The sequence below is a fragment of the Pelodiscus sinensis genome, chromosome 27 (genome assembly GCF_049634645.1).
Source record: "Pelodiscus sinensis isolate JC-2024 chromosome 27, ASM4963464v1, whole genome shotgun sequence".
Classification (NCBI taxonomy): Eukaryota; Metazoa; Chordata; order Testudines; family Trionychidae; genus Pelodiscus; species Pelodiscus sinensis.
Window position 1 is genome coordinate 12837879 of NC_134737.1, and position 142971 is coordinate 12980849.

The 142971-nt window shown below is 44.9% G+C and overlaps 3 protein-coding genes across 6 annotated transcripts; 2 read left to right on the top strand and 1 right to left on the bottom strand.

Annotated features, from left to right (window-relative positions):
- Positions 1-2659: 2659 nt before the first annotated feature.
- SLC26A8 (solute carrier family 26 member 8) lies at positions 2660-37577 on the bottom strand. Of its 2 annotated transcripts, none has more exons than XM_075910171.1 (20): positions 37028-37577; positions 36026-36204; positions 32708-32847; positions 29596-29712; positions 22749-22924; positions 21243-21407; positions 20633-20782; positions 19280-19362; positions 18450-18597; positions 17431-17544; positions 15851-15928; positions 14783-14878; positions 13944-14050; positions 11338-11407; positions 10110-10202; positions 9886-10020; positions 7183-7566; positions 4900-4954; positions 4580-4767; positions 2660-3167 (listed from the first exon to the last, which is right to left on the bottom strand). In XM_075910171.1, exons 2-20 carry the CDS (start codon positions 36193-36195, stop codon positions 2946-2948), a joined length of 2691 nt encoding a protein of 896 aa, XP_075766286.1. In that variant the 5' UTR covers positions 36196-36204; positions 37028-37577; the 3' UTR covers positions 2660-2945. The 2 variants fall into 2 exon arrangements, with proteins under 2 accessions (XP_075766286.1, XP_075766285.1); XM_075910170.1 differs by lacking the exon at positions 37028-37577 and adding an exon at positions 36804-36934.
- Positions 37578-38496: 919 nt separating this feature from the next.
- MAPK14 (mitogen-activated protein kinase 14) lies at positions 38497-99012 on the top strand. Of its 2 annotated transcripts, none has more exons than XM_075910336.1 (12): positions 38497-39093; positions 50657-50786; positions 63620-63678; positions 75925-76036; positions 76590-76619; positions 77121-77168; positions 78052-78166; positions 79313-79384; positions 92679-92758; positions 93337-93415; positions 94312-94485; positions 96661-99012. In XM_075910336.1, exons 1-12 carry the CDS (start codon positions 38978-38980, stop codon positions 96726-96728), a joined length of 1083 nt encoding a protein of 360 aa, XP_075766451.1. In that variant the 5' UTR covers positions 38497-38977; the 3' UTR covers positions 96729-99012. The 2 variants fall into 2 exon arrangements, with proteins under 2 accessions (XP_075766451.1, XP_075766450.1); XM_075910335.1 differs by lacking the exon at positions 92679-92758 and adding an exon at positions 86934-87013 and having other exon boundaries at positions 38503-39093.
- Positions 99013-106606: 7594 nt separating this feature from the next.
- MAPK13 (mitogen-activated protein kinase 13) lies at positions 106607-130792 on the top strand. 2 transcript variants are annotated; one of them, XM_006115677.4, is made up of 12 exons: positions 106607-106891; positions 116505-116634; positions 117032-117090; positions 118516-118624; positions 120191-120220; positions 120657-120704; positions 122018-122132; positions 123406-123477; positions 124496-124575; positions 125121-125199; positions 129181-129357; positions 130457-130792. In XM_006115677.4, exons 1-12 carry the CDS (start codon positions 106773-106775, stop codon positions 130534-130536), a joined length of 1098 nt encoding a protein of 365 aa, XP_006115739.2. In that variant the 5' UTR covers positions 106607-106772; the 3' UTR covers positions 130537-130792. The 2 variants fall into 2 exon arrangements, with proteins under 2 accessions (XP_006115739.2, XP_006115740.2); XM_006115678.4 differs by lacking the exon at positions 120191-120220.
- The last annotated feature ends 12179 nt before the right edge of the window (positions 130793-142971 follow it).

Consider the following 142971-nt stretch of genomic DNA (forward strand, 5'->3'; position numbering starts at 1 on the left):
ATTATAGAGTTCACAATTCTAAAGAAGGGTAGAAGGGAGAACAGCAAAATAGAGACAATGGATTTCAGGAAGGCAGATTTTGGTAAGCTCAGAGAGCTGATAGGTAAGGTCCCATGGGAATCAAGACTGAGGGGAAAAACAACTGAGGAGAGTTGACAGTTTTTCAAAGGGACATTATTAAGGGCCCAAAAGCAAGCTATTCTGCTGCGTAGGAAAGATAGAAAATATAGCAAAAGACTGCCTTGGCTTAACCACGAGATCTTGCATGATCTAAAAATAAAAATGGAGTCCTATAAAAGTTGGAAACTAGGACAAATTACAAAGGATGAATATAGGCAAACAACACAGGAATGCAGGGACAAGATTAGAAAGGCAAAGGCACAAAATGAGCTCAAACTGGCTATAGGAATAAAGGGAAACAAGAAGACTTTTTATAAATACATTAGAAGCAAGAGGAAGACCAACGACAGGGTAGACCCACTGGCTCAGTGAGGAGGGTGAAACAGTAACAGGAAACTTGGAAATGGCAGAGATGCTTAATGACTTCTTTGTTTCGGTCTTCACCGAGAAGTATGATGAAGGAATGCCTAACATAGTGAATGCTAGTGGGAAGGGGGTAGGTTTAGAAGATAAAATTAAAAAAGAACAAGCTAAAAATCACCTAGAAAGATTAGATGCCTGCAAGTCACCAGGGCCTGATGAAATGCACCCTAGAATACTCGAGGAGCTGATACAGGAGGTAGCTGAGCCTCTAGCTATCACCTTTGGAAAATCATGGGAGACAGGAGAGATTCCAGAAGACTGGAAAAGGGCAAATATAGTGCCCATCTATAGAAAGGGAAATAAGAACAACCCAGGAAACTACAGACCGGTTAGTTTAACTTCTGTGCCAGGGAAGATAATGGAGCACGTAATTAAGGAAATCATCTGCAAACATTTGAAAAGTAGTAAGGTGATAGAGAACAGCCAGCATGGATTTGTAAAGAACAGATCATGTCAAACCAATCTGATAGCTTTCTTTGATAGGATAAAGCGTCTTGTGGATAAGGGAGACGCAGTGGATGTGGTATACCTAGTCTTTAGTAAGGCATTTGATGCAGTCTCGCATGATATTCTTATCAATAAACTAGGCAAATACAACTTAGATGGAGCTACTATAAGGTGGGTGCATAACTGGCTGGATAACTGTACTCAGAGAGTAGTTATTAATGGTTCTCAATCCTGCTGGAAAGGTATAACAAGTGGGGTTCCGCAGGGGTCTGTTTTGGGACCGGCTCTGTTCAATATCTTCATCAACGATTTAGCTATTGGCATAGAAAGTACGCTTATTAAGTTTGCAGATGATACCAAGCTAGGAGGGGTTGCGACTGCTTTGGAGGATAGGGTCATAATTCAAAATGATCTGGACAAATTGGAGAAATGGTCTGAGGTAAACAGGATTAAGTTTAATAAAGACAAATGCAAAGTGCTTCACTTAGGAAGGAACAGTCAGTTTCACACATACAGAATGGGAAGCGACTGTCTAGGAAGGAGTATGGCAGAAAGGGATCTAGGGGTTATAGTGGACCACAAGCTAAATACGAGTCAACGGTGTGATGCTGTTGCAAAAAAAGCAAACATGATTCTGGGATGCATTAACAGGTGTGTTGTGAGCAAGACATGAGAAGTCATTCTTCCGCTCTACTCTGCGCTGGTTAGGCCTCAGTTGTCAGGCCCTATTGTGTCTAGTTCTGGGCACCGCATTTCAAGAAAGATGTGGAGAAATTGGAGAGGGTCCAGAGAAGAGCAACAAGAATGATTAAAGGTCTAGAGAACATGACCTATGAAGGAAAGCTGAAAGAATTGGGTTTGTTTAGTTTGGAAAAGAGAAGACTGAGGGGGGACATGATAGCAGTTTTCAGGTATCTAAAAGGGTGTCATAAGGAGGAGGGAGAAAACTTGTTCATCTTGGCCTCTGAGGATAGAACAAGAAGCAATGGGCTTAAATTGCAGCAAGGGAGGTTTAGGTTGGACATTAGGAAAAAGTTCCTAACTGTCAGGGTGGTCAAATACTGGAATAAATTGCCCAGGGAGGTTGTGGAATCTCCATATTTGGAGATACTTAAGAGTAGGTGAGATAAATGTCTGTCAGGGATGGTCTAGTCAGTATTGGTCCTGCCATGAAGGCCGGGGACTGGACTCGATGACCTCTTGAGGTCCCTTCCAGTCCTAGTATTCTATGATTCTATGAACAGTCCCCGAGAGTTCCCTGACACAATTTAGGAAGGCAGCAAGCCCAGGTATCAAAAAGGTTGAGAAACATTGTTCTAGAGCAGTGTTTCTCAAACTGTGTTACCCGGAACCCCAGGGCTTCCCGAGACATCTCCAGGGGCTCCGTGAGGTTGACAAACTAGAAATATCGATAGTTATAACACATACAATCAGTGGATCGCTGGGGTTCCGCATACATTTTTACGTATGTAAAGGGCTCCAGAGCCCAAAAAGTTTGAAAAGTTCTAGAGAGTGTCACCTACGTTTGCATGCATCTGAGACAAATGAAATAGCATGTGAGCAATCTGCTGAAAAATAGACTTTAAATGAGATTTAGTCACTAGAAAAACAAAATGCAAAGGATATGCCATGTTCGAGGTCATTTAAAAAACTACACAGAATTTCAAAAACCTGTGAAAATCCATTTAATGGATACAAAGGTTAAAACAGCTGCTGAGTAGTCCCTCTATTTGAAAGTACTGAAGAGTAACTTTTATAAGCATTGCTAGTTCCCTTAAACCATCAGCATCATTGGACAGATTGGCTAGTTGACTATTTCAATAACTTTGAAAGAGACAAAGGCAAAAAACCCATAAGAAAATGCACGCAAGAACTATGTGAACTGTGTAATATCGGCACCTCTTCCCATGTACTGAACTAGGATTCCCTGTTAGCTTTTGTGCATGCCTTATAATTTAGGGATCACTGGCATATTTCCACTTCTGTTCCCACTCCTTATCTCTGTCACCCGGCTTAATGGGTGGTGCCTCATACTGCTGAAATTCGCTCATATCTGCTTCACTTTGGAGTGAGTATGTGCGGAAGAGATCTGATATCGGCTCTTCATTTAAAATTTCACTACTGGTAATCCTTAAAGAGGAAATATCTTTGTTGTTATCAGAGTGCAGACTTCTCTCCTGAAACAAACAAGCAATGCCCTTTCATGAGTTGCCCAATGCCAAGATACTGGAATTAAAAGCCTCGCCACCAACCCCCCCCCCACACCCTACTCCCTTGCACTTCCCCTGAAAAGACTGAAGTGATCCAGAATAATTTAGAAAAAAATAAAACTTCTGAATTGCCCATGCAGATTCCTTGATCTATCAGCTAAGTGGAGATGCATTAAAATTATGTCGCCAGCAAGATCATCTTTGCTATAACTCACATCCTGATACATCCCTTACTAACATACACAAAAATGATGCATTTTGCCCTAAAATATCTTCTTAAATTTCCAGTGTAATTTCATCCAAAATGATCTCAAAGTGGCACCACAAACTATATGCACATAATGGTCACGTTACCAACCAATGAAGTGCAGCAACCTCTTCTGGAGTGAGGGCAAGTCTATATTTAAAAAGCTGTGCCACTGTAGCACTTTCATGGAGAAGTTCTACACTGAAGGACAGTGCTATCCCATCAGCTTAATTAATCCAGCTCTGTGAGAGGCAGTAGCTCTGTTGGTGGGGGAAGCTCTCTCATTGACAGAGTGCTGTGTAAGCTACATCACTCAGTGCTAGGGACAAAAATTATTTACATGCCCATATGACACAATTATTCCAAAGTAATTCTGTAGTAGAGAGCCAGGAATAGTTGTCTATCAACACGCAGCAACAGTATGCAACAGTTTAGGAAGGGAAGTGGGAAAAAATGCTGTGTGTATTTGAAATTGTAGTAGGGAGGCTGAATTTATCTAACTAGATAAGGATGATAGGATTAGTTCCTTGATTTTTTAGAAGTGCCAGGGTATTTTCCCTAAATACGAGTGGTTTTCATTGCAACAAAATTCAGGCAGTCCCCAGGTTACGTACAAGATAGGGACTGTAGGTTTGTTCTTAAGTTGAATTTGTATGTAAGTCGGAACTGGTACATATTGTAGGGGAAACTCTAGCCAAACATTTCTCCAGAGCTCAGTTTTATTCTCCCACACCTCACTTCCCTCAGTCCTTTATTCTCAAGCTGAGGTGTCCTACTTCAAAGTAGGAATAAGAGATCCTCCGGAATAGGGCTTTATTCCGGAGGATCGGGCCAGTCTAGACGCTTTTTTTCCGGCTTTTCCCCAAGCCGGAAAAAAAGCGGCGGACATGTTTATTTAAATCCGCGGGGGATATTTAAATCCCCCGTGGATTTCCCTATTCCCACTTTCAAAATTAGCATGCCCCTTCCAAAAGGGGCCAGTGTAGACGTAGCCAGTGTGTAGAATTTGTTTTAAAGCAAATTGAGAATGGCACCTGGTCACAGCACTATACACCTTCTGAACTGCTTCACAAATATCAGTTAATGCAACAGGATCACGAGGCAGCATCCAGAACTAAACTAAGTAGCTCACCTTGTGTTCTTCTATCAGCCGTTCATCTAACTCTTGTTCAGGCTCTCCAATGCTGAGTTCCACCGTCTCTGGCCTTTGATTCTGTTCCAATGCAGCCAGCACAGCATCGTGCAGTGTTAGAAAGAACTGGGCTTTGGTGACACAACTGTCAAAGAAATCATTCTTCTCAAAGATTGCTATTACAGAGACTGTGAAAGAAACAACAACCAGTGCAGACAGGGTCACGTGAAGGACACGATTACAGCATTTCACTGAGCTTTAAAACTTACCTTTTTCTTACAAAAACCGGTTAACTACAGCAGAACCAATACTATACTCACTGTGGCAGCTGGCTATCAAGACTGAAATGCCAATATTCTGAAACATATGGAATATCTGTAGAGAGAATCCCATATCAATATTAGTGACAGTCATGCAGGATTGGGCCTGGCACCAGAAGACATGACATAAAAAGGAACAAAAGCTTTTGCTTATAACTTTCCTCTGAAGATCCCACTATTCTGGAACTTCAGGGGGTAGCTGAGTTAGTCTATAAAGTGCTAGCAGACCATTTGTTGTTTTTAAAGTTTATCCTGTACAGACTAACAAAACATGTAGACGGTATCATGAGCTTTCGTGGGCACAGCCCACATTTTCAGATGGGTAGTGGGCTATGCCCACGAAAGCTCATGATACCATCTATATGTTTTGTTAGACTATAAAGTGCTACCAGACCATTTGTTGTTTTTTAAGTTTTTACTCTTCTGGAAGACAGTCCTGGCTCTTAGATCAGCCCAAGAGCAGCAGAACTCTCACAGCTCAAGGAATTATGACTTCAAAGAGCCAGGTCCCATACTGTACATCAAGTACCACAGTCTGCAGGATAGAAAGCTAGCTTTGCCAGTATTCAAATCAGTTCCTTTGGTTGTACAAGAAGTGAAGCTCCCATGATACAAAGCTAGTTGGAAATGATTCAGTGCCCACTGCCCACACACATGTGCACACATACAAAATATGCCCCACAGTAAGCAATGGAAATGAGGACCTGCTTCTTCAAACATAATCAGTAATGTTGAGTGCCTGGTTTTGGGTGCCCATCTTGAGACACCTTAATTTTAAAAACAGATTAGGTGCTCATTACTCCCTGAAAATCAGGTCCCTTTCTAATTGAGGTTCTTAAAATCATTAGTTGCTTCTGAAAAGCCAAAGATCATCTTTAATATTTTAGGGGAATCGGTGAGAATCCCATTGCCATGGCATCTGCAGAGAAGTACAGCTGCAGGTACTGTATTTTCTCTAGAGAGACTGCCAGGGTTCTCACCTGAAGACTAAAAAGCTAAAGAAATGTACCAAAGGAAAAGTAGATAAAGCTGCAAGGAAAACAATAATGAACCAATGCCAACTGAAAGAGCGGTAGAGATGTAGCCGTGTTAGTCTGGGGTAGCTGAAGCAAAATGCAGGACAATGTAGCACTTTAAAGACTAACAAGATGGTTTATTAGATGATGAGCTTTCGTGGGCCAGACCCACTTCCTCAGATCAAATAATGGAAGAAAACAGTCACAACCATATATACCAAAGGATACAGTTTAAAAAAAATGAACACACATGAAAAGGACAAATCACATTACAGAACAGAAGGGGGATGTGGGGGGGGGGGGGAAGGAAGGTGAATGCCAGTGAGTTAATGATATTAGAGGTGGGGAAGGGGAAATGTCTGTGAGTTAATAGTATTAGAGGTGATAATTGGGGAAGCTATCTTTGTAATGTGTAAGATAGTTGGGGTCTTTATTAAGTCCGGTGCGGAGGGTGTCGAATTTTAGCATGAATGCCAGTTCAGAGGATTCCCTTTCAAGTGCAGATTTGAATGTCTTCTGAAGTAGGATGCAGGTTAGCAGGTCATTAAGACTGTGTCCTTTCTGGTTGAAATGACAAGAAACTGTTTTCTCTAGAGCAGCATTTTTGAATTTGCTCTCTCTCTCGGACTATTGGAGTAAGATAACTTTTAAATATCCAGAAAAACCAAAAATGCTCAGGTGTGCTAGAGACAGCAACGATATGGACACAGACTTAAGGAAGAACAGGTTAACTTACAATAAGGCATATACCAACAGTCAATAAAACATCCTAGGGAATGGATTAGGTCTCTCCCACTTTGGAAACGAGATTCAGCACTTGGAGTGTCCCAAACAGGATTGCCTCCTGGAGGCTATCATGAAGTACAAAGCCCTGAAGTTCCAAAACAACAGGCCCAAGGGCTAAAGAAATATGCCAAAGTGCCCAGTTTGCTGTGTAAAGGGCAAAAAATAATGAGCAGAAATGAGCGGGAGGGGGATACGTGAGAAATGTAAAGGGATTTGAGTTGAAATAATCTCAGGTATTATTAGTGACACAGGTAAGGACATTGTTGCATCTGCCTTTCAGATTGACAATATGCTTTGAAACTATAGCCAGAGAATTTGTGTGGGTCTTGGAAATTACACATTTGTAAAAACAGACCCATCCCATTAAAGTCAATAGGAACTGATGTGGGTGTTTACATAATAGGTAACTTCAGGGTAACAGAAAGCAACTGAGTTTGAGCAAACTTCAGTTTCGGCTTTCGCATGCACTCAAGTTACTTGCCTGTCTCAGTAAATCTGAAGCTTGCAAATCCACAAACTGCACCATGCTGAAGTCTAAGATGATGGTGTGGATTGGACATGTTGAGAACTCCTGGGACTGCATCTGTACTGCTTCCTGACACAAGAGTGTTGTGGAAGTATCTACCCCGGGGTCTGAAGAATGCCATGTTCTCTGCCCTTCATCCTTTTTCTTCCCGCTCTCAGGTCTCGCTGCCCTGAGCCTGATGGCTGTGGGCTGAACATGCGGTGGCTGCGACAGTCCAGTGGTGAGCGTCCCAGAACTGCGCTTGCTTTCAAACTTTGACCACCGGATCAAATTCAGGGAAGATGATGAAGACTCATTATCCCTGTGAAGTCGCTTCACCAGTTTCTCAGTATAGGGTATCTAGAATGGGAAAGTGGAGTCAAAGACCGTTAGGAGAATTGTGTCTAGAGCAGCGGTTCTCAACCTGTATGTCGGGAGACCCCGAAGTGGGTGGCTGCTTGCAATTCCATTTGAAGGGATTGCCAGGGCTGGCTTTAGACTTGCTGGGGTCCAGGGCTGAAGCCAAGGCCTGAGCCCCACCATATGGGGCTGAAGCTGAAGCCTGAGCCCCACTGTCTGGGGCTGTAGCTGAAGGCAGAGGTCTTCAGCCCTGGGCAGTGGTGCTCAGATTACAGGCCCCCCACCAGGGCTGAACCACTTGGACTTTGGCCCCCGCACCTGGGGCAGTGGAGCTCAGGCAGGCTCCGTCTTTGGTCCCCCTTCCTGGGGTCCGATAGCAATTTTCGTTGTCCGAAGAAGGTCACGGTGCAATGAAGTTTGAGAACCTCTGTCTAGAATTTCTCTTGTTGTAGCTGTGGCAGCATTGCCAGTCATTTGATATATTTCCTCTCTCATGGGAGAAATACCTTTGTAATGATGGTAAATAGAGCACTAAGCAACACCAGTATATGCGTCACTAGGAGATAGACGGAAGCCTTGGTTGTGTTCAGCCGAGTACAGTACCTTCAGCTACCCTAGAAGTGCTGTGTTAGCCTAGTCCTGCATACCTTGAAGTTGCTTATTATCATTGAACGTGGGCCACTAATTTTATGTTCCATTTTTAAAAAACAGAAGCAGGTTTACAAGATTTTATGCAGCGTATTCTTCCCCTGTCAGATAAAGCAATGAGATAATGGAGAAAGGGTTATCATTTTTCCCTTAATAGTTTGAATATATGCTTCTGTGGTTTAATTTTTAAGTCCAATCCTTGTTATGGTTCCTTTGTCTCCAAATCCCCAACCCCTTCTAAGTCTAGTTGCCCAGCCAACAATTTTAACACAATTCCTTTTTTGAAAAAGGTCAAGTTTGTAATACTGAATAGCTCCAAGTTTGGCCCTTACACTAGCAAAAGAGTTAAAAGCAGCTGACAGGTTCACACGCGGCAACTTGGCACTTTGGAAGAAGATGGCAGTTCAAAGCCATCACTGACATCCTTCAGCAGCTCATTCACCCCCTATTGCTGTCCTCCATCCCTCTTCCACACAAGGGGTATTTGTTCTCTTTTACAAAGTACCACACATAGTTCAGAGAAAAAAATATTGCCCTGAAATCTCATACATTTGCCTATCATAGAACACGAGAACTGGAAGGGACCTCGAGAGATCATCGAGTCCAGTCCCCTGCCCTCATGGCAGGACTCAGTACCGTCTAAACCATCCCTGATAGATGTCTGTCTAACCTGCTCTGAAATATCTCCAGTGATGGAGATTCCACAACCTCCCTGGGCAATTTATTCCAGCGTTTCACCACCCTGACAGTTAGGAAGTTTTTCGTAATGTCCAACCTAAACCTCTCTTGCTGCAGTTTAAGCCCATTGCTTCTTGTCCTATCCTCAGAGGCTAAGGAGAACAATTTTTCTCCCTCCTCCTTGTGACATCCTTTTAAATACCTGAAAACCACTATCGTGTCTCCTTTCAGTCTTCTCTTTTCCAAACTAAACAAGCCCAATTCTTTCAGTCTTCCCGCATAGCTCACGTTCTCTAAACCTTTCCTCATTCTTCTTGCTCTTCTCTGGACCGTCTCCAATTTCTCCACATCTTTCTTGAAATGTGGTACCCAGAACTGGACACAATACTCCGAGGCCTAATCAGCACAGAGTAGAGCGGAAGAATGACTTCTCTGTGAATGCATCCCAGAATCATGTTTGCTTTTTTTGCAACAGCACCACACTGTTGACTCTGACACTGTCAGATTCAGACTATGGAGTGTGCTTCTGATAACAGAAGGTATAAATAGCCAGTGAGCTTGTAATATGGACACAAAAAATCCTCTGATGATGGAGATTGTGGCTGGCAAGATTTAAAGTATTTAGTGGCCACGCAGTGGCCGGGATCTCGGATTAGGAGTGTCTAGAATTCAGATTGCCATTGACGTTCATTGAGAAAGGAAAGTAAGTCCCTGGCAAGGCACCTAAGTCCTTTCAGCCCCAGAAAGGAAGGTAAACATGGTGGGTTTCCTCACTGCTGGTCAAGTCAACCAACAAGTAAACTTTAAATTGATCCATCATGGAAATATAAACATACTAAGGGTTGTGAGCAAATATAAGGCTTGTTCTTGTTATTTCTGGTTTGCAAATGTATGCAAATTTATATGTAATTAGGTATGGCTTTCAGGTTTCTGGCTGGTTAATGACATGTCCTTCAGTGTCATAAAGTCTGGGTGTTAGGTAAGGTAGCTGACCCTGGGTAATGGTTCAGGTGGATCACAAACACAGGCACAGTTCAAATCCTTTCTCTCCATTTCCGTGCTAGACAGACTAACTGAGATTAAAGCTCTCATTTCGTTTTCATCGAGGGGCACTGCTTTCATATCCATCTGCAAAAAGACAGACAGTTTATCAGATATGATTGTGTTTCCAGCGGAGGAGGTTAGAAGCAGACGGTGAATGGAAAAGTGGTGTTTACCTTACGTAACAAGTAGCTTTTGAAATGTCTCATATTTGCAAACGAGATGGAGGAACAACACTGGAAGATTTTAACACCTTCAATTTCTGCTACCTGGAAGATAAAACATGAGTTTTGTGCTTATGCTAGAAAAATGATCCAATGCTGACATTCACAATGGCTCTTCCTCTTAGCAGGACTGAAAACATTTTGGCTGCAATAGTGTAGACAAAGCCACACTCTTTTCAAAACTCATCACTGAAAACACCCTTCCCCTTCTTTGCACCAGCCTTTGTTACTTCAATTTTCCCTTTTTTTTGCAGCCTCATGAATTTAACAATAAGGAGGGTAAATGTAAACTGTTAATAGCAGCATTATCCAGATCTGCACAGAGCAAGGTTAGCAAAATTATGGTAAAAATGCCCTGCTGTTGCTACCCGTGCTGGGAGAATTTTTAAGAAAGTCTTCTACAGACATAGCCATTATTGACATCTGTTGTGAAAAAATGTGTCATTTTCCTAGCATAGATGAGGGCAGCAGGTCAGCAATAAATTCTGCATCGTTCTAACAATGACAGGGAGCAAGTTTTTCATTGCAGGGGTCGCCTGTATCAACAGAATGAGCTCCCAAAGTAACAAGTCAGACCCATTTCCCTTTCTGGGGAAATCTGTATCACTCTTCGCTGTGACTGTTCAAAGACTCTTCCAGCTTTTCAAGGCTTGAAGTAAATGAAGTGATGGGTCACTCATAGGTATCCAAGGGTATGTCTAGACTACATGCCTCTGCCGACAGAGGCATGTAAAATAGGCTACCCAGCATAGTCAGTGAAGCGGGGATTTAAATATTCCCGGCTTCATTAAAATAAAAATGGCTGCTGCGCTGTGCCGGCTCAGCTGATCGCCGGCACAGCACGGCCGTCAAGACGCGGATCGGTCGACAGGGGAAGCCTTTGTCAACTGCTCCGTTATGCCTCGTGGAATGAGGTTTACAGGAGCGGTCGACAAAGGCTTCCCCTGTCGACCGATCTGCGTCTTGACTCGCATGCTGTGTTGATGATCAGCTGAGCCGGCACAGCGCAGAGGTCATTTTTATTTTAATGAAGCCAGGGATATTTAAATCCCTGCTTCATTGACTATGTCAGGTAGCCCATTTTACATGCCTCTGTCAGCAGAGGCATGCAATCTAGACATACCCCAAGAGATGAAGCTGGATTACAGAGAGGGACTGAGTATTGGGTTTTTTCTCTTACTGCTTTGTAGTCAGATAAACTTCTGTATATATCTGTGTTTGGAATGTGGCCCAGCATCACAATCTTCATTCTGAAATGAGATGTTTATTAGGTTTCCTTAGAGTAGAGAGAAACACCAGCACCATCTAATATTTTTGTTACCATTCCTATCTTCTTTATTGGGTACACCAGCTGTGGTTTAGGGGGTGACACACAGAAGTACCTTCACCTCAAACCTTGAAACCTCTAGAAAGATCTCTTTCAAGGCATGGAATACTCCAGGCAAGGGTATGTAAGAAAGCATGTAGTCTCTCCCTCCTCCGAATCCAATATATTCTGCCAAAGAAGAGGGGAAGGAAGAGCTACTCCAGGACTACTCAACTTTGGAAGCCCCAGGGGCCAAATTGATACTCACAGCACATGTCAAGCACTGCAACTTAAATGTGGTTGTTTATACAAATAGCTTCTTTCACACAATGCCCTGGCGCTCCCTGCACCTCCTCCGAGGGGGCTAGAAATGCCGACACCCTGCACCCATCTGTTCCAGCCAGCCTGTCCGCTTGCGTCTTTCAGTGCTCATCCCACCTGGGAGACGCCTCGCCATTGTGGAGCGTGTTCCCAGAGGAGGCCATATTCAAAGGATCCCACCCATGGGCCGCATGTTGAGCCCCGCGTAAACCCAAACAGCATTGCAGGTCACAAACAAATGGACCACGGGCGGCATGTGGCCCACTAGTTGCAGGTGGAGTAGCCCTGAGCTACAGTATAGCTAGAGCAGGGCTGGGCAAGTAAGGCCCAGGAGCTGGATGTGATCTCCCTAATAATTTGATCCAGCCCGCAGACTGCATCGGGCTGCTTACTATTTATGTCCTGCTGTCAGTGCCACAGAATTTCTAGGAGGGAAACTTCCAGGAGAAGCCTACTTAAAGGGCTTGCAGCTCCCTTTCACAGCACTATCCTGGCAGCAGCTGGAGCTATGAGCCTTTTAAATGGCAGCCACAAGCCTGGGCAGCAGCCAGGCAATGCCGTAGCAAGAGCTGCAAGCTCTTTAAAGAGGGCCCTACTGCCTGAGCCACTTCCTAGAAATTCTGTGGCACCAGCAGCAGGACATAAATAGTAAGTGGCCAGATGCAGCCTGTGGGCCAGATCACATTGTTAGCAGGATGGATGCAGCCTGCGGCCAGATCTTGCTCAGCCCTGCAATGGAGGGGACGTAATCTCTCTCCATATATATAAAAATGTTTTTCCTACCATGTGACAGAATGATGTCATCAGGCCCTACCAGGGGGGTTTTGTGGCCTGAGAGCAGGGGGTTGGTGCAGGGTTGGCTTTACTATGAGGCGAACTGAGGTGCCAGACTGGGGGGTGGGGGGGAACAGGGGGCGTCACTAGGACCCAGAGAATTAAGACCTTTCAAAGTTTTGGCCCAAGCGAGGGGTCATGGGGGCATCGTTTGGGCTCCCCGGCTCAGGTGCCAAAATGTTGTGGGCCGGCCCTGGGTTGGCGAGCGCAGTGAGCAGTGGGCAGCCCCCTAGATTCATTAGTAAGAAATGACAGCTAACAAAATTAATGGAATGGTCCCAGCCAGAGAAAATTAATGCTAACCCTGAAGCTAGAGTTTGTGTGTAATTACCCTGTACTCAAAGAAATCAATTTCCTGGAAACTTTTCTCATTCTTTAGAATGTTGTTAGTATGCATTCCCACTTTTGGCAAATTCACAAGCAGTAACAAACCACTCACATTAGTGGAGAGCATATTTAAATGAACACTTATCCAGAACTACTCTCCCAATGAGCTCATCCAATTCAAAGGCTAGGTCAAGAAAACCATGCTGCACAAAAGTGTAAGCTAAGTTTCAACTTGAAATAGTTTCATCATTGTGACCTTCTGAAGGAAAGTCTTAGGAACCACCTAGGATCAAGTCAACTGAGGGCTGTAATACTTCACTCTTTCTGGTTGTTAGTTTGGTAAGAGGGTGCTGGATGATATTTAGTGGCTGTGATATACAGGATGTCATACTCAATGAATTGATGGTCCATTCCATCCTCACCTCTACAGAAGTCTATCCGTGTAAATCTTTAATAAATGGGGGCATGAAGGTTTTACAGAAGAGTTTTGTTCTGTTGCAATAATAGAGAAGGGTCCCTTTAGTGTTGATCTTGAATAAGCTGACCTCCCCCGGAAATAAATGCATATATTGAGAAGATACGTTGAGTCAGAAATATCAATGACCCCCTTAGGGATAATTTTGGAATAAAGACACAATTTACCACCTTATTCTTATAGAAGACTGTGTAAAGAGGGTAGGTGATTAAAGCAAGCAGGTTGCTGACTTGCCTGCCTGATGTTATCACCATGAATGGTCCTCAATCTGATGACAGAGGGCACCCTTTCCAGAGGGTCAAATGGACAGTCCATCAGTTAAGCCAGGAGGTTAAAACTCCCCAAAATGTATCAGTTCACGCACAGATGGCAAATCATTAGACCTCAGGAAAACATTGATTGAAGGGTTTACCTCACAAGCTCAAAACCACTTCTGTACTGGCCTGAGACAGACTGCTAGCCCCAAAACAATACCTTTAAAGTAAACTTTATGCCCTGCTTCAAGGGTAGCAAGACCCAGTACCTGTGAGACCTAACGGTGATGATGAAGAAGGTGAATCCCATTGAGATGGCCAAGCCAATATCAAGACCAAGACACAAAACGGCTGCAAAAGTCACAATCCAAATAACCTTTGAATAAAAGACAGGGAGGACAATATTAACTACTGAAAAGCACAAACACGAGGAACACAAACAGTGCACCCATGTAACCTGCTCTATCTCAGTCACCAAAGACAGCAGCATTCACTCAATCAAACCAATAATTCAGCTGCATCTGGGACTGATGGCTGGACCTGAGATGGTTTCCCTTTGGCAGACCTAAGGTACAGGCCCTATTGGCTTTTCAGTTGAACTCTTCTGGGCAGCAGTATCAGACTGGATGTATTATTATATTATCATTAGACGACTGACCCAGCATTGCTCAGGTGGTTAACTCAATTTTTGTTTTTCGTTTGTTGATTTTTTTCTTGCTTTCCATTAAAGATATTCTGTTTTGGGAGAAACTTTCTTAAATAGATTTGTTCTTTTTAAAAAAACATACAGAGCAATGTAGCCGTGAAACAGGGCATGGGCTGGTTTGGGTGAGAACTGTTTTGCTAAGAGCGCTTGTAAACATCCAGCTCTGCTAACCTGAAGTCACCCACATAGTACATCAGTTTGCCTCCGCTAACGTTTTGAGCCAATAAGCAATTCTGCTCATACTGAAGTAGCTGCAAGTTAATTTGTAAAATTGTTTTGCTGAATCAAACAGCTGCAACCTGTGGCCCGGGGAACCATCTATCCAAGAGCAGCTTAATTATTTGCTCTGTAATCTCCTGGAAAAGCACCCCCCCAGACTCTGTGTGAGTCTATCACACTTACAAAATGAGACTTATCCTGTCTCCACAGGGTGGGGATGTCCATAAATTTCTCAAGAAATGGGAACATGTTGACCATTACAATAGCAGCAAGTACAGCCTATGAGACTCAAAGAAAAATAGTATTTATTCTCCTGTTAATTCTTTATTGGAATCTAAACATACTATGCAATGGATACCTTGACCATAGCTAGATAAATTGCTAAGTTAAGGTGTTAAAATACCTAGATTTCAATCATTACCATGACTGCATATGGCTAATAATTTTCTTCTGATCTGTAAATCCCTATTGAATTTGTGTATAATCTCTTGTCTAGTTTCACAGGAATGTTTGCAAAAGTAACTGCACTGTCTGTTGAAATGCTGTGTGTTCCCTTCCACTGCAGTACTCTTTAATAAACCACTGCAAATAGCCTTATGCATCTTGAAACACTAAGGGAGGGCCACACCGACCCACAGAAATTCTGCTGTTAAAAGGACTGTGTTGCATGACTGGGGGAGAAGTAACTGCCCGTGTTACCTCATTGAGGTTTAACTGTTAATTCGAACTTAGGGGTTTATCTTGGAATCGCGCTTCTCTGCCACGTGTAGATGCGGGCAGTTACTTTGGACTAGTCAGTTTCCAAAATGGCGACCGGCCAGGAATATGCTAATCAAGCGCAGGATATTTAAATCCTGCGCTTCATTAGCAATTTTGGTCGCCCTCATTAGCCTCCCTAGTGCGAACTAGGGGGCTAGTGTACACGTACCCATAGTGTAGACAAGCTCTAAGAGCTTCCAAGATAGGTGACTAAGATAACAAGTGAAATCTTTTTTTTAAATGATAGATTCTAGCTATGAAGTTTCTTTTATGCGTGAGGTAGAGATAAAACTCTTTCTAAACATCCAGAAATGGGCCAAAGATACAAAATTTTCTATCTGGATTTTCAGCCCCATATATTTTAGGGATTTTGATCTGTGATTTTGCTTTGAAACCATTAACTGTAGTGTAATACTGGATGCATTCTGGAAAACTTCTGTATTATGCTTCATTATGGGAGCAGTCTACTTACACTGTTTCACATTCACTTACATTAGGCAGAGATTGGAAAAAGTGTCCTAGTTTCAGCACAACCACTAACATGATGGATGCTCCAATTAGTGCTGCAAACTGAACAGAAATATTGCGTTAAGAGATGCATTCCAGAGCTGACCATGTCTTGCTCCTCCGCTGAGTTCCTCGGAAATATCAAAGGTTGTACAGCCACCAGCAGCACATCTGACTGAGGAAAGATACTAATGCTGGATTTCATGCTACAATGGGACACAGGACTTCAAAAGTCCTATTACTGTGTCACACCCTGTACCCTGAAAGATCCAGCTTTTCTTGTGCTTCTCATCCCCTTGGCCTAATCCAGCGGTCATCAACCAGTCGATCGGGATCTACTGGTAGATCTTGGAGCCTCTGACAGGGGATCCTGACCGGTTTGGCCAAGAGGTGATCAAGTGCCGGCACTTCAGCTGCCCCTCCCACCACAGCTGCTCATCTCCTGCCCTTTGCCTTTTAGCTGCCCCTCCCTTGGGGAACCTCCTGCTTTCTGTGCAGGGCAGGGAAGGGAGAAGAGGGGGGGTGCTGATGTCAGGGTGCCCCCTCCCCACTCTGTATCCACAAAGCAAAGAAGGGGCCCAACAGGACTTGGGATGGAGTGTGCTGGCTACTTTAGGGAGTGGTGCAGGGCCAGGGCAGGGGTAAGCCTGCCTTAGCCCCACTGCATCACCAACCAGGAGCCACCTGAGGTTAGCAGTGTCCAGCTGGAGCCCACATTCCGAACTCCTACCCCAGTCATGAACCCCCTCCTACTCTCCAAGCCCCGAGCATCCCTGCATCCAAACACCATCCCTGAGCCTGCTCCTAGAACCCCTCCTACAGCCCAACTGCCTGCCCCAAGAGCAGCTCAGAGCCCCTCTCACACTTCAGATCCCTTAAATCCAAGACCAGAGCCTGCGCCCCAACCCTCTGCCCCAGCCTGATGAAAGTGAGTGAGGATGGGCAAGAGAGGGAGAATGGAGTGAACAGGGGTGTGACCTCGGAGACGGGGAGGGAAGGAGGCGGGGCCAGGGTATTTATATTTGAGGTAGATCCTGGATTGCACTTAAATTCAAAAAGCGATCTCGTGCTTTAAAAGGTTGGAGACCACTGGCTTCATCCCACTCATAAGATTTGGAAAGAGTTTGGTGACATTGCATACCACTCAGACATATTCGCCTTTTCAGCTGCAGGACTGTTTGCCTACAAAGGGTACAAAAGCAGCAAGATTTGAGACCTCCTTCAAGTAAGGAAAGGACAAAGGAAACCCTATGCCTCTGATTGCAAGACCATCACTAACATGTCTTAGCATAGTAGAAGCAGCAAATGTAGATGTTTGTGCAGATGGCTAGAGATACTGTGACAAATACAGTAGTATGTGATTATATAATTAACAACTTTACAGGGGCTTCAGGGGATGGAATTAACATTGCACAGGCATAACTGTGAAATGTGGTGTTTACAGAAATCTGTAAATTGTTGAGAGGAAAATCATGTCTTAATGGAATTATACTGATCCTAGATGAGAATCTGGAAGCTTGACCTTATGATCAAGTGTTGCAGCTCATAAAACCAACCCAACTTGCCTGTGTTTTTCCACCTGTCTTCTCCTGAATGACAGTCCCAGAAATAGCACAGCTGATGGCAAAGCTTTTGAAAAATGAACTGAAGACATTGCATAGCCCCACAGCCATGAGTTCCTGTAAAACACAAACAAAGCAAAAACCACACAACCCCCAAACTCATTACTGATCATAGGAACTGTGGCTTTTTTAGGAATGATATTTCATTATGTTCCCACTTATTGGATGTCCCCCTGCACTGCTAAGCTTTGGGAACTGTCTGGAAAGCAGTGCTTGTGAGGGTGTTCCCTTTCATGGTACCACATGTCCATACGTGATGCTCTGGCCTCAACAACTTTTATTCCTTCTTCTAAAAGAGTCCTCTGAGCATGAACTCTAGCACCCTGAATGACACCCCAGTTAACATGCACAGCAAATGCACCTATGCAAACCCTGGGTGCAAGTGACATTCCATTTGTATTCATCCCTGAAAGCTACAAGAAGTCACCCTGACTTCCTAACTGCCTTAGTTCCATCCTAATGAAATCTTAATGCCTCCATAACAAGGTGAATTTGAAATGGCACAAAGTTGTTAGTTACCAGCTATAGTGCACTAGAAATAATGGAGTTTGGGGTCAAAGATTTCCTGTCTCATCACTCCAGACAGAAAAGATCCTTACACCAACAGGTGGCTACAGAAAGGAAGGAAATGTGGCTTTTCTGCCTTTTTTATAACCTTAGCTATTAATGTTTGGATGCTGTGGAGCCTTATCAGTAGGCACAGCTCTCTGAACAGGTTCCAAAATTCACTGGCATAAGTTGGGGGTGCATCCTCAACCAGGAATATACAGAGGTCAGGTTGTAGAAGTTATTTTAGCCCAGCCTTACCTCCCCCCTCCCTCCCACTATTCACATTTATCTTTCTTCAGATGCTGCATTTCTGCTCTGCCCCTAGGACTCCCACCACACTCCCAGCTAGTTAGTGGTTTTGGTTAGTGATGAGTCATTCCAGTTTGGATGTTCTAGGAAGCATGTCTTTTTACCTGGTTGCTGGAGATGTTGTAGTTGTGAATACAAGCATACTTCTTTCCCACAAAAATGAGAAGGAAATAGCTTACAATAGCCAGGGAGAAGGCATGGGCTACAATGCTGCTTAAATTTGATAAGTCTGGAAGCGTAGGAGGCAGAAACCTGGAATAGCAGAGAATAAATTGTCTTAATCTTCTTCTGCGCCTGATGTACAGGCCCCTTGTTCAGGACCTCAGCTGATGACATTTAGCACCCTTCAGGGGATGCTCTGAATCTTGTTGGGGTGCTCACTGCCATCTCATGAGAATTCCTTGATGAATGGCTAGTAAATGGGCTGCATGAGTGACTAGATCACAAGATTGTTATAACCAAGACAGTCTCCTGAAATAAGGCAGTTTTGATCATTGTACTTGTGTAGCTAGAATAAGCAAGTTGTGTTGATTGAAGTGTAGCAGTGCTGTGATTGGTTGCACAGGGAGCACATGGCTCTCAATCTCGTGTGCAGTCAGCATGCACGCACCTCACTTCATGTACCCTAAGTTACGTGCTTCTTACTTTGTAATACTGGTAGGAAAAAACACTATGTGGATGAAAACCAGCAGAATCTGGCAACCCTTCGTGTGGGCCCTGGTAAATAAAATGTCACACACAGAACTCCAGTGGCTGCCCACCACTGATTTAGATGATGAATTTGAATTAACAGTGTTCGTTACAGGGCCATCCACAGTATTGTTGGCAATGGGCTAAAGGAATCTTCATTTTTAAGTCACCATCTAAAGTCAGATTTCAGGAGACTGAAAGATATATATCATTAAACTCTCATTCATAACTGTAGATTGCCTACCTGTGTGGAACCATTTTGGCCACAACCATACTGGATTCGGCATGCAGATGCACATGGTTAGCAATAATGGTGATTGTGATAATCTGGGAAAGAAAACAGGAAACTTATAAAGAGTAACATTTTGGAGGAGCAAAATAGTCATACATGTCTATTCATAAATGTTACAAAATGCTTTCTTAAGAAATATTCTGTAAGAAAAGCAATTTCTAGTTTGTGGTAATGGAAGATGAGGAGAAAGCCAAACACTTGCTCTTAAACAATTCTATCATAATTTAACAAGGGAGTGTTCAAAATTACACAGGAATAATTACAGGCGCTATCGACAGATTTTTTTTCTCTGAGTGGAAATATGAGAGAACCATGAAATAACCTGTAAAATGTTCTTTTAAATAAAATATATTGCTACGGGCACGCCTGAGCTTCTTACAAGTGACTCTGATTGTGCTGTGGCATTACAATCAATGTAGGTATTATAATCAATTTTCTTACCTACTTGGTAATTTTGGAACACTAAAGTGTTAACGTTTTTTTTCACCAGGATAGAAACTAGTTTACAGTCTCTGAACCTGGGTTCCCTCATGGCCATTGTTGGAAATGGACTCTGTTCTACAAGGTGCTGAACAGCCTCCACTTCCAATGAAGTGAATTGGAGTTGGACTCTATGTACCATATTTTTTGGAGAAAGTACCTTTGAACCACTGAACTTTCAGACTCCTGGCCCAACAAAATGGCCAGTATTACTTTCAGGCTTTTCTGAACTAATTTTTACATTTAATATTTTTGATCATTAATAAAAAGACGCGGGAGAAGAAAAAGAGAAAGATAAAAAGTAAATGAAAGATGTCAACAAAAAAATCTGAACTCACAGTTAGATCCTCTCTCTCTGGAACAGAATGAGTGTGAACACTCTCAACATCTTGGGAAGTCCAAATTCAGACCCATATTTAGAAACCCCCATGAGTGTTTAGATGCACGGTTCTAATTTTGCTCACAATGAACAAAGGTAAGAAGTTTAAACTCTGATCCAGAGTGTAGAACTGATGTTTTAGTTCGGACCTATCTCTGAGCAATACTTTGTATTTACATAGCCCTTGACAGACATTAGTTATTCCTCCCAGCATCCTCAAGAGGTAAGGGTATTTTATATCATGGGGAGAGGCACAGGAGGAACTGAAACAGAAATTAAGTGAATTATTCAAAGCAAATTAGAGGCAGAGCAGATAATGGGACATGAGAGTTCCTGGCTCACAGCTCCATGCCCTAACCACCAGAACAAGGTGTTTTTCATATAGAGAGACTTTGCTGGTTTCTGTTAATTTTAGTTATCATAGTGGACATATGGAGAACACTTACCAGGAGAAATTCCATAGGGAATGCAACAGGGCTGTGCTTGTAAGTTATTTTGATACAATTGCTGACCCTCAGCATGACTAGGCCAACCAGAAATAGCAATATACTGGTGGAATTAGCCTTCGGCAGCGCAATGCAGTACTGAAACAGGTTCTGAAAGGGAAACATCACAGAGTGGATGAGAAGGAGATATTGTAACTTTTTCACATTGACAAGTGTCTAACAGGATGATAATGAATGACTTGAATCTGAACAGATAGGCCCTTTAATAGGAGGAGAGAGAGAGCTACTGAGAACACAGCAAAATTGTACACACGTTTTCTATAGACAGCAATACAGAAAACAGCAGCACAAGTATGGCTTTATGCTTCTCACCGTATTTTCTAAAGTGAGTAGAGGACAATATATTTTGTCCAGCTCTATTCTTCTACAAGCTTCCAAAAAATCCGTACACCCTGTATAATGCACCCTCCCAGGAAGGGTGAACATAGCTATTATTGAGGCATGCGTTTCTCAGTACTTATCCTGAAACGGTCTTAATTTCAGAAGCTGTTCATCCCCTTCCCCTCCAAGAGGCAGGCACTTCTCTGAACCAAGCTTTCAGCTTACTCACGTAAAAAATGGCCAGGGGGCCCATATGGAAGTTGATCACGATCCCAAAGATGAAGGAGAACTGGGAAACGATGACGTGCAGCGCTGCTGCAGTAAGGTAAGCATCAATGAGGGTCTGTGGCAGATAAGTTGTGACAAATCCCAGGCAGAAGCAGCCTAAAAGCAACTGTAAGGAAGACAAGCATGGAATGAGGAGAGGTGGCATGAAAAGGAGTGAGCCCAGTCACCAAAGTGATCCGCTCCTTTGGAGCCTCTCCAAACACCAGACTCTCCCCTGCCTTACACTCTGTGTGCTTAGTTGTACTTGTTGCACAATGCATGTAAATGCTACAAAACAGCCTGCTAGGCATTTCTCACCCACTTTGTACAGCGTGACAGACTGCTGGCTACACCAGAGCTCTGCCACTACAGCCTGGCTGAAAAGGCCATTTACAGCCAGCTGAGCAAGCCCAGGCCTGAAGGGCTAATGGGAAGCAGCCGTAGGCCTCATTAGCCAGCGGGCTAGATAAGGCAGCCAGGGGGAAGTGAAGGAGAGGATCTAGAGAGTAGCTGTGTGTGCTCCCCAAGCAGGTAGCTGAATTTGCTGCTGGAAAAACTTAAGCTCTGTAAATAGAAGGTGGTGGGAATCTGGCACAAGGAATAAGCCCTTTTCTGGAAGAGGACGTGTGTGGATGCAGAATAGGGAGTTATTTTGAAAAAAGAGGCCTCCAGGAAATCTTACAGGTGCCCTGCTGGCCACTCCATCCACACTCATCACAACTCTATATTCCTGTTCCCTGGCAGCTCTTAAAGTTGCAGACACAGGGAACAGGGCTTGCTGCAGAAAGCCATCCCTCAGAGCCTCCAGCCACAGTGCAGCTCACGGTGCCTGTCGTCTGGGCCTGAAGGCGCATTCATGCGGGCCCTGCCCAGGCAGCCACTGAAGTGGTCCTTGGTCTGGTCCAGGTGGCTGGTGTATGGCTTCAGAATAAGCAATGGCATTAGGCAGTAGGCCATGATGTTGCGCTCAGGGAAGAAAGTGCTGGCTTCCAGCTTGTGGTACAGCCTGGAGTTGTGGAAGACATGGGCGTTGTGCATCTTCTCTGACCAGCCAACGAAGATATCCGTAAACTGTGCCACAAGCTGGAAGCCAGCACTTTCTTCCCTGAGCGCAACTTCCTGTCCAGTGGTCAGGGGCAAGGATGGGCATGGGAGTTCCGTCAATAGCCCCCCCCCCAATGCCCTGCCTGAACTGGTTCTGGGTGGCCTTAAGTGCGAGATAGCATCCAATCCGTGTGGACGCTATCTTTCAAAATAGCACATTGCAATTTTGTTGTGCTTTTTGCATGAGGATGCTCTCTTTCAAAATAAGCTTTTCTGGAAGATCTCTTCCAAACAAGCTCTAGTTCTCTGGTTCAAGGTGGACATGGTACAAACCAGAGAACTAGAGCTACCAAGAGGTTAAACTTTCTCACCACTAGTGAGGTGGGCCATATCCATAGGGAGCTAAAATGAATACAACTCATACCTGGATGATACCAGTCAGAAATGTTGTTGATGCAGTAAGTGTCAAGGCTTCCATGTAACTCTTCATAAAATTTGCATCTGAGAAATTGGCAAAGGTACCATTAGCCATCAATACAGGGCTGAAATTCAAAGTCTTCAGAACATCTGCCACCATTGCATTCAGGATGCTAAATGAACCTGTGACCAGAGAACAGAAAATGAAGGTTGCATGATTTCCTGCAGCCACAAGTCCATCTTTCACTCTCACCCATTCACTAGAAGAGCATGTATATGTACGTGTGGATGTATATACACTCACAAACATACACCTTTTAAAAGTTGTATAAAATCGTGTGTTGAATCAAGTCTCAAATACTGATTCTTACTCCAGAATGGATAAAAATCAATGATTTTTTTTGAATAAAAAAGGGGATTGTATTTAAATTGTTTTTTATTTAAATCTGTTTTTTATTTTTTAAAAACATCAGTAAAATACTAATTTGTATTTAAAAATTACAGTTATGATTAAATGTATCACAAAAATGCTATACATACACTTACAGTCTCATAAAAAGGAATTAGTGGCTCAAGTCTGTCCAAACTAACTACTAGCTCTTGCTTCTTCAAGGTTCTGGGCTTCCAATTTCAGTTCCTCAGCAGACTAAACAGTAATGTGCAGAGACACATTCTTGATAGGATTGTTTTTGTTCTGTGCTTATGTGGTGATGGACGTTGGCCAAGCACAGCAGAGGAATTAGTTAAGACACTGTCTTAAAGTCAGAGAGACAGTATATAGGAAAGGATGGAGGCAGACTAGAAAGGAACAATGGGGTGGACTGGAAAGAAAAGGGGAAGGCATTATTCAGCGCACACGCAGCTTCCTATATTCCCCAACACTTTTGCCACAGAAAAACTGTCATGGCTTCTGGGCATCAGAGTCCTATCTGGGAATATTGTGAAGAAATTCATTCCCTGGGTAAAAAAGGAAAATGTGTCAAGTGTGAGCAGTGCCAGAAGAAGATGCAGGACCTAGTTGCAAGAAGGAAACATCAAAAGAAAAGCTGCTTATTGGGAGAAAATGATGGGATCGGGCCTGGGAAAAATACCCTCCCACGGGCCGGATTCGGCCCACCAAGCCACCAGATCTGGCCTGCAGATGCAGTGGGGAAACTCGGGCAGATTCCCTGCCTGCCCTTCATGCCTTCTGAGAAATGCGGCTGTTGTCAACAGGCAGCTTAGGAAGAACCCTTCCCTCATGTTCGTAACTGTTCAAACACCACATGGCCCTTGCAGCCGGGGCGGGAAAGGGCAGGCAGAGAGTCTGCTTGGGAAGGCTGCTGGCTGGGAGTCAAGCAGATAAGTCCCCCAGTCACAGCCTGTTTCTGACACTCCAACCCTTTGCCCTCCTTCCCCACATAACCTAAACCCTCTGTTCCCCTTCTGTCCCCATTTCCCCTCCCAGACTCTGTACTCCATACCCTGCCCCAGGTCACAACCCAAACTCTTTGCTCCCTTCTTTCCCCCATAGCCCCTCTCAGATCTTGCACCCCAATCCCATGCCGCAGGTCACAACCCAAACCCCTGCAACCCAGTCCCCTGCCCTAGGTCCCCAAACCCAAACTCTCCACCCCCCTAGTCCCCTTCCCCAGGTCACAGCTGTCTTTTGCCCAAAGTCACAACCCGAACCCCTGCACCCTAATCCCCTAACCCAGGTCACAACTGCCTTCTTCACCCAAACTCCCTCCCAGCCCCACAGGCCCTCCTGTACCCCAGTCCCTTACCCCAAACTCCCTTCTGCATCCAACCTCCAGCCCATACCCCCTCACCTCCTCCATTAATATGGAAGAATACAGCCCTCAACCACTTCCCAAATTCTTGGGAGTGCCCCTCCCCCCGCCTTCAAAAATTATTGCCCACCCCGATGTAGACGAAGATGTGGATGTGGCTGAGTGGATCAATTGGTTAATAACTTAAATAGTTCACTTTGCACTGTATCATTCGTTCTTCAAAACTTTCTCTATGCCTTTTAGTATAAGTGTGATTTTAAAAGTAAATTCCCAAGTTGCTTGCTGTGTTGCATGTAGCCAAAAAAAAAAAAAAGTTTAGCTTATCTAATCCTTATGACTTGATTAATTAGTTAACAAAGTTTATAATCTGCCCCTTAAGCATACAATACAGAAAGCAGCAGTAAGAGAAATGTAGAGCTGACAGTTGCCACTGAGTGTCGTTTTCTTATATTGCATTATACGTGTCCCTTATTTTGGAACATCATGGCCACAGACCATAATAGTGATGCCATAAGTCTATTCCTTATTTTATTTCAGCATAACTAAACTTTTCCAAGGGAACCCCATTCTATACTTGTTTTCTCAAAAAACAGACGTGCCAGTAAGTTCAATGGAGCTTACTCCAAAATTAATTGCAAGTCAGTTTTAGCTTTTTTGGTAATTTGATTTAAATCAATGATTTTTGGTGATTTAAATGGCCTTGATTTAAATCGATCCACTCTGTCTCACTCACTCTAAATTCCCAAATATATGATGATCAACCAAGAGCAGACTCCATCTGCTCCACCTCACATGATCTATCAAGTTGCCCAGATGCACGACTAAAGATTATTTCAATACAGACTTTAAATGGGTGCTCACCCCACGGTCATACAGACTGAAGAGTGAATGTGAAAGAAGTTAGCAGAAGAAGGAAGTGTAGTTCTGGCTCAAAAGCTAGAGGGCACCCTTTACCCACTTATTGCGATCCACTGGCTATTCACCATTTTACCATTTACATTACGGCAGACTTGTCTCTGACCAAAGACCCTTAGGCCTTTGACCAATGGGGCAATGGTTCATGTCCAGTTTGCCCTTTGTAATATAATGGGTTCACTGGTTTCTGCTCAGTCTTTACTTGTAGTATTCCAGCTTCTGGATTCAGTAGAGAGACTTCTATCCACAAACAATCAGCTAGGAGAAATCTCAAAGGAGAAATCCCCAGCAGAGAAAAGGAGTAAAAAGAGGTTACTTATTACCCAAATTAACTGCTGATCTTCAAATATATTGCCTCTGTCAAGCCACTTGGAGGTGGCCTGTCCTGCCACTCAGACAGAGATGTCCATTTCAAAGCAGTCAGCCTTCAAGAGTGTGTGTGTCTGTGTGCCCTTCCCGCTACTCTATTATTTTAGAACCATTCCCTGTTGACCTCACAGTTCATCTCTAGTTTCAAGGGGAGGTGGAAGAAAGTGAGTTGTGTAGCTTTGCACAAGCAGCATGTAAGAGATCGAAAGCTACTTTTGTAAATAACCCCTTTTTCTTCTTCCAGTGTTCTTTGCAAGATGGGTGCTCTGCAGCTGCTCAGGAGAAATTCAAATGCTGCTCAGCTGATTAGCAGAGCCCCCACAGCTAGGTTTGTGTTTCTGTTGGTGGTGCACATTTGCATATGCCTCAGTGCACATAAAAATGTATTCTGCACATGGATGGAAAAGATTAAAGGGAACATTGTCCATGTTGTTTTCCCTACAAATCCCAAATATGGAAGTCTATCACAGTCATCAAACTCAGATTCCTGGGATCTAAATCAAAGGATCTGAGGAATCTGTAGGACCTCTCAACCCATAAACTCCATGGTGCTGTCTGCACAGAGACATAATCAAAACAATCTTTTGCCTAATCTCTACATATTCAGGATAGTCGTGCACAAATTCTGGATGCTACTTTTCCCATTTACTGGGTTGTCTTCTTGTCAGAAGTAGAAGTGAATCTAATGAGTGCCCAGGTCTTCTAGAGAACCTAAGTGCTTTATTCACAAGGAACTCAGACTTCTTGTCCTCAGGGTTGAAAGATCTATGGCCAAGTTCAATTCCAGGAAAACCTCCAATAATCATGTGATATAATCCTTTTCTCTTGGATTCAAGGACTTCATAGGTAGGAATCTGAAAGAGCTGCTTGGCATAACAGAAACAGAATCTTTTTCCAAGAGATCAAAGGATTCTTTCTTAGGTCAAGATCCAGAGAAACCTTCTTCATAGTAATATTTAGTCTGGGTAAGAAATCCTGAATCCTGACTCTTTTCTCTCTCATCTGATTAAAGGGAGAAACAAAAGATCTAAGATTCATAGTCTAAACTCAAAACCAAACTATGTGAGGAAACCCTATGAACTTACTACTAGACTAGGGCTGTCAACTGATCTGCGATAACACCCCCGTTTAATGCAACGCAGGATTAATGCATTAATTTTTTAATGTGTTAACTGCAGGCATTAATGCTGCACTGCCCCTTTGAAGTGCCACTCCGGTGCTTCAAAGGGGCAGCGCATTAGGAGCCAGGGATCAGCTGGAGTGCCCAGCTGATCCCCAGCTTCAGGTTCTGCTGCTCCTTTGAAGCGCCGGATTGGCACTTCAAAGGGGCAGCGTAACGCAGAGCTGGGGAACAGCTGGGTATTCCAGCTGATCCCAGACTCCTCACGCGCTGCCTCTTCAAGGCGCCAAGGGTGTAAAAGCGGTTCAGTTGGCACACCCTTACAAATTCTAGGTGCTCAAGTGCTGTGAGCAAAACTACCCTATTCCTGAGACAGCGTCTTGGTTTTGACAATCTTGCAGTCCACTGAGATGAAGGAAGGCCCCTCATGAGACCCACTCACTAGCCTAGGTTGCCCCTGACTGGCAAACACAGTAGTGCACAGTTGAATCCTAAGTGATGTGCTCAAGATCACACAAGTCAGTACAGAACTGGAACCAAAACCTACGCAGGTGACTGGACAAGACCATACTGACAAGTAAGATGAGATGAGACAAAGATAGGTATAGGCACCTCCCACACGCTCTAATGACAACTCTGCACATGACCCCATAAGTCCCGGAGACCCAATTCATAGAGAGGAGTAAAACTTACCAATGGAGACTAACACGGCTACATTTCTATCACTATAAGAGCATGTGCACATTCTCTCACTAGCTAATCACTTTGAAACTGGTTCTGTTGTCATATTACATGACAAACAATCACACAGCAGGGATCTGTAGAACCAACACAACATCACGAAGAAAGATTTTCCTCTTAGATGGGTGCCATTCTCAATGGATCACAAATATTAGTTCATTCTCAAAACACGCTCATGAGGAACTTAAATATTATTGTGCCTATTTTACTGATGAGGAAACAGAGGCATAGAAATTTTAAATGACTTGTTAAAGGCCACAATGAGTCAGTGGCAATGGCCAAGCCAGTAAAAGAAGATAGCAGAGGCCTGACACCTCATTCCCTGCTCCACCCCACATACTCAGTCACCATGTCAACTCTAAGAAGGTGATCATTTGCTGGCAGGAGCAATGTGTAGGTAATTCAGGTGTCCATTTTGTATCCACTTAAAGGGAAAATGTTTAGAAACCAGAACAACCAGACCCCAAAATCACTTATCTGTTACTAAAAAATGTAATCTCAGAATTATATCACCGAGAAATAATTACTGCATCTAGATGGTATACTGAGATCTAGCTGAATGCCTGAAAGGAAGGGAAAACAAAGAGATCTGGGATGAGAACCAGTGCCAAAAATAAATCGGCTCACAGATTTCTATCTTCAATCCATGTGTTGATCTCTTTGTTCAATGCTCTCTTTCCCATGTGGTGGCCTGCATATGCATTCAGGAAGAGTGTAGAACCATTAAGAATGCAATAGTGGCAGGCAGCTGCGTGACCCCACAAGCAGAACAGAAGCCAAATGTTGACTCGGTCACAGTCTGGTTCCACATTCGCTTTCAGGGACGACAGGGGAGAGGAGGGAAGAGTGTTCTGTGTGAGTCCTGTTGCTGATTACTCTGCCATGGCATTCTTGCTCTCTCCTTTGTGTAGGTATCTGTGATGCAGATAGCCCAAGCAAAGGAGCAAGTAGACACCTTGTGTGGGTATAAAACAGTGTTGGGCAACCTGCAGCCCAACAGGGAAAGGGGGCACTTTCGCCAGGGCCTGGTGATTGAAAGGGGCCCAGGGCTCCCAGCTGCTGCTGCTACTGATGCAGCAGCAACATCAACAACCCGAGCCCTTTAAATCATCACCAGAGCGCATCACCACACGCTCCGCACAGCTCTGAGGGCTGGGGGTGGGGATCCAGTGCCATGATCCAGTCAGTGCTGAAGGCTGGCTGCCCCAGCCCCACCCGTTTCACCTAAGGCCCTGTCCCTTCCAGGGCGCAGAGCCAGCTCCCCCCCAGACCTTGCCTGCAGGCCCATGGAAGCTGTCAGTCCCCACTGCATCATGTGACCCATCAGGGTTCTGTGTGTGGCCTGTGAAACATTTTGTTTACCCTTGTCCACGCACGAGGTTGCCCGATTCTGCTGGTTTTTCTCCGCGTAATTTTTTCCTACCAGCATTACTGAAATGACACGCACTTAAAGCAAGAGCACATGAAGTGAGGTAGGTGCTGGTTGCACACAACGCTGACTGTCAGAGCCGCACGCTAGCTCTGCATCCATTCAAAGTGCTGCTATGGTTCAATTGGCACACCCTCACAAATTCTAGGTGCTCAAGTGCTGTGAGCAAAACTACCCTATTCCTGAGACAGCGTCTTGGTTTTGACAACCTTGCAGTCCACTGAGATGAAGGAAGGCCCCTCATGCGACCCACTCACTAGCCTAGGTTGCCCCTGACTGGCAAACACAGTAGTGCACAGTTGAATCCTAAGTGATGTGCTCAAGATCACACAAGTCAGTACAGAACTGGAACCAAAACCTACGCAGGTGACTGGACAAGACCATACTGACAAGTAAGATGAGATGAGACAAAGATAGGTATAGGCACCTCCCACACGCTCTAATGACAACTCTGCACATGACCCCATAAGTCCCGGAGACCCAATTCATAGAGAGGAGTAAAACTTACCAATGGAGATGTGGCGCGAGGTCCCAAATATGACATAAGTCAACGAGCAGCAAAATGCAGAATAGAAGCCATTGACAATTGGTAGTGGTAACTGTGTTAACAAAACTCCTGACAGTCCTGGAGAAAAACATACATTTCTAAAAGCAAAGCATACCTGGAGAGACGTTATCTTCTAATTTATTTTTTATTTTTGAAGTGGAATTCTGCTGGTGAAAAGTGCCAGCCTGATAGCCTTGGAGAATGAAGCTCTGTATTTTACATTAGAACAGACACAACACAGGCAGCAAGCAGCAATGCACAGTTCCCTCACATTGCCCCTTCACCGTCTAAATCTACGTCTGGAGAAAGCACCTCCAGATGTGACAGGACTGTTTGGCCTTGATAATCCATTCTGCAGCAACGTCAAGAATTGAAACTAACAACTAGGGGGACTGTTTGTGCCAAACCTAGCGGTGGCTTTGTGACATGAACCCGTGTTAACGAGAAACTGGACTTGGAACCACAAACTCCTTTCACTTAGGCCCCTTAATGGTAATCAGATGCTAAATTGCCCTGATGGGTATAAAAAAATACAGTTCACAGCAATCTGATGTTTTGCTCCTGCTCACTGGAAGCAAGCCGCTCTACAAAAGGAGATGACTACCAAATTCTCTTTGCAACTCATTTAGTAAATTATAGATGGGTGAGGAGGTGTTCAAATATAGCTCCGAGTTAGATTTAAAATGAGGATTAGGTTTGAGGCCAGATCAGAGCTTAGGTTCCGGTTCAGAATGACTAAAAGTGAAGTAAAATGCAGGACAATGTAGCACTTTAAAGACTAACAAGATGGTTTATTAGATGATGAGCTTTCGTGGGCCAGACCCACTTCCTCAGATCAAATTGTGGAAGAAAATAGTCACAACCATATATACCAAGGGATACAATTAAAAAAATGAACACAATATATATCCTTTGGTATATATGGTTGTGACTATTTTCTTCCACTATTTGATCTGAGGAAGTGGGTCTGGCCCACGAAAGTTCATCATCTAATAAACCATCTTGTTAGTCTTTAAAGTGCTACATTGTCCTGCATTTTGCTTCAGCTACCCCAGACTAACACGGCTACATTTCTATCACTATTCTAAAAGTGAAGTCTGAGAATTGTTTTTGAGATGTTAGCCCCAATGGATGGAAATTTTGAAAAGTAAGCTGTTCTCATGGTATTTCAGACACATCTGAATATAATTAAGTCCTTTCTGATTCTAGATATGACCCAAAAACTAGAAACATAAGATGGATTCTATGAGGGTTCTAATATATTCAAATTAAAGGGTGTTGACCAATACATTTTTTTCTAAATAGTCTCCTTTCAGTTTTAGCTCTAGAAGTTGGAGCTAAGTCATTCATGAAGGTCCGCAGGTCCTGATCAACATTATTGGCACCTGTAGATGAGCTGTAAACCTCATTGTCACAAAGGACACTAATAGAATACTAAACCTTAGAAGGTGTCCATGGTGTATGCATATGTGTTTGGGAGCCCATGTATGTTTCTGTGTATATCCAATATTGTGCTTGAAAGTATATGCTGAAGACTAGAGATGTTAACTATCAGGTATTTGTGTAAATGTGTAACAGCTTGAAATTCTAGCAGTTACATGTTTCCACGCAGGGAGGGCAGGTGGGAGCTGATGCTCATGGGGAGCCAACTTTTAAGCCGACTCCCCATGAGCACCGGCTCCTGCCTGTCCCCTGCCCCCTCTGCCTCTGATAAAGAGGCAGCAGTGCAGAGGGCAAGCAGCTCCGTGGGAGCTGATACGTGCTCCCACCTTGCACCCTCCTCCCCCGCTGCCTCTGTGGGAAGCAGCAAGGGGGGGCAGACTGCTCCGCGGAGTTAGCAAGTGCGGAGAGACGGCTTAAAATCTAGCTTCCCATGCATGCCAGCTGCTGTCTGCCGCCCCGTGTTTCTGCCTCCGTGGGAGGTGGCAGGAGGAGTGCAGGCGGCTCTGCAGGAGCTGTCTTAAAAGCCAGCTCCCCAAATGTATTGGCGCCTGCTTTCTCCGCCCCTGCTGCCTCTGATACAGAGGCAGCAACGGGGTGCAGGGGGAAGTGCATGTAGTCAATAGAATTAACCAGTAAGCCCAGGCTTATCAGTTAATCATGTAGTTGACTACACGTTGACATCCCAAGTGAATACACGCACAGATATATGTATGCAGATGTGTATAGGCCTGTACATAGCAAATTATAAATTCAGTTAGGGATATTTGATGTCAACTTGGAGCCCATTGTATAATCTCCAATAAAAACTATGTTAAAATGAGGCTAAAATCTGAGAATAGGTACCAGTAATTTAGGGTAACATTTATTACAGGGATGTTACAATTATCCCAGAACCAAGCATTATAAATCCTAGCAATTCAGAGTACAGATTAAATTAACCCCCACCCTCCCAACATATAAAGGAATGGAAACAAAGTCAGGGCATCCAACCAATCTCATGAAATCATTCAATGGCCCTATGATTTTGATTACCAAATTAATTAAAGTAATTTTGAACCCAAATTAATTGAAGTAATTTTTAGAGATTGATTAGGTTTTTCTCCCTCTCAAAGGATCTGTTGTTTAAAAAAGTGTATTTCAGCTCATTAATTGTAAATTTTCAGAAAATGTATTCTGTAAGCTGTAATTTTAGGGAGAATACATTGTTTTCTTCATACATAACAAAGAGATTGAATCCCTACTTTAAGCAAATAAAGAAGCAAACAAACTCAAGCTTAACTACTGAATCATGAGCCATGCTTCCATACTCGGGTAAGAATATGGAAATTTACACAAGCATACCTATGCGAGCTGAAAAAGCGACTTTTAAATTCTTCCCCTAAAGCTAAGCCTGCACATGTACAAACATGTTTATCCACATCAGTGTGTGAATATATGCAAGATGCATACCTGAAAAAAATACTTTCACTTGCATATACACAAAAGCATACATATACAAACTCTATCCACTTTAGGACCTTAAATGACTAGAGAAAAATTTCTGATTAACCTAGGGAGAAAGAAGGAAAAATGGGATATAAATAAAAATAGAAAAAACCATGTAATCGGGAAGAATATTTTCTTTGCTTACCTTGTGGAATCTGGACCATCCCCACACTTAGGCCGGCATGTATGTCACTCAGGAACCACTCTCTGACTCGATAAGCACACAACCAGTTCAGGACAGGAAACATCTTGACTATGATCTTCCTGAATCGTGCCCAGGAGAATCTGAAACGAACCGAATGAGTTCTGTGTATGCTGTTGTTCAGTATTTCCAGCTCTGTGGCTCCTTACCAGGCCTTTGTCCTTTTTATGCCCAGAACTCATAGAGCCATGATTAATCATTTTCAGGCCCTGTAGAAATATAATATGAATGCAACATAGTGATCCCTATGTCTGATTCCCTTATATTCCATTCAAATCAATAGCAGGCATTTTATGTACCCATTAGAAGGTTAGTACACATTTGTCTTTGAATTAAGATCCCGTAACTTTGAACACACCAATTACTTGGTTACCACAGATAGTAAGTGGAAGTGTAGGGGTGTGCTCAGGGAACAGAGCATGCACCTCCCTCTTTTCTGTAGCCCCTACCCCAAGGAGGGGCACTCGATGGTGTTTTCCTCCACCGTCCTTGCAATTTGGCTATGTTCCCTCCACCCGTTTCACCAGTGTTCCATGCGGTTCGCCCTGAGACCCGCGGTCCTAGTACCCTCAGCCGAATCGATATTCTTTGAGTATCATATCCTTATTCACCTCAGGGTGCCTCTATTCACCTCTGCAGTGCCTCAGTTGGCACACTGCCAACAAAACCTCCAGCAGGACCCGACCCAGGGCCATGAGGGGTAGAAAACTGCACTCCCCCCTTTGGTTGACGGGGATGCCGCCTGTAACACATCAACTCGCAGGCTTTTCCAAGAGGCCATGCTGGTCGCCCAAGTCCTCAGCTCCTTCACGGTCCAGTCTTGGAAGGCTTTTGCTCAGGGCTTCCACCCTTACCCTCCTCCAGCCGTTGCTGCCAGGACTTCCTTCCCCGCAGCCACCCTCCACCTCTTGGTCCTTGCTGCTGGGACTCTCTTCCCCGCAGCTGTCCTCCTTCCTCTCCCCTTGCTCATGCGGCGTGCCATTTTTAAATGCCACACCACAGAGGATGCCGAGCGTGCCGCACGGCAGACACCTCCTCTCACCCCACCCCACCCCACACGTACTCCCTGCAGCCATGTCCGAGTGGCCCAGAGTGCTGGCGCACGCACTGTCGGGCCACTGTCGTGCTGCTCGCCCTCCTCCCTGAGACGGTGGCGCTTCAGCGGGAGTGCGGGGCTCGGATGCCCCGTCACAGGATGATAGTGCTTTGATTCTTGCTATTCTGATGAAAGTAGAAATCTGAACATCGTAAAATCCTTGAAAACTGGGGCAAAAAACAATTTTAGTCACCTAGTCCATCTATCAAGGGAACAGTCCAATGTGTTTCCTGTACTATGTTCTGTAATATGGGAATGGCAGACTAATGGATGTCAGACTTAATGTTCTTAAGAATGTAAGTACAGCCATACTAGGATTAGACTAATGGTCCAGGTTAGGGATGTAATAGTGTAGTCGATTAACCGATTAATCAATAAGCACAAGCTTACAGATTAATGCTATAGACTACACGCATTTCCCTCTCCCATTCCCTTGCAAGTAAATATTTTAGCAGGCTGGCCAGCAGCCCAGCTCAGTCCTGGCTCACGCCGGGTCCGGGACCTAACCCTCCTGTGGCTCTTCATTTAAAGTATATTACGAGTCAGGCAGCCCAACTTAGTTCTGGCTTGTGCTGTGTCCAGGCGCTCCGACCCCCCTAGATAGGGTCTGCTGCTACCCCAAGCTGCTGTGGACCAGTTCCTGCCTGGCACCTCGTGCTGCTGCCTCTGATACAGAGGTTGCCAGCCCCGCCAGCAAGGGGACTATTGACTAGTTGACTACCCGATAAGAATTCATGAGGTTACTCGACTATTCAATTAACCGATATTTAACATCCCTAGTCCATGTAAACCTAATACCTTGTCCTCTAACAGTAATCAGTGCTAGATGCTTTGGAAGGAGTGAACAGAACCAAGTAGGTCTGCTGTCGAGTGGTGGTGGTGGCAGCAAAGGGCAACTGCTCTCAGGCCCAGTGATTCAAAAGAGCCTGGGACTTCCAGCCACCGCTGCCACAGCAGCATCCAGAGCCCTGGACGCTTTAAATCGCCACTGGAGCGCCCAGGTGGCATATAAGTCCGGAATGGGAAGAACAGGCTGGGGTTATATTAACTGATACTGAATGTGCATACTCACCTTACCCATCCTAGCAGGAATATCACAGTGCAGCAACACAGCTACAGAGTAAGGCAGAAGGAAGGTAGTACAAGTTCTGCCATACTCTTAGGAAATCTTATCTCTAGTCGGGAACTGAACGTGGTACTTGAGAGAATTTAAACAAAATAGCAAACACAATTGCCAGAAAAAAACCAGTGTAACTTTTTGTCTGTGGCTGCCAGCTAGGATTGAAGGAAGGTGCAGAGGAGTCTGAAACAATTAGCAGAATCCATCCACACTATGCAGAGGTACTCCATTATCACAACGGTGAAATGAACAGACTATTGTGGTTTGTTGGAAGCGACTCTCCCAGTGCTGTGGTAAGCTTGACTCACATGGCCTTAGACGTGGGTGACCCCCTGCACACTATCATTTGGGGTAGGGGTGAGGAACCTTTTTTGGGTCGGGGGCTGGTGACCTACAGAAAATTTAGTGGGTGAAAAGTGCAAATCTCCACCCAACTCTCACTGACATGGCCCCCAAATGAGAAGCAGAAAGACACTCCCCACATCCTCCTCACACGCCAGAGCCTAAGGGGGGTCCAGGCTAGTAGATTTTGTGTGCTCAAGCCCTGTGGTGAGGTGGTAGGGATGGGGGGGGGGAGGCAGGGGTAGAGTGCTAGTGTGGTCACCCCAGTGCTGGGGGCAGGAAGGGAGTCATGAGCCAAGGGGGCTGGATTCATACAATCTGGGGGCTGCATCCTGCCCCCAGGTTCCCCACCCCTGATTTGTGGGCACTAAATCTTCCATTCAGAAGTCACATATCCTTGTTTGGTGTATGTGTTTTTCTCAACACTTTTGCTTGATGACTTTTGTTTTGTTTTGCTTGGTTGTTTGGAGGGCCACAAAAACATTTTCCATCTTGGGTGGCAAACACATACAGCAGTCTCTGCTTAGCTGCTCCAAACACAGAGCACTGGTTTGGCACTTTGATTCGGTTTGTATCAGTCCCCTCTGTGTTTTTGTACTGAGCTGTGGGCAGCAGGAGGGTCAGTAGTTGCGTTTAGATTGGTACCTGACCAGGCTCCTCAGCTTCTTCATATCTGCTAAATAATTCCTGGCATATTACTCACCGGCAGTGTACCCTTCGTTGGACTCGGGGGAATATGAAGTCCCTGTTCCTTAGGGAGGGTGTGTTTCTCTCATAGTTCTTTTGAAAGTGCTCCTCAGTGTATATGCCTCTCTTGATTTTGTACTTCCCTAGCTGCCTGGGAGCACTGACAGTCTCAGCATCTGGCTCCATGCAGTCACCCTGATCATGGACAGTCAAAAACACAGGAATAATGAAGGCAAGAGGAAGGAATCAAAGCCACTGACATTACCCATGACACTGAAGATAAAAAGGAGGGTCATTGAACTGGAGTGTCCCATTGAAAAGAAATGTTTAAATGACTAAGCCCAGGGAAAAATCCATCTCTGATGTAACTCCATCTGAGAAGGGTGCTGAAACAATTTGTACAAGGGGGGGGGGGTTCTTCTGAGAGCCATTGAACCACACTGTGACGCCTGTAATGGCCACCACTTCAAACCTGGCGGTGCAGCATCACCAGCACTTGTGCACCCACGCCGCGGGTGTCATGCCAGGGCAGTGTGGCCGGGAGGTCCTCTGTCCACGGAGCAATGGTGGCATAAGTGGCAGTGGTGTTAGCTCCCCCTCTGCTGTTGCAGCCCCCAGGGCCACTTCATTGGGGGTCACAGGACTCCTGTCCACAGATCCCTGTGGCCGGGCAGCTCTACAAAGGGACTGGGGGGCACTGACCCCGGCTCCCTGCCGGCCCCCCCCACTGGCCCGGCCCTGGGCGGGGACAAACTCCGCGCATGCTGCCGGGAACAGGGGACCCCCGCGCTCACCTGCGGCAGCCTGAGCTTCGAGACACGCGGGGCCGCCGGGCCTGGCCAACTGCCAACCCCGGGGCGGGGCGCGCGGTGCTCGGGATACTCCCCCCGCTCCTCCGCGGCGGCCAGACCCCCCCCCCATGGAGCGCCCGGCTCCGCTCCCCCCAGCGCCACGGGGAGCCCGGTCTGACCCCCCCCTCGGGGCTGTGCACTGGGTAGCGGGATGAATGGACACGTACCCGCTGCACGCCGCGGCGCGTAACGCACCAACCAGCCACCCCCCAGCCGGTGTTTTAATGCCCCCTCGCAACGCAGGTCGTGGGTGTCGGCTGCACCCCCCCCCCCTTTTCCAAGCCGCGGGGTGACTGCGGGGCCCAGCCACCCGGGGAAACGTGCACGAGAGAAACACAGGAACGGGGACTGCACCCCCCCCCCCCCCCCCGCGTCCAACCAAGGGGGCGCTGCGCTCAGCCGCTGCGGGGCCGTCCAGGGAGGCGCGTCCGTCTGGGGCAACAGCGCCTCTAAGCGTCCTCCCCGCCTGCCCAGGGAAATCCAGCGGGGTCCAGGCGAGGCCCCCGCCCGTGACCGGCAGCCTGGCCCCGTGACAGTCCCCCCGCTGGTGCCTGACTGAGCGCGGGCCTGTTCTCAGCACAGGCCGAAGCCCCACGGACTTGAACAGGGGCCTGCAGCCCAGCCCGTAGCAAGGTGCGGGCGTGAGAACTGCCCCCCCCCCCCCCAAGGCAGGGGCACAGTGCCCAGAAGGGGACACGGCAGACACACTGGGGCAGTGGCAGTGCCCCCCCAGGCAGAAGCAGGGGCACAGTGCCCCCCCCAAGGCAGGGGCGGGCGGGAGGCGGCAGACACACTGGGGCAGGGGCAGTACCCCCCCCAGGCAGAGGCAGGGGCGGGGACGTGTCCCCCCCCAGGCAGAGGCAGAGTACCCCCCCCCCGGCAGAGACAGGGGCACAGTGCCCAGAAGGGGACACAGCAGACACACTGGGGCAGTGGCAGTGCCCCCCCCCAGGCAGAGACAAGGGCACAGTGCCCCCCCAGGCAGAGGCAGGGGCACAGTGCCCCCCCCAGGCAGAGGCACAGTGCCCCCCCCAGGCAGGGGCACAGTGCCCCCCCCAGGCAGGGGCACAGTGCCCCCCCCAGGCAGGGGCACAGTGCCCCCCCCAGGCAGAGGCACAGTGCCCCCCCCAGGCAGGGGCAGAGTGCCCCCCCAGGCAGGGGCAGGGGCACAGTGCCCCCCCCCCCAGGCAGGGGCAGGGGCAGAGTGCCCCCCCAGGCAGGGGCAGGGGCAGAGTGCCCCCCCCGGCAGAGGCAGGGGCACAGTGCCCCCCCCGGCAGAGGCAGAGGCACAGTGCCCCCCCCGGCAGAGGCAGGGGCACAGTGCCCCCCCCAGCAGAGGCGGGCGGGAGGGGACGCGGCAGACACACTGGGGCAGGGGCGGGCACTGGCTCTGCACGGCCGCGGGGACGTGGCCAGCCGCCAGGGCTGGGCAGCCAGGCCGGGCCCCGCGCCAGCGTCCTCCCCTGCGGCCAGGCCGCGCGGCTCTGCCTCGCTCCGCCCCCCGCCGGGTCGCGGGTCGCTCTCGCGAGACAGGAGCGCCCGGCCGCTGGTTCCATATTGGGTCATAGCCGCTCTTCGCGCCTAGGCTCTCGCGAGGCGGGGCCAGGGGAGGGGGCGCGATCGATTGGTCTGCGCTCCGGGAGGAGCAGGCGGCGCCGCCTGACGCAGCCTGGGCAGTGCCACTGGGCCGGGAGGGGGAGGTCACTCCGGCATCGCCCGCGTCGCCTGCCCTGGTCTGTTTGTGAGAGGAGTCCCCCCCCCCCCCCCGCCACCAACTCACATCTGGTGCCTTTAAGGACCCCCCCCCTTTCCTCCCGTCCACGCGCTGTCCCGCCCCGTGGGGTGACAGCGCCGCGGGGCGCGTGAGGAGAATCCCAGCCCAGCTAGCGCGAGACAGCCCCGGGCGCCGCTGCACGAGACACCCCCCGGCCCGGGGCGCGCGGAGGCTGCCAACGGGGCCCGGCCCGGGCCGTGCTGAGGGAGCTCGGAGCGGGGGGGGGGAGGGGAGGTGCAGACCTGTCCCCTCTCTAGGGGGCAGGGGAGGAGGCGTCCCTGCTGGGGCCGCTGGCGGAGTCCCCCCTCCCGCCTGGCCGGGCGGGGCGGGCCGCGGAGCCGCGATGACTCTGGAGCGGCCCAAGTTCTACCGGCAGGAGCTGAACAAGACGGTCTGGGAGGTGCCCGAGCGCTACCAGAACCTGTCCCCGGTGGGCTCCGGGGCCTACGGCTCCGTCTGGTGAGTGTGTGGGGGGGTGTCTGCCAGCCTGAGCTGCACCCCTTCCTCAGCGGGCTCCGCTCTCGGCCTGGGGGGGTAGGGAGTCTGGCCTGGCTTCTCCCCCGCTCCTGCATGCCGGCGGGCGGTGCACGTGCAGGGCGCTGAATGAGTTGAAGGGGAGCTGGGGGGGACCCCCTCAGCTCGGGGGGGGACCCCCTCAGCTCGGGGGGGGACCCCCTCAGCTCGCTGGGGTTCATTCCCCGCCTTCTGCCCCCGGTCTGATTGAATCGGCCTTGCCCACGGGGGATTTTCATCCCTGGGTTAGTGGAGAAACCGCTGCAGAACTAGTGTCTGGCTGGTGCTGTGCCCCAGATGGCACCGCATGACAGGGGCTGGTAAACGCAATTTCAGAGTCTTGTCTAATATTCCCTCTAGTCTTTTCTGTTCATGGACCATTTTTTCTAACCATGAGCTGAATAAATTTGTATGTGAACCAAGACATGTAGAAGTGGTGAGGGAGCTCGGAGGCGGCCCGAGGTCCCCTGAGGGGAGGTGCAGACCTGTCCCCTCTCTAGGTCCCTAAGTCCCCATCACATCATTGGAAACAAAACCTAGCTGTAAGCACTGTGAATCAGCTCATTGGCATTGAATCTCTTTAGTACAGTTTACAGGGAACACTCCTCTTGTCCCCCTTTTCCTCCAGGATATTAATGCACAAACTTTCCTCCTCCCCCACTTGAGTTACTGAAAGGTGGAGTGTGCCAAATCCCTGCAATTTGCTTTGTAGAACAGGATGACAGTTTCATCTTGGAGCTGCAGAACAAGTTGCATTTGGGGTAACTTTAAAGAGTGATTGGTTGTTATGTGACAATGAGATGGTGGAAAAGGTTGTGAGGTTCTCTTTTTTGCCTTGCCAGCAGTGCTTTTACAGGTAACAATTGGGCATGGGAGGTTAACAGAGGGGAAATTTTGTGGTCTTTCCTGATTGAGAAAATTAGGCATTAGTCCTGCTGTCAGATCTGTGAAAGCGTGGACATAACCCCAAAGAAAAATATTCTGGTCTTTAATCCTTAGTTAAACTAATACAGATAAGATGTGTATAACCAATACACACAAGACGTGTATCTATAGTTTGAATTGCTTGTAATTACAGCAGCATAATCAAAGATGCTGAGCTCCCATGGTATATCAAGTATTTTTGCTCATTTGCTAATGCAACAGTACTTATTAGTTTTGTTCTTCAATAATATAAAAAAAGAAATGAGTTGATCTACTTGACTATCCTCAGTGGTGTTGTCAAATCACAGTGATGCATGAAAGCTTTTTTAGGTGGCTTTACCGTTTTTTAAAAGATACATTAATGCTGTATGAACACATATAGTGTCTAAAGTTTTTCACCCACTATGTCAAACCCCGATAAAGATTTTGTAATAGTGCTTCCACACAATGGTCTCCTAATTTGTGATGTGAGCATGCATTAATGAAGTTATATGCAATTTGTAAATTTATACCTATAGTGCAGGGCTCACAATAAATATGAATGAAGAAAAGTAATTGCTATGTATATATTGTAGCTTTAAAAAAACCTGTCAGATGTTTGCTTTTAAAAAAGGCTGATTATATTCTACAATATTGTTCCATTTAAATAAGATCTATTAAAACTGCTTTGTTTGTAGTAAAGTATATTAAGCATTTGTCTTTTATACTTTGTATAAAGGTTAAACAGGTTCTAGCAGCATGAATAATTGGTATGACAGCTGACTAACCGAATGCATTCCCCCTAAATTTTTGGTATAGAAATGCTAAGTGTAATTGTAGTACAGGCAGTCCCCGGGTTACATGGATCCGACTTACATCGGATCCCTACTTACAAATGGGGTGAGGCAACCCCGCACTAGCTGCTTCCCCCCCAGCAGACCAGGGAGACGCGAAGCTAGCCCCGCCCCCCCAGCAGATCAGGGAGATGCGGAGCGGCTTTTCTCAGCAGACACCTCAGCTTGAGAATAAAGGATTGAGGGAAGTGAGGTGTGGGAGAATAAAACTGAGCTCTGGAGAAATGTTTGGCTAGAGTTTCCCCTACAATATGTACCAGTTCCGACTTACATACAAATTCAACTTAAGAACAAACCTACAGTCCCTATCTTGTACGTAACCCGGGGACTGCCTGTACTGTACTAAGATAAGAGCTTGACCTTGCTGGTTGATGATTATTTCCTGAGATGATGAGTTGAGGGTGCTCAGTGCCTTGCAGCAGGGTCAACACTAGAAATATAATGAGCAAGATCTCCTCCTACTTCCAAACCCCCATTGTGCTTTCAAAAAAAAAATGCTTGCATTACTTAAAAATATTTCCTTCCATTACCCATATAACATAAGGATTTGCATCATTAACTTCCTGTTTCAGAGTGTCGGAACCTTCAGAGATTGTGCAATTGCATTAGTAGCAGAGTAAGCTGTATTTTCTGTTGGAAGCAGCTTCAAACATGTAGCTGATAGTTGCTGATTATCAAAGTTTATTGAATTCACAAAAGGATTTGCTCCAGTGTGGCACATCTTTTCCTTCCTGATCCTAGTATAAAGTCCCTGTGTTGGCTGAAGCATCAAATTAATTTTCATTGCAAATACAGGATTATGATTTTAGTGTGATTAACACCCTCAAGCCCGAAAACTCCCCGCACAGTGATAGAGATTAAATGTATTATCACCCGTCACTATGTGCATACAGCAGTGAGGGGGTTAAACAAGATGAATGTCTTGATTGTTATTGAGAAGATTCTTTCCCAAACATAAGTAACCGAACTGTCAGGTAGAATTGTATAGTGGTTCCCAAACCTTTTTATATCTCGGAGCGGAAAAACCATTTACAAACTTTTGATGGACCAGTAACATTTATTTGCATTCTTGCATATTCATGATGCAAATGAGTATGCAAATAAAATGTTCCTAGTCTGCTAAAATGTACCCCAGCCCCGGCCTGCTGAGCCGACACGAACAGCTGGCTTCAGCTGTGGCAGCCGCCCACCACGTTGGTCTGGAGCAGCCAGCATAGGTGGAGCCTGGCAGCGTGCTGTAGCCCGACGACAGTCTACGGAGCAGTGGTTGGGAACTGCTGGATTACTGTTCCCTAAATTATAGGGCACAGTTGTTCTTGCGTCTCATCTTTGACTTAAAGAATAGATGGAAGATGTGTACTTAAGATTTGGAGATACAAGATGGACAGATCAATTTTCAAAAGTCTAGGAAGCAGTGATGTAGTCAGTGAAGTTGCCTACACAAAATTATGAAACCATGTCAGTAACACCTGTTGTGTGAAATGTTTATGCTGCCTACTCCTGCAACAATTTAGCTTTTTTATGTAACCTAGCTGTTTGATTTCTTCTTATGCACTCCCATGAAGTGCAAGCTACAAACATGTTGGCATTGGTGCCTTCTGGGGCTCCTGAAACCCCATTTTAGAATGCCTCTTCATGGTTGTAGGTATAGGATATTATGGTTCCAAATGTAAGGTATTTCACTGGAGAAAGGAATTGGGGAAAAGTGACTAAATGATGCTGATGCAACTCTTGTGACTTCCTGACCATATTGGGGAGAAATCATTGGTGATGTGGGATCAGATAGATCCAAACTAAAAACTGTCACTGATGTTTCAGCATCTTGATTGGCTTCTACAATGTGTTGAACATCTGTTGTGTGTAGATATGAAGTGTTTTACAGCACTGCAAAAGGTGTTCCAAGCAATGTGTTTTTACAAATGTATTCTAGGGATGTCAATGTGTAGTCGACTACCTGATTAATGGATAAGCCTGGGTTTATCCTATCAACTACATGCATCTCCCCCCCCTTCTCCCCCTGCTGCCTCTCTGTATCAGAGACATCAAGTTGGGGGGCACGGAGATGGAGCCATTGTGGCTTTTAAGCTGGCTCCCCTCATGTGCTGGCTCCTGCAGAGCTGCCTGCCCTCCTCCTGCCACCTCCCACTGAGGCTGGAGCATGAGGGGGCAGGTAGGAGCTGGCATGCACAGAGAGCCAGCTTTTAAGATGGCTCTCCATATGTGCTGGCTCTGTGGAACTGTCTGCCCTCCCTTTTGCTGCCTCTCAGAGAAGCAGCGAGGACGGGAGGGGCAGACAGGAGCCAATACATGTAGGAAGCAGCTTTTATGCCAGCTCTGCATGCATATCAGCTCTTGCAGAGCTGTCTGCACCCTCCCCTGCCCCATGTGTAAATATGTAACTGCTAGAATTTCAAGGAGGGATGTTAAATATCAGTTAATTGAATAGTTGATTAACCTCATGAATTCTTATTGGTTCCTCAACTGTTCTCTAGTCCCTGGGGGCAGGACCAGCAGCCAGTGTGCTCCCACCCCACTCCTGAGGAGCCCTATGCCACTTTGTGCTGCCTCTGTATCAGAGGCAGCAGTATGGGGTGCCAGGCGGGAGCTGGTCTGCAATGGGAGCCAGTTTAAAAACCAGGTCCCCTCACAGACCGGCAGCCTGTCATCCTGTGCTGTTGCCTCTGATACAGAGGCAGCAGTGCAGAGTGGCAGCAGCCCTTGTCCAGAATGGGGTGTGAGCTCCTGGACCCAGCACGAGCCGGAACTGAGGCTGCCTGGCTCCTAATATACTTAAAATGCAGAGCCGCAGTGGAGGTAGGTCCTGGACCCAGCCCAAGCCAGGACTGAGATGGGCTGCTGGCTAGCCTGCAAAAAATTTACTGGCGGTAAGGTAGGGGTAATGTGTGTAGTATATAGTATTAACTTGTAAGCTTTTGTTTATCAAATGTGAAAGTGTTGCCAGGAGCACGGGACCAGCGGGGGACTCAAGCAGTCCCACTGACCCCATGCTCCCTACGGCATTTCAAATCAGCAGTGCCGCATGGAGCCCAGGACTCTGGATTCCACGTGGTGCTGCAGCTTTGAATCACCCCTTTCTTTTCCCCCCTACCTCTTTCTGATAGAGGCAGCAAAGGTGGGGGGGAGGGGAAGCTACTAGTCAATTAGTGTGTCACTATCCAATAAGCATTTGCTTATTGGATAGTTGACTAGTTGTTCACATCCCTATTAATTGACTATTATATTACATCCCTGATTTCAAGCAGTTACACATTTACACAAATACCAGATGGTTAAAATCCCTAATGTATACAGGGCCTTAATCCATAAATGTCCTCTTAAAGGCCATACTTAGTTTGGGAAAGAATTTTATAAATTATGTGTACAATACTGAGTTTGATTTTTGACTAATTTTTGACAACTGATAAAGTATCAGATCCCGACTCTGAGTTTCTTTACATACATAGCAAGTTCTCTTTAGCTATAAAGAAAAAAAAACTACTGCAAATTTAAGGAAGTGTAAATGGAAAATTTATAAGGGGAAATTAAGTAAAAACCTCAAATGTCTTACCAAATAGTTTGCAAAATCATTGCTACTTAAGTATTTTTGGAATAGCATCCATCTTCACTCTCGCCAATCCATCACCAAGGTATCTGAGTGCCTTTCAAATAAAAACAATAATAAAATGGAAATTATTCTTTTTACCTTTCCAACCTGAAGGAGAAATAGCTTCATTAGTTTATAGGGTGAAGTATCCATGTGGGGATTGCATGTTAAACTGTGAAAGATTAGCCAAAAGAAATGAGTATGGGAGGGACTTTGAAGAGAGCAAGATTGTTTATTTCATTGGGGGAGAAGAGTGTTTCAGGTGAGGGGTGTGGCATGAAAGGAGCCATAGAGTTCAGTGGGAGGAGCCTGAAAATATTTTAGTAAGGCTGGTGGCATGCAAATAAGGGTGTAGTGGCAGAAGACAAGTCATACACATGGGGAGGAGGTGGGCAGAGTCTTGACAATGAGGTCAAGGAGTTTGAACTTGAATTTTAAGAAGTGTAGAGTGAGTCATTTCTCATCCTGAAGTACCTAGTGTAAAGCAAAGTAATATTTATGGGTAATCTGGTATTGTAGCTTTTTGCAAACTGGTGCTAACTTAATATGATCAAACACAGTCTGGGAAGAGGTGCTGAAATAAATGCCTTTTTATAGCTAAGCGCTGAATGTGTGTTAATTGCCAAACATACAGTGACTGCACTTGTGAGTGACTGTGGTTTTAGTAATATATAAACAGGACTCTCAGACATTTTGAGGGCCTTAGATTTCCTGTTTGCACAATGGGGTTGTTAGTCTTTAAAAAATGACCAGTTATCTTCAAGACAAAAAAGAGGCTACTGCTAAAACTTGGTCAGTAGAGTAGCATGTTTGCTGGCATGTTTGCTTGCATAGCCGCTAGTGATAATCAGAACAACCTTATTGGTAGCTAAACTTGAGAATAATTGGTTATCCAATTTCTAAACAAACTCTACCTGAGTTGCCAGTTCTTTATATCGGACCCCTGAAAAAACTTTGACACAGTAGTTCTCTCGATTTGTTTTGTAGTTGTTTTTCAAGGGTTTAAGTGACATACAGTCACAACTCAAAAGTGATATGTAATCTGGTAAGTTAGAAAGTAATGAAGCAATTTCCTGAATTGCATCTTAGAAATTGTGAATCTTAGAAACTGTGATTCAAGATAGATATGTAAATACTAAACTCATGTTTCTTTCTAAAACATAGGATTTGAAATGTCTGTTTTGTGTAAGGAGGTTCTCTTCTTCAACCATCTTTTTCAGCTGAAATATACTGCATTTTAAGGCTGTGTATAACACGGTGGTAACAACACAATGGGCACCTCCCGCTGGACACTCTGGGAATTAGCTTTTCAGCTCTGGAGCACCCCCTTTTAACTGGTGTCTCACCTGCTATCTATTTTTTCCCTCTACCCCTGTGTTAGGATGCACATCCCTCCCAGACCATAGCATCCTCCCCTTTGGGTACTGTCCTGCCGCAGTGCCCCCACACTCAGAATTGGATACAATACTGCAGAGGTGGCCTTACTAATGCTGGATGAGGGGGAATAATCACTTCTCTAGATCTGCTGGCAGTGCTCCTCCTAATGCACCCCAATATGCCATTAGCCTTCTTGGCTACAAGGGCACACTGTTGACTCATATCCAGCTTCTCTTCCACAGTAATCCCCAGATCTTTTACTGCTGAACTGATGCTTAGTCAGTTGGTCCCCAGTCTGTAACAGTGCTTGGGATTCTTCCATCCCACTTGCAGGATGCTGTACTTGTCTTTGTTGAACCTCATCAGATTTCTTTTGGACCAATCCTTCAATTTGTCTAGGTCACTCTGGACCCTATCCCTACCCTCCAGTGTAGCTACCTCTCCCCCAGCTTGATGCAATCCTTGCTGAGGGTGCAATCCTTCCCCTCATGCAGGTCTTTAATAAAGATGTTGAACAAAACCAGCCCCAGAACCAATCCTTGGGGCACTCTGCTTGAAACTGACCACCAACTAGGGATGTAAAATATCAAGTAATTGATTAATCGAATAGTCAATTATTCCTCCTGTAAGGAGGTTTAACGGTAGTTCAAATTAGGTGCTTTAATTCGAACTACCTAGTCCATGCCGTGTGTAGCCGTGGGCAGGTAGTTCGAACTAGGGGCATTTAAAAATGGCGCCCACCCAGGAACATGCAAATGAAGCCCGGAATCTTTAAATCCCAGGCTTCATTTGCAAGTTCAAATGCCTACATTAGCCACCCTAGTTCGAACTAAGGTGGCAGTGTAGACATACCCTTACAGTCCATTTATCCAGTCCATACTTCCTTAACTTGCTGGCAAAAATACTGTGGGAGACCATATCAGAAGCTTTACTAAAGTCAAGGTATATCATGTCCACCACCTTCCCTATGTCCACAGAGCCAGTTACCTCCTCATAGAAGGCAATCAGGTTGGTCAGATATAACTTGCTCTTGGTGAATCCATGTTGACTATTCCTTTCTTCCAAGTGCTTCAAAATAGATTCCGTGAGGATCCCCTCCATGATTTTTCTGAGAACTGAGGTGAGACTGACTGCTCTGAAGTTCTCTAGATTATTCTTCTTCCCTTTTTTATAGATGGGCACCACATTTGCCTTTTTGCAATTGTCTGGGACCTCCCCCGATCTCCATGAGTTTTCACAGATAATGGCCAAAGGCTCTGCAGTCACATCTGCTACCTCCCTCAGATGCATTAAATCCGGTCCCGTGGATTTGTGCATATCTAACTTTTCTAAATAGTTCTTAACCTGTTCCTTCTCCACCACGGACTGTCCGCCTCCTTTCCCCAGCCTTGCTCTAAATCAGAAGCCTCTAGCTTCCCTGGCAGGCGAGGCAGCCCGTGGATGTAAAACTGGGTTGTGCTCCCCTGTGGAGTGCAGAGAAATGTTCAGAGGGGCAAGACATGGCTCCTGCTCTTGGGGAAGGATATAAATGTAGGTAAGGGGAGCATAACCAGGGTTCGACAAATAATGCAGTCTACTCGCCTGTGGCGAGTAGATTACAACCCGCAAGAGCCGGGTTCGGGCGATCTGCGCATGCGCAGAACAATCTGTCCATGAGTAGATCGCCGGACAGCGCGGCTGGCAAGCAGGGCTCACTGCGGTTTGGCGAGCCCTGAGCATAACCATGATAAGTTTGGAGACCACAGCCCTAATAAATGTAAGCTCTTCAGAGAGGGAACTATCTAGGACTATGTCTACACTATCACTTAGTTGATATAACTTATGTCACTCAAGGGTATGAATAAGCCAGGCCCCTGAGCAGCATAATTACGCTGACCTAAGCGCCTGGGTCTAGAGCTGTGTCAGCAGTAGATCTTCTTCTGTAGAAATCGTTGCGGCTGCTCGTTGCGAGTAGATTAATTAAGTTGATGGGAGAGCATTCTCTCCTGTTGGCTTAGAGGGGGTACACTAGAGAGCTCACAATAGCATGGCTACATCATGGCACCTGTAATACAGTACTCTAAGCTCTGTAGTGTTCTTATAGCCTAAACAGCTAAAACAAAGCCTGGGTGAGATCTTTCTTTAAAGCTTTCTAGCTTACTGCTCTTTTCCATAAAGGAGCCTAATTGTAGAGAACAATATAGAAGTGTTTTTAGGATAAAATATTTTTCAGTTGGAGGAGCATATTGAAAGGAAATATTTAGAGCGTAGGGACGTTAGTTTGGGACAGGATCGTTAGTTTGGTTCTAGGTTGAATTACGATGGCTAAGATTTTATTTTGGAGCTGTGAAGTATATTTGGAAAACACTTCATCCCTCATTAAATTGATACTCCTGTGTATAGATTTTGAATTAATTTTTTTTCTATTTTTAAAGTTTTCATGGAACTGTAAAATGAAAATGGTATTTGAAATATTCCTTTGCAGGGTTTGCTACTTCAATATTGATGCATCGTAATTGTGCATGAGAACTTGAGATGAAATGAATCAAAACAAAATGAAACCATTACTGGTTTATTTTGACTGTCCGGTTAGTGAAGTGTAGGAAGTACATTAATACACATAAATGATGAAGAGCATAGTACATTTCAAACACATTTTGAATAACCCAAAGCAATGTTAGTAATTCAACTACAGCAGTCTGAGGATTCTGTGATCTCCTGTAGACTTTTCCAGCTCTATTTCCATATTTTTTCCTGTGAGCTGCAGACAGGGCTACTGCTCTTCTACAGAGGAAGACTGAAAGTACTCCTTTCATATCACGGTAATACAAAATAGAGAATGTATAGAAGACTATCTTTGCTGCATGAAAAAAAAGTTAGGTGTTTGGCTGCATAGTTGCCCAGTTTTTCATAATCTTCTTTTTAGCACTTGGAGTAGAAAGTATGCATGGATTTTAATAGGGGTATTTTTCATAAATGAAATGTAGCAGGTTACACTAAGTATTGTGACTTCATTTTATAGAAGATAAATACACTATGTTTGGAAGTGAGTTATATTTAATTTTTATTTCTGACTTTAGTATGCATATGTTTTTCTCCTGAGACTTCTCTTCTGTAGGATGTGGTGATGGACTTTCCATTACTGACCTTGCTTCCCTCTTTGAACTTGTAAACTTGAGCTTTCCCTTCCTTTTCATGATTATGAAGGGAAATGGTTTGTATGGATTTCATGTAGAAATGAGAGGCAGGCCGGTTTGAATAAAAGTTCTATGAAATGAACAAATGATTTCCCAATACTCCTGGCATCTCTTCTACTTTCTGCACCCTTTCTCCATTATTTTACCGTTGAGTATAAAATCATCAGTTTCACATTTTCTTTCTCTTTTTTTTAATAAAGCAGAAGAAGCTAGATTCAGACATAATCAAAAAGGGAAAGGGAAATTTAGTTGTTCATAGTAAATAGCCATCTTTTGTTGGTGCCTAGATTCCAAAATTCTCAGGGCTCTGGAATATTTGTGTAGGGATGTATTGTAGGTTTAATAGAATAATGCTTTTCATATATGTAAATATCTTTTGTGATGACATTCAGGATGGATTGATCGAAATCAAAAGTGAATTAAAACAGCTGGCATGAAATCTTGATTGTAAATAATCAGTTTTAATCTTGTTTTGCATTTGTACCTTTTTTTCCCTGAAGAGAAGATGAATCGCATTAATTGATAACCATTAAAACATGTATTTACAACTAAGGTATAGTCTTTACATACATTTGGTACTGTTTTTTGCTAAGCAGGAAGATACATTACATCTGGACACATTTTTAAACTGTTATATAGCTTAACAGACACTGAGACTCTTCAATTTTTATTTGTTTTATTTTGTTAACAATGGTGAATGATGTATTTTTTTTAATTTGTAAATTAACTTTTTATTCTTGATTCATGTCAAGTTCTATTTGGATGGAAGCTGAAATTTTTTTAAAATGACCAAAAGAGTTATGCTTTGATTAGTGAAATAAAATTGCTTTAAATGTGCTGATACATATGAAGAATTTATCAAAATGTATTTTCCATTTAAAATAAACTTTTATTTAAAAAAGTAGCCTACATAGTTATTGAATTGATTTTATCTGTTTACAATATCCTTCAAGATTTTAGAACTAGAGATTGTAAGTGGGGGAAAAAAAAGCTCTCCTGCTTTTTCAGTTCTCAATCTGTTTCTTAACTTTGAGCTAGTAATTGACCTGAACTAGTTGAATTAAACTGAAATGAAGTTTCCTAAAAGATTTGTCGTCATTCTCTGAAATGCTCGAGGAAGCTTGTAGAATGCTTCCTTCTAAATTACTAGTTTTTACAAGCCCAGACTCTGCAGCTAAAAAAGACTTGAAGACTTTGATTATCTCTTGGAATATTGATTTTTTTTTAAAAATGAGACTGCATTTGTGATTGTCACATCTTAATTCCAAGTACATTAAAATGTTATGTACAAATGCTTTTAGGATATGAATCAGATGGTTTTCTTAAAGTACAGTGTACTCCTCTCTTCTTCAAAACCCCTTTCCCTGCCACTAATCCTGATGCAAAGGGTTCACCTTGTGATTTTCCACTTTTCCTTTGAAACAAAACATAGGTGTGGAAACGTGGCTTTTTAAAATGTGGCACAGGGTATTTAATGAATTAATTTCAATGGGAAGAGTGGAAAGTGGGTTATTTTGGTCTCACTATGTGGTTACTACTTTTTAAAGTATTTTTATAGTATATTTGGTAACTTTATTTTATTTTTTTAATTGTAGCTCTGCCTTTGACAGAAAAACTGGGTTGCGAGTGGCTGTGAAAAAACTGTCTAGACCATTTCAGTCCATCATTCACGCCAAAAGGACCTACAGAGAACTACGGTTACTTAAACATATGAAACATGAAAATGTAAGTTCTAGGAGATGCCCAGAGACATGCAGTATGTGGGGAACTGAATATTGATCAAATTCAGATGATCCAGTAACAGAGAAACTAACTTTCAGAATGACTACATTAAAAGTCTTGTACTAGAAGACTTTGGGTATCAAGTAAAATGTTTTTAGTACTTTGAGAAAATGAGATGTCAGAAGAATGGATATGTTTTTAGTATAAAATTGGTCAAATTCTGCTACAAGTCTTTTTCGTTTTGCTGATTTGTAGGATGTTTAGTAGGTGTTGGGAAGGAGGACGGAGGGAGAGGGCAACAGTGTACATGCTTTTGAAAGCGACCATATCTCCTCAGACTAACCTGATTGAAAACAGAAGATGGAAGAAGTTCCTGATTATTTGTAGTTGATTTTGAGTGCTAAGTATATTTTAGTAGGTTTATAGAAGATCCTTAATAGTAACAAATTGATCTAGATTCCAGTAACTCAGTGAAAGTTAACTGTTAAGGCATTTTGAGAGCTCTAACTTTCAGTGATGAAGCAAGACTTTCAGTGTAACTGTTTCATAGTAAAGCCTCAACTTAATGCAGTATTTTACAGTAATATACACAGGTATTAAGATGAGCCTAATTGGTGTCTGTTCCTCTTTAACTTTTGTGCTTTTAACATGTTACAGTATTCTATGATGCTTGGTTTCTTCTACTGCTGTGTCAGACTTTTCTTGTGAGGAAAATTAAATGACACTTCACTTTCCTCTTGCTTTGCCTGTTCTAATCAGGGTTTCAATAGTACTACTGAACACTGGTGGCTCCAAATGCTCATTTTAGCATTAATTGTCACTGCTCTTGCAAAGATAGATGCAGGTTTCGTGTCTTGAGACTAGGGATGTTAAAATTAGATTAATCAACTAATCAAATGGTTGATGGAATTTCCATTGACTATTCAATTAGTTGATAAGGGTGCTTCCACTTTGAAATGTAGCAAGAGTCTGCCCGGCTGTTTCTACATTTCAGAGGCAGAAGTGCCATGCCATGTTCCGCCTTTGAAATAAAGACAAGCCCCCATCAGGGACTCTTGTGCATTTCAAAGATTGAAATGCCTCATGGAGCCTGGGGCCAGCGGGGGACTCCCTGTTCCCCTTGCTGGACCCAGGCTACATGCCATGCTTCCACTTTGAAATGTACAAGAGCCCCAGCAGGGACTCTTGTACATTTCAAAGGTGGAATGCTGTCAGTGCGCCCTTGCTCCCTCCCATGGAGCTGAAGGGAACCGGCCTTTAAGGCAGCTTCCCCCAACACCCTCTCCTCTTTTCCCCCCAACTTGCTGCCTCTTTATGATAGAAGCAGCAAGTGGGGGAGGAGGGAGCAACGACTAGTTGAATAGTTGCTTACATCCCTACTTGAGACATGATGACTTATCTTCCATGATGCTAGGATCAGGAAGAGGCTGTTGTTTGTTTTATTGTGGTCCCCCTGGGTAGGTTTTATTGTGAATTCTGTGCCTGTTCAGCTGTTGCATTCTTCACTGATGTAGACTGTCTTTGGCCTGACTTCATTATTTGTATTACAGCAGGTGTGAGTCAAGGATCATGGCCATTGTAGGAACCATAACCTCCAGTTTTGCTCTTTTTTCAGAGAGCTCAGACTCTAGCTTAAGGGAGAAAAGCGTAACCTTTGGACTATAGCATGAGGGGAATTCCTCCCCTCCCCATTTTCTTTCTTGGTACCTAGACCATGAAACTGAGAGAATATAAACACTATCTTTCATATGCACTAAGGATGTTAAGTATCGTGTAATCAACTAATCAAGTAGTCAATGCATTTTTGCATCGACTATTTGATTAGTTGATAGGGCGGCACTGCCCCTTTGAAACGCCACAGCAGCATTTCAAAGGGGCAGCATCACACAGCTGATTGTGGGCTCTACGTGGCGCTGTCCCGTGGAATTGCTGCCACAGTGTTTCAAAGCAGCAGTGCTGCATGGCGCCTGGGGTCAGCTGGGGACTCCACGGCAGTATTTCAAAGGGGCAGCGCAGCGCAGCGCAAAGCCCAGGTCCGTCCCCCTTGCTCCCTCTGTCTGATAAAGACAGTAAGGGTGGGGGGGGGGGGGGAGGAAGCCCTTAACATCCCTAATACGCACTGCACTTCATTCCATTTCCTGCATCTTCAAATCCCTTCATTGGTTTTCCATTGCCTCTGTATCAAGATCAGGTCATCTTCGTGTTTAAGGCTCTGCACAACTCCACTTCATTTAATTTCTTCTCTTCTTGCTTTCTTCCTTTTTTCCTCTGCTTTGGCCACACCATCTGTCTTATTGCCTTTTCCACTTTCATCACTGTGCCTCTTGTCATGCTGTCCTTTCTGCACAGAATTTCTGCCAAGCCACTGTGCCAAACATCTACTTTCTTTTGGCTCCCTTGGAAATCTTAATAGTGCTGTTGTGTATCTATTATAAAAAGATTTATTTGCACTAGTATGTGATAAATTGATCTACCCTGATCATTGGTGATCTGTTGCGTTAGTTTAAAAAAAAAGTATGTGATTGTAAGCTCCTTTTGACAGAGACGTTGTCTGAGGCCAGGTCTACATTAAATACTTCAGTACAAGTACATCACACGGGGTGAAAAATCCACACTGCTGAGTGACATAGTTATATCAACTTTAACTCCTTGTATAGACAGTGCTGTGTTGGCATGAGAGGTTCTCCTGACATAGCTACTGCCTCTATAGAGTTGGAGTGCTTAAGATGATGGACGAACTCTCAGCTGTCAGTTTAGAGTAGGGGTGGGCAATAATTTTCACGGGGTGGGGTGCGGGGGGCGGCACTTAATGAATTTTGGTATATGGGAATGGGCTGACTCAAACCCTGGAAGGGGTGGGGTCTGGGGTGGGGCTGAGGACTAGTTTCCCCTCTCCCCTGGGTTGTCTAGGGCCAGAGGCTTTGAATTAAAACACAGCAAGGACTTGCAGCTCCCGGTGTTGCCTAGCAGCTGCCTGGGGCTGTGGTGGCTATTTAAAGGGCTCATGTCTCCAGCCCATGTCGGGGTAGTGCCACAACCAGGAGTCCTTTAAATAGCGGCAGCAACCCTGGACAGCTGCCAGGCAATGCAGTAGTGGCAGCACCGTGAGCCTTTTAAATTGCTTCTGTTTAAAGGGCTCACGGCTCCAGCCTATCCCAGGGTAACACCATGACTGGGAGCCGTTTAAATAGGATCCTGCTGCCTGAGCCACCATCTGGAAATTCGATGGCATGGGCAGCTGGATGTAAATAGAAAGTGGCCGGAAGCAGTCTGTGGGCCCAATCAAAATGTAAGGCGGACCACATCTTGCGCAGCCCTGGTTTAGAGAGTCATAACCAGAAGCGGCACAGCCATGTTGATTGTAAGTTTGTGGTGTAGGCCTGCCCTTACTATATTGTGCGTCACTTAGGGGGTGTGTACACAGCACCCTTACCTTGAAATAAGCTATGCAATTTGTGGTATGCAATTGCAAATTGCATAGATTATTTCAAGGTTATTTTGAAATAGCTTATTTGAAAATTTGGCATTGTTTACGCAGAGCCAAATGTCAAAACAAAGAGCTATCTTGATAAATCCCTTTAATGCTCATAGAATGAGGGTTACAGGGATGCTGAATAGCGCTCCCGTTATTCTGAAATATATTTAGACTTAATGGGCCCGTTTAAAGATGCGGAATTGCTGTTTCAAGATACTTCCAGTATCCTGACATAGCCCTGCTGTCTAGACGTAGCCGGAGTGTGCTGTTGATAATCAATAAGGTACATTATTTTTGAAGCTAGATACAATTTTTGAAGAAAATAAATAGCAGTATTTCTACTCTCTCTAATTTCTTGTGTTGTACGAGAAGCCTGAAATTTGGTACTCTGGAAGGGTGGATCAGGTAGTATCAGATGTTTCTTGCAACCTTAATATCCTTTGCAAAAATACTTTCCAACTTCTGTAATGTAACTTCTCTGAATAGGATGCAGCAAGTCTTAGCAAGTTGGAAAGTTAAATGTAAACAATTATCCCAATCTGTGTTGAACTTCAAATACTGCATGTCTTGATTAATACTCTCATTTGTGCAGTATGTATATGTTATGGATTATTTTATTTTCTCATCAAGTTATGCCATGAACTCCCCCAACTAGTAACAAAAATGGATATAGTTCTGACTTGTTCAGAATACATTCTTGGCATCCTGGAAATGTGTGTAATTTCTATATTGTCCCAGTACAAGGTCTGGTTTTGGGTGACTAATTCTCATTCACTGCAGCATCAGCGCTGTACGCTATTTTGAGGCAGCAAAATCACATGGTTGAACGTTCTCCAGCTTTTTGTACAGCTGTCAGAATGTTAAGAGGGAGAATTCAAATGTATATTTTATATGAGCTTTTAAGTTGACATGAAGAGAATTCCTGAAATTTTGGCAGTAAGCTGAGTCCAACCCAATTCCAATTGCATTGTCTTTTATCTAGTGAAGAATTAACATCACCAGACAACTTAATTCATGAATTCTCTTGTGCTTTTTTTACTTGAATTTCTCATGTTGTTTTTCATTCTAGTATGTGTAGTCGGCCACCAGCCACCTTACTCAGCTGCTGGTATTGCCCAAGGCTGTGATGCTTCAGCAGTCTTCTTGGTGTTGCTAATATAAGTGGAACTTTTAAAACACCTGCCTATTATGAAGAATATTCCAACAGCACCTAGTTCATAAGGGTAAAGCTCTAAAGTTGATGGTATTGCTCTAATGCAGGGGTGGGGAACCTAAGGCCTGGGAGCCAGATGTGGTCCCCAGGCTTGCCTGGATTCGGCCCCTGAGGTTTGGGATTCCTCCTGCAGCATTGGGGAACCCATGCTAGCACTGCAGTTCCGCAGGCCTGGAGCACACAAAATCTATTAGCCTAGTCTCCTCTAGGCTCTTGTGTGTGAAAGGAATGTGGGGAGAGAATGTGGGGAGTGTCTTTCTCCTTCACATCAGTTGTGGGATCACATCAGTGAGGGTTTGTGAGGTTGTTTTTTTGCTTTTCTGCTTCTCACTTGTGTGTGGTTCCCAACTGATTTTTTTTTTTTTCTGTGGGTCAGCAGTCCCTGACCCAAAAATAATAATATGGAGATTTACCTATCTCATAAAACTGGAAGGAACCTTAAAAGGTCATTGAGTCCAGTCCCCTGCCTTCACAGCAGGACCAAGTATCATCCCTGACAGATTTTCCCCAAATCCCTAAATGGCCCCCGCAGGGATTGAACCTCACAACCCTGGGTTTAGCAGGCCAATGCTCAAAAACCACTGAGCTATCCCTCCCCCCGCACTAATGGAAAAAAGGTTCCCTGCTCCAGCTCTAATGGAGAGACACACCTATCAAGATTCTCTTAAAACTTTTTGGGATTTTTTTGTCGTTGTTCCCCAAACTATGATGGAAACTTTACCTTGGGATAAGCATTTTATTTAACTAGCAGTCACATATTAAGATGTTAGTAGGAATAAGTAGTGAAAATTAGAGTAGAGATTTTATCACTAACTGTTTATCATTGTGTACTGCTGCATTTGCTCTTCCCAGTTCTCTTGTTTTCATTGCAGTCTTCATCTACATTCTCAGTCTCTCATTCTAACCCCTGTGCTTGGAATATTCTTCCTGTTCTGATCTGCCAGGTACCCTCTTTCCAATACATTTTTTCAAGCAAATCCTCCTTATCAGTAATCTCCATATCATTGCTCCTCTGAACTATTACCCTGTCTGGTCTCAAGACTATAAATTCTTTTGAGTAGAAAATAAATGTCATATATTGGTAAAGCATATCAAACTTCTAATGCTATATAGATTTACTTCTCAGCAAATCCATTAAGTACTCAGTAGTACTATCATTTTCAGAACGTTGCATTCCTCATGCATAAAAACGGTTGAAGTGTAATACTGAACTGAGCTTTAACTGCTGAACCTGAAATATCATATCCATAATATTAGTGTTCTAAAATGGAATTATAAATCCGTATTTTGGTAATTTTGTTTCACATAGCTTAATCTGTGAAATATTTTATAAAATGAATCACATATGGGTACCATGATACTTATATGCTCTGATTGGATTTTGGTTTCTTTGAGGTTGTTTGCATAGGGTTACATAATTGGAAGCAGAAATGTAATTTGAGATCATAACTGTTTTCCTAAACAGCCACTATGTGAGATTGCAATCATTGACTATAGGAAAAGCTGCTTTCACTGAGCATATCCTGCTGTGAAATATCTGTGTTACAAATAACTGGTTATATAATTGGACACTGGAGCATTTCACGCTCTGCTTTGTTCTTTAACCAGTTTGTGTACATCATCAGATTGGGGCCCTGAATGTAGTGGTGATTAAATTTCCTCAGAATTGCAATAATGATGCACTGCAGAAGGTGCATATGGAGTGTTGTAGATAATAGGTGGGTGTAACTTCTCTGACAAAAGGTAAGGATAGACTGTATCTTTTCATATTAAAATGTGCAGATTCAAAATGATATGGTCAGTTAGAATGGAAAAGGCAAGTACTGCCTTTTGCTAAACTAGAGATTGATGCATTGATTTGGCAGATTAATTCTCATTAATGGAAATACTAATTGAAAAAGCCTTACAGGTGTGTGATGTCTTTTATAGTTCTTCGTCCCTTGCACTATTCAGAAGGTGAATTTGTTGTTTCTTGAAAATGAAATAACACGGTAAAGGTGAACAGATGATAGGAACCAATCTATCTAATAATGTATTATTACAGAGTAGAAGTTGAGTAATCATTGGGATTCAGTATAGGGCAGATTTCAGGAAGCTCAGAATGTGACTTGTTCCATTTTTTTCTCTCTAAATATATCCTTTCCAAAAGCATAATTTTGGCTTCTCAAAACGTGTGCCCTTGAAATCATCTTAAAGTTAACTTGGCCAAATTCTGCTGTTAGGTACATCTTTGTAAGTGGGAGAACTAAATTCCACCTTTAGTTACACATGTACAATTAAACTTCATTGGAAATACAAGGGTGTGAATGTAGACAGAACACAGCAAAGAGAAATTGAACTAAAAATGCAGGAATGCTTAGCTACTTATAGCTGAAGAACTTTTTATTTGTTTTAATTTCTCTTTGTGAGATTTAAAGCAGCTTGAATTTACTTTCTAGTAAATTCAAGCTGGAGCCAGTCTCCAAAAACAGCTCAGTTTTATACCCTCACTTGTACCTTTCCTGCCTTTGCAAACCTCCATCCTCATCTTCGTTTTACTGATACAAAACATCCTCATTCCCATAAATGCAGAGCAAAGAAATACACTTGCATTAGTTCCTGGAAACAATATCTATTTACCTGGTCATAAAACTAAGAGCTCTCAGATACACTGAGGGTTAATTCATTTATCGGGATTTTGTAAGGTTACTCTGATTTTTGCCAGCTGGCTTATACTTCCCTCTCAATAGGTAGACTTTTTAAAAAGTTTTATACCCTCACTTGTACCTTTCCTGCCTTTGCAAACTCTTTGCTGAGTTCTGTCTACATTCACACCCCTGTAATTCCAATGAAGTTTAATTGTACATGTGTAACTAACACCTGGTCGTAACTTGAGTTGGTCGTAAGTCAGAAATACCCTTAAAACGCGCTGCTTGAAAAACTTGAGTACTTGGTTCTCAACTCGAAAATATTATAATGGGGTTAATGGGAGGTTGGTCGTAAGTACGGATGGTCATAAGTTGGTGTGTTCGTAAGTCGGAGAGTGGCTGTATACTCAAATCAGGGGAACAAGATAATTTCCATCCCAAAACACTGAGAGAACAAGTACAGTTACAAACATTTTAATAAGTTTGATACCATATTACTGGAAAACAGTAAATGCATAGTATTTATCTTTAAGAATGTTGATAGGGTAGAAAGATGCACACAACTATAGATCAGTTAGTCTGATCTCAATACTATGCAAATCTTTAGAATAAATTTGGAAGAAAAGAATATCTTGCCAGACTAAATTGGTATCTTTCTTTGATAACTTATTCTTGAAACCAGGGATATGCAGTAGATCTAATCATAGACTCAAGAATCATAGTGTTGGAAGAGACCTCAGGAGGTCATAGAGTCCAACCCCCTGATAAAAGCAGAACCAATCTCAACTAAATCATCCCAGCCAGCGTTTTGCCAAGCCAGGACTAAAAAACTTCTAGGGATGGAGATTCCATCACCTCCCTAGGTAATCCATTCCAGTGCTTCACCACCCTCCTAGGGAAATAGTTTTTCCAAATATCCAACATAGACCTCCCCCATTGCAACTTGAGACCATTGTTCCTCATTCTGTCATCTGTCACTACTGAGAACAGCCTCTTTCCATCCTCTTTGGAATCCCCCTTGAGGTAGTTAACGGCTCCTATTAAATCCCCCCTCACTCATCTCTTCTGTAAATAAGCTCGGATCCCTCAGCCTCGCCTAGTATCAATTTTGTTGCTATCCATTAGACTTTCTCTAATGTGTCCACATTCTTTCAGTAATTCTTTCAGAATCCACTTTGCAAGCAGTAAAAGTAGTAACAACGTCCCCCCCCCCCCAGCTGTGTATGTGTTGGGTAAGGAGAGGAGAAGGAAGGACAGTGTGTGTTTATGAGAATGACACACACACACACAGTGCGAGTGTGACAGATTTGTGTTGCCAAGCTCCCTCCATCTCCTTCTCTCTGTGTGGAGACAGAGTACAGGAGTGGGGGGAGGGGAGACACCCTGACGACAGCACCCCACACCCCCTTCTCTCTCCCACACCATGCACAGTGAGCAGGAGGCTCCCTAGGGGCTGCTCCAAGGCAGAGGGTAGGAGCAGCAGGACAGTGGGTTGAGGGGCAACTGAAGTGCCAGCACTTGACAGCTTCCCAGCCAAACCAGTCAGGATCGCCTGTCAGAGGCTCCAAAGTTGGTGAGCTCCTGCGCAACTGATCGAAGTCTTTTAGAACAGTTCCCTTGCGGCCTGCGTAGGCATGATGTCTGGCCCGCATGCCTTTGGTGTCGTGATGTTGCTCATGCACACTCCTCTCCCCTTCCCTAGTTCCTTCTGTACCGTTCCCAGCCAGAGATGGAACCCTGCAGTGTTCCTAAAGAAAACTTCTCTTTGTCAAGGTTTTAGCTAGATAAGTAGTTGTTTTTCCTGGTTACTTAGATAGTAATCCTAGAGCACTTTTCCCTTTTTAAACTTAATTTTTTCCAATTATGGTAAAACAGGAGGAGACGGTGACCATATTTACCACCTCAGACAAATGGGCAGACAATATGTTTAGGATAATACCATCCCCTTTACCTGTCTATCCTCTAACCAGCCTCCTACCCCATCACTCTTCAGGGACCTCTCTCACAAGTTGCTTCACCAGGAGAGCCAGCACCTCCACCAGTTTGAAGCTATAGAACCTGTTCCAACCCAATACATAGGAAAGAGGTTCTATTCTCATTTCTCACAGAGAAGAAAAGTGGAGGATGGCATCAAATCCTTGATCTTAGAGCTCTTAACTAGTACATTAACAAAGGTGACCCTCACCCTATTATTCCAGTGGTGAAACAAGGGGGCTAGTTTTCATCTCTCAACTTATAAGCAAAGGGCTGGGCCAGTCAGGGAAGAGACTCCGTCCTCTACCCCTCCTCCCCCCAGTGCTGCTCCCCGGAGGCTGCGAGTCCCAGCGCTGCTGTCCTGCCGGTGAGTGCGCTGGGAGCACAGGGATGTGGTGACAGAAGGGGAGAGGGTGAAGAAGGATGCCGGGGGGCAGGATGGGAGGGGGCAGAGGTTGCACTTAGGCACATGGGGCAATGCAGGGGATCAGGCTGGTGGGAATCATGGGGCCGAGGGGAGCGAGGCTGGAGCAGAGGGAAGATGTTGGGGGAGGGATGGGATACAATTTTACTCTGCAGAAGCTGCACTTTCCTTTACTCCCCCCTTCTTTGCCTCTTTTCCCCAATTAGCTATTTGGCTACATTCTCATCCTCTCACCTTTTCTGCGTTATTCCCCCAACCTCTCCTGCTCCCAAAATCCCTCTCATACCCCCACCCCACACTCTCTCCTGCTGCTAAACTCCCTTCCAAACCCTGCACCCCACCTTCCACCCAGATCCTGCATCCCTATCCCACTCGCTGGCAGCTCTGTCCTCACAGTGAGCGCCTCATTTTTGTTCCTACCCCAGAGCCTAAGGGAGTCCACAAAATCCACTAACTCTGGAACTCCAGAAAAGTAAATCTGGCCTATGGGAAACCATGAACCTCAATTCTGAGAACTAGTTGGATAGTCAATAAACCTCATGAATTCTTATTGGTTATTTGACTATTCTATAGTACTTGGGGGCAGGCTGGCAGCCAGTGCATTCTGGCCTCATTCCCGAGGAGACCCCTGCCACTTGCGCTACTCTCTCTGTATCAGAGGCAGCAACGTGGGGTGCCAGGCAGTAGTTGGTCCTCAAGGGGAGCCAGTTTAAAAACCGGCTCTCCTCATGGACCGGCTTGCTGCCTGTTGCCCCATGCTACTGTCTCTAATACAGACCCAGTCCAGGCGGAGGTCTGAGCTCCCAGATCTGGTGCCGGCCAGAACTGAGCCACGTTTTCTGCCCACCTGGTTCCTAATACACTTTAAATGCAGAGACACAGCAGGATAGATCCTGGACCAGTTGCAAGCCAGGACTGAGCTGGGCTGCTGACCAGCCTGCTAAAATATTTACTGGTGGGGGGAGAAAATGGGGAAATGTGTGTAGTCTATAGCATTGTCTTATAAGCTTTTGCCTATTAGTTAATAGGCTAATTGACTACGCTATTACATCCCTATTAGGGCAAAGAACTTCTGTATTAAAATCCTTGTATAGGCCATAGAGTAGAATGAACACTGGACTTGAAGAATGTTTTACAGACTCTGACTTGGATTATTTTATTTAAAAAAAAAACCTAACGACATCCTGTTGTACACACTTTAAATATAGTTAAAAATACAAAATTACTACCATTCTTTATATGCAGATAGCAAATAACATAAATAATCAGGCATTATAATAAAACATCATGGAGTGACAAAGCCAATAATTAACAAATAGTTAACAAAGATAAGTCCATACCTGCATGTGTTTTAGTTATGCCACATTTGATATCTAGTTTTTCAACAATACCATCTTGGTGTCTGGCATCTTAAATGTGTTTTGGATCAAAATAATATTAGAATTATTTCCACCAATAACTTAATTTAGGAGGAAAGTATCGGTACTTCTCAATTCAATTTATTTTGATTTTTAAAACAACACTTACGTGTTTTCTCAATTATGCGGTCTTCAAAAGCATTTTGTTTTGTAATTAGACTTTGTTATCTGCTGTTTTCTTTTCCTCCTCCCTAACAGATTGTCCAGTATTTCAGGTAGCATTTTAAACTTGCACAACACTTTCAAAAGATGACCCAGGGAGCTTAAATTCATAACTTTGCTAGACACCAAAAATCGTGGACTGAATAGAGACATGGGATTTATGGGTTACTATAAAAATCTGTAACCCATTAACAAACCTCTACCCCATTTGCTGCTTTCCCTTTTCCTCCCTGTGACATGGAGGGGTTTTTAATTGTCAGTTTCACCTTGAATAGTCCCTTGCCATATGTGTCAGTTTCTTATGCTACCTGTTCCACTTTGTATTTAGCAGTGACAATTTGAGTATCTTTCCTAAACCTGAAGAAGAGCTCTGTGTAAGCGTGAAAAATTCTCTCTCCCCAGTAACAGGTATTATCACACCCACCTTGTCTCGTAGTATCCTGGGACCAATGTGACTACACCAACACTGAATATAGCTGAGATGAAAGTCACTTTAATTTAAATTTGACTGGTAGGGTCGTATTGCAACCCCCTTTCCTACCTCCATGCTTAACTTCATGGATCCTTTTGAATGACTTTGATATAGAGAGCTTGTCTACACTGCCACTCACAGTGATGAAACTTTCTTTGCTCAGGGGTATAAAGAAACACCCCTCCCCCAACTGATTCAAGTTCTAGCACAGTAAAGCGGCAGTGTAGACAGTACTACAGCACTGGGCCTACGTCTAGACTGCAAGCCTCTTTCAAAAGGCTTTTCGAAAGATATTTTTGAAAAAGCCTCTTTTGAAAAAGAGCATCTAGACTACATCCGGTACTTTTGAAAAAGCACAGTTTGCATTACATAGCGCCTTTTTTCGAAAGAACACTTTCAAAAAAAGACGTTCTTCCTCGTAAAACGAGGTTTTCCACGGTCGAAAAAACTGCCACGTTCTTTTGATTTACTTTTGAAAGAATGTGGCAGCAGTCTAGACGCAGAGGAAATTTTTTCGAAAAAAGGCCCCCTTTTTCAAAAAAAAACCCCTGTAGCCTAGACACACCCTGGGAGCCATTCCCCTTGTGGAGGTGATTTTATTATAGCTCTGAGACAGTTCTCCCTAGTGCTGAAGCTTACAACTACACAGCCAAGTTAAAGCAGTGCCATAGCTACTTTGGCCACTTTCTTACCAGTATGCTGTACTGGCCCGTACTGGCTTACTTTCACCTCTGAATTTAGCAGTTGTGTTAAGCAACAGTATTAATTTGCCTTACTTGATTTTTTTTTAACCTTCCCTACTTGATTCTTTGAATGGTTGGTTGTAGTAAAAATGGTAACCTTATGTATTACAACTTCAGAATTTTTTTCCCCACAAGAACATAACCTGTATTCAGGATCATGAAAACTAATTTCTTCCCTCCTCCCCTGACCTGTTGGTGTGTTTTGAAGAAAAAAGTTAATTGGAATGAATCTTTTCTACTCCAGTTCAGGAACTAAAAACACTTACAAATATATTATCAAATATATTTACCAGTTTTCTCATTTTTTGCCTTTTTTTTTTCTTTGTAGGTGATTGGTCTGTTGGATGTGTTCACACCTGCTAAGTCACTGGAAGAATTCAATGATGTGTAGGTAACAGCTTTGAAAACTGAAACCCAACCATATGATTATTGAAACATAGGCTAGAATGAACCTTTAGAAATCTAATTCAGCCACTTGTCTATTGCTAAACCATCCCTGACAGGTTTTTGTCCAACCTGTTTCTAAGAACTTCCAATTATTGGGACTCCACAGTCTCCCTTGGAAGTATATTCCAGAGGTTGATTGTCCTTATAGTTAGCAAGCTTTTCCTAATATCTAACCGAAAACTCCCTTGCTTTTTAAAAGGAAGCTTTCCTTGCAGGGAGAGAGAGTGGGAGAGGAAGTGGAGTGAGAGGAGACCAGAGCAGATAGGAAGAGAACAAGAAACTAAGAAAGGTAACTTGGCAACATTGCCAGAGACAGCAAAGGGGAGGGGAGGAGCTCCAAACACGGGTTTCAGGCACTCCTTTTCCAGGCAGCCTGAGAACCCAGCTGGGAGCTGGAGAGAACTGTTTTCACAGCCCAGGCTGATCCCAGGGCACTGGCCCCAATGCCCTTTGTAGCTGAGGGACCAGAGCTCAAATGCTGCCAAGGGCTAAGTGCAGTATTGAAACTGCCAGATTAAGGGCTGAGCAGGGTACTGGGACCCAAGAGTGGGGTTATCCAGCCACATACCACTGAGTATCTTTGGTATGTGGCTAGAATTTGGAAGGTTTATGAGTTACACATTGTTTTAGAATCAAAGGCCTTTTCTATCTTTAATCTCTTGTTAGTTCTCATCCTTCCTCCTGCCAGTGTAGGATTTTTTTCCTTTTGGTAGAACCTTGTCTAGTTTAGTTTTAAATCTCTGAAGCGATGGGACTTCTGCTATATCCCATGTAAGATTATTTCAATGCCTTAATGATGATTCTTGTCCAGAAACTCACCTTTCTAATTATATCTCCTTGCTCTGCCATAAACAACTCGTTCCCTATTTTATATTAACACCCTCAAGTATTAGTAGATATCCTTTGTGTTCCTTGTATCACTGTTTACTGCTGAGCCAACCCATACATATTCAGACTGGGATGTTCAAAGGCACCCAGTTTCCTTTAGTGCCTTTTGAAAATCCCCAATTTAGCCCCATTAGTCTTATCTAATGACGTAGAATAATCTCCCTTTCTAACTGACAAAAAAGCAGGAAAGAGGCAGTGCATTCATGAGTTCTTTTAAGCCACAATATATATGGTGCTCTGTGCTACTCAGGCAATGCAGTCAGTATGAGGCTTGGTGGGTCTGAGTACTTTGGAAAAGATTGACTGGGTTGGGAAATTCGCATTTACCTTATTTGGAATGAGGCCATTCATACATTTTTGAAAGGACTGATCCAGTAGATAATTTGTGGTTTATGTTGGATTAAAGCTGAAGCCAATTAATTTTGAGAAACAGTGAGTCTATGCCTATAGCTTGAAATTAACCTGGAAAGGAAATACGAAAGCAGTCTTTTTTGGTTACATTAGTGACTCCAAAACTGTTATAGTTTATCACTAAATTCCAGCCCCTACTGGAACAGGTTAATATTTCGGTACTTGTGATGTGCCTGGGAATGGCTTGTAACAGGATACAGCTGTGAGCTGTTGCAAGGCATTGTTGTGAGCTGTATAAATACAGTCTTAGATCCTAACAGCTGTAGGGTGATACAAAGGGGAAGTGGATAAATGGATATCTAGACCCGTAAGTTGTTCTTGGATTCCTCACAAGTGTGACTTTGCAGCATAAAGGATAAGACAGCAAATGCTCTGTTAATTAGGCCAACCATATATCCCGGATTTTCCGGGATAGTCCTAAATCGGAATCTCCTGTCCCAATGTCCCCATAAAGCTGTGAAATGTCCCTGAAAGCCCAGGGCTGAGGGCCTCCAGCTGGAGCCCCTGGTGTGGCCAGAAGTGTCTGACCTGGCCCTTCCCCCGTGGCCTCCGGGCAGGGTGGACCTGGCAGTGGCTCCAGCCCAGGCCTGGACCCCTGCTAAGGCGCGGTGTCAAAGGGCATGGGAGCTCAAGTGGGGCAGCCAAGCCAGGCAACAGCAGCATGGGAGTGGCCAAGGCCAGCGGTGCCTTGAATGTGCTGCACTTCCTGCATCGACTGCTGAGTGGGTGAGTGGTGCGGGGCGGAGTAGGGGAAGGGGCTCAGCCTGGCAGGCTACATGGTGGGATGGTCACTGCGCTGCATTTTCAGCGTGGCTGAGGGGCTGGAAGAACAACCGCCGGTCCTGTCCCTGGTGGAGCAGGGGACAGATCGTCTTCACGGCCTGGCTTGACACAGCTAACACCAAACTGCAGGTTATTTTCATATTTAAGCAACAAATGTTTTAGACCCTTTGCAGCATGAGCTTTTAGCACTGACCTGTAATACAGAGTAGAGGAAAGATCGGGGGGCTGTATGGACCAGGGCTCATACTAAAATGTGTGACCTGTACACCCTCGAGGAGAAGCTATGACTGCAGCAGCTGTACGACCTGTGGCACCGCTGGCTCAAGGACCCTTGCTGAGTCCACAAGCCCATCCTGCCCCCGCCGAAACTTGGGCTAATGCCACAAGGCGACGTAGGTGGGTGCCTTCCCCCTGGCCCTGAGCGCTCCTGAGTGACAGGAGCTCAGCATCCACCCCAGCTCCGCATTGCTCAGTCCCTCCTGCCCAATGCCACCACACACACTTTGCCTCTGTCCACACCCAGCTCTTGCCCACAGTGCCACACCCAGTTCCCCCTACAACCTGTTGTGCCACCAGAGCCTACTCCTATATCCTGCCCCTATGTACAACACTATCACACACATCTTGCCCATAGTGCCCTTTATTTCTGGTCGTGTGTCCATCTTGACCCCAGAAGTACTCCCCCTAGGGGTGGGACTTCCTGTGGCAGGTGGGTGGGGCCTAAGAGAGCAGGGGGCATGACTAACGTTTGACTGATGGTAGGGCCCTTACATCATGTGTCCTCATTTTTGGTTCAGGAAATATGGTCACCATAGTGTTAATGCAAGTCTGTGGCACTACTCTAACAGTTGTAAGAGCACTTCATATTAGTCATCCACGTCTGCCTTATCGCTAGGTCTCTGGGGATGGAGACCTCTTTGCTGGCTTGCAGAGAGTAGCATTTGACAAATGGGGTATTTGTATTTTCTTCAAAGGCATATCTTAAAATAAATCCCTCTCCGGTTGAGTCTGAACTCTATTCTGGTAATGGATTTTACCTAGGGGAATCCTGAAAGACAGTACAGTACTTGGTTCACTTATTCCAATCCTGCTAAACAGGCCAGGATCTCTTGTTTCCCATGATTACTATGCACTAGCTAAACAGAACCACAATCACTATGTTGTTTTTAAATGACTACTTGTTTGTATTGCTCTTTTGGTTTAATAATACTAAGCCTAATAGTTCAGTTTAATAAAATAGAATTTGATTGTTGTGCCTTTCTCATTTATCTTGTATTACCATTTTAGTTTTCCTGCCTCCATTTTGTTGTTCTTTGTTTCCCGGAAAAGTTTTTACGTTAAAAGTATTTGCGCAAGAAAGCTCCGATGGCCATTTTAGCCATCGGGCTTTCTTGCGCAAGAAATTAACTTGGCTGTCTACACTGGCCCTCTGGCACAAGAATACTTGCGCAAGACAGCTTATCCCTGAGCGGGAGTGTCAAAGTATTTGCGCAAGAACCACTGATTTTCTACAGTACAAAGTCTGTGTTCTTGCACAAATACTCGCGGCCAGTGTAGACAGGCAGCAAGATCTTGCCAGTCTAGACACAGCCAGAGTGTTTCCAAAGACACTCGCAGTAGTTGCAGCATATCTACATTAATGGGGCATTATGATTTTCCCCTGTGTCTGATTGTCTTTATAAATGGTCCATCTTACATGGAAACACACAATATGATAGACATGACCAGAAATATATTCAGGTCGCTTGGACTCATTATCAGTGAGCAAAAGTCCATGTTTCAGGCTCCACAGACTTTGGACTTTATAGGCGCATGGCTGGACAACACTACTGCCTGTGCCTGTTTACCGATGCAAAGATTCCAGTCTATACAGGACCTTGTCATGACCGTTACCATGACCCCACCATACCATTATTTACCTATGTCCATCTTATGGGCCGCATGGCAGCAACAACCTACACCATGTACCATGCACAGCTGCGCCTTCGTTGTCTTCATCATCATTGGCTGGCATCAGTATGCGTCCCTTCCTAGTGCTGTATTCACGAACAAGTCTCTTCCACCCAATGTGGTTGCTTCCCTCAAGTGGTGGACCAACCCAGACTATTTTCTGGTGGAGGGTTCCATTCCACCGTGATCAGCCATCAGTGCAAATCATTACAGATGCCCCCTCACTTGAATGGGGTTGACGATGCAACTGCAAAACAATTCTCCGTATTACGAGCGGTGGTCAACACTTGCAAGTACTTCCATGCACACATTTACAAGCGCACTGTCGGAATACTTACTGACAACATGGCAACAATGTACTATATCAGTCTGCAGCGGGGAGCCTGATCTTGATTCCACTGTGCCGAAGTGATTTGGTTATTGAACTGGTGCATCCGCAACAACTTAACTGTAATTGCATCGTACCTACCCAGCATCAACAATACTACAGCAGATGCTCCGAGCAGGCACTTTGCCATAGACCACGAGTGGGAAATTCATCACCAAGTGCTCCAGTCCATTTTCTGTTGATGAGGATTTCCCCATGTAGACCTATTTGCTTCCTGTGACAATGTCAGATGCCTGCAGTATTGTTCCAGAGTGGGTGTGGAACATGGATCGTTGGGAAATGCCTTCCCAGTCAAGTGGCGTGGCCTGCTATTTTATGCATATTTGCCAATCCCTCTCATTCTGAAAATCCTCAAGGTGGTCAGCAGGGATGGGACTCTAATAATCCTCATTGTCCCCTCCTGGTCCAGTCAGACATGGTTTCCTTATCTCTCTAGACTGTTTCTCCAGCCTCCCCCACCCCCCCACCCTCTGAACTGCCACAATTTGTTGACCCAGAATGGGGGAATCCTACTGCCCCCACAACTTCAGATCCTGCACCTGACGGCTTGGCTGGTTCCAAGAATCCAAAACACTCTGTTCAGATTGAGTAAAAGAAGTCCTAATGCATAGTAGATGGCAGATCATAACACACACTACTTACCTCTAAAAATGGCACAGGTTTGTGACATGGTGTACCCAGAACAAATTTGACCCATATGCAATGCCACTACACTTAATTTTAGACTACATTCTTGACCTAAAGCACTGTGGGTTATCTGTGGCTTCCCTCAGAGTTCATCTTGCTGCCATTACTGCCTTCTACCCTAGGATTGACAGCTATTTCATTTTTGCACACTGTACCATGAGACGATTCATCAGGGGTTTACACAATTTTAACCCGTCACATAAGCCCCCGCTGTCATCATGGAACCTCAAGATAGTGCTGGACACTCGCACCCAATTTGAGCCATTGGCAACATGCCCACTTTCTCTGATGACCATGAAAGTTGTCATCTTACTGACTAAAACATCTGCCCATAGGGTGAGTGAACTTGCAGCCCTTATGGTGATGCTACCCTACAGTACCTTCATTAGAGACCGTGTAATATTGCACCCTCTTCTTTCCTTTATGCCAAAGGTGTGCTCCAACTTTCTTGTCAACGAAGTGATAGTTTTCCCTTCCTTCTATCTCAAGCTCATTCATCTCAACAGGATGCTCACCTGCATACCTTAGATGCTCTTTTTATATGGCTAGAACCTGGTCCTTCCATACATCACAGTGCCCATTTGGTTTGATAGCAGAACGCTCCAAGGGGGCACTTATTTCATCACAACACATATCAAGAATTTTTATATCCTGCATCACTCAATGCTAATCCATACAAAACAAGTCACTTCCTGTTCTCCCAAGAGCATGCTCCACATGGGCAGTGTCAACATCACAGCCTTCCTCCAGGGTATTCCCCTCTGGGACATTTGCCTTGCTGCTACATGGTCTTCAAACCATACCTTGATGAATATTATCATGCTTCAGCATCTTGACAGCAGTACTTAAGTAACTGCTGTAGTATTATCAACCGCTAATAAAACGGTGACTCCAAAACCTGCCTACCTTTTTTTTCCTATCACTGCTACAAAGTCACCTAGGCTATGTCTAGACTGCAGGCTTCTTTCAAAAGAGCCTCTTTCGAAAGATCGCGTCTAGACTGCAGGCGGATCTTTCGAAAGAGAAATCCGCTTTTTCGAAAGAGAGCACCCAGCGAGTCTGGATGCTCTCTTTCGAAGACGGCCTCTTTACATTGAAGAACGCCTTCTTTCGAAAGAGGAGCTTTCGAAAGAAGGCGTTCTTCCTCGTGAAATGAGGTTTACCGCCATCGAAAGAAAAGCCGCGTTCTTTCGAAATAATTTCGAAACAACGCGGCTTGAGTCTGGACGCAGGGGAAGTTTTTTCGGGAAAAGGCTACTTTTCCCAAAAAAACCCCTGAGTCTGGACATGGCCCTACAGTGGAGCACCCATGGGGACATCACTCAAAGAAGAAAGGGAAGTTACTCACCTTGTGCAGTAACAACAGTTCTTCAAGATGTTTGTCCCTGCGGGTGCTCCACTACCCACTCTCTTCCCCTTTTTCGGAGTTTCTGTTCCTCTCCCGTTTTTCAGATACGTGAGCCTATATGAGGAACTGAGGAGGGCTGGCTGGGCTGCAGGCGCAAAGTGCAGGGCGCAAATGGCATGAGGCATCTAGTGTGTGTTCACTACCCAGCTGGCCACTGCTAGGAAAAACTCCCAACACCGACAGCGCAGCACTCACATCTCAGAGAACTGTCATTACTGCACAAGATGAGGGTAATGTCCCTTTCCGGGTTGCCCTTCAATTAAAAAAGTAATCTTGGGCACAAAAATGTTGGAGACAACTGCTCTAGGTATAGCTAGAAACACAGACAGATCATGCTTAACTCCTGAAATCATTCTGCAGCTGCTTTTGGTCCAGATTCTTCAAAGTCTCAGGGAATTCAGCCCATGTCTACACTGAAAATCTCTATTAATATAACTTTGTCACTTGGGGGGTGAATGAAAAGTCCACATTCCTGACCGCTGTAGTTATACTGATCTAGCACCCCACATACACAACACTACATCGATGGGAGAGCTTTTGCCACTGGCCATAGCTACTGCCTCTTGAGGTGGATTAACCATGTCAGTGGGAGAGGCTGTCGCATCAGCATAGGAGCACTTTCACTCAAGTGTTACGGCAGTATATCTGCACGAGTCCTGACGTAAAAATGTTGGTGTTGATGGGTCATATCCCCACATCAGTGATACATGAATACCTGTTTATCTCCTATTACATTCTTTGTTCCATCATATTGGCACTGCTGCAATTCATGTGTATGAACGTATCTTCTCTCTGTCTCACTCTTTTGATCTGTAGAAGATGGTAGTAGTTTAATCATCTTTTTATAAAACAATGTGATTGAAATGGATGAAAAGCAATAAGTACTAGGTGTAACTAGTGATTTTGGAAGCTGTGTTTGTCAGTGTCCGAGGACCTGAAGCATTGACACAACACTCCTTGCTCTCCACATGAAATGAAGAGGATGATTATGGTTTGCTTCTTTGTTTCACAAAAGCGGTGAGGAGTCCTGTGGCACCTTATAGACTAACCGAAGTGTTGGCGCATAAGCTTTCGTGGGCAAAGACCCACTTCGTCAGATGCATGTGTGACATGCATCTGACGAAGTGGGTCTTTGCCCACGAAAGCTTATGCGCCAACACTTCGGTTAGTCTATAAGGTGCCACAGGACTCCTTGCCGCTTTTGCAGATTCAGACTAACACAACTATCACTCTGATTCTTTGTTTCGGTTTTTGTTTCCAAGAAGATGGATGGTGACAGGATGTCTAACATAGAGAATGCTAGTGTAAATGGGGTAGTTTTAGAAGTTAAAATAAAAGAACAAATTAAAAATTACTTAGAAAAGTTAGATGCCTGCAAGTTACCAGGGCCTAGTTAAATGCATCCTAGAATACTCAAGGAGCTGATAGAGGAGGTATCTGAGACTTTAGCTGTCATCTCTGAAAAATCATGTAAGTCAGGAGAAATTCCAGAAGACTGGAAAAAGGGAAATATAGTGCCCATCTATAAAAAGGGAAATAAGAACAACCCAGGAAACTACAGACCAGTTAGTTGAATTTCTGTGCCAGAAAAGATAATAGACCAAATAATGGAGGAAATCATCTGCAAATGCTTGGAAGGTAGTAAGGTGATAGGGAACAGCCAATATTGATTTGTAAAGAACAAATCATGTCAAACCAATCTGATAGCTTTCTTTGATAGCATAAGGAGTCTTGTGGATAAGGGAGAAGTGGTGAATGTGCTATACCTAGACTTTAGTAAGGCATTTGACACAGTCTTGCATGACCTTCTATAAGATGGATGCATAATTGGCTGGACAACCATTCCTGGAGAGTAGTTATTAATGGTTCACAGTCCTGCTAGAAGGGCACCACAAATGGGGTTCTGCAGGGGTCTGTTTTGGGACCAGTGCTGTTCGATATCTTCATCAATGGTCTAGATGATGGCATGGAACGTACGATAATTAAGTTTGCAGTTGATCCCGAGCTGGGAGGGGCTGCAAGTGCTTTGGAGGGTAGGGTCATAATTCAAAATGGTCTGGACAAACTAGAGAAATAGTCTGAGGTAAACGGGATGAAGTTTAATAAGGACAAATGCAAAGCACTCCACTTAGGAAGGAACAGTCAGTTTCTCATATACAGAATGGGAAGTGATTGTGTAGGAAGGAGTACTGCTGAAAGGGATATAGGGATCATAGTGGACGACAAGTTAAACATGAGTCAACAGTGTGACACTGTTGCAAAAATAAAAAAGCAAATGTGATTCTGAGATTCATTAACAGGAGTGTTGTGAGCAAGAAATGAGAAGTCATTCTTCCTCTCTACTCAGTGCTGATTATGCCTCAGTTGGAATATTGTGTCCAGTTCTGGGCACCACATTTGAAGAAAGATGTGGAAAAATTGGAGAAGGTCCAGAGAAGAGCAACAAAAATGATTAAAGATCTAGAAGACATGACCTATGAGGGAAGACGGAAAGAATCGGGCTTGTTTAGTTTATAAAAAAGACTAAGGGGGACATGACAGCAGTTTTCAAGTATCTAAAAGGGCATTACAAAGAGGAGGGAGACAATTGTTCTGCTTGGCCTCTGAGGATAGGACAAGAAGCAATGGGCTTAAATTGCAACAAGGGAGGTTTAGGTTGGACATTAGGAAAAACTTCCTAATTGTCAGGGTGGTTAAGCACTGGAATAAATTCCTAAGGGGGTTATGGAATCTTCATCACTGGAGATATTTAAGAGGAGGTTAGACAGACACCTTTCAGGGATGATCTAGACCAAGGTTTCCCAACCTATGGGTCGGGACCCAAATATGGGTCCCCATTACATTTCAAAAGGGTTGGCAGGTATTTCCACAGGTGGCTCTTAAGGAGCCATTCACACATTTTTTTTAATTTCCTTGGGTCACCAAGTCTTCCTGAATTGTCAAAATGGATCCCCATCTGGAAAAGTTTGGGAACGGCTGATCTAGATATTGTTTGGTCCTGCCATAAGGTCAGAGGACTGGACTCAATGACCTCTCAAGGTCCCTTCCAGTTCTATGATTCAAAGGTAACAAAATCCATGTTCTGTCCATGTAGCTTAATGAGCCTGAAGATTTTTCAGAAAGTTGCAAATCTCCCCAGAAATTGAATTAAAGCTATCGGTTACCAACACAGAGTGTCCAACATAGCATTTCTCATCTTTCCCATAAGGGTCAGATGTTAAAGTAGCAACAAGGAAAACTGCCAATGGTGTGATGCCCATGATTTTAGATGGTGGTTTGCCTTCAGTGAGGAAAGGTTTCCAATGTGAAAGTCCTGGTTTGCATAAATAAGAACAAAACTGAGCTATAGAAGACAGTTTTCCATTTTTGACATGAAAAGCTATGAATGGGACACACCCAGCCCATTTAATTAGCTTCATTAACATGAGTCTTACAATTGACAGGTACTTCTTTTGCTGTTATTTATTTGTATCTTGGATTCTGTTAGAGTGGAAATAACTCATCTGATGAAGTGGATCTTACCCATGGAAGCTCATGATACTATATATATATATATATATATATATATATATATATATTGTTAGTCTCTTAAGATGCTACAGGACTACTTGTTCTCCAATTTTTAGATTCTCTCCCAAAACTTAATTTCTTCAGAGGGTATAGGCAAGTCCATTTAAAATTCTCGGGGTAAAATTTTCAAAAGTGACTTGGAACTTAGGAAATTTAAATGGCACACTTTTGAAAGTAGAACATCATATCTCTTTAAAATGTGGCTTCTGGTCTTTATTTAGGGACTCTTGATGCCATAATACAAACACATGCTGCCTTTGCACCTACGCATGACTCCTAATTGTCTGAGATTCATCCCCCTTGAGTTTCAGAACAGGAATGTCTGCACTGCTGTTTTTGGCCCCGTAATGTGAACCCAAGGCCCTTGACCTGGGCTTTGAGACTCACTGCTGAATTGTGGGGTGGTTTCTGTCTCATTGTAGACGTGACCATAGACTTCTGATGGGAGAGATCTCCAAGTTTTATGTACTACTTTATAGTGAGAGTTTAATATAATTGGCCCTTGCCATCCTTAGCACTGCAAACAAAACCTATGCCAGTCAGACTTAAAACTATTTGGACAACAAAACCCTTGCTTCTAAGCTTGATCAAGGACTTTGGTACCAGAGGGAATGGGGAGAATATACTGAAATTTTCTGCTTTTACACTGCTTCATAGAAAAATATTATGTTCTTTGTGGGGGGTTTTAATGTTTATTAGAAGAAGCAATACAGAATCAGCAGTGTCCAGAATATCTTCTTTGAAGTACTGTGGGAATCGAGGGACAAGATTGCTTACACAATTCTAAATTACATTGAAATTTTAAAAACATTCAGTATGTTGTTAGATTTTTTTTGAAAAATACTGAACTTCTGAAGTTATGTGGGTTTGGGCTTCCTTATGTGAAACATTGCAAATGGCCTTTCACAATCTGCTCTTCCTCTTGGATGTACTGAATTGTGTCTTTGTGGCGTATATTTAAAAGATCTAGAAACGGTACTCTTTCCAACACAATTCTTCCTGTTTGTACTAATGGAAAAAGAAGACCAACTCAGTATGAAAGTATAGTAAGAATGTGTGGGGGCCAGGCTTCTAGTTGTGCTAGCATGTATCATTCTTTCATCTGGAACAATGCTAAAATAAAAAATTGACCGTGGTTTTTCTTGTGGATTTATGTTTGGATGGATGATTGTATCATTGGAATACCATTACTAAGTTGCGTTTATTGTTGAAAGTCGCTTGCAACAGAGTAAAATCTTAATAGAGATTATTGTTGGGGTTTAAAGTACTATTTCTTGGCTTTTAATCTCTGGTGGTTGTTGCTGTTACAAAGTGGGGGGAAAACAGCAGTTTGTATGGACTCAGAACACATTTATTATTATGGTGTCATAACTGAGTAAATCCTTGACCTATCATTTTACATTTGGTTGGGCCACATCCACATTAGAAAAGGTTTGCCAGAATAGCTATATCAGCAAATACACTGTCTGCATTAGCAGCAACTTATTTTTCTCACTGAACACATGGGGATGAAGTAATGTAGTGCAGGGTTTGCAAGTCAGTGTTTTTGCTTGTGTGTATGGATGTGTAATTTTGAAAAGAGGAATGTTTCATATCGCAAAAGAAAACTGGCATTCAGTGTTGTGGTTCAAGGCATCAGCTGACATTGCCACTGGGGAGAGGAAGGAGTTTTTCACGCCATCCATTATTCCATTCCGTAGAAGATTGTTCAGCCAGGGTATTGTACTTTCCAGGGAAGCAGTGATTTGGCCATTCACCTGGACTGGCAAAATCTATGTTCTCAATGCCATGCAAGTGAAGAAAATTGTTATGCTACTCCAGACATTTCTTAGTTGAGGAAGAATTATGGAAAGAAAACAGGAATGGTTCTGCCTTTTAGTCATCTATATTGAATAAGAAAATGCTTTATTCAGGATTGTATTGAGGAACAGGAAGGATGTCTCCTTAGTGGTCCGTTAGTCTCCCATCCTGTTCCATGTGAAGCAAAGCTTCATTCAGGACCAAGAGTGCTAGTTTGCTTAGAAATTGTCTCTCGTGGGGAAAATGGGGTATTTATAGCCTGGTGGCTTTATCTGTCCTACTTTTTTTCCCCCCCTGCTAGGTACCTCGTGACCCACCTCATGGGGGCTGATCTAAACAACATTGTGAAATGTCAGAAGCTCACAGATGACCATGTACAGTTTCTTATATACCAAATTCTTCGGGGACTGAAGGTACATGCACCAGTCCTATCAAAATGCTGAACACTCAGCTTGAAGAAATGGAAAGTCCTGAAGTATACAATTAGAGATTAACATAAATGGATAGTAGAGTATATTTATTTTCTTAGTGCATCTAGGGAAACCCTCTGTTGTTCTTTCTCCTGTCAGCTTAATGATTCAGTATTGTTATAGTACTCCACAGAAACACACAATGTGAATACATTCTCACATTGTGTATAGTGATGGGCTGAGCCTGCAAGGCTATGAATAAGAGCTATTCCATGCGCTATCATAGTGGTTCTATTATCCCATCAATTTGTCTCATTATTTCTGTTTCATTGTTGGTAAGAGTGAATTCTTCAGTGTTTGAAAGGAGACAGACTTAAGTATGAAACACCCTTTGTGCACATGACCCATGGAAGCTCTATGCACCGCTTAAGTCCCACTTCATTCCCACTGCAAGTGAATTATGTGGGGGACGAGGGTGGGTTATGCTCTATAAATAAGAGCATGAGAGGATGTTTATTATATGGATCTGTAAAATATCTGTCATCTTGTATTACAGTACATCCATTCGGCTGATATAATACACAGAGTGAGTATTGGTATTAGGGTAACTGTTTAAAATGTACTGAATTCACTATTTTTAAATGGTGTGACTTAGAATCTGTTCATCACAGCAACAGTAGAACTGGGATGAAAGCTGTTGGGGGGATATTGAAGGAAGTGGTCTAGAGGTAAAGGATGAGAAATGAATGTTAAAATTCCTGGGTTCTGTTCCCAGTTCTGCTTTGACTTTTTTTGTCTTTGGGTAAATTGCATTACTTGCCTCTTAATTACCTTCATAAAGGTATTGAGGTTTAATTAGCCTTTAGTGAGAGAAGGTTGAGAAAGCTAGTTGCTGCCTATACAGAAGGCCTTTAAGAACTGCAGAAAACTCAGTAAAAATATATTCTAAAATTAGACTTCTCCCCACTACAAAGAGTTGCGTTCCTAACTAAATAGTTGTTAATGCCAAATGCCAAATTATCCTAGACTCTGCCATAGCTGCAACTAATATATTATGCAAGACTGCTGATTTTTTTTTCCTTTTTAGGACTTAAAGCCTAGTAACCTAGCTGTAAATGAAGACTGTGAGCTGAAGGTAATCTGGGGATAATGTGCACTTAATTTGACTTGTGATTTGAATAGTCACATGGTGGATTTTAAAGATGCAGGACTTAAGAAAATCAGCTTCTTAATAGTTCAGTTGAATATGCCTGGAATACTTTAGTCCTCACCAGTTGTATGTTTAAGAGGCTGAAAGGAAGTTTGTGCTAAACTCCAATTTAACTTTTATATGTGGAGTGAATTTAGTGTTCATGAGAGTAAGGATGCTAAATAGTGTATAAATCAGCGAATCGACTAGTTGATGAAATTTCCATTGACTAGTCAATTAGTTGTTAAGTGGGGGAAACTGCAGAGCTGCAGCAGGGTTAGCCCCGGGAGCTAACCCCACTGCAGCTCTGCCTTTTAAATGTATTAAAAAGCACAAGCACAGTGTGGGGAAGCAGGCGCAAGCTGGGAGTCAGCTGATTTCCGGCTCGCGCCTACGCCTACGCCTCTTCCCCCCCCCCTCCCAAGATGGTGCTGCTGGGGGGGAACCGGCTTTTAAGATGGCTCCCCCCAACACCAGCTCCTGCTCTCTCGCTGCCTCTCTCTCTGGTAAAGGCAGCAGGGAGAGGGAGAAAGCAACTAGTTGCTTACATACCTACATAAGAGTAAAGGCTACCACAGTTTTGGCCTGGAATTGAGCAGAGTACAGTTAGAAGCAGGTTATGCCCCAGTCGTGATATCTGTAGCCTATTCTATTTTTTGTCTAGGCTAGTGCCATAATTGATGTTCCATAGTCTACTTTTTTCATTGTTCCCATTCAGTTCTTTCTCCATCCAGTCTCAAAACTACCTGATTTGTTCTAAAGTGTTTGGATGGTTTTATTTTTCTGTGGCAATAATGTGCAGTGCGCTCTCCCTCTCTCTCTTCTGCAGATTCTGGATTTTGGTTTGGCCCGGCACACAGATGATGAGATGACTGGATATGTGGCTACCAGGTGGTACAGGGCTCCTGAGATTATGCTGAACTGGATGCATTACAACCAGACAGGTACATTAGCAAAGAGGTTCTCAAACATTTAATAATGTAGCTCTCCTCCTGGTAAGGATTGTCTTATAGACACCCTTCCTTCCATTTTTAAGAATACAGACAGTCCCTGGGTTATGTACAAGATAGGGACTATAGGTTTGTTCTTAAGTTGAATTTGTATGTAAGTCAGAACTGGTACATATTGTAGGGGAAACTCTAGCCAAACATTTCTCCAGAGCTCAGTTTTATTCTCCCACACCTCACTTCCCTCAGTCCTGCAGACCAGGGAGATGCGGAGCGGCTTTTCTCGCCGCGGAGGACGCAGGCGGCGGGACCGCGGTGCGATTCAGTGGTCTGCTGGGGGGGGGGGGGGCGCAGTTAGTGCGGGGTTGCCTCACCCCGTTTGTAAGTAGGGATCTGATGTAAGTCGGATCCATGTAACCCGGGGACTGCCTGTACAAGTAGGGCAACTATAGCAACTGTATTTAAGTAAAGCTGAAGGGAAGAGCCAGCATTATATGGCCAGCCAGCTGTTCATGGCCAGAGTTTGAGTATCATTACGTTTGCATTTTCAGGATTTAATTTAAATAAAACATTTACAATTCTCAGGGTTATAATGAGCAAAATATTCATTCTCATCCATTCCTCTCATTTTCAAAGGTCATGACCTCCTATGGAGATAGATAATATAAATGTGCTCCTTTGATTTCATACCTTTTATATATGTGTGTGTGTGTGTGTGTGTGTGTGTGTGTGTGTGTGTGTGGGAGAGGGGTTTGTTTGTTTGGCTTTTTTGCCTTCCTTTTCCATCTGTTTCCATTTGGGTATGATAGGTGTAAGACCAGGCCCTTTTGCAGCTGTGCAAATGCATCCCACAGACATCTGCCTGCCTTGAACAGGCTTTCCCCTCTTCCTCTGTGGACTTCTATGCCTGATGGACATTGTGCCCAGCTGGGGTCATCTAATTTAGTATTAGGTTTGCTTTGTCAAGAGTCAGCTGAGAGTGACAGAAGATTGTTGGCTGGCCTGGGACTTATGGTATAAGTTGTTTTTAACACCAAAGGATTGAGTTATTTCTTCTTATTGAACAAGATAATTCTGTTGACATTTTATTATTTCCTATACTACATTTATCTTTTTTTTTTTTTTTTTTTTTTTTTTGTTCAGTTGATATTTGGTCAGTGGGGTGCATTATGGCTGAGCTGTTGACTGGACGAACATTGTTTCCTGGTACAGACCGTATCCTTTAAAAACTTTATTTTATTTTTTGAAATGTAAATTAGAGCATTTCACTGTCATACATTTCACAAGGAAATAAAATTTTCAGCGAATGACTTCTTGTGCTCCAGACATGGCTAGGTATGCCCTACCTGAGAACTCATTACTGTGCAAAAGGAGCCAGCACTCTTCCTCTTCACTGGCAGCTGCCATCACTTGAACTATTCACTTGTTGACAGTTTCTGGGAGTCCCTTGCTTGTCTGTCTGGCTAAATTATTGGCTTTTAGGTTTGGTCAGTGGCACAAAATGACCCATACCCCTTATTGCATCTTTCTTGATCTTAGTGCAGATTCCTTATAAGTATAAAACATCCCTTATTTCTCAAAAAGTTGACCTTCTTTCTTGTTTAAATGTGTTGTTATTAAAGCAGCTATTCTCATGTGTTAGGCCAGGGACTCCTTGCCAATTTGTTCCAAAATACCCAGATGCTTGTCAGATGCTTATTAATTTTAATCAGATGGGTTTCACTCCCTGTTTCAGCGTATACTTGTGCTGACATAAGGGCTCAGGCTCTGATAAGACTTGTATCATGATCGTTTTGGTAGCATCAAAGTGACCTGGGCGAGATCTTTTGGCAAGCCTAGAAGAGAGGGTAATTTTGTGAAGGGGGAAATTAATTCCTTGCAGAAGCATCTAGGAATATTTTCCTCAAAGAATTGGAATAAAATCTGCTATTTGGAGCAAATTGATGTATTTCAAAGAAAAAAACAAAACTTTAGTCAGCCATTGAACAACTAGGGATAAAAATAATTCCAGGCAGACACGATTGAGTTAACATCTAAATATAGGGATGGATTTTGTCAGAGATTAGCCACCTTCCACCAAAGCTTCCCCACTCCATACACTCAATTATAGTTTGTCTGCATAAGCACTAACATTTGCATCAGTTTCTGTTTCCTAGTAATGTGTAATATGTTAACTTACTATTAAATATATCTTTGGAAAGCTCTTTCCTAGACCTTAAAAAAACACTAATTGCTTTGTTCCTTTCATTACACTTATGCCATTTTCTGTTGTATGTTTTCTTTTCCTTCAGTGTCTTACTATTCCATCCTTTTTGCTCTCCTTGTATTGCATTATCTGTTTCCTTTCCTTCCATGCTACCTATAAATTCATACCACCACTCATCCATCTGGATTTGCTAACTATGCTCTTTCAACCTCAGTTATCTCCACTCCTCTCTTCTCTTTTTCCAGTTCCAGTTGGGCTACTTGAACTTCAGATCTGTTTCTTTCTCTCCTATTCTCTTCCTTTCTTGGGATCCAGAAGAGAGAAATAGACAAATACTGCCGTCTCCCCATTTTGACTACCTAAAAGCTGGCGACCAATTTAACATGTGGTCTGTCTTAGGTGCTTCGTTTTATGCTGCAGAAAAAGTATCACTGCTATTGACTTTTGACCCTGGAAGCACTAGCATCCTGAATCCAGAATCTAAACCGAAGAACACCGATTCAGGGTCTCTAACAAAAGTTGTCTATACTTCATGTGCTTCAGATGATGTTTCTTTTGTGCAGTGTAACAAAAAATGCTAAAGTGTAATTCAGTGTTTCAAATAGGATTTGCAGTGTAAGAAAGTAATGTAGTTTATTGAATAGAACACTGCATTGGAACTCAGGGAATCCGGGGCTGCCCTTGGCCTTCTGGGTGAACTTGGGCAAGTAACTTCAGCTCCCTATGCCTCATTTTCCCTGTCTTTATATTGGAGATAATATTGACTTCCTTTATAAAGTGCTTTGAAATCTACTGATGGAAAGTGTAGGGATGTAAGCGACTAGTCAACTCTCTGATAAGCAAATGCTTATTGGAGTGTCGACTAGTGACTCGACTAGCTGCTTTCTCCCTCTCCTCCCCCCTTGCTGCCTCTATCAGGGAGAGGCAGCAAAGGGGGGAGCAGGATCCGGTGTAGGGAGGAGCATAGCCAGCGGGGAACCCCAGCACTGTCCAAGTGGGAAGAAGGGGCAGGGGTACAGCAGGGAACTGGTGGCATTTCCACCAGTGCGATGTAGCAAGAGCAAAGTTCTTGCTACATTTCAAAAGCTGAATCACTGCAGGGAGCCTGGGGTGAGCTGGGGACTCAAACAGTGCCCTGCTGGTCCTGGGCTCTCTGATTCTGGAATGTACAAGGGCTCTTGTAATTTCAGAAGCAGGGAGCGCAGGGCCAGCAGGGGACTGCTTGAGTCCCCCACTGGCCATGCTCCCCAAGGCGCTTCTGCCTTTGAAATGTAGCAGGAGCCAGCAGGGCTCTTGCTACATTTCAAAGGCAGAGGCGCCCTTATTGACTAATCAAATAGTCGATGCAAGTTACATTGACTATTCGATTAGTTGATTAATCTAAATTTAACATACTTAGGAAAGTGCTGTAAAAAAGTTAAATGTTTTGTTAAATGCCAGGAAATGCTTTTGTGTGTACTTCATTGCACTGAGCAGAAAAGATAAATCTCTCCTTCCAAGTCTGAAAGACTTTCTTTTGACTTCTTAAAATATGCATTTTAGGCATATAACTACTATGAAAATCAAATTTGATTTTAAGAAATCCTGTCCTTTCCCATGTCATGCTAAGATGCTTTACTAATTTACATATTTCCTGCAGATATTGATGATTGTCTTGAATGCTTGCATTCTTTAATGTGTTCATAATTTGTCACATTGTGATGTTTTTCTCCTAATCAGTGCTTGATTTTATACTCCGGGAATACTCTGTTAGAGACCAGACACCTGCACACCCATCGCCCCACAGTCCCATTGCAGGGTACACCTCTGGCCCAGATATCAGCATCCCCCACCCCATAGAGCCTTGCTGTAGGATTCACACACACATAATCCCAGCCGTGGGGCACCCTCTGCCCAGTCACCAGCACTCCCAGAGCCTCTAGTTCCCTCTCAGCTTCTTTTGTGTCCCACTGGGAGAGAGATGTTATCATGATATCATGTTGAGCCCTTCCCTTCCTCACCCTTTGTCATAGCTATGTTTCCAGGGCTCTCTTCCATTTCAGGAGAATAAGGATCAAGCACAGCATGCAGTCTCCAACCCAGCCAACCTGGGCATTCTGCTCACAGTGAGCTAGGCTCTGCAGAGTTCAGCAACCCCTAGTAGCAGCTAGTAGCTCTTGTAGCCACAATTCTGCAGGGGAAACAGGGAACTCTGTCAAGTTCTGTGTTGCACGTTGGCACAGAATTCCCCCAGGAGTAAATATATGTAGACGTATTCAGGCCCTTCCCATACCTCCTCCACAGGTAAAGAAATCTTTTAGTAGTTCTTTGAGCATTTCCTACATAGATCCTCCACCTTAAGTGACACACACATCCTCTGCATGTGAGTTGGGCACATTCTGGAAACCAGCGTCTGTGGGCACTGGATATGACTCTTAACTATCTCTTTACACCTCATGCCAAAGATATAAAAGTGGGCCAACCCCTCCCCCATTCAGTCCTTTGAGACCCGCATAGATAGCAAGAAGGAACTAAAGGTAGTGACACACTCAGATTTTTCTGCATTTTTAAGATCAGTGCCCCAAGCTCCCAGCACTGGGTGTTTATTATTCAAGTAATAAGCCACATGTTTCTATAATTAATCTGCACAGATGGGGAATTAACTCTCTACTGTTATATTTGTCTTGGTTAACTCTGGGGTGAAGCTCATAGATCAACTGTGAGGTTCTAAAGTTAGTAAAATCTTTTTTGATGAGAGGAAGAGTGTAGAGGTATAATCAACAGATGCAGAAAATTTTGGAGTGATGGAAATAAGATGTAGGACGGTAATTGAAAACCTGAATTTCTCCCTGCCACACTCACACAGTTAGATTAATCATTCGCCATCCTCTTGAAATTCAGTCATCTTCAGAAAATGAATTATGTGACTTCAGATATCTATAATTTTCTCTTATTTTTACTATTAATATTTGTGCTTTTACAAGAATATTTTTCCATTGATAAAAAACTTGTCACCGCTTTTTCAGTGTGAGTGATCCATAGAAATAACAGAGAAAGCTGATTTTCTGTTTTCCCTGTACAAAGTATAGCATCATGCAAAAGGAAACAAACATGTATTTTCCTATTTACAATCTTGGATATAGTTGTAAGAAATACTTAACAATAACTGTTTAGTTGATCGTGTCTCTTTAAATTCTGTGACTTTTTTTTTTTTTGCTGTCCAGTCACATGCTGTTCTACAGAAGTTTCATGTGGAAAATGAACCATTTGGAAATTACTTGGTTTCCTGGTACATGTTTTTCTGCTTGTCTAGCCTTGCAAGTATTCTTTGGACTTGCTATGCCTCGATAAGCTCCTGTAATCTTGTGCTGCTAATGGTGATGGAAGATTGATTGTTTTCTGCATTTCAGAATCACTGGGACTTGAATCCTCGGAGAGCCTGTGGCGATCCTTTTGAGGTTTGCATGCTCTGCTTTCCCTTTCCATATACTTTTCTTCTTGAGTTTTTTTTTGTTTTTGTTTTCCCTTTGCTTTGTATGTTTACTAACTTTGTTAGTTTGGTGTTTAACTGTTCAGAGTTCACTTAACTAATGGGGCAATTGGTTCCAGAGTGAAGGCTACGCTTGCAATTCTGTGGAATACAGTTGAGGTCTAAAACTAGATGCAGTACTTCTGGTTGGGTTCACAGGTTTGTATAGGGCAACATCCAATCTGCATGCTAGTTTTGCTTTCAGGAGCTAGCAGAGTACTTGAAGTGTATTACACTTGGGAACTTTCTAGTAACTTCTAATACCTTGCTGTCTCCTGAGAATAGGGTTGGCAGGACAGCCAGCATGCTGTGTGCAATAGCATCATCCGCACAACTGTGTTTATACATGTGCTCAAAGCCAGCACTCCTGAGTTTTTTGTGAATAGGTAATTCCATTAAGGAGTGCAGACTCTCTAAAACTATTGCAAGGGTGTTTTCGGATAATCTCTTCTGCATCTGGTAATATTTATATACTGGCTTTTTTTTTAATAAAATAGATCATACAATTTTGTAAGTGCCAAATTTTTATGTAGTGAATTTTTAAGGAATATAACACCAAAATAAAAAATGCTTCTGACTCTTATTTTAGTTCAGTTGTTTCACATTAATAAGCAAGCTCTTTTAGTGTCTTAAAATAATACTGGGCAAATTTAACATAAATATTTCACATTTCTATTCAGATTTAAATTCCAAAACACTTGGGAGCTTATCTAAACTAGGGATAACTGCATAGGTCAGTGGGAACTTTTCTTAAATGGACATGCCCGGTATTATACATGGATATCTTCACTTCCAACCACCAGAGCACAGCAGTGCTCCAGCACTTTAGGACAAAAAGTGAAGTGCTCAGCTAAAACTTCAGAAAATATTTAGATCTTTCAGAATACTTCTGACATTTTGACCTTAACAGGTTAGGCTTACTGGTTAAGGTTAACTGGTTGGGCTGGAACAGCTGCTGGGGGCTACGGAACGGGTTGAAGGGACGCGGTGGGCAGGTACTGCTCCAGCGCAACCCCTGCCTGCCTATGGAATTGGGTGCTCTGTAGGCCAGCCCGCTGCAGGCAGGGGCTACTCCAGTATACCAGCTGGTGCAGCCCCTGCCGGAGGAGGAAGGAGGCACAGGCAGGGGCTGCTCTGGCTGAGCTGGAGCAGCCCTTGCATGTGGCGGAGAGGGAGTGTGTTCCAGCGCAGCAGTGGGTAGGGGAGAGCGCCCTGGCTCTCAGCCCTTTTAATCAGTTAATTGGTTAAACAAGATGTTGAACCAGTTAGCCAGTTTTACATCCCTAATTTACAGCTGACTACTGTGAATTATATCACAGAAATGTCTGATTCCGTTATGAGCTTTGGTGCCCGAGAGTTTGCAGTTCAGTGATTATAGTCAGTCTTTCTAGCTGTAATGTAAGAGTGCATGTTTTGATTCAGATTTAATAAGTTTATTCAAAATGTGGATTTTTTGAATGAAATGTCAACTCCGTTTGCCTGTCAAAGTAAACTATCGCATTGGGGTTTTTTGTCCATTATAGAATAATTTATTATAAATCAAACTTTAATCTAAACACAGCTTTAACAAGTACAATTGGTTGTGCAGATGCATTTTGGGTATTTGAAAAACAGCCCCTGGGCATGGGCAAAATTTCATTGAAATGTTTGCACTACTTGAAGACTTTTGTAGTAAGAATTGTACTCTAATATGTACACAAAATGCATATAGTACGAATACTCAGTTATGTATGGATTATGGCATTTGAGTAAAAAGATGCCTTGTAGTAAGATACAATTGTAACTGCATTTATGTGATCAGGGTGGCATTGTTTTCCCTGGACGTGAGCAATGTTGTCTAGAAATATTTTGTATTTAAAGGAAGCCACGTAACTATGTTAATTTAATTTAAGAGTACCAGGGGTTCCAGAAACAAGCTTGAATGATGTAGTCTGAAATCACTAATGGGATATGAACTGCAGCATATTAGAGCAATTTAGGGATTGAATAAGATTTCTCCCCAATTTTTTAAAAAGTTGACTTCTAGTCTGTTTTTTTGTTCTTGTGACAATCAGGCTTTTAACAGATTTCTCATTGTACGTTTTTTCAGATTTCTTAAAGATTTTTCTTTTCTCTCTGCCTTTTTGAAGAGAGCAGCTCAGTTGTCTAAATGACCTAATGGTAGTTCCATTTTGGACTGGACATTGTGTCTATTCTAGATTAACTGTCCCATTGGAAGTATAAAGGTTTTCATCATACAAATATACAGCTTGGGGGCTTTCAAACCCTGGGTTTTTTGTTTTTGTTTTTTTTGCAAGCTTCTTTTCGGCCTGTTTTTGTTTTATTTTGCCAGCAATGTAAAAGCAAAAAGATATAGTCCACTTCTTATTTTCTAAAAGAAGTCAGTAGGAAATAAGCATCCTCTGCTGATTATATTGGCCACTTAAATGGTTCTCCATTTAGCGTGCAGCATGGGGAGTGGAAGAAGGGTGCACTCAGTTTTTAGTTTTGTTAGAATAACTCTAGACAGCAAGCAAGTTCCCATCATTCTGTGACATCTGGAGTTTGTCATAACTGGTCAAACAGTCTCAGCAGTGTGTTACAAATGGCCATGTATTGTTGCATACTAGCACCTACACTTGCCAGCCTTCTGCTTTACTGCATCTGTTACTAATGTGCTAAATACTGCTAGCTACTAAAGCTCTGGTTGGAGGTTGAAGGGTGGAGGGAGCATGTGAACTAAGCCTTGCCGGTGAGACAAAAATTTGTCTTCATGTCTGTTGTGCATTGTTCATGTCAGTCAAGTGCACAGCGTAAGTGATCAACTATGCTCAATCCATGTGTGCACACTTGTGGTCCAGTTGTTTTAATATGAATGATTTAGACACAACAGCATTGTGTGGGGATGTTTAACTTTATACAGAAGGAGTGTATAAAGTTTGCTTAAAATGACTGTTCAGGCAAGGTCTTGTTAGACCTTAACTTTCCAGCTTCATTAGGCTGATGCTCTGATTTTTTTTTTTTTTTCATTTTGATTTGTCCCAGCATTTTCCTTTATGGTTCACCATTAGATATTGATCAGTTGAAGCTCATTTTGAGACTCGTTGGAACCCCAGGTCCTGAGCTTTTGAAGAAAATCTCCTCAGAGTCTGTGAGTTTATACTTTGATTGTAATATCTGCCCTTTTCGGAGTCAGCGTGTTTTCTGCCTCTGTTCTGCCCACTTATAGTTTGGCTGTACTTTAATCTTTTTTCTGGGTTTTTGGTCTCTTCCTTTTTCAGTTTTCTCTCTTGGGGTATCTTTGAGTTCATATTTTGCCTGCTATCTCTTCCTCTTGCTCTACGGCGTGAACGCCCCTTTGCCATCCCATTTTATGTTTTCCTGACTTCTTTTTACGGGTCTGTACTTCACAAAGGATCACACAGGCAGACACTACTGGAGAAGCACCTCTTATGGTTGGGATTTTGGGACTTACACCAATCACTGTTTCTCTAGATTGCCTGTGCAAGGACTCTGGAGCAAAAGATCTCGTCCAATAATGAACATGACATTAAAATGTGCAATTTCTCTAGGGGAGTTTGTGTATTCTTCCTAAAGCAGTCTCTCCTATGACAGCAGAATGAGTTACGGCTGCTGCCACCACTGAGACTCCTGGGTTTTATATTCTGAAAACAAAAATTGCATTGTAGTGGCTAAATTATGAAAGAGAGAGCCACCATGGTAGTAGTACGCAGCCAATCTAGCTACTTCAAATGATCATGCTGTGCTAATGTGTGTTAATTTGCACTGTACTTTTGCCAGCATGTGTTATCTATGACCACTGAAGCTTGATTTAGACAGATTCCTATTTAAATGGTGACTAATTTCTTCAGTCTTTTCTACCACCTTTGTCATATAAAAATGTTTGTTCCTGAATTGTGAACCTCTTTAGGAAGGCAAAGTATAAAATAAATTAGAATCAATTTTACCTCTTCACATAATTAAAATACACAGAAGTTATATCAAGGAATACAACAACAACAAAAACGGTTATATGGGGAAAGGAGGGAGCAGCAGAAGCAAATGAGTCACTAATGCATAGTAAGTATTGATGTAATGAACTGGCTTACAGGTGCAGGCAGTCCCCTGGTTACGTACAAGATAGGGAATGTAGGTTTGTTCTTAAGTTGAATTTGTATGTAAGTCGGAACTGGTACATATTGTAGGGGAAACTCTAGCCAAACATTTCTCCAGAGCTCAGTTTTATTCTCCCACACCTCACTTCCCTCAGTCCTTTATTCTCAAGCTGAGGTGTCTGCTGAGAAAAGCAGCTCCGCGTCTCCCTGGTCTGCTGGGGGAGTGGGGGCGCTAGCTTCGCGTCTCCCTGGTCTGCTGAGGGGAAGCAACTAGTGCGGGGTTGCCTCACCCTGTTTGTAAGTAGGGATCCGATGTAAGTTGGATCCATGTAACCCGGGGACTGCCTGTATGTAGTTCCATGCTGCAGTAAAATGAGGTACTTGTTAAAAAATTGGAGAATCAGTAGACTATGTCAGATACCTGGTGTGGGAGCAGCGTGATATCTGTCAGACATGTAAGAAGTCAGATGGGGCCAGAATGAGCAGATGAGCACATCAGGTATAGTGATAGCTAGAACTGGGTGGCCAAGACATGTCCTAAAGATATAGTGGGCTGAAACATTGTGAATCTACAGAACACTGGGTATGGGCAAATTTGGGGGAGGATATAACAGGACCTACAATAAGGCATGAAATCGATGAGCTATTCATAGAATGAATGTCACCGTAGCTGTGATTTTTTTTTTAAGAAGTTGCAATACTTAAGAGTTGTAGCAGTTTGAGGTGCAAAGAAAATCTATCTGAGTGACTACAGTATTCCAAATCCAAGAAGTGAACTTGTGTTCAGAATTGAGATGTAAGTAATGGTATCCCCATGTCAAGTAAGATAATAGCCATCTTTTATGGTGATTCAAGTAAATTAAGCTAGAGTTGAATAATGTGTTTGAGCAGGTAGGCAGAGTGTAAATTGAGAAGGGACTCTTTGCTCAAGTTTTCACTGACCTTAACATACAAATAGTACTGGAGTGTTTATGAAATGCTGAATACTAATAAGGGGTGCTAGATGGAGAGGGAAAGGGTTGAGAACAAAGCTTTATGGGGTCCTATACCATAAATACGGGGTGTAGTATTGTCTTCTTTGAGCAAAGCAAAACTAACTGAAGGAAGGCTTGGAGGCAGATATACCAGATATAGTGTTCTAGGAACATAGTATGGTCAGAAGTATCAAACATCACATTATGGTTGAAGACTGAAGGAAAGGTGCAGTAACCTACTGGCATTCAAGGATGCCTTACATGGTGAAGCTATAGAAGAGAGATTTTTCTCTAGTATTGTGCTGAGATAGTAAATAACTATTTGATTTGGTGGCTTTATTTGTGATACGATAGATGATTTTTAGCATGACAGGGATAGCTCTGCTTATGGGAGTGATGAAGGAATGTAAAGGTATGTATCGAGTAGAAATGGCTATCTTAGAGTAAGCAGTTTTGGTAGGGAGATACTGGCAATTTTGGTAGGACCTGGGTGGAATTTAAAAACTACATCACAGCTTAAATGAATATGTGGGGAAAATGGCATGAAAATGGCCCTCCAGAAAACGCTTGAATACATGTACCTTTTAGGATCTTGAGAGGATCATTAATTAAAAACACTAGCCTTGTCTAGACTACAGAAATAGGTTGTTTTTAAATACATTAGGTGTTAACATGATTTAAAACAGTTTAGACAAGATTTTATACTTTTAAAACGTGTTACTTTATCATTGTCCACCTTAATTTCTTCGTGTTTAAAAATCTAACACATTTTTAAACAAAACTCTCTTCATAGTTTAGCCAGGGCTACATCAAAGACTTGAATTCCAAGCTTGAAGGCCCTCCACAGTCACCAGCTCCTGGCCTCTCATTTACAGACTGGCCACTCAAAAATTTCACCTCTGACATGAGATGAAGCCTGTTTGGATATGCTTGCATATCTGAATATGTAGAAGCAGCCCAGGATCGAATAAGGATCCTTGGTAACAAATCTAAGCAAATCTAACACAACATGGTTGGATCGTCCCACTCAGCTGAAATATCATCTTCTTTATTTCCTTTGATAGTTTTCTTCCAACTACTATTATCCCCTCAGAAGTATTTGGAATGGATTTTACCCTGTTAGCTGTGTTTCTCAGCCAGACACTAAAATAGCAGTGCGATTGAACTTTCTAGAACTGATGAATGATGTGGAGCTAAATTTCAAGGATGTAGTATGTGGGTTGCAACCCATTGACATCTCGCTAGCTTCTTCATCAGTCTCACATAAATGTTGAATAAGAGAGGTAATAGATTTTAGGATCCTGCTGAACTTCATGCAAGAGAACTCTTGGGTTCAACTAATTATCCCCATATTTCCTTCTGGTAGAGCTACTTGAAGAGAAATAAAGTTAGGAGGCTAGATATGATTGAGATGTGATTGAGCTTGGTCCTGCCTTGAGGACGGGGGGCTGGACTCGATGACCTCTTGAGGTCCCTTCCAGTCCTATTATTCTATGATTCTATGAATGGCTGCTGTTTACATGGAGGAAAATATCTAACTCTTCATAGGAGGCAGGTAAATGAAGGTATGCAATGAGAGCATTGAAGAGTGAGGATTTTCGATGACTTGAGAAATTGCAGAATGATTAGAATGTTGCAGGTTAGTCAGGGTCTTGTAGGTCTAAGTGGCCTTTCCAAACCTCTCACTAAACTAAACTACAACTTTTTTTTTTGTTTGGTGAATCATTATTTCCCCTGTTTATGACCTCAGTCCTGCAGGGTTGAAGTTTAATGTTATACTCAAATTTATGATTGGGGAGATTTAGGGATGGAAGATCAGCCCCTACTCAGACAGGAGCTGCTGCCTCCCTGCGCTGCTGCCTTCTTGTCAGAGGCAGCAGTGCAGGGCAACAGGCAGCCGGTCCACGGTGGGAGCTGGTTTTTAGACTGGCCCCCCCTTGCAGTCCAGCTCCTGTCTGGCACCAGTGGCAGGGGGTTCCTCGGGAGTGTACTGACTGCTGGCCCCTCTCCTGGGAATTATAGAATAGTCAATTAACAAGGATTCATGAGGTTACTCGACTATTCAATTAACCGATATTTAACATCCCTAGGTAGACTGTGTACCTAGATTGTCAAAGTAGCTTATTGTAGATTTCTGTGCTGGGGCAGTTTGGGACAGCAAGAACCCAGGGGTAGGATTTGACCCAAAGTGCAGAAAGTATAGGATACTTGAGGTGACAGCTATTGAAGTGTGGAAAAGAGGGAAGTTTTTAGTGAACTGGAGAATTCATCGAAGACTAAAGTCAATCTTGCTGGAGAAATTACTGATCTGGCCAATAAGGTGGTTGATTTTGTTTGGGGTTACCACCAGGAGACATTAAAAGTGCCAAGTGGAAGAGAATATTTTGGCTGTCATTGAAACTATTGCCTGCAGGCTGAGAAGCTGGATGCAAGATGAAGGAAGGAAAGATTAGGTGAACAATTCAGGATTAATATGCAGCAAGGTAAAATTTTAATCTGCCATAGACTTGACTCTCTGCATGGATATTGCTGATGCACACTAATAGTTTGTTAATGTACTTTGATCAGTCCTGTTTCAATGAGAACTAGATCAGAGCTCATTAACCAACTATTAATGGACCTCAGTGGGGTCTTCATGGACAGTTGTCAGTGGAAGCTTAATGCATGATAGATTGACACATATGAAGTTGCTGTGAACTAAGTTGCCTTGTGAAAAAGCCCTGAATTTTAGATTTAGAGAGCGCATTAAGAGAAAGTGACAGATATTGGAAAGACCAGATGGATGAGGTAATATCCTTGTTTTTCTTCGACCAACTCCAATAAAAGAGATTACCTCACTCACCTTGTCTCTAATGTTCTGGTTAAACACAGCAAGCCGTATTTGGGAAGGAAGAAAATGGGATGGAGGAGGCATGGTTTGAAAATTGTGATGCTACCCTCGGTGCCAATAGCTTGAGAGAATTTGGTGTGGTAGAGGCTAAGTCCTCATTAAGAATCCCTTATAAAATACTGGAAAGTATTTTAAAAGAAATACTTCTATTTAGGTGTGGGGCAATGATGATGATCCTATTACAAGCTCTAGAGTTGCTTTTTTTCTTTTTACTTGTCCCATGCAAAGTTTTCTGCCTCATTTTAGTTGCCATTAAAGTCTCTCACTTCTGTGCAATGACATCCGCTAATATTTTGTGCAATGTTAATGTCTTGCTAGCCCTGCGTTTGTCGTCTTTCATCTCCGCACCCACATATCACACTCCCCTCATAGCTATTCAGAAGGAAGGTGCCAGGCGGAGCTAATATCACCAGCATCTAGGCCACAAGGGTCTTAACTGCTTCCTGTGCAGTAAGTCAGTAAAGCTATGCTCTCAAAAGCCAGTTCAGAGAATCAGTTTGTTCAGAAGCCATATGTGAATGTAGCTGCCTGGGAAAACTGTTGAGAAGTTTCAAGAAGACAAATCTGTAAATTAAGTTTGAGTTTGGCTATTAAATATGTGCCTGTTTGTGCTGACAGGCTGTTCACAATTGAGAATTAGGAATCAATTTGCTTTAACTGCTCACTAGTCCACATCACTAAACCCCACAAGTATGTCTGACAGATTGAGTGGTACTTGCTTATTTGATCTGTGCTTTGTGGTAGACAGAAGAAATGGTTTGTGTGCAGCTGTGTTTTTATGTTTAAAAAAAATTTTTTTGCACTGATCTTAACAAAGCCCTTGACTAGGCACCTAAGATATTAACCAGCTTCAGCAGATCATGCGTCTGACAGGAACACCCCCTGCATATCTGATTAACAGGATGCCCAGTCATGAGGTGAGACCTGACAGGATGTACAGAGGTTTGCAATTCAGGTCACCGCTTCTTGGGTTCGCTAACTGCTTGCATGAGGCATGGGATGGGCACTTAATAACTGCCTGCTGCACCCCAGATTTTTAAACAAGTCTAAAGCAAATATCAAATTAGAACAGTGCACACTAAACTGTTGGCCTCTGGGACATAGGAGAACCTGAATGAGTTGTTTTTAGAGTATCACTTAACAGTTGAATAATTTACCTGGTCATCATGAAGATGTTTATATACCATAGCAGTATATGACATGCTTCTCATGCCTCGTAGAGGAGGCAGTAAGCTTTTGCAACGGATTTCTGGGCTGTATTTTGTGTTTCCACTTTTGCACAAACCATGGAGCAAATCTTCATTGTCATTATCCATATCCTTTCTTTCCTCCCCCACCATAGATGGTTAGTAGGAAAATTGATGAGCCTGATGAGAGCAAGAGAACCAAAGTAGGCAAGCAGTGTGTACACAACAAAATACTTCCAACAAGTTGAGGTGCACTCCATATCCTGGTGGCTGGGAGACGTTCTTTAACAAAACATTTTTTTCCACAGGCAAGAAACTACATCCAGTCTTTGTCCTACATGCCAAAGATGAATTTTGAAAATGTGTTTATTGGTGCCAATCCACTGGGTAAGACTTGCAGCATTTCTGGGTAGGGCATTTTGTGGAAGATGTTATTAGGTCTTGCTCATTGATTTGAAGACTTGGGATTTTCCCTTCGGGTTAGTGTGAGGATGGATTTATATTTAGGTGGGTTTTTGGTGTTGAAGTAGAAGTGAATGAGACAGCCTTCCCTTTACCATTCTAATAGACCATTATGAACTTCTGAAGAAGTGGGCTATGCCCACAAAAGCTCATGATAGCATCTACATATTTTGTTAGTCTTTAAAGTGCTACCAGATTATTTGTTGTTGTTTTAAGTTTTTCCTACAGTTAGGGGTATGAAATAAGCATTGCAACCTGCAAGCAATATTAATAATCCCTGGTATAACTCACTGATTAAATATAAAATTTAAAGTCCTTGGTACTTTTGGGAGCCTTACCAGTTAATATTTTAACTAGCTGCTTGGCATTGACTTCCAGGAAGCTGCTTCTTTATTTTGTTACTACAGATCTTAATTGTAATCCAGAGTAATTGCTCAGGAGAGGGAGAAAAACCTTGTTTTTGGCATTGCCCCACCAAGCTACCTTGTGGCGTCTATATTAAAACTAGAATCCACTGCTATGTATTTTTTTATTGCTATTTTAGGCTCTCTCTCCTGCTGGCTATAAAATCTTATATTGAGGAAGTGTGAAGCTCAGTTCTGGCGTGTCTTAGAATACTGATACTTGTTCACTCATGTTTTGTTTTTGACTACAGAGTAGTTGAATATGGTGATGCCTCAGACCTTAAAATAGTTGAGGAGGGAGGTTCCTGAAAAACTACCAAATTCCATAGGTGGTGCTTATATAAACTTGAGCCTTAGTATTATGCTGGCTCACCATGTGTGTAAAAACCTTTCTTTTCTGTCTCTGGGCTTTGACAGCTGTGGACTTGCTGGAGAAGATGCTGGTGCTGGACACAGACAAGCGAATTACTGCAGCTGAGGCATTGGCCCATGGCTATTTCTCTCAGTACCATGACCCAGATGACGAACCAGTGGCAGACCCCTATGACCAGTCTTTTGAAAGCAGAGAACTCGAGATTGAGGAATGGAAAAGTGAGTCCAGTGAAAGGTGGAGTCACTGAGGCAAACTGCATTTCTAAAGGCAGATGCCACACGCTAACATTGAACAACAGCTTTTATGGTTGGTTGAAGTAAACTTTTGGAGGTGGAGAGCACGAGATGGAGCTGCTGGAAATGTGTGCGCTGACAAAAGGTCTCATGACAGGCAGTCCCCGGGTTACGTACAAGATAGGGACTGTAGGTTTGTTCTTAAGTTGAATCTGTATGTAAGTCGGAACTGGCGTCCAGATTCAGCCGCTGCTGAAACTGATCAGTTTCAACAGTGGCTGAATCTGGACGCCAGTTCTGACTTACATACAGATTCAACTTAAGGACCCCAGGCATCCCCAAGTCAGCTGCTGCTGAAACTGATCAGCGGCTGATTCCAGGAAGCCCGGGGCAGGGGCTTCCTGTAGTCAGCCACTGGTCATTTTCAGCAGCTGCTGACTAGGGGACACCTGGGGCAGAGCAGCTGGGGTGCTGCTGGGTTGGTCCAGTGGCACCCAGAGCGGCGCTACGGGACCAACCGGCAGCGCCCCAGCTGCTGTACCACAGGCGTCCGGAGCAAAGCCGCGGAGCACGGGGGCAGCGGGACAGCCCAGACGCGCCGTGGCTATCCTGCTGCCCTCGGGCTCCGTGGCTTTGCTCTGCTTTGCTCCCCGTCGCCCTGGTCTGCAGACCAGGGGGACGGGGAGCAAAGGGGCGGAACACGCGGGCAGCAGACAGCCCAGACGCGCCGTGGCTATCCTGCTGCCCTCGGGCTCCGTGGCTTTGCTCTGCTTTGCTCCCCGTCGCCCTGGTCTGCAGACCAGGGGGACGGGGAGCAAAGGGGCGGAACACGCGGGCAGCAGACAGCCCAGACGCGCCGTGGCTATCCTGCTGCCCTCGGGCTCCGTGGCTTTGCTCTGCTTTGCTCCCCGTCGCCCTGGTCTGCAGACCAGGGGGACGGGGAGCAAAGCGGCGGAACACGCGGGCAGCAGACAGCCCAGACGCGCCGTGGCTATCCTGCTGCCCTCGGGCTTCGCGGCTTTGCTCTGCTCCCCGTCCCCCAGGTCTGCAGACCAGGGGGAGGGGGAGCAGAGTAGAGCAGAGCGGCGGAACGCGCGGCCAGCTGACAGCCCAGACGCTTCTGGGCTGTCAGCTGGCCGCGTGCTCCGCTCTGCTTCCCCCCCCCCCCCCCCATGGTTTGCAGACCGGGGGGGGGGGGGAGCAGAGCAGAGCAGAGCGGCAGAACGCGCGCGGCCAGCTGACAGCCCAGCTGACAGCCCAGACGCATCTGGGCTGTCAGCTGGCCGCGCGCTCCGCTCTGCTTCCCCCCCCCCCCCCTGCAGACCAGGGGGAGGGGGAGCAGAGCGGAGCACAGCAGAGCGGCGGAACGCGCGGCCAGCTGACAGCCCAGACGCTTCTGGGCTGTCAGCTGGCCGCGTGCTCCGCTCTGCTCCCCCTCCCCCTGGTCTGCAGACCAGGGGGAGGGGGAGCAGAGCGGAGCGGAGCAGAGCAGAGCGGCAGAACGCGCGGCCAGCTGACAGCCCAGACGCGTCTGGGCTGTCAGATGGCTGCGCGTTCCTCTGCTCTGCTCTGCTCTGCTCTGCTCCCCCTCCCCCTGGTCTGCAGACGGGGGGGGGGGGGGAGAGCAGAGCGGAGCGCGCGGCCAGCTGACAGCCCAGACGCGTCTGGGCTGTCAGCTGGCCGCGCGTTCCGCCGCCGCTTTGCTTCCTCTCCCTGGTCTGCTCGAGACCAGGGAGAGGAAGTGCCCCGTTCGTAACTGCGGATCCGACATAAGTCGGATCCGCGTAACTCGGGGACTGCCTGTAGTTTGTTCCTCTTCATTCATTGGAAATACCTTGAATTGTTCTGGTGACTTACTTTGTGCAGAATGAATACAGTCTTCTGCTAGCTGGTTATACAAATATCAGCTCATGCAGACAAATTATGGAGACTTCAACACTTTGGAGACTTCTAAAGTATACCTTTCTGGCATTCTGGAAGTACTATTATGATGTTAGACTCATTTAGCATACCAAGCCATAGGCTTTTGTTTGCTCAGCACATCTATAGCATGTTCTCTCCTTGAAATAGGGCTTTGAGGGTTAGACTCCAACAGGGGCTGTGTTATAAAACTGTAGTTCTCTTGCAGTATTAAATCTCTGTCATTCTTTCCCCTTGCAGGTCTGACCTATGATGAAGTAGTCAGCTTTGTGCCACCCCCGCTTGACCAAGAGGAGATGGAGTCCTGAGAAACTGTCTCTCTTCTTTTTGTCCCACTTCACTGTGAGGGGAAGGCCTTTTCATAGGAACTCTCCAAATATCATTCAAGTGCCTCTTGTCACAAAGATATTCTCCTTGGTGGAAGGGTGGTGTGTGGGTGTGTGTTTGTGTGTGTATTGAATGGGGGGAGGGAGGAAGGCTGACTGTATGTAAACATGCTGCATGCTATCTTGTATTCTGTGTACAGCTTATGGCAAGCCTCTGAATACCTAATTGTGACTCACGTTTTTTTTAGCCCTTCCAGAGTAACAGCAGCCAATTTTCACTGCTGCTGGGGTAAGGCAGACATAATGCAAGGAAGCTCAGTTAATTCTCAAGTCACATTTTTTTGCCATTAAAATGGTTTTCCTATGAGGAAGTGACTCTCCAGATAATGGAAAGTAGCTGTATACTTGAACAGCTTTCTACAGCAACAGATTTGGGGCGAGGGATGTCTTTGCCTCTTTCCAGTATTGTATACCAGCAAAAAGTCTGAATATCTGTTTGGTTCTTGAAACACGAGAAGAATTTGTCTGACAATGTAAATATGTTTTGTGCCTTAAATGAATGAAAAAAGCAAAAGTGAGTCTGGAGTTGACATTCTTGAATGGAATTCTGGGCCCATTGTTTTCCATGGGTTGCAGGTAGCCAGGCATGAACACTATAACCAGAAAGTATATCCAGGGAACAGCCTCTTTGCCCCCGGATTGGCAATCACCATGTCTCCTGTTCCTCTCCTTCTGAGGTTTCCTGTCATTCACGGCCAGTTGGTACAGGCAGAGGCTGGAGAGGATTCATGCTGTGTCTATGTGCTTATATACTTTATTCCAAACAAGATGAGGTATTTTTTGCATGTTGTAGCTATATGAGCATGTACACCTACTTTTGTTTCATTATCTTGGAGGAGAGCACTGGGGCTTTAAGGCTGCCAGTGAAGTACTGTACTGAGTTTTTCTGTAGAAAAATCACAGAATCCTCCCTCTTGTAGCACAACTCATTGTGAACATATCTGCCATTCAAGGTGCTTTGATTAAAAAAAAAGGATAAAATATATGGGATAGATAAACATGCACATATTTCTTTGTCCTGGTCTTTTTGTTTTCAAAATATTTGTGTATTTATACAGTAAAGGCTAAAGTCTTTCAAAGGAGCAGCTGAACACGAGACAATTTAATTGTCCAAACTTAGAAGTTATTTTGCCCCCAAAAAGAAATGCTTGGAGTCCAAAACAAAGAATAAGCACGCATGAAGTCAGAACCTCCCTTTTGCGGTCTGTATCTGTATGTGTGTATAATTAAAACGTTAATAAGGTTATTTTTTACGCTCCTGGAAAAGAGCTTTTTGGCTATTTTAGTGGGTTGATTTCTGCCTGAGGAAACAGAAAAAGGGAGTATGTTTCAAGATAAAGTTGATTAAAATATTTTTTATTTGACAGGGAGCCTGTGTGAATGAAATGGCCAACTTCAGGGACTGGGTGGGAGGAAAGTGTCTTTCAGTATTTTGTATATTGCAGCTGTCATTGTGGCTCAGATGCCTTTTTTTAGGCTATAGGGGAAAAGGCATTTTCATAAGTTCATGTATTGCAGGCATCTCCTGTGTGGGAAGAGCTGGGCTTTTGCAGTATTTTGTATTCTGGTGGATCTCCACTCCTTTGATGTAGGAGTGGAGAGCGGCTGTTTTAATGTATTTATTCCTATATGCATAAAGAGGCAGCACAAAAGAGTTGGGAGGTGGATGACAAAGCCATCATTTTTTCCTAGTACACTTTTCGGCGATCTCTCTTCAGGTCAGACCCTCTTAGAGAAGCCTGGGATGGTGTGGGGAGAGTAATTCTTTCATGCCTTGGGTACAGAACTCTCCCCATGACCAAATGAAATTGACAGTAGAAAATCTCTTCCTCTGCTGGATTTACAGTCCAGGTATTTAAATGGAAATGTAGATATAATCTGTAAACCTACAGCAAGACTATTTTTATCAGCCATGTTATGTGCAGATGCTACAGTGTGATTTCATGCAGAAATATTGCTAAAGATTTTTTAACTATAGACATCGCATGTATGAGTGGAAATGTTTCCAAGTCTAGACTCTAATGGGAGCCCGTGGGGCATGCACTCCGTTTTCAGAGCAGTGCTATGCTGCTGCTTAAACAGAAGTACACACTTCAAAAAAGAAATTCTGCTATTTTGTTTGTATCCATGAACTTTGCTGTAATCGGTTATGCCATATAGGATGTCACACAATACCACTGATTTAAAATAAAACCTATTTTTCAGATTTACTGGCTGCTGGTGCTTACAAACTTGTAATGTTAAGTATTTCATTTACATGAATTTGGCTTTTCCAACAGATTGCATAATGTTCAGTCTCATACTGGATCCTAAGAGATATAAAGCCTGAGAGTGCCTTCCTTTCCTCCACAAACTCTGAAATCGGTGTCCACATTCCTTTGACCTGTCTTCTCCACATGACACAAAGACAGTTTTAGAGTTGACCATGAATGTCATCTGGCAGTGAAAAGTCTACAAGCAGCTCTGTTAGTGGAAACTTTAAAAGTGTTTGTCCAGTATGATAGTTCAGTTTTACCTCTGTTCCAGAACTGACATTTCTGCCTTAAACCTGCCCCTCTCCTCAGTAGATCTGATTTTCGTTTTGTTTTCTTGCTGTTTAGAAGTAAAAGTGTTCTCTGGTTCTTACATTGTCATTTAGATACTGCTGATTTACTGCAAGGAATCATGGGAGCATAGTCTTGCTGCTCCTATAATTGTAGGATACAAGGTTTCCTAGAATGTCACTTTTGCAGAGGAGTTTATCAAATCAAACTACATTTTTGGAAATCTCTAGTAAGAGCTTCACAATATCTGGCTATTACTAAACAGAACACTTCATGGGGAAATTTTATTACACAAATGTAAAGAGCAAACTCATTCAATAGATGCTCTATGCAAACAAACAAATGTATCCCAAAGTACTGAAGAATGAACTGTATGGGACAGTTGACCTGTACAGGAATAGGTTAGGTGAACTGACAGGTGGACAGACCTACTCTTAGAGCTTACCTGTACCAAATCAAATGGAACGACAAGTTGGGGAATTGTCTGTACTGGATAAAAGATTTCCATGGTCAGTCCTCATATTTTTCTACACTAGAAAATTTCATAGCTGTCCTTTTGGTGACAAGAAGGCAGCAGTAGTATAGACAGGGCTCAGGTATTTTTATTATAGTGTTATGTGTTCCTGGCTTAGAATAACAGTGGTCAAAGCCTGGCCCTTGACTACAGTTTCTACTGGTGCTGCACCGTGGTATGCTCATATGCATTACAGCATATGAAGTATTTTGAACACCAAGTCTACTATTGTAATTTAATTTTTAACAAATCTGCTCAGTGCATACATGTGTTGCTAGAAGCTGCAAAATCCAACTAGCCATAAAAAGGTTCTAACCATTTCCAAAGTGGGATTCTCTGAAAAGCAAGTGAAAAGGCCATTGTAGTGGAAGCTGCTGGAGTCTGGTCTCAGAATTAATGGAAAAAGGGGTCGCTACAAAGAATTTTCAAAGCCATCAACTCTCCTTGAGACATTCTTCCAACCTTCAATGGATGCTCCATTCTGGCCCGCCACAGTAGCATAAGACCTCCCATTTCAAATATTTCTGTCATTTCTTGTCTGTAGCACCTTAGGATAGATTTTTTGTTAATATCTGTCTGTCTATAATTTTTAGTCTCTAAGGTGCTATCTATACCCTTCTGAGAGATTTGTAGTCTGGTCCATCTAAGAGACTAAAGGTGCTTTTGCGCTATTGAGTATAAAGAAGAGCATATACGTTTGTAAGGCAGACCAGTTTGGCTTTAAAGCTGCAGCGTCTTCTCCAGGCAGCTACTTCATGAATGAGGTCAGCCCAGAAGACTTGCCTTTCAGTGATTAAATATCTTGGATTTTATACTTTTTATTTACTTTCTGTGGACAGATCAGTTTAGTAGGTTTGTTTCTAGTAGAACTAGTGCCTGGATTGCAACTATCACTGAAAAATCACTGCATGTATGGACTGCAGTAAGATGCAGTCTGGGGCAGATGCTAAGGGTGGCTCTTGCTGAAACTTGCAAAAAGAATGACTGAAAATCCTGTTCAGCATATAAAGTCTCTAAGATCTATTCCATTATCAGAGCAGGGATACTTCACAGCCCAGGTTCTGAGGAGGCTTCCAGGAACATCATTGCGAGTGGAGACCCCATATGTTAAAGGGACAGTCTGTTCCTCTGGCCGCCATATCTTTGTGAGCAGACATTCTTTTTAAAATACTGCAGTATTCAAATTAAATGGTCCAAATTGTTTTGAGACTAATCAATTTCAGGAAATTCCCTTGAAATATTATGCCTTCTCATTCATTGAGAACTGATTATACAACTGTAGGAAAATGGGTGGCATCTCAGGTGCTGTAATTCTCTGGTGTTGAAAGGGCAGAAGCTATTGAGATTAGCTGAAATCACTGAGTAGGCATATCTGTTACAGAGAGGTACACTTACTAACTAGAAAATAATTAGACAAATTAGGACCTATCCCTAGACCAAACAGGCTCAACAACAAAATCCTGTAATCGTGAAACATGTTAGACATTTGTAAAGTCCTAATCACGTACCTAGCAACCCATATCTACACACGATTGCTTGAGAGTTGTGTAGTTTTGCTTAGGTATGCAAGCTGGGGACTTGCACGCACAAGCAATTTTTTATATTTTGCAATAACTTCTTTACTCACCTGTGTATTTATACAACCAGTGTTCCGCATATTTCCCTCTCTCATAGACTTTAAGGTCAGAAGGGACCACCATTATCATATAGTCTGACCCTATGCACAATGCAGGCCACAAAATTTTACCCACCAACTCCTAGAATAATCCTCTCACCTATATCTCAGATATTGAAGTCCTCAAACAATGTTTTAAAGACCCCCAAGATGCAGAGAATCCTCCAGTAGGTGATCCATGCCTCACGCTCTCTCAACCTTACACATATGTTGTATCCGCTTAAATAAAACATAGTAATGGCCATAGTGATTCATACCAATGGTCCAGCTAGCCCAGTATCCTGTCTTTCCACATAGGCCAATGCCAGGTACCCCAGAGAGACTGTACAGAACAGGCAGTTATCCATCTGGAAGCCCAGCTTCTGGCAATCAGGCTAGGAACACCCAGAGCATGTGGTTGTATCCTTGACCACCTTGGATAATAGTCATGGGTAGACTTGTCCTTTAGGATCTTTTTTTTTTAACCCAAAAATAGTTTTGGCTTTCAGAATCCCCTAGCAATGAGTTCCACAAGTTGACTTGTGAAGAAGTACATCCTTCTGATTGTGTTAAACCTGCTGCTTATTTATTTCATTGGGTGACCCCTGCTTCTTGTGTTACATGAAAGGGTAAATAACACTTGTTTTCTGCACATCATTCATGATTTTATAGACTTCTATCATATTGTCCCTTGGCCATCTCTTTTCCAAGCTGAAAAGTCTCGGGCTTTTTAATGTCTCCTTGTATGAAATCATTTTTGTTGCACTTCTCTGTACTTTTTCCAATTCATACTTCTCTTTTGAGCTGTAGTGACCAAAACTGCACAGTGTATTCAAGGTGTGATTGATGTGTATATAGTGTCATTATGATATGGGATCTAGTAGATATAGTATACTTAGAGTTCCAGAAAGCCTTGACAAGGTCTCTCACCAAAGGCTCTTAAGTAAAGTAAGTTATCACGGGATAAGAGGGAAGGTCCTTTCATGGATTGATAGCTGCTTAAAATACAGGAAAAAAAGGGTAGGGATAAAATGGTAAGTTTTCAGAGTGGAGAGAGGTAACTAGTGGGGTCCCCCAAAGGACCCATCCTATTCAACTTATTTATAAATGATCTAGAGAAAGGGGTAAATAGTGAAGTGGCAAAATTTGTGGATGATACCAAACTGCTCCAGATAGTTAAGACCAAAGCAGACTGTGAAGAGCTTCAAAAAGATCTCCCCAAACTAAGTGATTGGGCAACAAAATGGCAAATGAAATTTAATGTTGATAAATGTAAAGTGATGCACATTGGGAAAAATAATCCCAACTATATGTACAATATGATGGGGGCTAATTTGGCTACAACTACTCGAGAGAGATCTTGGAGTCATTGTGGATGGTTCTCTGAAAACATCCACTGAGTGTATAGCGGCAGTCAAAGTAAATAGAACGTTAGGAATAATTAAAAGGATAGAAAATAAGACAGAAAATATGTTAATGCCTCTATATAAAACCCTGGTACACCCACATCTTGAATACTGTGAATAGATGTGGTCACCTCATCTCAAAAATGATATCTTGGCATTGGAAAAAATTTAGAAAAGGTCAACAAAAATGATTAGGGGTTTGGAATGGCTGCAATATAAAGAGAGATGAAAAAGATTTGAACTTTTCAGCTTTGAAAAGAGGAATCTAAGGGGGGATATGATAGAGGTCTATAAAATCATGACTGGTGTGGAAAAAGTGAATAAGAAAAAGTTATTTACTTATTCCCACAATATAAGAACTAGGGATCACTAAATGAAATTAATAGGCAGCAGGTTTAACACAAACAAAAGGAAGTTTTCCTTCACTCAGCACACAGTCAACCTGTGGAACTCCTTGCCAGAGGATGCAGTGAAGGCTAGGACTTCAACAGGGTTCAAAAAAGAGCTAGATAGTCATGGAGGTTAGGTCCATCACTGGCTATTAGCCAGGATGGTTAGGAATGGTGTCCCTAGCCTCTGTTTCCCTGGAGGTGGGTGATAGGGGAGGGATCACGTGAGGATTGCCTGTTGTGATCCCTTCCTCTGAGGCATCTGGTATTGGCCACTGTCGGCAGACAGGATACTGGGCTGGATGGACCTTTGGTCTGACCCATTATGGCTGTTCTTATGTTCTTATTTTTCTGTCTTCTTATCCATCCCTTTCCTAGTAGTTCCTAACATTGTTATCTTTTTTGTTGTTGTTGCTGCCCAGTGAGCAGATATTTTCAGAGAACTATCCACAATCACTCCAAGATCTTCCTTGAATGGAACAGATAATTTAGATCTCATCATTTTGTATGTATAATTGGGATTGTTTTCCAATGAACATTAGTTTGAATTTAGCAGAATTGAATTTTGTCTGCCATTTTCTTGCCGATACATCCAGTTTAGTGAGAGCCCTTTGTAACTTTTTGCTGTTAGCTTTGGACTTTCTTTTAGTAATTTTGTATCTTCTGCAAATTTTGCAAACTCTCTCTCTTCCTTTTTCCACATTATTTATGAGTACAGCCGGTCCCTGAGTTGCCAACGGTCAGCTTACGACCGTTCGCAGTTACAACCAAAGCTGTGTAAATGGTGGACCCCAAGTTATGAACGCGATCCGCGATTACGAACAGCGCGGTCACATGTAATTCAATGGGGTCCGACTTACGAATGACCTGAGTGACGACCAATTGCTTGGTCCGGGAGGGAGACTTCCTGTACTCCTCTACTCCTAGGCCGAATAGGGCCTGGGGGCAGAGGAGCGTGCGAAGCCTCCTCCGCTCTGCCCCTGCCCTGTGAGCAACACGTGATACTTAAAAGTGCCACATGCTCCTGGCAGGACGGGAGGAAGCTTCATGCGCTCCCCCGCCCTCAGACCCTAATTAGCCTGGGGGCAGGGGAGCAGCAGGGCCTCCTCTAGCCGGATCCACCTGCTTGGTGGGCTGGATCCGGCCCGCGGTGGCCCTTTTGCCCACCCCGATGTAGATGGAAACCAGTGGAATCTGAAGATGATCTTGCACGTGGGCAACAGTGATCAAAATGTCTTGCTGCCCACGCATAGAACTCTGATGGGCTGCAGGTTGCCCGCCGTCTCAAACACTGTAGTATGTTCCTGTTTGTGCAAGGTGTAAAGAAGCCTATGGATAGCACCGTGGTGTCCAACCAGTTCTGAAGCAGTAGCCACTACCGTGGCTATTGCTATAGCGAACGAGCTACACTCAACTGGCCAAACAGCCACATTGTTCAAGCCAACTAGTCACACTCAACTGGTCAAATAGCCACATGTGGCTAGTGGCTGGCATGTTGGATACCATGGGTCTAGCAGCTTTATAGTCCTCCTAGGGATGTATCTGAGGTTGGTTGCTGAAGCCACTCCATTCCAAATACAGTGAGTCTAGCTCTGACCTTCAAGCTCTCCGTTTGTAGCCCCATTAGATAGTCAACTCGCTCTCATCTCTTTTGGCTTCTTCTGAGGCACATATTAACCTGTTATCTAGATGTCAGACACTCCTAAGGAAAGCTCATTATTATTGTCTAAAACTGTGGGCTGCGTCTAGACTGGCATGATTTTCCGCAAATGCTTTTAACGGAAAAGTTTTCCGTTAAAAGCATTTGCGGAAAAGAGCGTCTAGATTGGCACGGACGCTTTTCCGCAAAAAGTGCTTTTGAGGAAAAGCGTCTGTGCCAATCTAGACGCACTTTTGCACAAAAAAAAGCCCGACGTCTCAGACACGTCGGCAAAAAATCCATGCACACAAAACAGATATCAGACAGGATCACAAAGAAAAAACAGTTTCTTGCCATTTCAACCAGAAAGGGCATTGTCTCAACGACCTTACTACCTGCATCCTGCTTCAAAGACATTTTAACACCAGACTTGAAAGAGAAACCTCTGAACTGTCATTCATGCTTAAATTGGACACTTTAGGCCTGGGTCTCAACAAAGATGCTAATTACCTTACCCATTACAAAGATAGCTTCCCCAATTATCACCTCTAATATCATTAGCTCACAGACACTAACCTCCCCCCCTCATTCCCCCTCTGTTCTGAAATGTGATTTGTCCTTTTTGTGTGTTCACTTTTTTTGATTGTATCCCTTTGGTATATATGGTCATGCCAATTTTCTTCCACTATTGGATCTGAGGAAGTGGGTCTGGCCCACGAAAGCTCATCACCTAATAAACCATCTTGTTAGTCTTTAAAGTGCTACATAGTCCTGTTTTTTTTTTTTTCAGTTTCTGGGGAGATAGTGGGAAAATTACTTCATGGTTTTTGAGGGCAGAATCAGCTGCCCTATTCTCTTCAATACTAGGAGTTCAAACCCTCCCTCTCTCTTAGTTCTTCTCTATCGTGATCAAGCCTTCCCGAACAGAAATGGGTCTGCTGAGGAGGACAGGCAGGTTTAATATCAATATTGTACATAATTCCTTCCACGTAAGGCTCTCAAATACTAATGCGAGTGTGAGCCTCGTTAGCTGTAAGGTAGGTCAGTTTTATCCTCTTTACCAAGGTGAACAGAAGCGGGGGCGCGCTGATGCTGTCTGAGCTGCAGCGAAAGCCAGCAGGGAGCTGTAGAAAGGGCTGTCCGGGACCAGTTGCAATAGGGCAGCACCTGTAAGCCATTTTGAGTTATTTTCACTGCTGCTCTTTACATACACTCGCAGCAGGGGAAGGGAAGGGAATCAAAGTGATTTGATCAAAGTCACTGAGGTCTAGTGCTAGAGCTGGGAATAGAATCTGGATTTCCTGATTCAAAATAATCCTCATCTACCAAAGTACAGCTCCTTTTACAAGACCCATTGAACTACACAATTTTAAAATGAAGAAAATGTGCGTTGGTGCACTAGAGTGGCTCCAGTAATCTCTCTTTGTAGGAAGCCAGAGACATGGTATTCCCTAGTTTTAGCAGCAATTTCCAGGACTGCGTTTTTCCAGGTGAGTCTCTTACTAGTTAGCTCCTTGGACAACAGAGGACTGTGTTCCCTGCTTCCGGTAGAGCTGTCTCATAGGTACCTGTGTGAGGTAGGGGTGTGTCAAGACTGAAATCTGATGCCTCATTCTTAAACTGATGTGGGGGTGGAGGGAGGAAGAGGGAGGAAGGACATGTTCCTTCGTGTACACAGCTAATGAAGAGAGAGAGAGAGAAACTGTCCAGGACTTACTTCCGTAGCTGAAGAAAGGAAAAAGGGGAGTCTTTTCAGCACTTTCCCCTTAAGTCTCGTCCTACCCTTGTGCTCTGGAGGAGTCAATCCAGAGCCAAGAGAAAATGAGCTTAACCTGGCGCAAAGGTTTTTACAGGCAAGACGTAAACAAAACCGTCTGGGAGCTGCCCAGAAGATATACTTCCCTCCATCCAGTGGGATCCGGGGCGTATGGCTCTGTCTGGTGAGTGGGTTTTGGCCTTCCTTCTGTCAAGGGTCCTAGCAGGGAGGAATAGGTGGTAATTGAAGCATGGCTTATGGGAAGAAAACAGGGGAGGTGCCTCTTAGCTGTCCTCCATTATGAAATTTGCATGTTGGAGGAGGGTTTGTTTTCATCCTGCCATAACTAAAGTCACAGCAAAACATCTGCTTGTGCTGAAAGTGGGTGTTAACTGCCTGAAAAGCTGGGCCTCCCTAAACCTAAATGTACTACATTTTGGGAAGAGGTTGCTTCTGTATGGATTGCCCTCCAGGTGACAAGGGACTAGAGGCTCACCTGTTCTGTCTGGTTTTATTTGTTCAGTCCATGGGTTTCCTCTCGGTTAATGATGAACGATCGTCTATCTCAGCGGGAAGAACTAAGCCGAGCTTAGCAGAAAAATAATCTTTTTTCATAGGAGTGAGTGAGATTGTTACTCCCCCGCCAAAGATTCCTGGGCCTTGTACAGCCTGCTTCTTCCCCTGAAAGAAGACAGATTCTGCTGCTAGTCCTCTACTAATATCCTGGTTTAAATAGGACAGACTGGAACCTACTGCCATTTTAATGATGAAATCTGAGCCAAAGAAGGGACAGGACAAATGGAAAAATGATCAATAGTCATTGAGTCCCATCATCTGAGCAAAGGCAACCAGTATAAAATGAATGAATAGGGTCAGATTCTGCTCAGTTGCATGTGTGTAACTTTAAGGAGTTACTTCCAGTTCATGTCCTTACGAGATCAGAATCTATCCCTTGCACAAATACTCGAAGGCAAAAGAGAGACTTATTCACTGCACTCGGTATTCCACAGGAAATATCCTGCCTGATTGTCATTAACAAGATCATGTAACATATCCCATTCATAGCCCTGGGACCATAGGACTTGCGCCTTGGTAGGCTGCTTTTTGGTGCGTAAAGTCCGAAAGACATGTTTTCTCTACTTGTTCTTCACATTATACATACAGATTTTGTTGACTTTAAAAGACATCGGGTCCCTGGAGATGGAGTAGATTTTGTTGACTTTAAAAGACATCGGGTCCCTGGAGATGGAGTAGAATTATGGCAGCAAGAGACAGTCACTCTTAGGGTTTGAAATTGTATTTTGGGTCATATCTATTTAACTTCAATAGCCAACAGTTTCTCCAAAATATTCATTTTTTTGTTAATGATTCGACACATTTGCTCCTTCATGTACTATGTGCATGCTCCTAAATAGGCATCTCCAGCGAAAACAGAGAAACCCAGATTTTTTATTCTTGACATTGTAAAGGTTAAAAAAAAATTGAGAAAGAAATGATCCTTCCAGACCTTCTTTATACATCCTAAAGCAATAAGGAAAACACAGAATAAACCCTTTACTGCTCCTTTTAAAGGAAACCAATCTCTAGCTCAGCTGATGTGGAAACTCTCCAATTAAAACACAGCAGCTTGTTTGCCCTAAATTATGCCAGAACTCCATGGATGACGCATGCTTGCTGGTTTTGGTGCTGATTCCTGGGTGAAGTACAAGTGGAAGCTTGTGGAATTAGGATTTGCTGTCCTCTGCTGGGAACCACTGGCATGGTTCTTTCTACAATAGTCCATATATCTGGGTCTCTTTAAAACTCTATGTGCTGTTATGGAAGCAAATATAGGAAGTTACCAAAGCGTCCCCAATTGGCCCTGAAAAACGAATTCCTTTGTTAAAATATTTGTTTCATCATTTCTATAGCAGATTTCACATATCTTTATGGTTAGTTTTGATCATATTGCCATGTTCTTACTACTTTATATTGCGAGCACACTCTCCTTTCTAAAGAATTGCTTTCCTTTTCCCTTGAAAACAAGAGACAGTTTTGGGACCAGCTGATATCTGTTTGAATTGACATAAACAGTTACATTTTTCCGAGGGAAATCTTGTTTGTTTCCCTAGCACGTTCTTCAATTGATGATATGGCTGGTTCTACCAATTTATTTCCTTTTTCAAAGGAAAGCACTCTAGTTTGTAACCAAGGTTTTCAATTTTTAAAAAGAAACCATTGCCAACATTTTTTCAATGGGAAGTAGAAGACTTGATTTGTTCCTGCTGGTAGATTGTGTTTTTTCTTCGGTTCACTTCGCTGCAGACAAATGTCACCTCTCAATAGCAAGCAAGCAGGTAGATAAGGTAGGGCATGTAGAATGTCCATACCATAGTGCTTGTCTCATTGCACTTGTCATATCAAAACTGGCCCTTCCAAGACATACATTGCTCTCCTGAGTTATCCCATCTTCAGGAATGATGCATCTTTTCAACGCTTCCTACATCTTCCTTGACCACGTTATTTGCTACTCACTTGCCATCTACAACTGCATCAGAACTGGATTAAAATGAACAAATGATGAGCCAGCATTCAAGTGGGTAGTGTTCTCAAGAGACTTGAGTTCTTGAACACATTGACTAGGGACAGGTGTTCTCCTGCACACACAGATTGTAGCAGTCTTGTGTCTTACTCCATCAACTCTATGTTGTCTTACAATGAGAGTCCCTTCAAGAACATCTTTCTGGGTGTTTTACTCAGATGTGCAGAAAGGAGTCTTCTGCAAGCATTTTGGGGCAGTGTTTTTTTGGATGATTATGACTCAAAAGTCAGGGATCCTGATGCAAACTTTTAACAGTTCAGTAACGTGCAAGGTATATTCTTAGAGCACAGCAAATCAACGTCTCACACACCCAGCTCAGAAAGAACTTTATGATGGGCATTAATCATTAATTCCCATATTTACAGTCAGATTAGCAGAGCAAAACCATACCAAACCACGTGGCCACTTCCTCCCTGTGGTGCTGCGGCACATCATTTCAGACAATGATAGTCCTGTCAGAGACTAGCCCAGCTCAGCATCATCAAACCTTGAATGAGATTTCCTGTCTAGCAGTTGACACTGCTGATAAGAGAACCTCTCAAATCTGGTTCAAAAATTGCAACGTACACAAGCACAGCTATTAATCTACTGGAGTGTATTGGGTAAGAAGTGACACTAGAAAACTTTGAATTGTTGGGGCATTTCTTAACTGTGGTTTGCAGATGAAACCTCTGACAACAGTTGCAAGGAACAATTGACCCTTTGCTGAAGGTACTGACATAATGCAGCCTCAGAGAAAAACTTACAAAATTCCATGTGGGCTTGGATGCAACACAGCAGAGACACTGAGCTGAAACGGTAGGGGTGGATATCTATGACCTTATGGCTTGGGGCTGCGATTGAGCTACTGCAACACACTGGAGGCTAGGTGCTTATTTGCAGTGAGCTCCTAGTAGCGCTGTTTGTTTACTGGGTAGATCCCTATATGTGGTGACTAGTGAATCCAGTGACGTTAAATTGCATTCATCAGTAAACCAGCAAAAAGAGCAACCCGTCTGGGAGTAAAAGGCAGCAAATAAATGGCTCTGTTATTTAGGATGACACGCTGTGAGTAGTTCCATATATTTACTGACCCAAAGAAGAGCTCTATGTAACGCCAAAGCTCATCTCTTTCACCATCAGAAGTTGGTCCAGCAAGAAGTTGGCCTCGCCCACCTTGTGTGTCTGATATCCTGGGACGAAGATGACCACAGCACTGCAAGCAGATATTTACTGACAGTTAGCCAGCTACTGCTGCTGTTTTATTCACAAATAATGAACACAGGGCAGTGCAATTATTCTCCTTCCTACTTTACAGATTAGAATTAGCATTCTTGGGCAAGGCACAGCGATCGGACTGGGCTCCAGAGCACCACAGCTGGGCGCCTGTGCAGCCACTCAGGACAGATTCCAGTGGCGCCCTGCTGATCGGCAGAGCGCCCACAGCTTGGTTTTGTTTCTACTGGGGGTGCACATGGCACTTGCCTCTGTGCGTATAAAAATGTATTCTGCATATGAATGGAAAGGGGTAGAGGGAACAGGGACCACAACTGATTGACTTGTACCTACCAGTGAGGTATAACAGCATTTGAGAATTGCGTCAAAATGAGGGGGTATAGGACAAACGCTTCAAGCTTGTTGCCAAGCAGAAAACACCATTTGACACTGTAGGCAGAGCATTATTGTAGCCATTGTTTGCTGTTTCTTCCATGTATGGATGCTTGGAATCAACAGGAAGCTTTACAGCTTTACTGCCTAAGTACACTTGTACATCTGTCAGCCAAAGGGCAATTAACTTGTTAGTCTTGCATGGATTATTTGTGTAAGAATATTACATGTATCTTGAAAGTGCAAAGTTTAAGAAATCCTAAGGATAGCATAAAGGCCAGCTTTTCAAGCCACTCGATTCGTTTTGGTAATCCTTCTGGGGATACATAGACACTTATAGCAGGCAGTGGAGGAGGGTATGGATGCAGAATAATACAGCTAACACAGATGTCATATTTAAATTCCAGGCCAAAAAAAGAATCCGCATGTATCTTGTTTACACTGTGTTTCTTGAAAGAAAATTAAAAGACTATTGTTTGCCAGGCTGAAGCAATTATTCTGAAATATGTAGTCTCTCCTTTATTGTTTTGGTCTATACTTGTTTTTATTTCAACAAAACAAGTTATGTATCATATAAAAAAAGATAAAAGTACCTTAAATTTATATTTAAAAAATATAAAAAATATTATATGAGCAAATAACAATTTTACACATCAAATTATTGTATTATATTCAAACAAGACCTGACAAAATATTATACCTAAAGTATAATCTATAATAATAAATAATTACGACTTTCCGATAGAAGTACATTGGAGGCCCTGAAAGCTATCTGTTTTCATTTGTGTGGCCTTTAGTAGGCTCTGAGTTTGCCATGCCTGTTGTAGAGTGTTTATCTGATGGTAGAGAACTAGAGCCAAGATCACTAAGGTACTTGGGCAGACAGAGATGCAGACAGGTGCCTAATGGGATTTGCAGAACACTGATCTGCATCTTTGGCTACTTAAATACACTTACAAATCTGGCCCATTGTCTCTATTTAGTGCCGGCAAAGGAGCTGAAAGTGGCAAGAAAGTTTGAGCACATTTCAGTGCCAGTTAACGTAAATCAGTGGAACCCAATGCTCTTTCACAGCATCCATGCATTGACAAGCATATTTGTTATTCTGCTTGTACCATGGCTGCTGGGGCATGCTTTTTTCACTCTTCCTTTCCTGAAAAGTCTCAATGAACAGCAATGATTGAGAATGATTCGGAACTGAGTAATTCTGATATTGATGCATCCATAGGAGGTCCGAGACAGACTGAATGAAAATGTTACTGACTAACTTAGCAAGTCAGCCAACATCTTGGAAAATCTCTTGTCTGAACCATTAGTTATCATAAAAACAAGGAGCCTTGTGTCACCTTAAGGACTAATAGTTTTATTATGGCACAAGGTTTTGTGAGTTGCAATACATTTCATCAGATGCATGAAGTGAGGCTAAAAAAAGAAGCAGATACAGAGATGAGATACACATCTGAAGAAGTGCTCTGTACCCACGGAAGCTCATGATCACATCTACATGTTTTGTTAGTCTTTAAGGTGCTACTAGACTATTTGTTGTTTTTTAAGAGATGGGAGTGTTACATCAGAGCTAATTCACTCAGAGTGGATGTGGAGAAGAAGGTGAGGAGAATATCTAAAGTGGAAAGTTACTTACTGTAGTGAGAGAGCTATTCCCAGTCCCTGTTCAGACCCACTCTGATTTGCAAATTTGCACATGAATTCCAGCTCAGCGATTTCACATTGCAGCCTGGTTTTGAAGCTTTTTTGCTTGAAGATGGCAACTTTCAAGTTTAATACTGTGTCCAGGGAAGTTAAATGTTCTCCCGCTGTTTTGTGTATGTTACCATTCTTAATGTCTGATTTGTGTCCATTTATTCTGTTGCATAGAGACAGTCCAGCTTGTCCAATGTACATGGCAGAGGGGCATTGCTGGCAGACTATTGTAGTTTATAAGCAGTTCATTTGCAATCACCCTTGGAAATTCTAGAGTCACTACTGGTCACCTGGGACAGAGTAGGAGCTGCAGCTCCTTTGTGTGTGTGAATGAGTGGTGGGGAGCCACTCTTTACTTCCAAAGGCGATAAGACAAGGAAAGGGACCATCTGGTTTCAAACAGGAGGGGAATGGGCTGGAGTGTGCAATGTGATAACACTGAAATTCATGTGGGTTTGGTCAGGCTGTACCACCAGCCATCACAGCAGGAAATACAAGGTGATTTACAGCTCTCCAGTTTAACTAGTTGAGAGAGTGAATTGCAAAACGGCAGGAAGTTCACAGCCTAGCAAGGAGGCTTGGGCTGGAAAGTCCTGCTGCCTTCTCGCCCTTCAAGAAGCAGCAGCTGGAAGCTGTCAGCCGTAGAACACAGGCAGCCTTTCACAACTGTCTAGGGCTGACTGGCTAAGGGAGGTCTGATGCAATTCATTATGGAGGTTCCTCTTCAAATGCTTCCATCGTGGTAGTGTCTGGCAGCCTGCGTGGCTTTTCTTTCCCTCCTGTGGCTGGTTAAATTGAGGGCCTGCCTTCTTTGCAACTGGGCTACGAAACATTGAGAGAAGAGGGGTTACCGAATTGTTTCATATGGAGAAATAAGTAGCCAACATGAATGGGGGGCTCTCTTGTGCTACTTTTGAAAGTGAGGGGCTAACAGCCAAGGGCTCCAAAGTGCTAATCCTGCTTCAGACACTGGGTCCCTCGGCTGCCCTTGTTGCATCAGTTTCATACTCACCGAACAGGGATAATATCACCTTTGTCGGTTTATTGCAAACATCATTTACTAATATTGATACATTTCTGACAGTGAAAAGCACTTTCAAGTGTTCAATAAAATTCACTGTCTTAACTGTATACACCATTAATGTGCAGCACAAAATACTTTCATGTGCAGTACAGTTTACAACCATTATCAAATTAATTCATGGATGTGTAAGGTCCTGGGAGACTATATAAGGCCTCGGTTGGAGTAGTGCATCCAGTTCTGGGCTCCACATTTCAGGAAAGATGTGGAGAAATTGGAGAAGGTCCAGAGAAGAGCAACGAAAATGATGAAAGGTCTAGAGAACATGAGCTATGAGGAAAGACTGAAAGAATTGGGTTTGTTTAGTTTGGAAAAGAGAAGACTGAGAGGAGACATGATAGTGGTTTTCAAGTATCTAAAAGGGTGTTACAATGAGGAGGGGAGAAAATTGTTCTCCTTGGTTTCTGAGGATAGGACAAAAAGCAATGGGCTTAAATTGCAGCAAGGGAGGTTTAGGTTAGACATTAGAAAAAACTTCCCAATAGTCAGGGTGGTTAAGCACTGGAATAAATTGCCTAGGAAGATTGTAGAATCACCATCACTGGAGAACAGTTTAGACAAACAGCTGGTGCTTGGTCTTGCCATGAGGGCAGGGGACTGGACTTGATGACCTCTCAAGGACCCTTCCAGTTGTAATATTCTATGATTCTGTATTGACCATCTAGTCTGACCACCTGCATAACACAGGCTAGAGAATTCCATTGAGTAATTTCTGCATCAAGCCCATCCATTCTGTTTGAGCTTAAGTGTATATGTTGAGAGCCATCCAAGTCTTGATTTCCATTTTGAGACATTAAATGAGACACAATCTGCCACATCCCCAAATAAGTTGTTCCAGTGGTTAATTAACTTACTTGAGTGCTCAGTCCTTGGAAGTAGACAGGCATTAATAGAGCTGGGTAGGAAATGTTTCTATCCTCTGAAAATTACAGATTGCAAAAAATGTTCCCTTCTGGAATCAGGATGAACAGTCAAAATGTCAAAAATGTTCACAACCCAGAAAAACATCGATGTTGATGAATAGGCATTTCCTGATTTTAAAAAATGCATTTTGAATACAGGTCACAGAACTAAGACAGAGATGAAATGGCTCATAAAGAAGGTCAAGCTGTGAGTCAGTGCAGAGCTAGGAACACAGCACTTCGGATTCCCGCATCCTGTAGTCTAAGCACTAGAAAACACACCCAGCTTGACCTTGTCTCAACTAGGCCTGGTGTGCTCTGTGTCTGACCTACAGGCTGTGTGCTGGCTTTCTTGAGAAATACTGGTCGCTCCCAAGATCCAGCATCCTGGGAAATCAACTCAAGCAACATATCCTTTCCAAAAGGGGATGTTCGTGGATTCTTGCCCTTCCCCTATATAGCTCCACAGTGCTGACCCTTCTTCTCTGCATATGTGCAACGTGCCTCAGGTGGCATGTGACTAGGATTCTTCACTGAATTTGGTACACTGGCTGGTTCATTAGCCTCCCTGGCCCGGTCGGAGTCCTGCTGGGGAGTGCTGATCCATGCCCCCCAGGGATGACTCTCTCCCAGGCAATAAGAGCATCCTGGACCATTCACGGAGAGGGAGGAAAACATCATTTGTTATCTGTAGATCTCCTCTCCCACAAACACCGTCCCCAAATGTCAGAAATCCTGAGCAGGCAAGACGAGGGCAAGGGTACAGGAGGAGAGGTTCAGAGCAGCCAGCAGGGTTCCCAAAAGCCAGTTAGCTCAGAAGGAAAGGAAGAAGTGGATCTCCAAGACCCAGTGGAAGGGCCCTGTGTGCGGGTGCAGGAGATGGGTTAGCCCTGACTGCCAAGCCTTTGTTTTCACATTACAGGGCATTTCTTTAGCACTAACACATCTTCATTGGCTGGAGCAACGGGGCTGTGCCACAGCATGAGCATTGCAACCTCCACAGTGGGACCAGCATGGGCCCACGGGCAAGTTGTGGGGGCCTGGCTCTGCATCCCTGGAAGGGGCTGGGCCTCAGGTGGAGCCGGGGCAGCCAGCCCTCAATGCTCCTCCAGCACTCAGAGCCTCATGGAGCACCTGGTAGGGCGATTCTGGTGCGAATTCAGAAGGCCCTGGGGTTCCAGCATCACAGAAGCAGCGTCCAGGAGCTCTGGGTCCCTTTGAAACACCGGGCCCTGGTGCAATTGCCCACCCAGTTTGTGGGCTTAGAATCATAGAGCTGGAAGAGACCTCAGAAGATCATCAAGTCCAGCCCCCTGCTCTAGGCAGGACCAATTCCAACTAAATCAACCAGAACAGGGCTTTGTCAAGCCGAGACTTAAACACCTCTAGGGATGGAGACTCCATCACCTCCCTAGGTAACCCATCCCAGTGCTTCACCACTCTCCTAGGGAAATAGTTTTTCCTCATATCCAACCTGGACCTCCCGCACTGTAACTTGAGACCATTGCTCCTTGCTCTGCCATCTGTCACCACCGAGAACAGCCTTTCTCCAGCCTCTTTGGAACCTCCCTTCAGGAAGTTGAAGGCTGCTCTCAAATCCCCCCTCACTCTTCGCTTCTGCAGACTAAACAGCCCAACTCCCTCAATTTCTCCTCATAGGTCATATGGACCTCCATGTCATCTAATCTCCTTCAGAGCAGCTAGAGCTGGTCAAAATATTGGTAGTAGCTGGCTCACACCAGAGAGGCCGTGAGAACATCGCAGTACAATGCTGGCATCTACAACTGCATTCCACACAGCGTGTAAAAAGATCCAGGGGAAAGGACCCCTTTTCCTTGATCCGCTCTGGACCCCTGCATCCATCCTTCCCTTGTCAGGCCACTTGTTGGACGACGATTGAAAAGGCCTTTCCTAACTCAGAACTGGTTGTGTTTGTTTGTCGCAGTTCGGCCATAGATAAGAAGACAGGGGAGAAAGTGGCCATCAAGAAGCTGTGCCGACCATTCCAGTCAGAGATCTTTGCCAAGAGATCGTACAGGGAGCTGATGCTGCTGAAGCACATGCAACATGAGAATGTGAGTACGCGGACGTGTGGAAAGAGGGCTGCAGAGTAAGGTCAGGTGGTGGTGATGCAGGGACAAAGCCATGATGTTTCTCCTGAAGCTGCTGCAATGGAAATGGCCATTCTGATGTAGGGGTACCACACTCCCTCTGGGACTTAAAGGGCAATTCAGTTTCCATGTTTGTTCGGGGGGAGGGGGTCTTTAATGCTGCCTCTGCCACTGCTCCAAGCGTGGTGTTGGACTTGCAGCACAGACAAATGTCCAGTTTGTAAGAGGGGAGCTAGCCTTAAAGCCCCACGACAAGGCTCTAAAACCCTCGCAAGGTATCCAACAGGGTCACATGACTCTGGAGTTGCAAGCTGTTAGAATACTGCTCTTCCGGTCTGACCTTTCCCCGCTTCCCCTGCAGGTCATTGGCTTGCTAGATGTCTTCACCTCGGCCACCTCCTTCTCCGCATTCCAGGACTTGTAAGTTTCGTGGAGTTTTACCAAGTGTTTAGCATTCCCTATTGGCTCAGCGATTGCCTGGGACGTTTGCAGATTTAGAGCTTGAAGACGGAAGTTTGACCTGTTGAGAAGCAATCCCATGAGTTGATTTGGAAAGGGGCCAATCTAAAGGGATGGTGTAGACAGAGCTTGGTCCTGCCTTGAGGGTGGGGGGCTGGACTCGATGACCTCTTGAGGTCCCTTCCAGTCCTATTATTCTATGATTCTATGATTCTAAAGCCAGAGATCCCCAAATAAATGTATATTAGGAGGCAAGAAGCACAGATCGCTAAAATCCCTGGTTGCTAAAATCCCCAAAAGACATAGAGGCAAGTGGCTCTCACACATCATGTTCTAGGCGCATGTATCAGACGTATTGATTTATATCCTGTCAATAGCACACCAGACGCTGGCACCCAGATGAATGGTGATGGGCACCTTAGATTCTCCTAAGACCGAGCGATGCCTGTTAGCCTAGGCGGCAGGTGAAGCTTGCCTTGGAGCTAGCTAGCTCCCCGTCCTGTCTCTTCCACTTGTAGCTCCACCACAGCATCCCCACCGCTGTTCACCCCATCGCCTTGCCTCCTTACCCATAGCCTGCCACGCCCCTCCTCGCCCCTGCCCTGAGAGTATGAGGTGTGGGAGAGGAGGAATGTAGTGAGCGGTGGGTCTCTCCGGAGAGGAGTGGAGGGGACGAGGAAAACTCACCAGGCAGTACAGCTGTAGCAGGCGGCAGGGGCAGAGCAGGGAGGGGATGCGGCAGGAACACCATGGCCCGGGGTCAGGCAATGGAAGCTGCTCCAGGGAAGGCTTAGCCTGCCCTGGCCTATTGTTCCTGCCACCTAGGGCTGCTTGTGCAGTGTTTTAAATGTAATCTTGGTGTATTAAGGGGGCAGAGGACCAATAGCAAATTGTCCGGTCCTAGACTACTAAAAATGAAACTTTCAAAAATCTTTTTTTTTTTTGCCTTTTATGTTGATTTTAGGGGCAGGAGCTGGGCATTATCTTCCGCTTAGAGGGAACAGCTAGACTGGCCAGGGTAGAGGCTCTGAGGGGATAAGTCTGGGACCTGAGACAGCAGTGTCGCATTTAAAAATCCATGAAATATTTCAGACCTCTCGTTCGCACGTTGGTGATGGTCTAAGGCTGTCCAGCTGTGAGCAGCGTGCTCTCTCTCTCATCTCTGGTATCTTGCGATGGGTCCCAGGAGTAGGGCAGATTTTTTTCCAAGGTGGAGGGAGTAGAAATGGCACTTTCCAGAGCAGGTAGCAACTTGAATTTCCTCGCTGGTTGTCCTACTAATCCAGTGACATACTAAAACTCTGCTGTTCTTCAGAGCGAGACAAGGCTAGCGTGGCTCCTTATGTTTCTCTCCTAGACTCAGGGACTTGTCTTACTGCCTTTTAGCTACCTGGTGATGCCATACATGCGGACAGATTTACAAAAGATCATGGGGCATGAGTTCAGTGATGAAAAGATCCAGTACCTCGTCTACCAAATGCTGAAAGGGTTAAAGGTAGGTGAACCTGGACTAGCCACAGGCTTCTGACCGATTTACACACTGACTCACCAGGTCTCCCTTAAGAGTAGATTTTGCTCAATATTATCTGAGTGAATCCTTAAATCAGGGACAGATTAACCTGAGGGATCATCGTCCTTATAACACAATTCACGTCTTATGCTTATTCATTCAAAATTCATTTTTCCTGCTGAACTAATTGGATCTACCACGTATCAATCCGAAGTAGAGGTGGGCAGGAAGTGGTCATCATGTCCCTTGACATGCTGAGATGAAGCGTTTTCCAGTTCTGCAGTGGGATGAAACTGAGATTTTTTTCGAAGTTTATTTCATGGAAAACCAGAGAGGGAACTCCACCCGACCTAGCTAATAGCTCTCACCATTGAGTGGTTGGCTATTCAAGGATCAATCTCTCCAGTTTCCTATCATGAGAAACGTTTGCTGAGAGAAGTTTAATTGAAAGCTGATTTGCTCCCCCAGAGCCATTTTTGTGTTGACAATTTGTGGATTTTCTGAACAAATCAAAAACGACTAACTGAAAAAATCCCTGACCTGTTTTCTTGGAAAGTACGTATCCGAGAGGTGTCCGAGGTGGCTTTGGTTTTTTATATTGGTCAGCAGGCGACTTAACCAATTCAATCCGTTCTAGGTGATGCAATTTCTTGCTAGGGGAGCACTTCGCTCGCTGTGCTCAGCTCACCATAGCATGATTATTAAGGGTGGCATGAGGCTTTTAGGAAGTGACATGTCTGTTGGTTCCATCTCCTGATTCCATCTGCTTTGAGAGAAAACACATGGAATGCAATTTTCTCAGTTCCCACGAGCCAAGAATGTCAGTTTTTAAACTGACAGGGATGCAGGGGAATGGTATAAGGCAACTCCTTCTAACATGTCGAACACTGAACTGTACAACTAATGGTCAATAATACTTCACACCAGACTGTCCTCCCGCTACAATTCTCACAATGCTTTACAAGCATTAGGGACTTAAGCGCCACAACAACTCTTTCCCCAGATCACTATGAAACTCAGATAGGGAAAACCGATGAACAAAAGAGGTTCAAAGACTTGCCCAAAATCACATTGCGAACCTAGGGAGAGGTTTGGCAAGAACCTTTATTGCAGCTCCTAATCATGTGCTTTAGCCACCGGCCTGTTTCCTTCCTATATGACTTGTCAGGCAGAATAACCACAACTCCTGCAACTTCGTGATTACGTTTCTTCTTACAACGAGCTCTTACCTGCTCCCTAGATAAGTTTGAGGCTTCTGGTTTAAGTAACTTTCACGCCATATCAGCTATGCCAATTCAGGAGTGTTCTAATTCCAGCTATTGTAAGGAATGTAAAGTATGGAGGGAGGGTTCCCTTGAGTTTTTAGCTGCAAATTTCTTCCTATTTGTGACATAAGCTGTCAAGTCATTGAGTTGGGAGCAAGGATTTTACAGAGGAAGAATCCAGGCTGCTTTGGTCTCAGACAGGCTCAGTTGCTAACATGTTTCTCCTCTGGGGAAGTGAAAAATTGGCTTGCGGGTGCTCACACTGTGGCTTCCCTTTTCATTGCAGTACATTCATTCTGCTGGAATCATTCACCGGGTAAGTTCATGTGCACTGTTAATTTGCTTGTAGTCCAAGAGAAACAGCTCAGCGAGAAAGTTCCCTGCATCTCCCGTATCCTTGACCATCACTCACTAAAGGCTTTGGCCTTTAGCTCTCCCTAACTTAAGCCCACTTCTCTTTCGCTGCCTCGCTCCCTTCCTACCTGTGTGGGGCTGGATTTGCTCGGTGGGCAACGTGATACTTTGCAACAGACTGTGAAGCATCTGGGGATGCTTCCCGAATGGAAGATGCTTTGGAAAAGGAAATAATCCGAGTACTGGTCTGAAATGTAACAGGCTCGTTGTCTTCGCTGCTGTGGATTCAGGGTGCAATGTTCCAACCCAGCACAGGCCACGCTGAAATTTGATGGAGATTTCCAGGGTGGAATTGTAATTTGCTTGTGTCCTGATTGATCTGCTTTCGTCTGCCGCAGGACCTGAAGCCAGGCAATCTGGCTGTAAATGAAGACTGCGAACTAAAGGTAGGGATGAAGGTGCCACTTCACGGCTTGTGAGCTGGGCAGCGGGTTGAGCCACTGGTGAACTGCTCTGAGTGCCTGAATCCGGATAGCAAGGTTGCTATTGCCTCTTGAGGTCCCAGTTCAGCAAGGTATTTCAGCACCTGTCTGTAGCATCATGTGCTTGAAGGCAGGTCCTGCATCAGTACCTTGCTGAACCAGGGCCCGAGGCGGGAGTGAATATCCTGGTGCTGGTGCAGAACAAATTCAACACCCTGCAAACATGCAAAAGCCTAGGGTCACATCTACATTGGGGAGATCCTGCAAGGCTGATAAATGTGAGCAGCGACAGCTCCCCTGGGCGCGCCTCAGCTAGAGTTGAGTTGTATCAAATAGAGTATCGGTTGTATCAAATGGAACATTGTTAGTTTTTCGTGGGAGAGGTGGGCACTAGCTGGCCTTGGAGCCAGCTATATATGGCTTAGGTATATGGCTTCTATGGCATGGAAAGGTCCTGTGAAAAATAAGACCATGAGTTTCAGAGAAGGGGGTGACCCTACACATCACACATACTCCTGATTCCTCCTGTGGGTCTTCAGGCCACATGGGCTATCCAGCCTGGCTGTAATTCACAGTGCAGTTAAGACATAAGAACGGCCATACTGGGTCAGACCAAAGGTCCATCTAGCCCAGTAGCCTGTCTGCCCACAGTGGCCAGCACCAGGTGCCCCAGAGAGGGTGGACCGAAGATAATGATCAAGTGATTTGTCTCCTGCCATCCTTCTCCAGTCTCTGACAAACAGAGGCCAGGGACACCAAGGCTGTGCCCAGACTCAGGGGTTTTTTCGAAAAAAGTAGCCTTTTTTCGAAAAAACTTCACCTGCGTCTAGACTGCAGCTGCGTTCTTTCGAAATGAAATCAAAAGAACGCGGCTTTTCTTTCGACGGTGGTAAACCTCATTTCCCGAGGAAGAACGCCTTTTTTCGAAAGTGCGCTTTCGAAAAAAGGCGTTCTTGAATGCCAATAGGGCTTTTTAGAAAGAGAGCATCCAGACTCACTCGCTGCTTTCTTTCGAAAAAGCGGCTTGCTTTTTCGAAAGTACTGCTTTCAGTCTAGACGCTCTTTTTCGAAAGAGGCTTTTTCGAAAGATACTTTCGAAAAAGCCTCTTTCGAAAGAGGCTTGCCGTCTAGACATAGCCCAAGACAAAGCGGTTGGGATGGCTCTGCTGTAGCGGTAAAGCTGTAGCTGATGGTTTCCTGAGGGGAACAGATTCTCTTCTACTTTCAGGATCTCTCTTTTCCTTCCCTCACCATCTCCCTGCCCTGTTGATCTATAGATCCTGGACTTTGGCTTGGCGAGACAAACGGACACTGAGATGACTGGCTATGTTGTGACGCGCTGGTACAGAGCACCAGAAGTCATTCTGAACTGGATGCATTACAACCAAACTGGTGAGTTAAATTGCTTCCTCCGGCTCTCTTGGGACCACCACTGCGATGCCCTCAGGAAGGTTAGTATGGACCACTAGGCGGGTGGGGAAGCACTGGGATGGGTTCCCTAGGGAGGGGGTGGAATCTCCATCCCTGGAGATGTTTAAGTCTCAGCTTGACAAATCCCTGGTTGGGTTGATTGAGTTGGGATTGGTCCTGCCTTGGGCAGGGGGCTGGACTTGATGACCTCCTCAGGTCTCTTCCAGCCCCAGGATTCTAGGATCACACACAGCCTTCCTCCGTTGGCTGTGAAGTTGAGGAAGAATAAAAACACTCCTCTCCCGCAGCAGTTATGCCGATCAAGCATCAGGAGATAGCTCCACCCAAGTCTATCACCATGGGGAGAGATGAACCCCAAGCATGTAGTAACCCAGGAACTACACCTGGTAGCAAGAGGGGGAGGGTTTAAAAGTGGGAGGAAAGCCAAGCCAATGACTAAAGGACTCCGCAAATGTTACTGTGGGCTTCCAAAGCACGACAGGGCCCCAGAACGTGAGCATCCGGGTTTGCTTTCCCAAACCGCCAGGCATGGCCCCGCCCACACTCCGCCCCCAGAGTGCCTGCTCTAGGTGGTCTGGGGCAGTATGTTGCTGCCCTCTGGTGCCCGCCCTCCCTGCGCTCCAGGCCAGGGAAGCTGGGGACACATGCTACCTGCACTCCCCGTGCTCCAGGGGCTGGGGGAGGTTGGGCTGCGCAGCCTTTTTCCTCCCTGGTGCTCCGGGGAGGCTGGGGCACATGTGCCCTTTCCCTCGCCGCAAGCACGCTCTGCACGCTGCCCCGCCTCCTCCACTCAATAGGGGTGGGGCCTCAGTGGAGGGGGCGGGGCCTGCCTCCCCCAGCCCAGGCTCCGCCCACCATGCATGCCCCCGAACTGTGTGTTTGCTCCCGTTCCCAGCCTTGCTCCTTTGCAGGCCCACAGACGGGGGCAGCTGCCCTCGGGCCTAGCAATACAAAGGGGGCTGGGTGCCACAGTTGCTACTAGTGCCTAGCAGCCGGAGCCCCGGGCTTTTTAAATCTCCTCTAGAGCGCCACTCCACGTGGTGCTGAGAACTGGGGGGAGGCTCTAGCACCATGGGGCAGCACTGAAGCCTGGCTGCCCCATCTCTACCCCTTCCAACTAAAGACCCACCCCTTCCAGGGGCACGGAGCCGGCCCCCCACCTTGTCCAGGCCCAGTGAAGCTGTTGTGCTGCCCTGTTCCTTTCTCATGCTCCTCTTGGTTTCTTCTCACGCAGTGGACATCTGGTCTGTTGGCTGCATCATGGCAGAAATGCTGACTGGGAAAACCTTGTTTAAAGGAAAGGACTGTATCCTTTCAAACTGGTGTAGGCTCTTCGGGGTGAGTGTGAGTGTGAGTGTGAGTGTGAGTGTGAGTGTGAGTGTGAGTGTGAGTGTGAGTGTGAGTGTGAGTGTGAGTGTGAGTGTGAGTGTGAGTGTGAGTGTGAGTGTGAGTGTGAGTGTGAGTGTGAGTGTGAGTGTGAGTGTGAGTGTGAGTGTGAGTGTGAGAGCGAGAGCGAGCGAACGAACGAACACTCTCTAACTGTGCCTAAAATGGATGCTCTGGGTATTTGTGACTGGGCATTTATGCAGGTATGTGAGGGGAGGGATGCTAGGGAAGGAGGGTGTTAAAGTGGCCCACTGAGGTAAATTCAGCCCCAGCGCCCTCTTGCTCCCTGACCAGAGAGCATTGTGTGCTGAGGAGAGGAACTGAGGTTAACACACAGTGCCCCAGGCCCACTGCAGAACTCAGCAATGTGAGGGCTGCTTGCAGCCCTTGTGGATCTACAGCTGCACAGATCCATCCCACACAGCCTTCCTCGGGAAGCCACAGCTATTGCATTAGGAGTCCTGGAGCCACTTGGGGGTAAAGATTCATTCTCCTTAATCCCCAAAGGCCTTCCTAGGCCACTGCCAACATATTTGGGCTGCTGTCAGGGCCGCATTATGACTTCCATGGGCCCTAGGCACTTTTGCTTCGTGGGCCCCTCCCACCCGAATAATATCAATATTAAACATTATTTTTTATATAACTTTAAATACTTCAACATTTTATTTTTTCTGTTTGAGGCAAAATGTAATAGATTTTCCTGGGCCCTAAAAGTTTCGTTTTTTTCTGATGTGAGAAAAAAATGAAAACATTGTCTTTGACCCTAAAAGTTCATTTTTTTCCTTCTGATTTTAAAAGACATTAAAACATTTGCATGGGCCCCTAAAAGTATCGTGGGCCCTAGGCACTGTGCCTGCTGTGCCTAATGGATGAGTTGACCCTGGTTGCTGGCTCGATCCAAGCTTTGGCCCTAAATAACCTTTAACTCAGCCTGCCAGATCTAGATCAGCTGACCCAGATCTTGAAAATAACCGGACTCCCAGGAGAGGAGTTTGTGCAGAAACTGGAGGACAAAGCGGTAAGGAAAACATTCAGCCGAGGGCTGGACTTCCGAATGCCTTGCAGTGGAAATCACATGAAAATTGGTTATTTTTATATTGTCTTTGCCATGTGCATGTGCTTGGCTTTTAGTACCATAAACCATCCCAGCAAGGCAGCGCCCTTGCATCTGTCCCTGACGGGGGCTCCTCCAAAGCATCTGGCTTCGAAAGAAAGTCCATTTACCAATGAGTCCAAGTAGGGGGATGATGAATACCGGAGACAGGAGTCAGGACTCCTCAGATCTAGGTCAGATGCAGCCAGCGGATCTCTCTGTGACCCTGGACAGACCATTCCACCTCTCTGCAACCCAGGGGGGCCGTCTGCAAGATGTTTGCACCTTGCCGGGGGGTGGGGGCTGTCCTGTAACCCAGTCCCTCCCAGGAAAGCGGCCGTAGAAATGTGGCATTTTGCATCATTTACGGCTACCCTGCCATCTAGACGAAGACCCAATGGACTTTTCTGGGGTCCCCTTTGCCTGTCTGCAGCAAGTCTATGTGTTGTACATTGTTGTGTCTCTTCCAGGCTAAGAAGTATATCCAGTCCCTTCCCAAGATTCCCAAAATGGATTTATCTGTGCTTTTCCCCAAAGCCAACCCTCTGGGTGAGTCCTCTTCAGTGTTCCTCTCACGCCACTTCGCGTCTGTTTTAGGGATGTAAAGGGTTAACTGGTTACCCAGTAAGCCTTAGCCTTGCCCATACTGGCATGCTTTCTGCGGTACCCAGTTAACCGGTGGCCTGGCTGGAGCATCCCCCGCCTGCTGCGCAGTGCCGCCGGCTCTGCCTGGCCCAGTTAGAGCTGCCTTCCCGCGCCATGTGGCAGGATTGGTTCAGTCCGGCTCATCTGCCTGCAGCCCTGCTGGCCCAACTTGAATAGCCTCAGTCTCTGTCCATAGTGTGATACGATGGGCCCACCCAGGCTGGAACAGGCCCCCGTCCATGGTGTGACATGGTGGGCTCGGCCCGGCCGGAGCAGCTCCCTGCCGTGGGATCCCAATTAACTGGTAAAATAGTCAGTCCGGAGATTTCTGTCAAGCCTCTTCCAAACTCACTTTTTCCTGCAGTCAAAGGACTCCAATTCTATTAGCCGGTTTAGCAAAGGAAACGTCTGGTCTTACACACTTGTGAGGACAGGACAGAGACGCGCATGGGGAAGGAGACAGGCCTATGCAAGTCCAGGAGCTTCAGGGGTAGCTGAGTTAGTCTGTTACAGAAAAAAACAGCAAGCAAAGGTCTGGTAGCACTTTCTAGACTCACAAAACATGTCGATGGGATCATGAGCTTTGATTTCCCAGAATCCAGAGGTCAGTAGGGTTACTGAGCTGAAGGCCATGGGCGGGCGGCAATGTAGGCGAGGGGAGGCACAGCCTTCCCAAAACCGCCTACACGCCCGACCGCCTGAGGCTGGAGCTGCTGCCAGGGAAGGCTGGAACTGCGGTGGGGCAGCGTGGTTGGCTGCTGGGGAGGGCCAGGCTGGGGGCATGACCATAGCCCCAGCTCTCCACATGGCCAGGAAGGATCGGGCTGAGGGTGGGCGGGGCTTGGCTCCAGGTGCAGGGGCAAAGGCGGAAGGGGCAGAGCTGGATCTTGCCTTCCCCTGCGGGGCTTTCACCAGACGCCCATACTGAAGGCTACAGTTGCTTTTTGTCGGGAGCTTGAGGGCCACATCTAATTTGTTTCACATGGAGCAGATGCCACCGGCCCCTCCAGTTCATGCTCTCTCACAGCACGGGGTGCTCCCTGGTAAGCCAAGCAGCATGGCTTCTTGTCTGTAGAGAGAACGCAGCATAATGGAAGCCGGAGAGCGCGGCTGCCCTCCCCCACGTATAGAGTGCAGGCAATACTGTTGGCACCACAGAGCTCTCTGGGCCCCGTTTGGCCATTTGGCTGTATGGTGTCCACAACGGGCTTCCAGGAGCAAGTAGAGCAAAGCAGGTAGTATCCACATTAGTTGTGTTTAACCCAACCAACCCCCTGCTTCCTTTGTTGTTTTTCCAGACCCAAGGCAGTGTGATCTCTGACAAGGAGCACAGAGTTGCATTCTCTGTTTAGGCCACTTTTTACCGGGGAACACACACGAACCACTTCCCAATAACATATCAAGGGTCTGCACCATTTGATACTAAGTTGGTAACTCAAATTTGTTGACTCGCTCATGGTAAAAACAAGCCGCCTACAATGAACCATTTCCCCTCCTAGGCCACAAGTGAGGGTAAGCAGAGATCTTCCAAAATCGGAAGCATTAAGGCAGTAAAGCCAAGAAGAAAATCAGCCTGACTTCAGCATTTCCTGCCTTCCTGTTTACAGAGTCTGCTATAGATTAGATGGGTGGCTTTGTAAATACTGCAGAGAGCCCCACGACTTAGATCAGAACTGAAAGAATGTTAAATTTGAAGTCGCTTCTCACTATTTATGTCCTTCAAGCACAGTTGGCTTCAACAGTTGAAGTTTGATGGGCAGTGTTCCCACTGGTCTTTCCCATCCAAGTGCAGAATAATTTTATGTGCACCGAGCCATGTGTGTATGTGCACCACCAGTAGAAACAAAACCTATCTGGGGTGGTCTGCTAATCAGCTGAATCTGATTCTCTTCTGATTCTCTTCTCATAGGGAGCACTTTTGGGCCCGTTTTACGTTTTCCCTCCCTAATTTTCAATAATTCGTACAACATTGTTATAAAGCTTCAGAAGGGGGAGCCAAGTTAGTCTGTAACAGGAGAAACTTAAACAACGAATAGTCTAGGACAGGGCTATTCAACTTTGGGAAGCCCCAGGGGCCACAATGATATTCACAGCACATGCTGAGGGCCGCAGTTTAAGTGTGGTTCCATACACATGCAAATATATGCAAATAGCTTCTTTCATGCTGACGAGCATGAATACAAAGATTAAGGCGAGACTACACAACACACAGGCCCTGTTTAAGTCAGTTCTGCAGATATTAATAAAATGCAACATTTACCCGACTTCCGTCCATATGACAGCACTTTTAATGAGCAATGACAGTCCAGGAATTTAACTACGAAAACACACATCAACCGAAGACCGTTATACTGACTTTTTTGTTTTGGCCACTTGTTGAGCTCTGTGTAAACCCAAACTGCACTGTGGGCTGCAAACAAACGGGCTGCATGTGGCCCGTGTGTTGAGTAGCCCTGGTCTAGTAGCACCTTCAAGACTAACAAGACATTGTTATGTTTGTGCTCGTGACACTGCAGGGGAAGGTTCAAATGACAGAAAACCCCCCATGAAATGGTGAAATATTTCCACTCTTTGTTTTTGGATCCCCAGCGGCAGATATAGGGCAGGGTAAGCAGGGCGGCTGCCCCGGGCCCCGCACTTTAATAGGCCCCGCGCCAGCGCAAAGGGCAGACTGGCCTGGCGGGATACTGGGAATTTCCCCAATGGGCCGTCCGCCGAAATGCTGGCTGGTGGCTGCTGGAGGAGGAGGGGGATTGTGACAGGGCACCGCAGCCCTGCACTTTAAATTCCCCAGCGCCGGCCAGTACGGGCCAGTTGGGGCCGAGGGAGCGCACATGCAGCATGCAGAAAGGGCGCACAACAGCTGAGAGGGGAGACACCCGGGAGTGGCATGATGTCACGGCCCGGGACTTTAAATCCGCGCGGCCCAGCATTGTACCACTTGGTTCGGCACGTGGTCTGGAGCCTGGGCTGGGGTCACGGCCGCCCTGCAAACTGGAAGGCAGAAGGTGGATGGCAGAGGAAGGGGCTTGTGCTGAGGGGAGGGGGGCAAGTCAGGAGAAGAAAGGGGAAGGCACCAAGGGACAGCGTGGAGGAGAGACAAATGCCAGGGGGCCAAGTGGAGACAATGAGGAAAAGGGCAGGAGGGGAGGTGTCAGTGGGAGGGGGACAGGGTGATGCTGGGGGAGGAGAGGGTAAGGGCATTGGGGGCTAAAGTGGGGAGGGGGAGGTGCTGGGAGAAGGCTTGAAAGAAGGAGTAGGCATGAAGAAGGTGGGGATGTAGCAAGGCATGTGTGAGGGCACAGGGGCATGAGGCGAATGGGGGCAGAGGGTGGTGAGGGGGTGATCATCAGGGAAAAAGAAGGCAAAGGGCGCAGGGGCAGTGAGAGAAGGGGAGGTATCAGGAGGGTGCAGGGCGAAGGGAAGGTGCTGGTGCCGGGGGATTCTGGGGTGAAGCAGAAGGGCAGACACCTACAGAGGAGGGACCAGCACCAGAGGAGAGAGGCGAGTGAGGTGTTAGGAGAGGGGATGAGGAGGGGTAGCTCACATGATCAGAGTGGGGCTACTGGAGGAGTGGGCACAGGGGGGACGCCTTTTTTCTAGTTTTTCTCCAAAGGGGGGCCCCGCGAAATTGTGCTGCCCTGGGCCCCGCAAAACTCTCATCCGCCCCTGTGTATCCCTTTCTCTTTCCATTCTTTGAAACAAAAGTGAAGTTTGAGGTAGGAACTAGGTGATGTTGGCCTTTTGATTTGACGGTTGGGCATGCCTCCCTGGTAGAAATCCAATCTATTCTTGGGGGTTAAGAGCTTGAACCGCAGGGCTTTGTGCAGGGCAGCCTAAATATCATTGTTTCACTCACCTCGCAGAGTGTTCCTTTGTCCGCAGCTGTGGACTTGCTCGACAAGATGCTGCAGCTGGACGTGGAAAAGCGTCTCACAGCCACAGACGCTCTGGCCCACCCATACTTCGACCAATTCCGAGACATTGAGGAAGAAACTGAGGCCCAGCAGTCCTATGACGATTCCTTGGATCATGAGAAGCTTTCCATAGATGAGTGGAGACGTAAGATGTTGAATTTCTATGGGTTGCCCTCAGTCTGTCAGTGTTTGGGTGGAACTTCCCGGCCCCTCCAACTGTCTATTGTCCCAGACTCACAGGTCATGTCCGTACGGTCCCTGGAGGGAACCCCCTTCAGTGCAACAGCCCTTCTCGGGGGGCCTCACACTCTTGGGATTTAAGCTTCCTCACGTCCTGGGACCACACCTCTCTGAATCGCCAGCACCCCTGTCTCTCACTATGGGCCCCTCAGGGAGTCCCCGCGCTTTTGACCCCCAGGGCCTGCACTCCCAGTGGGAACAATGCAGCCCTGTTCTCTAGCCCAGCACATCTGAGTCTCTCCTGCAGCCAGGTGGGCCCTGCCAACTCTCTCCTTCCTTCCCAGCTTCCATATCCTTTCCCAGCAGCTCCTCCCCTTTGTCTTCTGTCCAGGAAAACAGGGTCACCGGGACCCCTCTATTCTCCACCTCTCCTCTCCTCCGACCTTTGTTCCACCTGGATGGAACCAATTGATCAGGACACTGGGGTCCTCTCCCGCAGCCCCTGGTCCTCCCACAGGCCAGAACTGGCTGTGCCATTCGAGCTGAGTCTCCAGGTTTCCATTCTCCAGGCCACAGGCTGGGGTCCCAAGTTCTGTGCTGGCCCTCGGTAGCAACAAACTCCCTTCTCCCCTCACCTTGCTAGACCAGTAACGTCCAAGGACTCTGAGTTCCACCTGCTCTGCAGGCAAACTCTTGGAAAACCCAACAAATCCCCCTCTTCATCACACCTGTACACATGTGCTGAGTGGCTGATGTCACCCTCGTGCCTGTAGGCTGCCTCCTGCACCATGTTGCTGATGTACAGTGTCCCCCCTGCCCTCTTCCCTGGTCTCTAAGCACGCACTGAAGATACCATCTTCCCTCATCTTCCCATCACTCAGCTGGATTCGCTCCTTTCTCCTCTTCACAGCCTCGTGTTGTGTGTCCCTGCATCTGAAATCTAGTCCCAGCTGAGGTGGACTAGATCACACTCTGATCACACTCTCTTTAGCACCCTAGAGAAACGCGACAGTATTATTTTCAATACGCTAATGATATGCATTATCGTGTTGTTTATTTTCAAGGGCACACTTACAATGAGATTCAGGCCTTCAGTCCGATTGTCCGGAAGGACTCCAAGAGGCGCAGCGGTATGTCATTGTAGTGGCTGGGCTGGCCAAGGTAGGGGCTCACTCCCCATGCTGCATCACAAAAGAGGATGCCTCGCAGGATTCAGACCACACCAAGACTAGAGATTGATCAACGCGGGCGTGTGGAACTCCTGTGGGTGTGAGAGGAACACAAGGATGGATACACAAGGGGGTTGGACTTTGTCCTGTGTGAGGAAACGGCACTAGAAACCGCTATCAGTGCCAAAGATGAATGTATTTCTCATTAAAGCCCCGAGTGGTAGACTTTTACCTGGTGTTTCTTCATTTTCTTACTCATCTGAACCAGGTATTAATGACTCTCAACTTGGTTGCAAGTGTCCTGGTGTTTCAGTAGGTCTTTCTTACTGTTCCTTCTATATCCGGGCCAGGACTGGATCCAACCTGCCTAACACTTTGATCTGGCTCACAGGCTGCATCTGGCTGCCTTCTGTTTATAATCTGCTTCCCGTGCCACACATTTCCAGCTATTTAAATGGCTCCTGGCTCCCAGTCACAGTGCTGCCTTGGCAGGGGCTGGAGCGGAGAGCTCTTAAAATTACCACAGCAACGTGCGCAGCTGCCATACAACACAGTAGCAGCGGGGCCAGGAGACACGAGCCCTTTTCTCTGCAGGCAAACTCTTGGAAAACCCAACAAATCCCCCACTTCATCACACCCATAGTAGACATGTGCTGAGTACGCCTGATGTCAGCCGTGTGCCTGTAGGCTGCCTCCAGCACCGTGTTGCTGATGTACAGTGTCACTCTCGTCCAGTGTTTTTAATTCAAAGCCTCTGGCCAGACAACTGTAGGGGGAGGCTATTCCCAGCCCCACCCCTTCCAGGGGTGGAGCTGGCCCATGACTCTGTACCTAAGGTTGCCAGGTGTCCAGTATTGACCCAGACAGTCCGGTATTTTCGCCTCATAGAATCAAAGAATCTGGGGCTGGAAGAGACCTCAGGAGGTCATCAAGTCCAGCCCCCTGCCCAAGGCAAGACCCACCCCAACTCAATCAACTCAGCTGGGGATTTGTCAAGCTGAGACTTAAACATCTTTAGGGATGGAAATTCCACCCCCTCCCTAGGGAACCCATCCCAGTTCTTCACCATTCTCCTAGTGAAATAGTTTTTCCTAATAGCCAATCTAGACCTCCCCCACTGCAACTTGAGCCCATTGCTCCTTGTTCTGCCATCTGTCACTACTGAGAACAGCCTCTCTCCATCCTCTTTGGAACCTCCCTTCAGGAAGTTGAAGGCTGCTCTCAAATCCCCCCTCACTCTTCTCTTCTGCAGACTAAACAAACCCAAATCCCTCAGCCTCTCTTCATAGGTCATGTGCTCCAGCCCCCTAATCATTTTGGTCGCCCTCTGCTGGACCCTCTCCAATGCGTCCACATCCTTTCTAGAGTGGGGGGCCCAGAACTGGCCACAATACTCCAGATGTGGTCTCACCAGAGCCGAATAAAGGGGAATAATGACATCTCTAGATCTGCTGGCAATGCTCCTCCTAATGCACCCTAATATGCCATCAGCATTCTTGGCTACAAGGGCGCCCTGTTGACTCATATCCAGCTTCTCATCCACTGTAACCCCCAGGTCCTTTTCTGCAGAACTGCTACTTAGCCAGTCAGTCCCCAGCCTGTAACAATGCTTGGGATTCTTCCATCCCAAGTGCAGGACTCTGCACTTGTCCTTGTTGAACCTCATCAGATTTCTTTTGGCCCAATCCTCTAATCTGTCTAGGTCACTCTGGACCCTATCCCTGCCCTCCAGCGTATCTACATCTCCCCCTAGCTTAGTGTCATCTGCAAACTTGTTGAGGGTCCAATCCATCCCCTCATTCAGGTCATTAAGAAAGATGTTGAACAAAACTGGTCCAAGAACCGATTGCTGGGGCACTCCGCTAGAAACCAACTGCCAACCTGACATCGAGCCGTTGATCACTACCCGTTGCGCCCGACAGTCAGGCCAGCTTTCTATCCATCTTACAATCCATTTATCTAATCCATACTCCCTTAACTTGCTGGCAAGAATATCGTGGGAGACCGTATCAAAAGCTTTGCTAAAGTCAGGGTATATCACACCCCCTGACTCCCCCATGTCCACAGAGCCAGTTACCTCATCATAGAAGCTAATCAGATTGGTTAGTCAAGACTTGCCCTTCATGAATCCATGTTGACTATTCCTGATCACTTTCCCCTCTTCCAAATGCTTCAAAATGGATTCCTTGAGGATCGCCTCCATGATATTTCCGGGGACTGAAATGTCCGGTATTTTCTGGTTCCCCACCCCTTGGCCAGGAGGCGAAAATACCAGACATCTGGCAACCCTACAACACACTCAGCAACCGGGCCCCGCCCCTGGTCCCCCCCCCAGTCCCTCTGCCAGGCTCTCCCAGATGCCCCTTCCCCCCCATCCTCCTGTTTACCTGCTTCAGCAGGGGCTTGTCTTGTGGCTGGAACAGAAAAACAAAATGGCCACCGGCAAAAAAGCCTTTTCTTAAAAGGCCATGCTGATTTTTTTTTTTGGCTCAACATCGTTGGTCTCCCCCTTTTTTATTCTCAACAGAATTTTTTTCCCGGCGTTTTTTGTGTGTGTGTGGGTGGGGAGGGGGAATTTGGTTAAACTATCTGGCAACCATACCTGTACCGAAATTCATTAACTGGCCCCCCTGTGAAAATTATTGCCCTCCCCTGTTCTATATCCTGTTTGTGCCTTTACCAGTTCCTCAGAAGAGCAATTAGGACCTTGCAGGTGGCATTACAATGAGTCAAGCAGGAAAAGAGTTTTTATGAGAGGCCAACCAGCAGATTTACTAGATAGATATTGAGACAGGAAGTCAGAACCAACAGGCTCTACCACAAACTCATTATGTGAATGTTGGCAAGGTCCTTAGGACCGACGGTGTTTTCAAAAGTGGCCTCTAATGTTAGGTCCCTCTATTCTTTTGTTTCCAACTTCAAACATCTTAGCCAACTTTTTTGAATTTGGGTGTTTTCATGTAGGCAGCAAATTCAAAGTGGCCTTACATTCAGAAGTGCTCCAAGATCAGCTTAAAAAAATTTAATCATAAGTACAAAAAAAGTTTTGTCTCCCATGAATGATTCTGTAACAGCTGTAAAAGTACATTTTGTGCTTTAAAATGATGTAATATATAGGTATAAAGGCAAAAACTGACAAAATGCATGTATTGAGTTGTTATATATTTGAATCTTTTTTACACCAGAGTTGGAAAGAAATTCAAAATACATTTTTTTAGAAATTCATGCAGTTGGCAGTCTGGAGGTATCTTCTTAGCTTTGTCAGGCCAGGTTTACATGATAAATCAAAAGAATGCGGCAGTTTTTTCGACCGCGGAAAACCTCGTTTTATGAGGAAGAGTGACTTTTTTCGAAAGTGCTCTTTCAAAAAAAGGGCCTATGTAATGCAAACTGTGCTTTTTCAAAAGAGAGCATCCAGACTGCCTGGGTGCTCTCTTTCGAAAAAGCGGCTTGCTTTTTCGAAAGTACTGGTTGTAGTCTAGGTGCTCTTTTTCAAAAGAGAGTGTGTGGGAGGTGCTGGATTGTTATGGCAGGGCACTGGGGATATGGGGGTGCAGGAGTTTGGAGATGTGGGGGGTATGAGAGACTCAGGGCAGGGGGTTCAGATGTATGATGGGCTCAGGGTTGGGGTGCAGGAGTGTTATGATGCTACATCCAGAGCGGGGCTGGGCCCCAGTTGGGGGCTTGTTGGCCAGGCTTCATTTTTAAATAAAGTAAAATGTTATGTCCAACACAAAAGGTTTCATTATTGTCTTTATTTGTGGGGAACCTTTTTTGGGTCAGGGGCCATTGACCCACAGAAAAATCAGTCAGGGACCACACAAGTGAGAAGCAAAAAAAAAAAACCTCAAAAACCCCTCGACCTTCACTGATGTGGCCCCCGACTGAAACACCTCACACCCCTGATGCTCCAGCCACAAGGTGTGGGAAGGGGCAGGGAAGACGAGCTTCAAGGCCTCAGGCCAGATTTACTCTTCTGTGGTTCCAGGGTTAGTGGATTTTGTGGCCTCCTTCCAGGTTCTGGGGTGGGGCCAAAAATGAGGGGTTAAGTGAGTATGACAGGGCTGCCAGTGAATGGAATAGGGATGGGGGGGTGCAGGAGGTGAGGTATAGGAGAGGGTGAGGTCTGGGCAGGAGGGAGGATGCAAGAGCAGGCTGGGAGTAAGGTGTCTGGCAAGAAGGAGAGAGCAGGAACAAGGGGACCATATAACATAGCCTCCCACTGCTCCCATTTGCCAGAAGGAAGCCTCCAGGAAGTATGTCCCGGGGGAAGGAAAAGGGCAATGCACGCGGAGCTATTTTTGGCTCTACTTATCCCTGCACGCTGGATGTGGTGGGGAGGATCGGGGTTTTCGCCGCCTGCTGGCATCCCAATCTTGTGGGGGACCATAAGGCCGTAGCACCAGTGTGGACTCCTTGCTGTGGAGGGAGCTGCGGCTCCAGAAGAGCCATATCTGGCTTCCAAGCCATAGGTTGCCGACTCCTGCTGTAAAGAGAAATCATGCCTTACTCATCTGCTAGAATTGTTTGAAGGGGTCCACAAGCATGTGGACAAGGAGGATCCAGAAAGCCTTTGACAAGGTGCCTCACCAAAGGTTCTTAATCAAAGTACGCTGTCATGGGATAAGGGGGAAGGCCCCCTTAAAGATTGGTAGAGACTGGAACCCAGGGTAGGAATAAATGGTCCGTTTTCAGAATGTGGAGCGGTAACTAGTGTCCTCAGGGGTCCGAACTAGGACCAAGCCTATTCAATGTCTTCATGAATGATCTGGAGAATGGGCTGAGTAGTGAGGTGGCAAAATCTGAAGATGATACAAAACTGTTCAAGATGCAGGTTGTACCTCCCTCAGTGGGGACTCTCTGATCTGGCCCCATGCTGGACAGGGAGGTCTGGCAGTGGGAACTGGCACCTCAGCCAGGATCCAGGTGTTGTTGGGGGTGGGCAGTGTAGTAGGAAGTTCTGGCTCCCTGCGGCTTTGGAGCATCAGTCCAGCTCCGGCCCCCAGCTCTGAGCCTGGCCAGGGGGCTGGGCCCAGTCAGGGCCCTGCAGCCTCGGCGACAGTCGGCCAGCCTTGGGGGGCCCCAGCTAGGCAGGAGGCAGGGTAGATGGGGCCAGGGCCCTAGCCCCGGGTCAACATGGCCATGAGGGGAGGCAGGTTGGGACGCCAATGGCAGGGGACCACCTTTGGTCCTGAAAAACGGCAGATGAATTTTAATGTTGATAAATGCAAAGTAATACATCTGGGAAAACATCATCCCAACTGGTCCATGTGGCTTACCAGGATGGAGCCGCCGTAGGCAAAGTCCTCCACCGTGTCCACCCGTGTCTATACATACAAAATGATGGAGACTAAATTAGCTATTACTGCCCAAGAGAGAGATCTTGGAGTCATGTGGATAGTTCTCTGAAAACACCCACTCAGTGTGCAGCGGCAGTCAAAAAAGCAAACAGAAAACTAGGAATGCTTTAAAAAGGGATAGAGAATAAAACAGAAAGTATCTTGTCCCCTCTATATAAATCCATGGTACGCCCACATCTTGAATACTGCGTAGAGGTGTGGTTGCCTCATCTCAAAAAATATCTTGGTATTGGAAAATGACTTGGAAAATTCAGAAATGGGCAACTAAAATAATGAGGGGTTTGGAACAGCTGCAGAGGAGCTGAAGGCAGCTCGGGGAATAACCATTGCTTAAAGCAGGCATGTCAAACTGATGTTTGGGGGGCCGCACGCAGCCCGATTTAAATTTTGTGAGACCCCCCCCCAAGAACATTTTTATAAAAGAATGAAGTGCGGCCCGCTGGCCGCTCGGAGCACATGGCTGAGGGCCTGCTCACGGCTGGCTTGTCTGCTCTGCGCACGCGCTCACAGCCGGCTGGGTGCTCTGCGTTGGGCGCTCACAGCTAGCCACTGTGCTCATGCAGCCCCAACGCCTCAGGTGGCAACGTCGACTCCAGGACCCAGGTATTAGGTTGGGGGGGGCGGGCTGGGAGAGCCTGGCTCTGGGGGAGGGGGAAGGCATTAGGTTGGGGGGGCTGGCTCTGGGGAAGGGGAGAGGCATTAGGTTAGGGGAGGCTGGGAGAGCCTGGCTTTGGGGGTGGGGTGGAGGCATTAGGTTGAGGGGGGGCCTGGCTCTGGGGGAGGAGGGAGGTATTCGGTTGGGGCTCTGAGGGAGTGGAGAGGGATTGGGTTAGAATGGGGGTATGGGAGTGCCTAGCTCTGGCGGAGAGGAAGGGGTTATTTTGTTTGTTTATTTATTCCCAAATAAAAATCACAAAATGTATATTAATTTTATATCAATAAATATGTCAATTTTTGCAAGTACATGAATAATTATATCTTTATGCATAATCTCAAACTTACAAAGTATCAGAAATTTGCACAGAAGCCTGTTCTAATTGATTAACCATGGTCTATCCTTGTTTTTATTTCAACAAAACAAGTTACGTATCATATGCAACATTTAAAAGTACCTTATATGTATATTTAAATTAAAAATGATGTAAAATTAATTTTAAAATGATTTAATATGAGCAAATAACAATTTTACACATCAATATTGTAATATTATAAAATATACCTAAAACATAATCTATAATAATAAATAACTACTACTTTTTGACGAAGTATCCCTGTGACCGGTATTGGTACCTTTTTTTTTTCTCGACAAACTATCGGGGAACCCTAGGTGGCTCTGAAAGCTATCAGCCCTCAGTAGGCTTCGAGTTTGACATGCCTGCCTTAAAGTGTAAGTTCCAAGAGCTCAATCTATTTAGTTTAACAAAAAGAATGTAAAGGGTGATTTGATTAGTCTATGGGAATCTTGAGGAACAATCTAGCAGTGAAAAGTCTAACATGATCCAGTGGTTAGAAGGTTAGAAGCTGACGCCAAACCAAACTTATCTCATTTAAAAAAAAAAAAAAAAAAAAAAAAGGAAGGAAGGAACTCCAAGTTAGTCTGACAGGATCTATTTTCCATAAACCCAAATAGATTTCCATTAATTACATTGCTGACATTTAATTCTTTGCTAACTGATTCCCATAGCAGTAGCTCCATTCATGTCTGGGATCGATGTCAGGCTGGCAGATGTATAATTACTCAGGTCAACCTGTTGACTCTTCTTAAAAATTGGCACGTTCGCATTCTTCGGAAACTTCCTCAGGATTCTGAGACTTATTGACAATCGATATGGAAAGTTTACTAGATATTCTCCGTGTAGGCTATCAAGAAAGAAATTCAATTATTTAGTGAGGTACAAGAATGCTACAAAGAGGAGTCATTCCATTAAGCAGGGATCACATGGTCTGAGGCCCGTCCATTGCCTCAGTTTCCTCTCTCAGGTGGGAGACCACCAGCTTCCATTGCAGTGATGTCACTGAGACAACTTTGTCCTCCAGCTAAGTCATGGGATTCCATCCCTTCATAAAGTTTATCAAAATCCTCCAAAGGAAACAACCAACCAAATCTTCTGGCTCAGACGAGCCGCGCAGTCCTTCATCTCCGTGCCTGTCCTCAGTGCGGCCAAAAGCCGCTGAAGGCCCAGGAGCAAGGTGTGTGGGGGGGGTCTCCATACTCCTGGAAGGGGTAGGGCTGAGGGCAGTCATCCCTTAGCGCCATTTGGAGTGTGGTGCTGGGCTCCCCCTTCCGCCCTCAAAGCTGCCTGGAGTGCCTGGCACAGTACGGTACTCCAGCGGCAATTCAAAGGGGCCGGGAATTCAGTGGCTGGCAGTTCCGGGTTCGTTTAAAACACCAGGCCTCTGGACAACTGTCCCTTTGTCTTTGTTGCTGGACCTGCGTCTCCTCCCCTATGACAATTTTTAGCCCATCTCTTTAGTTCAGCTTCTGGCCTTCCTGTGCTCTGATCAGTCCGTTCTGCCTCAGACTAATGGCGCTAGTGTAGTGCCTCACAAGCTGGCAATATGAGGAAACCCACATTCACCCAGTGCTATGGGATCTCAGCCCTGAAATCCTAAACAACTGGATTCACTCCATCCCAGAGTCTTTCCCCTGCCTGCCTGCCAGCTGCCTTCTGACCCAGCAGGACTGGCTGAGAGATGCATACAAATGCGCCTACCCCATGAACCTTGGATTCTCATTCTATCCACCTGGTGAGAAGGGCTGAGGCTGAACCTCAGTCCTCGTAAGGATACAGCTCATCCTGTGACACTAAGGAAAATTTAAGCCAAATATCAGGAAACACTTCTGGACAGCCAGATGTGTTAGGCTGTGGAATAGGCTTCCAAGGGAAGCAATGGAAATTCTACCATTTGGGAATAAAGTTCTAGATTGCATGAATAATCCAGTTGACACAGGGGCATGAAGTAAATGATCCTTTTAGTTTCTTAGTATTCAATTAACTCTCCCATCCATGATGAAGTGGGTCTTTGCCCACGAAAGCTTATGCTCCAATACATCTGTTAGTCTATAAGGTGCCTCAGGACTCCTTGTGTCTCATCCAGTATCTTTTTTAAAAAATTGCATTGTAGAAAAGCTTACAATAAGAAAAATATGCCACATAAAAAGCACAGTCTGTGTTTTCCTCTCCCTTGAATGGGTTAAAGCTTTGTAGATTCCCTTAACTGCACTTTCCTGTAGGGTTTTGTGTTTCTCATTAGTATAAATAAATTCAAATACATTCCGTTTGCCAAACAACGCTTGGCAGCCGCAATGCATTGCCTGCTTTACGAGTTACAATGCCTGGATGGGATGAGAACAGAGTTTCTCTTGGGGGCTCAGGTGGAGCAAGTGTGTTGGCAAACTGGATTTCATATGCACCCTAAGGGCAGGGGCGGCCCATGAGTATAGGTCAACTTGACTGTTGCCTAGGACGCCGCCTTCAACAGAGCACCCGATGATGACATCACGGGGCACCTGGGGCACCCGATGATGACGTCACACCATTGACTGCCATGCAGGCGGGGGTGCCGATCACACGTTCCGCCTGAGGTACCAGCTGCCGCAGCCCGCCTCGGGCCACGCCTGCCTGAGATCCAGTGTTCCCTGTGAGCTGGATGCTTGTGCAGCTGGTCAGAGGAGATTCACGTCATCCATCTGATTAGCAGAGCACCCACAGCTAGGTTTTGGTTCTACTGGTAATGCAGATTAGCACATGCTTCGGTTCACATGCAAATGTATTCTCCACATGCACGGAAAAGACTAGAGGGAATGTTGCTGGTGTCTCTTGATTGCAATTTTCAGTTCCTAGTACTCAGGGCGGCACAATGCACACTGGCATGGCATACACAGGGTCCATACACTCTGGAGGGTTCTGGTATTCTCTGGCCCACAATCTTCTCTGCAGCGGACTAGGGTTTTTATCTGGGAGTAAGTAAATGTTAAAACCTTTCTGGTTTTGGATAAGAGAAAGAAGAGAAAGTTCTTGGTAACTGAACACTTGTCTGGATTTAAGTAACTGTGTGAGAAGCTCAGAGATAGCATGGTGATGAGAACAATAGAGATGACTGAACACACATTGTTTGGTGTACAGCTAACTCTCCCACCACTCAAATCCCTTTCCTAGAGCAGCGGTTCCCAGCCTTTTCCAGATGGGAACCCATTTAGACAATTCAGGAAGACTTAGTGACCCAGGGCAATTCAAAAAATGTGTGACTGGCTCCTTAAGAGCCACCTGGGGAGACACCTGGTCACCCTCTTGAAATGTAATGGCAACCCATATGTCCTAGAGGAAGCTTGGATTCACCACTTTGGCCTTGCAGATACTGTGATTGGCCCAAAGCATTGTGGGCCACGAAGATGTGGTGCCTTGTGATCTTATGAGATTACATACAGGTTTTTGTTTTGGATCATCACATCAAACCACAATATCTGGAGCCATAGTATTTACAACCTATGTCTGATTATTAATAACTGCCAGAAAGAAATAAGGGGAAAACAGCTACAAAAATAAAAGTAGTCAATGGAAGCCAAAAGTGAGCACAGTGCTAGCACGTGTACCTATCCAGGTTCCTACGCTGGTGTCCATTATAGCCTACATTTAAATATGACACAAGAATCTATAGGCTTACGTTTCGAAAATGAGACTCTTTTATGATATTGTAGATGCTTGTCCTCATTAAGTCTCTTGAAAGAGATCTCATATATGCTTACTTAGCTTATTCTAAGGTAACATAACTGTTCTGGTTTGGCCAACATCATGACTCTCTGATGTGACTGATGTGATTAAAAAACTCTAGTTTGTATCTGGGAGATATAAAGACTTTTCTATTTTTTTCTCCTTGACAACTTCCAAGCAATATGCTAAATAGTTGATTGCCAAGGCTTCCTACATGCAACAGGACCTTAGGGCTATGTATCTCCCTCTGCAATTCTGCAGCATAGATTTTCCCTGACAGCCATTTATTTCTGCCTCTTTGCAACATGAATGTATTTAACTCCTACACAAAATCACCAAATAAGCATCAGGGTCCCCTGAATATGTCACACGCATCCTTCAGATTCAATCATGGATAATAACGACAATCTTGGAAATGCAAATTGTTACGCCAAAGTTTACAGAGAGCACTGCAAAAAAGATTTAGTCTGCAGGTTTTGCTCTTAATTGGCTACAAATGCAGAGTCATCCATAAAGTGTGACTCTAACTAGACACTTTTCTTTACCTTTGTTGGCAAATGCAGGTGATTAGAGTTTGCCTGTATGGAATCTAATATTCCCATGACTAGATTACAAATTACTTGATATAACACTGCTCAAAGGAAAGCCCAAGCCAAGATTGGGCAATGACTCCTCCATGCTTAACACTTTTCACTGTGTCCAAAGGGCCTGCACATATGTATCCAACCATGCCATCAGGCAGTGGGTTCTGCTGGCCAACGTATCCATGTGTGCTTGTCTACATGACAAACGCTGCAGTGACGCAGCTGTGCAGTTCTGGTCTCCCAGGTTTAAGAAGGATGAATTCAAACTGGAACAGGTACAAAGAAGGGCCACTAGGATGATCCGAGGAATGGAAAACCTGTCTTATGAAAGGAGACTCAAGGAGCTTGGCTTGTTTACCTTAACCAAAAGAAGGCTGAGGGGGGACACGATTGCTCTCTTTAAATATATTAGAGGGATAAATACCAGGGAGGGAGAGGAATTATTTAAGCTTAATACCAATGTGGACACAAGAACAAATGGATATAAGCTGGCTAGTAGGAAGTTTAGACTTGAGATTAGACGAAGGTTTCTAACCATTAGAGGAGTGACGTTCTGGAACGGCCTTCCAAGGGAAGTAGTGGGGGCAAAAGATCTAGCTGGCTTCAAGATTAAACTAGATGGGTTTATGAAGGGGATGGTTTGATGAGATAACATGATCTTGGTAACTAATTGGCCATTCATTATCAGTGGGAAATAGGTCAATGGGGGGATGATAGGAGTTACTATAGAGAACTTTCTGGGTGTCTGGCTGGTGAGTCTTGCCCACATGCTCAGGGTTCAGCTGATCGCCATATTTGGGGTCGGGAAGGAATTTTCCTCCCGGGTAGATTGGCAGAGGCCCTGGAAGTTTTTCGCCTTCCTCTGTAGCATGGGGTACAGATCACAGCTGGAGGATTCTCTGCATCTTGGGGTCTTCAAACTATTTGAAGGCTTCAATATCTGAGATATAGGTGAGAAGATTATTCTAGGAGGGGGTGGGTGAGATTCTGTGGCCTCCATATCTATATTTAGCCCAGTAGCATGAGCCCGACAAGCCCAAGTCAGTTGACCCAGGCTGTGAGCTGCATTGCTGGGGGACAGTATGTGTAAATATATTCAGAATGTTCTGCCTCTCTGCCAAAGGGCAGTTAGCAGGCACGGGGGGTGAATGGGTCATGCTGATCTTGGGGAAAGAGATGCATGGACTCGCAGTATGCGTGCATGACCCTTATTGGACATTGCTATTTGAACATCTGAACTCCTGAGTAAGGGGTGTGGCTGCACAATAAGTGGAAACCAGATGCACTAGAACATGAGGAACCTTTATATTTTTCTAAGGTCTGGTCTGCACTAGTTGGTTATGGCAAGTTTAGCTGCATAAGATTGATATTCTAAACAAGCCCATTCCATCGACTTTAAGGGCCACTAAAACCGATTTCGATATTCCTGCTTTTCAGAAGGACTAACATTAAGTTCAACCTTGCACACTCGACTTTACTGTAGTGTGGACCCAGAAGTGCAAAAGTCGATGTTCCTGGCTTCCAGGAGGCATCCCATAGTGCCCCATTGTGATAGCTCTGGCCAGGACTTGCAACTCTGCTGTTCTCCAGGTGAACAGGAAAAGTCCCGGGAAACTTTGAATTTAATTTCCAGTGTGGGCAGCGTGGTGAGCACACTCTGCAGCACATCTGAGCAGCACATGTGGCCATGAGTTCAAGTTCCATGAGTTCCAGTTCCCAGGGGCACAGACGAGCATCAGCATGGAGTGTGCAGG

Bases quoted from the DNA above. Each gene is read 5' to 3' on its own strand.
- MAPK13 (XM_006115677.4), top strand. From the start codon at position 106,773: ATGAGCTTAACCTGGCGCAAAGGTTTTTACAGGCAAGACGTAAACAAA. The intron at 117,091-118,515 runs GTAAGTTTCGTG...ACTGCCTTTTAG, and splicing joins TTCTCCGCATTCCAGGACTT to CTACCTGGTGATGCCATACA. The intron at 120,705-122,017 runs GTAGGGATGAAG...GTTGATCTATAG, and splicing joins ATGAAGACTGCGAACTAAAG to ATCCTGGACTTTGGCTTGGC.
- MAPK14 (XM_075910336.1), top strand. From the start codon at position 38,978: ATGACTCTGGAGCGGCCCAAGTTCTACCGGCAGGAGCTGAACAAGACG. The intron at 39,094-50,656 runs GTGAGTGTGTGG...TTTTAATTGTAG, and splicing joins GGGGCCTACGGCTCCGTCTG to CTCTGCCTTTGACAGAAAAA. The intron at 78,167-79,312 runs GTACATTAGCAA...TTTTTTGTTCAG, and splicing joins GATGCATTACAACCAGACAG to TTGATATTTGGTCAGTGGGG.
- SLC26A8 (XM_075910171.1), bottom strand. From the start codon at position 36,195: ATGGAGCCAGATGCTGAGACTGTCAGTGCTCCCAGGCAGCTAGGGAAG. The intron at 32,848-36,025 runs GTGAGTAATATG...GGTTCGTTTCAG, and splicing joins CAACGAAGGGTACACTGCCG to ATTCTCCTGGGCACGATTCA. The intron at 21,408-22,748 runs GTATGAGTTGTA...TCTTCCTTACAG, and splicing joins TTCTGACTGGTATCATCCAG to TTGCTTTTAGGCTGCTTCTG.